The sequence below is a fragment of the Thermobia domestica genome, chromosome 11 (assembly GCF_964235325.1).
Source record: "Thermobia domestica chromosome 11, izTheDome1.hap1.1, whole genome shotgun sequence".
NCBI classification, from domain to species: domain Eukaryota; kingdom Metazoa; phylum Arthropoda; class Insecta; order Zygentoma; family Lepismatidae; genus Thermobia; species Thermobia domestica.
Window position 1 is genome coordinate 167,670,487 of NC_137464.1, and position 144,179 is coordinate 167,814,665.

At 34.5% G+C, this 144,179-nt stretch overlaps 1 long non-coding RNA gene across 1 annotated transcript; it reads right to left on the minus strand.

The window, feature by feature from the left end:
- Positions 1–30,562: 30,562 nt before the first annotated feature.
- Positions 30,563–97,149, minus strand: LOC145663695 (uncharacterized). Its single transcript, XR_014127231.1, has 3 exons — positions 96,925–97,149; positions 36,808–36,861; positions 30,563–30,611 (listed from the first exon to the last, which is right to left on the minus strand). It is a non-coding gene; the product is annotated as an uncharacterized LOC145663695 (long non-coding RNA).
- Positions 97,150–144,179: the final 47,030 nt, after the last annotated feature.

Consider the following 144,179-nt stretch of genomic DNA (forward strand, 5'->3'; position numbering starts at 1 on the left):
TCTATCTTCGTCTGCATCCTGCTTGTTTGATAGTGTTTTAAATAAATGGATATAATTAATGATGGCCTTACCAAACAAAAGAATGTATACGATGAATAATTTGTGAGATAACATGGAGGCGATCAGAATATTGTATACGATGATTGAGGCGACAGAATTTGATAGAATTACTTGTTACCGATATAACAGAAATGAAAACAAACTATTCCATTTTGAAAAAAATGGAAAGCCATGTCATTAACAAAATGGTTCCAATTCTGTCGTTGCCAATCAAGATGATTACGAAGGAAAACTACCAGGAGCTTGCTTCTCTGATTGTCTGTGGAAAGAAGTTAACGGTTCATCTGTACAGTTTTTCAAGTTCCTCAAAGTATACCCTCGGATTTAGATATATTAAGAATAGCTCCTGGCTCTTTGTTACATGTATCCAATGCTTGAGGAGGACGACTAAAGCCCCCTCCTTTACAACCTTTACAACTTAAAGTCCTCTCCTCTCCGAAACAAAGTACAACCAACAGTGTATGCTGAAGTAGAAACGGAATCTGTGAAATTTTGATAGAAATTATATTATTATATAGTACATCATATTACAATAATTGTACCTTATACTATTATATTAATATATAGTACATCGTATATCATATTTACTGAATAACAATATAACAGCCTTCAGCCTTATATATTAAAGGCGGTAAATGACCAAGTTCAAAACTGTTTTCTACAACTTTGATGTGAAATGGATATATATATATATATATATATATATATATATATATATATATATATATATATATATATATATATATATATATATATAAAGTGGCCCAAAAATAGATATAGAGTCCCGTACTGACCTGTCATGACATTTTATGTCATTTACTTATTGTTATCAATAAAGTATTGACTTAGTTTCTTTCTTATCTATTCTTAACCCTTGTCTGTATGATTCAGAAAATATACGCTGATGCATTTGCAGGGCCTCTGAGGCCCGGTATGCTATTTTAGGGGTTAAATAATTTTATTTGGAATTTGATGCAAATTATTACTTGCAGCCCTCTCATGGCTTAATGTATTACACAATAGAAACACAATGGAAATTTTCATAAACATACAGATTTTAAAACGATGTTTACAATTATTTTATATTAATTACAATTAGTTGAAAATACAAAAAAACATTATAATAAAATATTTTCTTGAAATATAATATTTTTTTTTTACTTTACTCATATACTTTATAAATTTGTACCTTGTTTTGAAAGTTTAATACATCTGTGTAAAATTGCAACATAATAATCAATAGAGCAGTATATACGAAGTTACTGATATTCTTGTATGTAAATGGCATCGTTGTTTAGCAGTTCTGAAAACGATCTTTTGTATCTATAAACACATCAATTGGAAATCGTTTTACTGTGTTCTTAACAACTGCTTTTGTCACACTCGAAGCATACCAATCTTCTTTCCATGAATACTGGGTAGACAATATTCGCACCTTCTTCTTTTGCCATTTATACTGGTTTTTCTTTACCTTTTCAATTCCGCACATCTTCAAAGCACTAATTGTTGCTTCTGGCAAGTTAGGTATGTGTGATTTTCGAAACATTTGAGGTTTCATGAAGTCTTTCTTTTTTCCATAGTAATTTGGATTCTGAACGCAGAAAAGAATGTGACTATTTATTGCTGCCGCTTTCATATTTGACCAGAGAGCAAAGTATAGTCTCTAGCTTTACTGCATGTATAGTCTCTAACATTTTGGACCATGTTCACTTCAAATTTCGTTTCGTTATAGTAGTTTTTAACCTCTGGCTTGTCACAAATATGATTTAGTGACATTTCTTATTATTTAATTTGCACCTGAGGGACCAGTTCTCAATAGTTAAAGCGGACGAGGTGGCCCCTCAAGACTATTTTCCCCTTTATGTCGGTGATAGGCTTTCCCTTGGGGATATTTTCACCTTTTCAATTCCGCACATCTTCAAATGCACTAATTGTTGCTTCTGGCAAGTTAGGTATGTGTGATTTTGAAACATTGCCAAATGTCTGGCTTTCCCTTGGGGATATTTTCACCTTTTCAATTCCGCACATCTTCAAAGCACTAATTGTTGCTTCTGGCAACTTAGGTATGTGTGATTTTCGAAACATTTGAGGTTTCATGAAGTCTTTCTTTTTTCCATAGTAATTTGGATTCTGAACGGAGAAAAGAATGTGACTACTTATTGCTGCCGCTTTCATATTTGACCAGAGAGCAAAGTATAGTCTCTAGCTTTACTGCATGTATAGTCTCTAACATTTTGGTCCATGTTAACTCCAAATTTCGTTTTGTTATAGTAGTTTTTGACATCTGGCTTCCACTTGGGGATATTTTTATCAAGTGCTTTATCATGTTGCATGGTACTTATCAAAATCACTGCCTTCATTTTTTTGCACATAGTTGACAATAGTGGCATTATGTCATGGTTGAAGGCAAATATTGAGGAAACTACTTTTCTATAAGATGAGGCTTTCATTTCAGTTGGAATGTTGCGTTTCTTTCGCCTTAATGTTCCCGCAATCGTAAATAGTTGTTGCATATATACTCAAAGAGATGGACAGTAAAAAAGTAAATATCTATTGTAATATTCCGTGAAATTCTAACGACGATTTTACAGAGAACTTTGACCACATTTGTAACGCCTCTATCCACCTGTCTCCGCAAAAGAATCCGAAGCAATCTAAAAAAAAATAATAAAATCGAATGATTCCTCGGGATTCGTTCGAGGAAAACTAATGGTAGACGGAGCTATGAGGAAGCACAGGTCTCGGCCGAGTTCTCTTTCAATAGATATCTATGATCCAATATTCGGGTATGCAAAAATATTTAACAACAAATACAAAGAAAAACACAAAATTCAGATTTTTATATAACAATTTTATTAGAACCAAATCTGTGGTGATGAATATGCAGTCAATCGTTAATTGTCTATATATTCACCGTTAAAACAAATCAAAGCAGACAAAATTCAAAATACTAGAATTCGGTTCAATAGGAATCCAGGCTCTAAACTTTCATTCAAAATTTCAATTTCAACTCTCTAATCTAATTAATTTAGATTCATTTTTCAAATCTCGATTCTAATAAACTTATGTCTTCCGATAACTGATCAATAAAGCAAAACTATGTAAAAATGATAAGGTAACCACTAATTGACAGTGTACACCGACCAGAATTTCAAAAGCCTAAGATAATTAAAAATACCAAATCTCACCAATTCAAAAACTTATTATGAATGATCCGGCCTTTAATTTTTAATTTTTATTAATACTAATTCAAATTCCAATGAAAATTCAAAATTCTGTACAATTCATATACCCAATACTGCTTGATTTCTAATGATAACAAAATTGCAATTAATATTTGGAAATTCAGAAAAAATCAAAAAATCTATCTCAGTGACCGAATAATTCAATACACATATCAACTTCGAGTCAATCAAATGCAAAATAGCACAATGATACCATTAATTAAAAAGGTATACGAACTTTTGAATCGGCCTAACATTTTATAATTAATCAGGAAAATGAAATCTTCCAATCAAAATACTAATTCACTGGTTGAAAGAAACTTAGTTCTCGCAAAATTTTACGATTTCAATAAAAATGTTAATATTTCAGAAATCAAAAGGTTATAAACATTCAGTAGTTGCGTTTAATTTGAGCATTAAACAGTCAAATATCATCAATTACTAGCTAAATAGAAGCAAAATAAGGCAATAAACCAGTTTTCTAATTTTGAGTACAAACTTTTGACTAAACCTAACATTTGCTCAGAATTTATTTAATTTTAGAATTACTCATACCAAAAATTTCCATTCAATTCATTCAAAAGATGGATTAGTTATACACAAGTAATAAAATTGTTTTTGATTCTAAACACTTTCTTTCAATTTGTCGAAGTCAGAACGATTGTATAAAGTAATTAGTATTCTGAGCGTTAAATCGCTTTTTCTGGCATATTTGTTACTAGTACCAAACAAATTCAGGAAAAATATCCTTAAATCTAACAGGTAGGGGGGTGAGCAAGCATACTGGATTATCCCTTAAGAGATCCGGGGATTTTGGGATATTTTTTAGACTTTCAGTCAAGCAGCTACTGCATCGTCACTTTTTATCCTAGGATCATGGTTCATGCCTCGTTCTCTTCAGAATGGAGCTGGCTTTTAAATGATAGCACATGCATGCTCATACCAAATAACAGGAGCGGAGCAAATAATGTCAAAGGGGAAATTTCGGAGGAAAAATGTTTTTCTCGCAATTTGGGCCCCTCTGGAGCGGCCCTCTGTGAACGTAGCCATCTAAAAAAATCTGATAAATAGTACTTGATATGCTGAATGTGTGTGCCAAATTTCAAGTTTCTATCTTGAACACCAAGGGCGGGAGAAATTTTATCAGGAATTCCCACCAAGCCCCAAATTACCGTAAAACACCATGATCTCAGGTAAAAAATTTCCTGAGACATCCCAAATAACCCTAGGGTCATGTTTCGCCCATCATTCTCTTCAAAATAGAACTGCCTTTCAGACGGTATGACTCAAGTGACTCCATCATGTATCTAAGGCGGGAAAATGAGGAAAAACGGGATTCTTTGGGTCTAAATATCTTTTTTTTCAAATTTTAGCCCCCCTGGACCCACCCTGTTTTAACGCAGAGATCTGGAAAAAAATCTGGTAAATACTACTTGGTGGGCTGAATGTTTACGCACAATTCCAATTTTCCACGTGCGAAAGTAAGCCCGTCAAAAAAAATATATACCCACAATGTCCCATATTCCTGTATACAGAGGTTTTAAACATTCCCTGAGACATCCCTAATTACCCTAGGGTTTGTTTCGCCGACCATTCTCTTCAGAAGAGAACTGCCTTTTAGGCGGTACTATTCACTTGCCCCCATCGTGTATCTAAGGCGGGAAAATGAGGAAAAACGGGATTTTTTGGTAAAAATATCCCTTTTTCAACTTTTTGACCCTCTGGACCCCCCTGTTTTAACGCAGAAGTCTGATCAAAAAATCTGAAAAATACTACTCTGTGGACTGAATGTTTGTGCACAATTTCATTCTTCTAGGTGCAAAAATAAGCCAGCACAAAAATAATACCAAAAATGTCCAAAATTCCCCTATACAGAAGTATATTTTGATAAAAATTCCCTGACACTTCCCTAATTACCCTAGGGCCATGTGTCGCACATCATTCTCTTCAGAATAGAACTGCCTTTCAGACGGTACCATTCACTTGTCTCCATCATGTACCTAAGGCGGGAAAATGAGGAAAAACGGGATTTTTGGGTAAAAATATCCCTTTTTCAACTTTTCGACCCTCTGGATCCCCCCTGTTTTAACGCAGAAATCTGAAAAAAAAAAATCTGGCAAATACTACTCGGTGGACTGCATGTTTGTGCAAAATTTCAATCTTCTACGTACAAAAATTAGCTCGCGAAAAATACTTTACTAACCCCCCCTCCCACAAAAGGTATTACACGAAAATATAAATTTTAGACTTATGACGTCATCACCTCCTATGTCTCGACGCAGGAAGGTGTGAAACCACACGTAATGTATTCTACAATGAATCTGGAGTTGAAAAACAAAAAAAAAAACAAAAAAAAAAACGGACGAAAAAGCTCAAATAGGAGAGTTATAACGCAATGTACCATGAAACACCCGTATGGTACCATACGGTACAAATTGTACCATTGGATCCCCAAAGGGTTAAAAACTGCGTTTCGGTCATTTGTCTTGGAGAGGGGGGATAGAAAATTTCAAATAGAAAAGAAAGCAAATCAACTGACAAAATGTTGACAGGAATCACTAAATATAAGCAGAAAAGAACGACTTGAATTAACTAATCGACAACCCACTCTTCAGGAAAGCACATTTACACCTATACACATGCAGTCTAAATAGGGCACTTACCATAGTTATAGAGACGTAAAAATTTCACTCTTTTTCGTTTACATGTCCAGAAATTATGAATCTGCACCCTTTGGACTCTCCTTAGACTTGTATTTTCTACACTACTGACCGATTAAAAGGATCACGGCAGTTTGAGTTAGTTTTGTTAAAGCGAGCCTTTTGAGTAAAAAGAACTCACGACAAAGGAAAAGAAATTCAAGAAATAAAATTTAATAGGAGCAATAGTAATTAATATTGTGCAAAAAGCCACACAAGGAATGCACAAACTTCGCTAAAATAAGCTTGTGACACACCTCATGACAATAGGTCAAACAGACCATGCTGCCTACTTGAATCACACCCAATTTCAAACTGTTCAAAAAAAAAAAAAAAAAACGAAAAAGAGCAAACTATATTAATAATCTTTCACACGTATTTAAACTGAATTAAACAGCACTGAAATTCGTTATATTTGCGTTTTATAACTCTCTCACTTTCAAACCACGCTACACTGTCGATCCACGTATAACTTTATCACAGTATAGCGAAAGCACAGCCAAGAGGCAGACACAAGCAACAAGAAAAGAACTCAAGGTCAAGACATGTTATCCCCGTGAACGATAAGAATCAAGTCATCGCCTGAGAGAAACCTCCCGCAAACGACAACTTGTCTTCCAATTCAAGGTTGCCAGCTCTGAACACCTCAACTTTATTCTCTCGTTCTTTCTGACTTATTAACAATTGAAAAAACTTAACTATATTATCTTTATACAAACAATATAAAATCTTAAATTTTTAAAAGTCCACAATTATGAACACCTCCAAACTAAGCATAAAACTGTAAATTTGATTACAATAACAATCAAAATCCATAACTTAATTCTCCATTGACTCAAACCATAATGAAAAAAGGATATCTAGGATACTAATGTAACAGATCGTTACACATTCATTCTCAGATTTCTTTCAACTGGTTCATTTGGTATTCTTCCTGGGTATACAGAACTATCAACGCGTATAATGATTGAGCGTCAAATAACCAAAATATTTTTATTCATTACTTTAAAGCTTTTTTGGACATATATTGAACGAACCCACAGTTACCTTGAAATGGTACTAGCTGTTCATCTACAGTAAGCTCTTCACTCGGAACTACCACTTTTCTGCAGTTTCCATGAAATAATTCCCATGCAAAACGAATAGGTGCCACTTTATCATTTTAAATAATTATTTGCCTTGCACATTTATCCTCAAATCGTAAGGCTTTTTTTATGTCATCTAACCTGTTGGCAGACATAGCGGCTTTGAACATTGGATTTGACTTCATACAGAGGAACAGTTCCCTGATTGGCACATCCCAGCTTTTTTCTATTCCTGCTACTAACAAAATGCCAATTAAAGAATTTATTTCGTCCAGACTAACATTTTCCCACTTTTTCGTTTCAACGCGGCTAGCCTTCTTTCCTCAAAGTTTGTTACCTTAGTGTAAAATTGCATCCGCGATTTCTTTTGAAATGAAACAATCAAACACATATTTTGGGCGTGTAGTTTTCATTTCCCTTCAAACATCCGGAGAGCACTTCACTATATTATATGCAAGAGTCCGTAACGGAAGAGTGGATCTTTTGCTCCAAATTGTGTCTTTGAACCTACAAATGTATTGGATCACTAATAGATGTATCTTCGTTAGCTTCATTCTCACGGGTTCTTTCAGAGTCTGATGCCGTATCGAAATATTTATCATTTACACTTCCTTGCTTAATTGTATTATTGGATTTTTCATCCTCAGATTCCTCACTACTATGTTCGACAATACACTATCACCAAGGCACTCCTTTACAAAACGAGCAAAATTTTCTTCACACTATCTCTTCCTGATTGATATTTCACTACACGTACATGTCATTTCGCGCTGGAACTGAGAAATAAAACAAAGTGCACACCAAAATCACCCGAGCAATGCAGGCTGCGCCTGGTCACAGTATTGTATATTGCAACAGTGGAAGATATATATATATATAGGAGACGCGGTGGCTGAGTGATAAAAGCGTAAACCTCCCGTACTTGGGGCACTTGGTTGGATCCCAGCTCGCGCCTTGTGGACTTTGTGGTGGAGAAACACCGTGATCGTGGGTTTTGACGGGCTTCTCTCGTTATATAAGCTCAACGGACAAAAAAATTAGTCACCCACCTTGGTACTTACGTTAATACCGTGTAGAGCCGCCATTGGTCTGAATAACTGCCTGAGTAGTAGGACATGGTTATTTCTAGCGCATTTCCCCCTCCCTTTTTTCGAACCAGATCTTTTACACATAAAAATGAATGAGACTGAGTTATGCGCATAGTTTAATAATAAGTATCTATTTTATATTTAATAAATGAAGAAGTGCATTAATTGTAACGAATTAAAACAATACCAAGAGTTCTCTAGAAATGGTAATACAAGACGCAATGAGTGCAAAGCATGCTATAATAAAAAGAAAAGAGAGAAATATAACAATAGTGAAGTTGAAGAAGTAGATGATGATTTTGAGTTTAGAGCATTGGAAACATATATTCTCACGAAGAAAGAACTGAATTTATTACAGAAATACCCAAATATTCCTAAGAAGAAACCATATGGTGTATCTCTGTTTTGGTGGAAGACCGTTAAGGATGGCATTAGATTAAAATGTATAAAGGATTCGAAATCAAAACAGCTTCAGAACCTCTTCCACAACATTTTAGAGAACGGTTTCCTTTTCCTCAGTATAGACATTTGATTAAGAAAGTGATAAGTCTTACCAAAGTTGTTGCTAATAAAGGTTTTACAGTTACTGACAATGAGATTTTTATTAATAATACAGTGTTCGGGATAAAATATATTGTAGATGATAAGAGAATTTTCTTTCAATAGTTCTTGCTTTTACTTCTAGCGCATTTCCCCCCTCCCAATATTTTTTAACCAGCGCAGAAGGAACCAACTAATTATACAAAGTTACACGGCGCAAAGTATTTCCATAACTACAATGCTAAAGTGAGATCGCATAGGCTTTTATGACATTTAAAATCATAAAAACTTACATCTAAAAACTTACATCTAAAACTACAACTAAATTATTCTACGCATTTACAAATATAATCATATCCATAATTTTCACATCTAGTACATCTTCCAAAGCTACAGAAGTCACTTGTACATTCTTTTTTAGTTTGCATTGCAATTGATTTACATGTTGTGCAATAATATCGAAAATAGTCAAATTTTATTACGTTTTGTTTAGGCATTTATTATATAAGTGAATTGTATATATATTTTATTTTTCTTCTAACTTATAATGTCCCCATGGTAGGGTATTGATCCCATCCTTTAAAACACATCTCTTATCATCCACACAACTTAAAGCTAACTTATTTACTTCTATACTGTACAAATCGTGCTTATAACTTCTAATCAAATTCATCTTCTTATAATATTCTCTTTGGCTAATTAAACAGTCCTTATATTCGTTAAATGTAAGTTCTTTATACACGACACTCTTTTTAACACCTTTAGCTTTCTTACAACACTTTTTTTATCGAACTTACCTTTAAAGTCTTTATCTGCTAAATCTATTTGAGGTGCTTTTATACTGTACATCTTACTTCTTAAACCCACAAACTCTTCTATGATTGTACCTTTAATTTCATCCTTCATCTTACCAAGTATTTTCTTATTGATTTGTGTTATCCTACATTTGTTATCTTTAGAGTAATCACACGTGTCGAAGTAATCAATATAATTTTTCATGTCCTCGTACACATCTTCAGTTTGGATATGGTATATATAACTATCGGTATCTGTATAACATACTTCTATTTTGTCTTGATACTTAGGTTTCATCACATTATAATGGAAATCGTACATTAAATATTTTGACAAATCTAGAATTGACATACCAACATAAATCGGTTTGTTAAATTGCACTTTAATCTTGTTCATGTGAACTGCTATTAAATTTTCCGTAAAAACTGTAGTACTCTTCGGTTTTGCTACAAGCTTCTCGTATTTTTTCTCATCACTTACAAGTTTAATATTAACTCTCTTTCTAATATTCTCCATAGTCTTCCCAAATACTGAATTATTCATGAGCTTATAAAAGTCTTTTTCAAAATCATTTGTTGCTTTCGTTCTCATTTGTGTGTTTAAATCAATATATTTATTTAGCCAATCTGATTGTTTGAACTCTATTACTCGATGTATCTTGTTAAGTTTTAATCCAAGTGAAAGACATTGTTTTAGGTTTCGATAGTGAATTACATATTTTTCTTTGTCATATAGGGTTGTTAATAGCTTTGATTGTTTTGAACCAGGCGGACATATGTTTTGAGGAGCTAATGGATAGTCTTTGTGATAGTCATGTAATTCTTTAGGATACTCAAGATCAACTTCTAATATATAATCAGTATCAGAATCATCAGGTATATTTGTGAAATCTATTTCTTCAATCTCATCTTCACTTAACCATCTCAATACCTTATACGGTAGATATTGACTCATCGCCCACCCATACAAGTTATTGGCATCTAGATACATTAAGTAAGAATCTTCTTTATTCTTATCATAATCTTCCATATACTTATTATTTGCTTTAACATATCTTTTTGAGCACTGACTAATCCCACCTCTTATACCTTTCTCTACCACTAATACCATATCATAATCCCACAACAATTCTAATTTTATATTTGTCATCTTTAACATTGCATCCCAAGCTAAACCTGGCGCCATCATATACCAAGCCGGGTCAAGATCATAAGCTTTAAGACATGTTTCTCTAAAATTTTCAAACACATCTGCTAACAATAATACATCTGTTTTCAAATATAAATCATGGTATTTTCCGAGATTCTTAATGTCAAATGTTTCTCATACTTTCTTTGCATGTTCATAATCTTCATCACTTATATTTGTGTTCATAAGCTTGTTGAAGAATGCTTCCTTTAGCGGTAATTTTCTTTCTTTAAACCTATCCCAATTAATAACATAATCACATGGGTAAACACCTTTTCTTATTACAAGTTGAAACTGTTCTTTATTAGGATAAAAGTGTTGGGTATGTATCATTTGCTCAGGTTTCAAGTTCGATGATAATTTGTCTAAACTAGAAGCCATAAATCTAAATGTATCTACAAATTTCAATTTAATAGTTCCAACCATTTTACTGAATGATATGTATCTTTCTTCATTATTGGGTATTAGATCTATTTCTTCTTTATTACATCCAAGTTCTTTTATAAACAAGTGTGAGTCATATCCTGTCAAGTTATGTATGATCACTGGTACTAACTTTGGTACTTTAACTTTTAAATTGCAGTTATTACATAGTGGTGCTACAAATTTTCCTGTTATATGATCATGATGCTTAACTTTATGATTTTCTTTAGTATACTCCTGCTTACAGTAATAACAACATTTAGATTCATTGAAGTCTTTTCTCTGACTTTTTGTTAATGGTAATTCATTATTTTGTTTGTATATGTTCGATATATATTTAGCTCATTTTGTTAACAGTCTTAAATTTATTAGCAGCGTTCTTACCTCTATACAAAACAGGATTAGTTTCACTTCCATCGCTCTTTACTACATAATAACAAAATCCAGATGGCTTATGTTGTTGATATTTTTTCGTATATGGCTCGTTATCTGGATAACATTCTTCACAGCCCATAACTTTATGTAACAAACATTCAAAATCAGCATAAATCACAAATGGCATTTTCATTGTGTATTGGTAGTTTTTAAATTCAACACATTTACCTTCTTCAGGCATTATTATTTTTACTGGTTCATTTAACGAACAATCTTGCTCATGTTTATTTAAAGCGTCTTGTGAGTAAAAGTATAACAAACATCTATCACATAAATATTTTCGAGCTCCCTTTTTAGTTAATTGTGTACATACTAGTCTGCTTAAATCCTTAATCCAACAATAGTGTGTTTATCTTGGTCTTCCTCTTGTTCTTTTATATATAATAAATTGACATGATTTTCTTGCTTGTTTTGTGTGTGATGTAGTATATAAATTGAATAGTCTTTATCATATGCATAAACATTTATAGAAATATTAAGTAATTTTTCAGCTCTTGGAATATCGCATAGTTTTACAGGAAAATGAATATTTTTTAATTCATTTTCTAAGTATTTAACAGCTTGCTTGTACTTGGGAAGTCGTTGTGGATCTTTATTAACTGGGTATAGTGCAGAACAAATTGAATATAAGAAACATTTTTCATCTTCATTCTTTACATTAATTATTGCCTTTTTGTTTTGAATTAGTTTAGGTAATTCTATGTATGTTGATCCTCTATATGGTGTATATTTGACGATTGCTAGTTGTAAAAAGTTAATGTTTATTAGAGCCCAGCCAGAACCTCTAGCTTGGAACTCATCCATTCTTGTTTTTAATCTTTGTTTCATTTTAGTTATTTCTTCTTTTAAATTACTTGATTGATATATTTCTTGGTTTTCAGTGTTAAAATAGAAGTTTTGAGTTTCTTTACCTTTCTTATATGTCCAACTTATATAAAGATTAGCTTTTAATGAACTATGATTACTTAAGCTAATTTGTAATCTGTTTAATATAGCTTTAGATGTTGCAGTAATATATTGTTCAAGTGGATCTTGTGGTTTGTAATCTGTTGTAAATTCCCATGTTTCTAATCTTGATTTCATTGTCGTTACTTTGAGTTTTACATCAATTGGTACTGATTCATCTTTGATTTTCGGTTCTTCAATTACTTCTTGTTTAAATGGGAATATATCTCTAATCTGTTTTCTGCTTTGTTCATCATCATATTGTTTAAGAAGGTCTATCAGTTCTGCTTTTCTTAATCGGGAATATTTTTTGATTCCCTTTTCTTTACATTGTCGTCTTAACTCTATTACAGTAAATTTACTATAATTACTCATCTTATTTACTATATAGAAAATCTTACTATACTCAATTTTTATCTTCGCCGGATTATTTCTGTTCATTTTTGTACCATTTTTAGTTCCATATATCCGAATACAACACTTAACATTGTACACTCCTGCCATTGTCTACATATTACGCGTTGTATTAGAACACGACTTTGATGAGAATAACCCATCAAAGTCACATATACACATATTAAAATTAATTCTTTTTTGTAAACTTACTCATCATCGTCATAATCATCACCACCATATTTATATTCATCATCACTACTCAAATCAGATGTTTTTTGTTGCATTATTAATAATTCTTTTTCCTTTAACAGTATTTGCTTCTCTAGTAGTGCTGCTAAGAGTTTAAGATCATGATGAATTAGTTTAAGTCTATCATGTAATAAATCAAATTCTTTCTCCATATTTGTTATATAGAAAAACCAACAAAAATGAGATAAATTTAAAAAATCGAAGAATAAAAACGAACATGACTAGTGCTAAGGAAATATTATCTTACAAACCTATATTTGATTGTGTATGTAAACACTTAGATATTGGTGGTTATAATGATGAAGACAAAATAAATTTTAGCGTGTTCATAGGTTTGTTAGATCATTTGTTCAAGAAAGCCACTAAAGAAAACAACTCATTTCTTATACAAAACATTCTCTATGCAAATGTTATGAATTTGTCTGATGAAATATTAGATTCACTGACTGATGAACAATGGTTATCTATAGGTTATGATGATTATGAGGAGGAATAAAACTATGATCACATTACAGAAGACTTCATACGTAAATATCTGCAGAAAGTTAATTTGAGCGAAATATGTTCATGAAAAAGTTATCAGAAGAGTTCATAAGAGAATTAGCTGATAAAGTTGATTGGGAGATTATTTCGGAAAGCCAAGACTTATCAGAAGACTTTATAAGAGAATTTGCAAATAGAGTTGATTGGAAAGAAGTATGTATAATCAAAACCTATCTGAAGAATTTATTAATGAGTTTATAGATAAAGTTCATTTTGATGCTATATCTTATGGAAACAAACTCTCTGAAGCCTTTATATGAGAACATGCAGATAAAGTTTCTTGGGGGCGCTTATCTGGAACTCAACAATTATCAGAAAACCTTATAAGAGATTACGCTAATAAAGTATATTTTGAAATAATTTCATTGTTTCAAAATTTAACAGAAGGATTTATTGCAGAGTTCAAAGAAAGAGTTCATTGGCATAACATTTCAAATTATCAACACCTCTCTGTAGAGTTTATATATTTATTTAGACACTACGTAGATTGGAGGGTTATAATAAGAAAATACCGTAATAATTCCGATTTAGGTAGTATATTGAATTTAGCATTAGTATTATGTTACAACAGATGGTTTGTTTAATGTTTAACTAATTACCTTTTATGACTATTATATCATAAAAGTCGTAACCTTAAGTATCTAATATTAACCTTAATTATCTTTTATGATTATTATATCATAAAAGTTCTAAATTTTAATTATCAGATATTAACCTTAATTATCAGATAATAACCGATCATATAAACAATCGATTTCTTTAACCAATTCTTCTTCTGATAGGGGTGTCCAAAACTCATTACCCTTACCTTTACGAATATCTAGTTCTTGCTGCATTAGATTGAATAGCTTAATACTGGTAGGATCTCTAAACTTTTCATATATTATTACATGATTCGGATATTTTTCTTCTGCTTCATTAAGAGGCTTATATAGACTTCTCTTTTGACATCTGATAGCATAATAAGGAAAAGGATCATTAGGCTTGTTCTTCTTATATATGATTAGACAATTATCTTTTGAAACACCATCTGTATATGGTGCTGCGATTGTTTTAAGACGATTTATTTCCTTTTCTTGCTTCTCATTGTTTATACGTAACTGATTCATTTGTTGTTCTATTTCTCGTAGTCTTGTTTGAAGTTGATCTTTGTTATTAAGGTATAGCTGTTGAAAGTCTTTAACGAAGTAATTGATAATGATTTGATTGCATTTAAGATACAACTCTGGAGATAACCATCGTGATATATCTAGAATCAATTCTTTACAAACATACGTTCCTCTTATTTCATTCCATATTTCTCCTTTGCCACCTGCTACTTTTTTGATAATTTATAGACCCGGTATACAGGTTCTGGAAATGTATGCTATGAGGTCTTTTGATTCTATATTTTTTAACCAGTGATCAAACCTTTTCCGCCATCTTTACATAACTTGACAGCATTGAAATATCCTGTACTCTTATCTATAATCAGTTTAAAATCACCAAAAATACCATACCAATAATTATCTTTAATCTGTTCATAGCAAATATCATAGCGAATTATCCATAGTACTCATATTTATTATACAAAAATGTTGATTTAATCAATTTCGGATTTTTTACCCACACAAATAAATTCCCATTCACCATCTTGTCATATCAAGTATTCAAAATCGTTATACCCTTACATAATCATCTAACACAAAGAGTAACGGTTCGCTAGCCTTTTATGGAATAATAACCATAAAAGACAACATTTATATATTTACACTACACCATTACTCTTATCTACACAACTATTATTTGAATCATCAAAACCTAGCCATTTAACATATACTTTATCATCTTTCTTTCTTAAAACCTTTTCCACCAAGTATTCATCTTTATGGTTCGTCTTTAATAGTTCTGGTTCGTAAAATCTACCTTGTAATCCTCTTCTTCTAAATCTTTAATTCTACATGTAGGTGGATTAGATGGAATAACTTCACTAATAACAAATACTTCTGTTGACCAATTAGGTGTATATCCTTTCTCAAATAACCCTTTCGACTTACTTATACGAACATGATCACCTAATTTGTATTTGGGTTTAACACGCTTATATCCTTTTTGATACACTTTCTCCAATATTGTTCGCTCATTCTTCTTATTAACTTCTATAGGTTTTAAAGCAATTCTTCTATGTACTCTATTATTGTACTCACTAACCAATGTTGATAATATCTCTATCCATTTATAATTCCCTTGTGTTGTGAACCTTTTCCACATGTTTTGTTTAAGTGTTCTATTAAATCTCTCAACAACAGAAGCTTTCTTACCACTATAGGTTGAGTAATGATTAATCTTATTTTCATCCATTAACTTCTTAAACTCTTTATTGTAAAACTCTTTGTAAAACTCAGAAAAATGTATCGGTAAATGAGAGAACAAAGATAAAGATTGTAGTACACTTTGCAGAAGCTGTGGCTGCTGATACTATATGCTATGCGATTTTAATTGGAGAAAAGAACTTTACATATGATCAAAAGAATGAGAAAGTAGTAGAAGAGTTTTAGATAGTTAAATGTATTTTTGTGTTGTTTTATTAAAGTTTTTCCATAAACGAAATTGATAAAAAATGATTAAATATTTTTGGTAAAGATAAAAATTGAATAGTGTTCATTGATTTTCTATATAATAAATACGATGTCGAGTCATATTGAGCTTTTAAATAAACTTGAAAGTCTAGAACAAAAACAAGTTATTGGATTAAGAGAATTTGAATTAAATACAGAATATAAGATTGTGAAAATGGAAAAGATTAAAACTAAGTTTGGAAAGAGCATTTTAGTTGAGTGTGAGGAGTTTAAGGTCTTCCTTCCACCTAGATTTACAAAACACTTAACAGATAAAATGATTGATGAGATCGTTAAAGATGGAATAAAAATCAAATACACTGGTCTAAAAGATAATTATCCAACTGTTGAGTTCTGTATGTAAATTTTATGTAAATTTTCTGTATGTAAATGAAAATCGGTTTTATGAATTTCTCATAAAACGAGCATTTTCCTTATAATAAATAAGCTATGGCTACTTATTTGAATAAAAAATGACGTTAAAGCATTGAGATTCCTTCGCATAGATGAGTTAGAAACAGGTAAAGCGTACGAGATAACATTATGGAAATTGATTCAAACACAGGGTATTGGTCAAAGAGTTTTAGTACATTTAGATGAGAAGTATAAAACGTTATTACCACAAAGATATAATGACGAAACTCAGCAAGTATTGAAAGATTTGAAAAAGTATGAAAAATAAGTTGTTAGTTAAGTATGAGGGTTTGAAAGATTTAGATAATGGTTATAAAATACATCAGTTTTACTTTAGAAATGAATCCAAAAAATAACAAAAATAAAACTTGTAATTTTAAGTATGCTCTAAGTGTATAAGTGTTATTATGGTTTCATTATCAATATCTAAACTTGTAATTTTAAGTATGTTTTAAGTGTATAAGTGTTTTTATAGTATCAAGACTATAAAAAACTAAAATCTTTGGGTATACAGAACACAATGTCGTTTGAATTTTAAAGATATATGTATAAATAAGGGATTTATTTGAGTTTTTGTAAGTATATCCTTAGAGTTATGCAACCTACAAAGCACTCGATAGATATTAAATTTATTTGCCTATTGATTGCCGTTTGAATTTTGAAAATCGGTTAATATTTGATGAAGTTATAACAAATTCGAAATTTCGGGAATGTTTTACGGGTTTATTTTTGGGTTTTCGGGAAAATGTTATTCTTTAAAAAAGTCTTAAAATTTTATTTGAATTATGGTAGTATTTTTTCTTTTATCGATTTTTTGAAATTTTGTATAGATATTGAAAAAGAGAAAAATATCCTGTGGGTTATGCAACCATTTATGCATTTTATAAAATTGGTTATGTTATTAGTATTCATTTGTCGTTTGAATTTTTGAAATCGGTTAATTAGTGGCCGAGCTATTGAATTTTAACGTTATTTGGGGGTGAGGCTGCCAGTGTTGCCAACTTTTTTTAACAATTATCATATTTATTAGTAATGGGGTGAATTCATCCCTATATGTTTTAAGCGATATCTTGAAAAATTAAAATCCTGGAACGTTCCGAAAAATATTGAGTTGCCAACACTGACTTTTTTCTTTTCTTGTCTTGCAACTTAGGATTAAGTCCTGATATTCTGGTATCGCTGAGTGTTGGTGGGAAGGAAAGAGAGAAAGAGACTCAAGAGATATTTCGTCACGGATTGAATGACGTCATGTATGATGTATTCTCCTTCGAGGAGTCTACGTCATTGATATACAGCGCCCTCTTACAGTTGCTAGCTAAAAGTTCTGTTGAAGGAAGAGGCTTATGTATATATACGTTGACGTGAGGAGAAGGAAAGAGAATCGGATTGGACGGTCCTGTGCTGGTACTGGAATCGTTCAAATGAATCAGTGACAGATCACCTATTCCAGTAAATGATATTTTATTATACATTCCTTCTCATCAGCTTTTTAAAGTTAATTTTTGACGCAGTTTAATGATTCAAGTGTCAAATGAAAGCTTATAAACTGGAGATTAAGATGCGGTAAATATATTTTGTGTAGAATTCCATTGTAATATTTTAGATTTAAGTTTTTATGATTTTAAATGTCATAAAAGCCTATGCGATCTCACTTTAGCATTGTAGTTATGGAAATACTTTGCGCCGTGTAACTTTGTATAATTAGTTGGTTCCTTCTGCGCTGGTTAAAAAATATTGGGAGGGGGGAAATGCGCTAGAATTAAAAGCAAGAACTATTGAAAGAAAATTCTCTTATCATCTGCAATATAGTTTATCACGAACACTGTATCATTAATAAAAATCTCATTGTCAGTAACTGTAAAACCTTTATTAGCAACAACTTTGGTAAGACTTATCACTCTCTTAATCAAATGTCTATACTGAGGAAAAGGAAACCGTTCTCTAAAATGTTGTGGAAGAGGTTCTGAAGCTGTTTTGATTTCGAATCCTTTATACATTTTAATCTAATGCCATCCTTAACGGTCTTCCACCAAAACAGAGATACACCATATGGTTTCTTCTTAGGAATATTTGGGTATTTCTGTAATAAATTCAGTTCTTTCTTCGTGAGAATATATGTTTCCAATGCTCTAAACTCAAAATCATCATCTACTTCTTCAACTTCACTATTGTTATATTTCTCTCTTTTCTTTTTATTATAGCATGCTTTGCACTCATTGCGTCTTGTATTACCATTTCTAGAGAACTCTTGGTATTGTTTTAATTCGTTACAATTAATGCACTTCTTCATTTATTAAATATAAAATAGATACTTATTATTAAACTATGCGCATAACTCAGTCTCATTCATTTTTATGTGTAAAAGATCTGGTTCGAAAAAAGGGAGGGGGAAATGCGCTAGAAGTAACCATGTCCTACTACTCGCCTGGATGCGGTCGCGAATGGAGTCCACAAGGGTTTAAAGGCCGTCACTTCCAGCTGAACCTACTCACGAATGATAAGATCACGCAATTCCACCAAATATCGGGGATGCTGATGTCGAAGTTTCACCCACTGTTCCAATTGGTTCACAGATGCTTAATTGGGTTGAGGTTGGGCGATTTTGCGGACCATTCGAGGTGTGGTAGGGTACCTGAGTTTTACTCAAACCATCCACATATAGGTCCAGCTCTGTGAATAGTGCTGTTGTCGTCTTCAAAAACGGGTGTGTCTATAGCAAAGTCACCGCGAAGAAAGTGACTGAAAAGAAACACCTGCTCGTCCAGTATGTTAAAATAAACGTACTGGTTCATGTTCGTAGACACCTCAATGAGCGGGCCCACCGCATAGTACGAAAAACACCCTCACAGCAAGACAGACCCCCTCGGCCTGCACCTGACCTTCCACACACTCCAAGTGAAATGCTTCATGTGGCCGTCAGTGGACACGACGCCGTGCGTCATTCGGATACAGGCAAAATCGTAATTCGTCAGACCATATGACACGGCGCCAGTTTGCTGCTGTCCATGTTTGATGATTATTGGCCCACTGCAGAAAAGTAACTTTATGTACATATGTGATCAGTGGCCTTTTGCGAAGTACCCGACTCCATATATTCATTGGATGCAGTTCCAATCGCAATGTTCTCTCGCTGACAGGTTGGACTGGGCCTGCATTCACGGACTGCAGTAATTCCTGGCGGGTTTGGAACCGATTTCGATTCACAAGCCTGGAAAGCCGTCTTCGGGCCCAATCTGTGAAGATCTTTTTCAGACTACAGTTCTGACGTCGTGTTTCATGGCCACGTGTGTTACACCACTGCTTGTAGACACGTTGAACAGTCCGCCGCAAAACATCAAGAAATCGGGCAACTCTCATCACTGTGTGACCATAGTCACGTCCAAACACGATTGCTCCTTTTTGTCACTCCATTACGTCCGCGCTCTTCCACATCTTGCCGCACACACAACGCTTCGATCAGTTCTGTGTCACTCCACAGTAATGTCCTCTGATCGCCTCGAGGCAGTGTATGCACATTTGGCCATGTGACTCGACAAATACGCCTTCTGTACGTGTTTGCCGACGCAGCATTGCTCTTGTGCGGGAGTGACTAATTTTTTGTCCGGGGTGCTTATATATATATATATATATATATATATATATATATATATATATATATGTGTGTGTGTGTGTGTGTGTGTGTGTGTGTGTGTGTGTTAGAACTTAATTGTGACAATTCTACAAATCTGTTGCTCTAATTGGCTGGCTGAAAGATTGTAAAAAAAATCTTAAAGTTTACACAAAGAATTGATACCAGCCTGCATTTATATTGCGGTGCCACCGTCTGGACATAATATAAGCAACTATAAATAAATTGCAAATTACAAACTAATTGCAAATAAGCATGAAATAAGCACAATAATAACAAGACGAGGTAGCAAATCTAAATAACATCTTCAATTAGAATCAATTTTCTTTCAAAAAATGTGACAAATATTTCGCACACCATTATTATTTCATTAGGGCGTCCCAGGCCCTGCTTATGCATTTATGGGGTTATTAAATTGAAACAAATTTTTCTGATTTATAAATAACTCAAAAACTATTCTAAATCTACTTATGAATGCATGAAAGACTGTTAAAAAATAAACAAATAACAAGACTTATTGATTGAATAGATCTGCAATAGCTTTGAAAATGAAATCCAACAGGGTCTGAGACTCCGCACATGCGTACAAGGATTTCACTTATGCCTTAAGCTCGGAACAAACCAAAGCAAATAAATCCATTATCTTAAAAATTAGAATAGCATACTTGATCGATGCTGATCTGTATACCTACTTTTTGCCCACTCTGTATATGAAAAAAGCTTTTCCACGTTTCAAAGCCGTAGACATTAAGTGGTTGAAATAACTTTGTGCAATTCTTCGGAACGTTTTCTACACTCAGTGAATTTCTTGAGGTGGATGGTCTAATATTCTTACATGTTTAGTGAGTGATTCCCAATGCTCGAACAAAACAAGGTCCTCTTCTGCCGGTGAACCGTCTTTCGCGAGTAGATCTGTACCAAATATGTCACAACCAGATTGTGTCATGAGTCCACTAGGTGAAGCGTCCAGGACTAGATTTTCTGTTTTTTTATGGCTAGACGAGCGGTCAATAAATTCTACTAGGTTCCTTCAAGGTGATCATTATTTTTTCATGCAATGTTCCATTCTTTGCAATAATCTGCAGGATGGTACATGACTAAATCGTTGGCCTTTTGGGCTGCACTGATTTTTCAACTTTATCTTCAACAAAGTAAGTAAGCAATATTTTCTTTGACATCTCGTAGTTGAATCCAGACTGATCGGCATTGAATACAATTGTTGGAGACATTTGTCTGCTCCTGATCAGATCACGAATTTTCATTGACCATTGTTTGGCTTTATTCTGCCGCCGGTCTTGAACATCAAAGCATGGCTTGGTAACAAATGCAGTAATTCTTCTGCTAGTAATTCTGTGGTTCTTCCAACTTTGTACCTAGCAATATGAAACATCAAACGAACGAGAGATTTTATATTTTGCAGCATGACGAGCATCCCAAATTCGTAGGTCTTTGTCGTGGATATCAAGTCATCTTACACTAGTTGGTTTGAAATTTGCAGTGTATCTTCAGCAATTCTCTTTGTCACCACCGGATTCAAGCTGTTTTTTCCATCAGAGTATTTCAGATCAGTCAGTGCCCATGAATATTTCTTTGTGTTGCTTTTCTGCATGTGCCTGCAGGTGTCCAAGCATAGTTAATGACTATTTTGACACCTCGTCAATATATTTAGTCGAGCCTCGTCTGCGACAGGTTGATGCAGATGGCTCGTAATCAGCACAAGCAGCTAATTCTACCTATCTCTTTCTTGATAATGGAAGAGTATCACTAGGTATTTCTGCCTCAATCATGAAAACGTCGGAGAGAACAATTGAGTCAGATAATTCTTCACAGCCGTCAATCATCATGTCACTGATTGTTGCCGCGAACTCAATTTCGCATTCACTTGTTGGAAATGCTTATTCTATTATTGCGGATAGAACTTAGGACTGGGTCGATGACAAGTCGTGTCATTGGTGATATTGATTTTTGCCATTTTTGAAACTGTAGAAAACAAATGTTAGAAAACCTGAATAATATTTCAGTGTCAATTTATCGCTGTGAGAGCCACAACAACACTGACAGCAGGATTCGTATTCTTGTCTTTTAAGCGTCTAGACAATGCAAACGTGCGCACTTCGTCCGGTGTTCGTGTGATATTTTGCCAGAAGCTCTTTGCTTTTGAACTTCTCACCCAACAGTGGCAACGATGGAGCTTGACTATTCCTTCCCGCAACTTGTCCCCGCCAAAAACAAACAACTATATACACTTGTATTAAAGTAGTCATTCAATGTGTATGTAAAATGAAGTACAATTTAACACATTTATCAAAAACAAATCCCTACGAAATCTGCTTCAGACTATATTCAAGCCATTTCGATACGATCTGATACGATATTCAGTGAAAATAGGTAAGCTTGAAATTAAATATGAATATGACTCACACCATACATGCATTTTAATCAATAATAGTACAGTTTCCTATTGAGTATAATTAGTGTTTTCGGTTGATGTATAAACCACCTTCCACGTAGATATACAATCACCGTCTCTTTTTGTTTTCCTTTTTGTCATTTTTTGTTTTTGTTTTCCCTTTTCTTTCTTTCGTTCTTTCTTTCTTTACACATTAATATAATTCAAAGAGCAGAATCTCACAGTAGGGGTGTTTTCTTTCTTTATGCTGCGTACACGAATTAAAGTGACTACAGAAAGAAGAACTAAAACGCAAAATGTTTCCCCACTGCTATCATAGACCGCCCAGACTTGTTCCGTCTGCTTAATTTAACTACAGCTTTCAAACGATATGCTACTTGACGAACTTACCATTTGCAATTTTTTATTGAGACCCCCTCTGGGACATTGAGGGTGGCGCTGGGACAACACTTTTTGCTTTGATATGTTGTAGTTTTAAAATGATCAAACACATGTTATACTGTTTTGGCATCTGTTTCGCCGTTTGCGATTTCTGAGGGTAGCAACGGACTTTCTGGACACCATGTATGCTCATAAAGCTCTCAGAGTATATGCATTCGGAAAACTTTTATCACAGTTTCGTAATAGGTGTCATTAGTGCTTAAGAATGACATATAAATCATCCACTTCGGTATATAATCTCTCTTCTCTTGTCAGTAGAGCGAAATCTCGTTTCGCAAGAATATCATCATGAAAACATTTTACATAAGAAAATTCGCTTACGGATTTCATTAACGTAAAATGGTTAAAATATCGCTATGTGCTATATATATATATATATATATATATAATACACAATAAACCTTCCATGAAGAGGGACCTTGATTATGAAGTAGATTTTTGTTCCGGCATTATATCCTCTATAATTACAGGACAGGGCCATCAGTGTTACAGACACTCTCAAATAAGGATACGGAAAATCTTTTCCTCATAGATTTTACTAACGCCTGTTCATGACAAGGAAATGTCTAAATTCAGAAATATTTGGCACGTAACATTTTCTGTAGTTCCAAAATAATTCTGAAAACAGTTTCGAACACAGACAATCATTCTTCAGGAAAGGTTTTTGTCATAAGTGAATTACCTGGTAAACCATCACACAAAATAGTTCAAGATGAGACTGTAATCATTTCCTCGTCTTTCGACACTGAAGTTTCAGTACTTAATAATATTGTTGATTGTTTTTTTTTTTTTTTTTTTTTTTGAGTTAAGAATTATGAATGTGAATTAAGAAACGTGAATTAAGAAACTTTCTCCAACAGAATAACATGAGAGCAGGCTTTTTATCTGCCCAGATAATTTTTCTAGGTGTGAGGGTTAAATAAAAGTGTGAAGGGGTGTTTTGGGAGTTTATTTTGGTATATATAGTGGAATATCATATATAACTTCTGATTCGAACAATGCAGAGTTTCCGAAAATTATTTATATAATTTAGCTACTTACGAATTGATAAGACGTTAGCCAATTCATTATTATGAAAGAAATAACCAAACTATGTGTCCTGTTTAATATCAGGTTGCGTCAATAGTCTTATACTGTTTCACGAACACCAAGGTCAAAACGGTCAACTTTGTCCAATAAGTAGTATGGCAAGATGACTGTTTAGTACAGAGATCTCTACTCCGTCAATATCTCCAGTCAGGTTTCAGAGATCTTGATGACGAATGAGTTTGAACTCGTTCATAACACTCCAAAAGCAACCTAGACACGTATTATGGCAAAAGAAAGAATACAGCGAACCACATTAGAGCAATGTCATGCAGACTGTTCGAAATTTCAAGCCGGTTGTTAGAACATGGAGGATCAGCCACAGGTTGTTCATATTATGGAAACTTGTTCTGTTTTCATACGACATGTCATTAGGGGAAGGAATGCCTTCTTCCAGCACACCACGAACTTCAAACCAACTCATCATCTTCCAGTCAATTTTTCATTATAGTGGGTCACGTTTATGAACACGGGATAGCTTCATAGTAGTACCTGAAGTGACCCATACTCAAGCATTAAGGACTATGCGTGTACCAACCACTGCTGCAAAATCTACGTGAGATGAGCTTCTTTTGAAAGAATTGTCACATGGCTGTTTGGAGCAAGAAGTCTCTGTAAATGGTGGACCTACTAGGGTATAAATCACATTCTTTTCGCTCTTAATAATCATCCAATCATCGCCGACTTTCATTCCGAACGTACGCCTGTTGCACTACGCAAAAAAGAAAAAGTTTGCACTGGTGAAGCAAAAAGCTTACCCGGACACTACAGAATAACTCTAACCCAAACTCGGCTTGGAAAAATGCAACAAAAATGCAAAATTTTGATGACATTAAACTGATAATGCACAAGGCATAGTTCTGCACCCTCCCCTACAAATTACTACTTGTTTTGTTCCATGACGCAAATGTGAAATCACGATGTTTCACCACGGAGTAGGAGGAAAAAGCAATGACTGACTTATCTCCTTCCAAGGACAAGACGTGGTATCAATATAGAAAAGAGAAATTGACATGAAGATTGCTGAAGAGAGTGCAATACCATAGGGCTATACTTTGAGTGTTAACCTGCGTTGAACTGTAAATGTAGAATATTTTGTGTCATAATATTGCAAGACTTTTGTTTGGTGAAGGTTAATTAATAACTATAATTTGATCCTGTCGTAAATAGATTTCGAACAACGAGATTTTACACAGCACGGAACAATTAACACATTATTCAGTCTTTCTCTTTCTCTGTGTTTATTTTGGCCATCGGAACTACTAGAATTTGTGTTGGCTGTATAATTTAGTTTATCCTGGGCTCTGTAATTATTATATATTGTATATTACTACCACATGAAATGTAAGAGAAATATATGTAAATTTCCTCTAACGAACACTTCCCATTTATGAACAATCATATCTCATTTGTGTCTCCTGAGAACTCTGCGTCGATGCACACAGAAAATTTCTTCCTGTACCTTCTACCCTCATAGGTTTCCCAGTAATTACAGAGGAATAAAGCGAAAGATAAGTTAAAAGTACTAATAGAAAACAATTATTATATATATAAGGAACAAGGTAGTCAAAGTAATGAACGATTCTGTCAATTTTAAAAAGTGGAAAGACAACAGTGGATTAGCAATTATTTTCATGTATTTAACCATTCAATAATATATATATATATATATATATATATATATATATATATATATATATATATATATATATGTGTGTGTGTGTGTGTGTGTGTGTGTGTGTAATGGATATATATGTGTGGTATGTATGTGTATTCCAAAAGAACTCTTAAAATGTTGCAACATTTTTAACCAAACTTCGCAAATGTTACTTGCGGCCTTGGAAAGAGTACTGTAGCGTGAAGACACCTTATTGCATCTGATGACTAGAAGGAGCAGACATATGCAATAGTTGAAAATGACTGATATAAGCCGTTAGCTACTCTCGTGAAACTAAGTTACACTCCGGTGGGATTTGGCAGACACTAATTGTTTCTTTCAAGATTATTGTTATTATGATTATTTAGTACCAACGTTGGACAATCTTTTTTAGCTTTGGTCTTTGTTCTGACATTTTCAAGTACGTGGTAGTAACACATACAGACTTGAATAGATGTAAACTCACGTATGTACTTTAAAAAGTGTAACTTAATTAGTGTTTGAAGATGGGCTAGCTGCAGTAGGCAATACCATGTCTACGGCCATTGGCATCTGTTGTGTCAATTTGAGAATTTTAGGTATAAAACACTAAATTTTTAATTGCAAAAACTAAAAATATACGTATCGAGTTTACCTTTCATTAAGTTTAATAAAAAAGTAGTTTGGTGGGGTATATCAGGCCCCGAGCAAATAACATTACTAAAACTCCAGAGTACTTGTTTTTGTTTCTATTAATACTGTACAATGGTATATCACGCCAAATTTCGAGGGTAGACAAGAAACCAGCACCATCTATTGACTACATTTAAATCTCGAGATAAACGAAAATGATTGGGGTCTGTGAGACCTGACCAGAGTAGTTAAGGGTTAGTATCGAGTCTATAATTTTCTAGATTTATGAGTTGATTTGTGACAGTTCGATACATTTTATGTACAAGCTCAGCCTCCACTGAAAGTAAGATTTCCAATCACAAATAAGGGGAGTAGGGTATGTATCACATAAAAATGACCGTAAACAACTGATACTAGTGTCAAATTTGAAGTTTTCACTGTCGTTGTTATGAGCAAAGACACTTAACATCCCTTTTAAATTCAAATTCAGCACTTTGCAACCTGTGGAAAATAAACAGGCATTTACCAACTACGACGTATAAAGTAAAATTAAGCCTAGTACTTACTAGTAACGCTTTATAATTGCAAGGGAATTATTATTTTTCCTTTAAGATTACAAAGTAAAATTGCAGCTTGTACTTATGTAATGTGTTTTTTTTTTTTTTTTGTTATCATCATCAGCTTCTAATTCAACCTTAATCGTAAATAATACGACCTTGTACCTATGGATTTATGAAAAAATTGTGTAAGAACTTTTAATCACTGTCATTTCTCTCCTTATTGTACTGCCAGTTAGGTTTGTGCTCCATTTTGTATAGTGTTTGCACATGCAGATAGGCGCAAAATAATTTTCTTTTTATCTTATTTAATTTTAGTTTGAAGGAGACTGCCTTAGTGTACAATTTGTATGGAAATTAGTACAATATTGTGTTGTCAAGCTGCCCAGAGGAATGCATATTCTCGATGAAACGTTATAATTCTATTTAAGCACCTTTTCTTCCATTGTTGTCCCCCTCACTTTTAGGTTACTGTTCCACGTAGCATATTCTTATGCTTTTACTAAAGGAGGAAAGATCATAATGTCATGTTAATCCAGCCTTTATGCCATGTTTTAAGCTTATCACCACCTGTAAGTATCACAATTGCGTAGATCATTATATAAAATACAGGATTTGCCCATAGGTATATTTGTCCCCGTAACTTGGTGAAGCCGAGAAACAAGCGAGTATCACTAAAACTGATTGGCTTCTCTCTTTTGGGCCAATAATGTACGTTTAGAACATTAGGTTATCCGTGTGGGAACATGTAGAGTTTATTGCTTTGATTATTACTTAACTTTTCACTTTAACGTTCAAAATGGTTACATGTACAGCTTACGGGCTCGTGTTTATTACCTTCAATGTTTCTCTCGCTGCAACTCCCGTTGAGACTCACGCTTATTTGGGCTTGGACTCACATATTCCAATAAGGATTATGGATAAGGATAAGTTAGAGAATTATCAATTTCATATTGTGTTTCTCAAGGTGCGTGAACAGGTAGCCCTTACTTACCCAATATCTTGAATGTTCTGCAAACAAGACAATTGATCTGAATTATCTTCGGGCTATAATTTAAACCGGACTAATTTAAAATGAGAACTGCAAGTTTTGTTACAGCGCAATTATTCGCTACAATATGTCACGAACTTCAAAACCCGCAAACTACAACTTTACTTATCTGTTGACCACAGACTGACCGGTGAATGGTGTATCTTTTTGACTATGATGATCAATGGCCTATGAAGATGCATTTAACCTTCGAGCGGGCCCGCATCACGCCATAACACCAGCCGCCGAGTTAAGCACTTTGTGCAAAATAGAGTCATAGTGACAGTATGTATTAATTTCAACAGAAAAAATGTTTTTTTCGTGTATGTTTCAATTATTTATATGTTTTACTCTAAATATCAATACTAAAACGTTACACATGACATTCAAAATTAGAATACAGAATATATTAAGTACTTGATAGAATATTACGTTCTAAATGGAGTAATGTTTCACAAAATAGAAATATATTTTCACTGAATATTCTGCTTAGAATGTGTCATAATATGATAAGGTCACACTTGATTCAATATGCACTACCTTTCCTTTAGTCGAAGACATTTAACCCAATCCATATAATCCACATACCGTTCAGGTTATTACTTACGTTATCTTGAATGTCCGGCATTTATGCAAAGTCTGAATCTTTTGCATTGCATTCAATGGAAATAATAATTTTCGATGAGTGATTTTGCGGGGGAAAGTATACTACTACATTTCATTGGTGTAGATCTTAGCTCGTCAGCAGCACGCACAATTTGTAGATGACACAATCAAAATTCAGTATCAGACATTTCTTATTCTGAATTACTATCATATTGATTTATTTATGTATTTTCATAGCTTAGGTCACAATCACTATCAATTTCATGTTCTACGGAATCATCTGACATTACTTGAAGAACTCGTCAAACACCAGTCGCCTGTAAATTTCTTCTGCCATCGTAAATACGCATTTACCTCAGACAGAAAACAGAATAACAGGGGTGGGCACGCCGCACATTTTGTGCGATACAATTCACATCCCTGTACTAATATGTAATAAACAAAAATAGACACGTGGGATGGCAATAATGACTATGAAAATGTGTAAGTGAAGAACCCCGTTAAGAATAGAAGGAAGCCATGTTTCATTCAAACTCATAAAAGAGCTGCAGTTTTTTTTAAATAATATTTTCGCACTTTTTGCACATACGCGTCTGCTTGTGTGTTAAGAAAAGTTGCTACAAAAAAGAGAAATGCTCTGAAGTCCTGAATCACATTGGTATACAAATACATGTTTCCGGAAGGACAACAAAATCAGGTTAACATTGGAAGTAGTTTTCTCCGATTAGAACTGTCTGCAGCCACGTTCCGCCAGTTTTCCGATTCCAAATCTCCTTCTTACAAGAAAATAATTCAGTTACTAAAGTTTCTAACTCTTGCGGGTTGCTAAAGTATCGTGATTTTAGGAACTGCGCTATGAACGAAAATAAGAAGACATTCGATGGAGCAGCTTTAGGACTCTATGATGGCTGTAACAACAGTGCGAATCCATCAAGTTCCTGAATGTTTGTTGCGCTTCTCAACCCGATTTTAGTTTTGATACAGTGCGAAGTTTTGGGTCACCAATGGAGGATATTATTCGCGTAGTGCAGCATGCATCTGATCTAATTATTTGGAATAAACGTTGGTGTTGATGGAAGGACCAATAAAGACGATTTATATGCAAATTATCTCTTTGTAGTTCCAACACTCATGTAGGATGCTTGAAATGGCTGCTTTATAACTGATTTGTGCTAGTTGGTACATTTTTCTCAACAGTATGTTATATGACTTCAGAATCTCTTACTGTCTGGTTCCCATACCTTGGCTGATCTTCACTATTTTTACAATTTGCACGCAATTTTTTGAATCAAGACGTTGGTCTGATGTGGCTCCCTGTGAGCCTTTCCCTTTCTTATGAACAATGCTTTTCACTGATGTCTCAGTGATTATAACCGAGTTCTAACTGTAACGGTAACAGTTAAAGTACTATTTCTTGAGTACACTCTTTAATTTCCCGTAATAAACTGAATGAAAACACTGATGGATTGGTGGTTTACGTGTTAAATACTCCGTTTGTCATGCTACTACATCAGCTAATTTGAAGTTTAATATACAATCGATCACGATTTGTACATATGGTTGTTTTTTGGGTTGTGATCCACTCCTGATGTGTATTAGGCTTATGATACACCTTCTAAGTATCGAAGAAAGGATGAAATGTAAGAAGCAACATAGGTGTCTTACCATGTTAGAAAATATGGATGCGTATTCGACTTTCCGTTGGATCACAGGATTGTTCGTAAATCCGAAATTAACTATAGTAACTAGCGTTTTGTTAATTATTTCAATATCAATGAATATACAATACTTGTAATATATTACGCATCTTACCGATCAAATAAAGGCTGACCGTGGAGCGGATAATAAACTACGTCACAAGCAGGGGCACATCTACAGTTTTTACTTGCTTCTAGGAACGTAGCTGTAATTAATGAGAAATTCATGTTAGAGTTGACTGAATATATATATATATATATGTATATATATATATATATATATATATATATATATATATATATATATATATATATATATATATATATATATACAGAGAGAGAGATATATATATACACTAGGATGCTGCTTAATTTTATGGAGATTTTTCGAATTTCTTTACTCCAACGCCAAAACTGCTTCCATGTAGGAACAAATTAATCCATGAAAAAAAATGTCTCAATTGAATAATATTTACCCGAGCGCCAAGTGACCTAAGCTTTTGAATGCATTTATAATATATATATTATATGGCAAAAATTTTAAATAGACACTTGTAACTTTGAAACTTCTGGAGGGAAAGCGACCATATTTTGAATGGAGATAGTGGAGATAGATCAATACCTGAAACTGAGTAGTAGCATGATGGCGGCCATCTTAAACTCCGCTGTCTTGGATTCAGACCAAAATTTTAAATAGAAATGGGGTCGTGTGACATATCGTTTTGGGGTATCTTTTCACCACAAACAGAAATCTCCTTTATTTTTAACTTATCTCTGATCATGTAACTGCTTTTACCTTTATACTAACAGTTTAATATTCTTCAATACTTTCTTTTTTCATAGTTTACAGAAATATTTAAAACTTCTCACACATAACAGGCAAATAAAAGTAGCAAGATAGCAATTATATGTTATATAATAGAACATTTTGCCCCAATGTACACAACCTATGTTAAAATAATTTACATAAAGTATCTAAAAATACCTAATAAATACATTAAAGATTTAGAATGATAATAAAAATAAAACTGAAGGCTGTGAATAAGTAGCCAAATTTTACTGCCTGCTTAAAACAATTTTTGTGTGTCTTCTATACTTTCTGCTGTGTTCGTCCTTGGTTAGAACATTTGCGTATTCTTGTGTCAGCTTTATATCTCTTCCTGCCACATCGTTCAACAGCATAATGTCTTTCAATACTTCCAACCTACGTTGAAGATTTTCATGTTGTTTCCAAGTAGATGGGCATGTTTTTTTAGAAAATTTCTATCTATAGAAAATCTTGAGAAACATGTGTTCGAATCTGTGGAAACGAAGTCTAAGAATTCTTTTCCTTTGAACCTGTTGACTTCTGCACTATTTATTGAGTATCCCTTTACTTGATTTTATACATCATTTTGTTCTGTACTCCCCGTTATTTACAAACCATTTTTGCGTTACGTGTTGCAGTAGGGGAGAAGAGGGTAATAGCGGTCAGGCGATAATGATGGTCAGTGATGTCATTATATAACGGTGAGTGACAGACAAATTTTGACAGGTGCTGCTGTCTGCCGAGTCCCCAATAAAGCTTGATAAGCATTTCCGCGCAGATCGCAGTCTTTGTTTGAGTACAGTAGTGAAAAGTGTGTTTTGTCATTTTCTGATCTAAAAATAAGTGACATTTACAGACTTGTTGTACCATTTGTTGTTGTTCGATAGTGCTGCAATTTGTACATAGAATACTTTGAAGAGTCTTCTTAAAGGCACGTATTCATTTTTTCTTAATTGAGCTATATGTGTGCTATACACTGAAGGGAATAATAAATGTACGTTTCGGATAATGGCGGTCACTCGATAATTATGACCGGTATTACCCTCTAGAGTCTTGAATAGTATTCTTATGTCTTATTCTTATGTCTCATTTCAGATGCCCTCTAAGTGGACAAGGAAAACAGACAAAGGGAAATGGTCAACACAGTCGCTGGAAAATGCTATTGCTACCATAAGAGGAGGGATATCGATTCGGAAGGCAGCCAAAATGCATGGAATTCCCTTTAGTACCTTACAAGAGCGAGTGAAGAAAGGTGTTTTTAGCTCTCCAAGGTTTGGAAGAAAAAGTTATTTTCCTCCAAATTATGAACATGCTCTTGCGAATCACGTCAAATTACTGTCCAAAATATTCCACGGTTTGTCACCTATTCAGTTGAGACGCATAGCTTTTGAATATGCCGAACGTAATAACATAAGAAATCGTTTTAATAAAGCAAACAGGATGGTTGGAAAGGATTGGCTTAGCGGTTTCCTTAAACGGCATGATATGAGCGTCCGGAAACCTAAAGCTGTGAGTGTAAGTAGAGTTATGGGCCTTAATAAGATGGATGTTAACCGCTTTGTTACCAATTTGGAGGAAGTAATGGAGAAGTACCATTTTAAAGATACTAATATATGGAATATGGATGAGACTGGCATAACCACAGTCCAAGATCCAGGAGTCCTGATTGCTGTAAAAGGACAGAAAAGAGTTGGCTCAATCACCAGTTGGGAGAGAGGAAAGACTATAACAGTTGTTTGCGCTATGAGTTCCGGAGGTCAGTTCGTGTCACCAATGTCCATATTTCCTCGGCAACGCATGACACCATTGCTGGAAAAGAACGGCCCACCCGGTTCTATTTATCACTGCAGTAAATCAGGATGGATAACAGAAGAACTATTCGTGTTGTGGCTTAAGTATTTCGCGGACTTCACCAATGTATCGAAAGACAATCCTGTCTTATTAGTCCTTGACAACCACACTTCTCACTGCACATTAGAAGCTTATGAGTTTTGTAAAGATCGTGGAATCGTTATGGTTTCCTTACCACCTCACTCTTCCCATCATCTCTAGCCGTTAGATGTGACTTTGTTTTTTCCTTTAAAGGCTGCATATCGCAGAGAATGTGATATGTTCATGAAAAGCAGGAATTTTCAGAAGATAACCCCTTATGATGTAGCTGAACTTTTTCATAAGGCATATGCAGTCGTAGCGACTATTGCTAAAGCAATTTCTGGGTTTCAAGCCACAGGTATCAAACCACTTAATCCAAACATCATTACCGAATAAGATTTCTTTTGCGAAACAATACTACAGAATTCTTCTAGTACACCTGTTTGTACTGATGATGCATCTCCAGCAGGCGATCACTCAGAACCAGGTTCGCTGTTATCTTCTCGTCTACAAACAGACAACAAACCTGAAGACCGAGTGCAACAAGGATGTTCACCAAGTAAGCCTAGTTCTACATCTTCTAAAGAACCTGAAATGTTAGTTCCAATAGAAGACATCTATAATCTTCCATCGACGAGCACGGGCTATCGGGGAAAAGAGCGGGAAAGAACGCATTCTGAAATATTAACATCCACACCAATGAAAGACCGACTTAAAAAGAAGAAAGCAAAGAGACTTCAGAAAGGTCTTAAGAGCTCTAGTAAGATAAAGGAGAGAAAGGAAGAAGAAATATTAAAGAACTGTGAAGTACAGAGCAAGAAGAAAAATGAACGTAAGCAGAAGAAATTACTAAATAGAGGCCTACAGAAGAATTTTGATAGCTCTTCAGAAAGCTGTTCGCTTAATGAAAGCCAAATCTGTGACGATGATTCTGATGATGACTGTGAAACAAACATAGGCAAAGATCTTTGCCTCATTTGTGAAGAGTTTGGTAAAGACGGTGAGATGTGGTTTCGCTGTACAGGGTGCGGATTGTGGGTACATCAAGCGTGTAGTGGTTGGGACACTGCAGAAGGATATACTTGTGATAGATGCAATTGAAAAGGTTGTCTGATAAAAGAAAACTGCTTTAAGGTAGTAACTTCATATTTTTGTACATATCTAAATGACTTATTATATTTTATCTGAAACTTCAAACTCATTAAAATTGTACTTTTCGTTTTGAAAAACCTTATAAGGCTATATTAGTACTAATATGCTGTATATTACTACCGCCATGCAGTTTATAAATACTATAGTTAGGTTCCTATTGTTATTACTAATAATATAACAAATAATTCGATTGGTCAAGAAAGATAGGCAGACATTTAAATAATTAAAATTGTTTAGTACGCTGAAAGTAGGCCTACTGAAGCAACTCCTCTGTAAAAGCAGCTAAGTTTTTATGATTCTTATTGTAAAGACCTTTTATGACTTTCATTTTTACCTAAACTTTGAAATTACATTATGAAAACTACGTTATAACGTGTATGATATTATTAATATTTAACCATATAAATATTTTCTACTCTATGAATTCTATGTAAGAAAAGTGTATAAAAATAAATATTGTTCCAGTGGACATAATTAGTTCTTTCTCTCATTTCCATACAGTTATACATAAGCTAAGTAGCATAATTATTATAAAATAAATTATTTTTATATGAAAATTGTATTGTGTAAGAACTGACCGCCATTATCCGCATGTGAGGGAAATCCCGGTCAAAGCTCTTCTTTCACTTTTTCGGGTGTATGTGATAGATGATGCTTCACAGAATATTCAGAGTTGTTGTTTTGCAAAGAGTACATTTCAGCTTAATTATTCCATTTTAAAAAGTTCAAATAACTGCTTCCAATTCTCCAGTATATCGAATTGCGCTTAAGTGACCGCCAATACCCCATTCTCCCCTACTTCCCCATCAAAGAATGCGAATGTCGCAGTTTTCGGTGAGAGATACCATATGGTTAGGTATACTTTCACGGCACAATTACTAATTTCAGGATCTACTTCCTTGTTTTCAATTAATTTCTGTTAAAACTACGTGATGCGGAGTTTTCACAGTCAATGGGGGGAGGAACCAGGCCTTGAATAGGTTCAGACAAGAAAAACGATAGTCTTTTGATTGAATTCTTCTTCTTTCTCGTAACTTCAAATTGATCTTTGAATAAAAATATTTTAACACATATAGTCTTCGTCATCCAGCATGGCTTCTAGAGCATGGCTTCCCCCCCCCCCGCCCGCCAAGAAATCGAAATGAGACTCCTTGTGATGTGCGTTCTAGGAAGATCATACCCATCTCATAGATCGACAACAGAGACAGCGGAAACACCATAGAGAAGAAATATCATAACTATCTGGATGATGTTTCTATTGCGTCTGTCGTTATATACATTTGAGCACATTGACACGGACATCTTCCTAACATCATCTATCCCAGTTCAATAATTGTTTTCTCGATTGATGACCAGGATTGCCTAAATGTTTAAAAGAAAAGTACATCAGGCCCGGAACTTGTGCTGTCTCCAGTAGAACCATCCATTACTGAGTAAAAACTAGCTTGGAGAAGTAATTCGGATATGTGATGGCGGTATTGTAGGTACAGTAATTTAAGATCAAACTTCCTCTCAAGGTTTGCACAAGCGCCAGGTATTCTGCCAGTGTTGCTTGTAGGTATACCATAACGTTTGTATGTTGCATTTTTCCACTGCTTCGTAAACAGTGTAACTTGTGTTCTCCTGTAGATTATGATATGGCATTGATGTCTAATAGTTGTTCTTTGCTGTTGAAAGTTGCAAATATCACCAGTCTGTCAAACTACTCTATGCTACTTACAGCTGGCGTACCGACACCTTAGAACTCTCGACACTAGCGCATTCTAGTATTGTTACACAAAATAACCCTCATATATATTTGTATTATAAATATGCTAATTATTGCATAGAGATAAATGGAAAATAAAGGCAGAAGTAAGTTTGTGGTGAAACGCTACCCCAAAATAATATGTCACATGACCTCATTTATATTCAAAATGTTGGTTCTGAATTCAAGATAGTCACCATCATGGTACTACTCACATTCAGGTGTAAATATACCTCCATTACCTCTATCCAAACACAATTCATTTCCCTTCAGATGTTTCAGAGTTATATGGGTCTATTCCAAACTTTAGCCATATATATAGTACATGGCAAAATATATTGTAAATGTAATCAACAGTTTATATTCTTCAATTGAGAATATTTTTTCATGGGTTAACTTTGTCCGACATGCAAAAAGTTTTTGGATTGGCAGTAAAGAAAATCGGAAATTGAAAATTAAGGACCACCCTTATATGTATATATGATCTAGGTAGATAGAGAGAGATAAATAGTTTCTTCGACCTTCCAAATTTAATAATCAGTTCAAATAGTTATTCTTATCATTATTAACTTAAATAAATTGCCCCTACTGAAGAACCCAATACTGGGTCGCAATTAAAGTACAGAAAAAAAACAATTAATAGATTTATTTCAAGTATTATTTTAGTTTTTCAGTAAGCATTAGTTGCGAGCATTAGTAGAAAAAGCTTTATGTTTAATTACTAATTAAAATTGTTTGAGAGAATCTCTAAAGTAAGAAATAAAAGTAACTTAAACCATCCTTAGACAAAATTATATTGAATTATTTACTTAATCAGCCTTACCTTTGTACTTCGATAAACAACGAAGCCCTGAAAGGTTACAAACATCATTGTTCTCTGGAAATACGTATAGGAATATTACTATAAAGAAGTTAAATATTATTGCGTAGTAGGTGCGCATGATAATTGCTCTACATTTCAATATATTAGTATCAATTTACTGGCAGACTAATAACATTTTAAAAATGAGTTAATAAATTGAACGTTTCAAATTGTTGTGCATTTGTAAAGTAGAATATGCTTACTATTAAAGTGAGAGATTAAATATTCTAACGAGCAGTGTTAAATTTAACAATCAACACAGAAACAAGAAGTTGTTATAACAAATTTCTACCGTTTTCACTTTCAGAATAGTATACACATCTTTTCTTGTGAATGTTAAATTCATTTTAGATAAACAGTTTATCATTATATTTTTATAATTTTCCTTGTTTAGTGATCAGTATTAAGACAAATTGAGTGTTTACCTTTTCGGGTACAATAAATGGACTGGAGCTGAAATTAAATTTGTTTCTTAAATCAAAACAGTCATCTTGACAACAACATAATGCCGTCTATTTGTATTAAAAGTAACCAGATAAAAGTAAGAGTAATAAGCAACCTCGTACCCGAGGACGAAATCTGGGGGTACAACCATACCTCTGAACAAGTAAAAAATAATTTCTGTATTTATCATGGATACAACAAAGCAATTCAGTTACCGATTCAATGTGACTTCAGGAGTTACTTATTTTAACGAAATCTTAAGAATCGTATTAAATTTGATAATAATTTAGATTCCATTTTCCGTCCTTTATTTGTAATTGAAACCAAACAGTACGAATGTCTCATTTTTTGTTTCAATATTGATATCCACAAGGAAAGTAAAAGGTCAACTAATGAGAGACGATGATTTTAGGTGGACTCCATAACACAATAACTGATTACATTTCCGTCCTAATCATTCTGATTAAACCGGAAATAGTAAATAGGTCCTATTCTCGGTTTCAATAGTGATCCTCTAAAATCAAAAACAGTAAATAGGAGCTAAAACAACTTCCAAGTATGGGTTTATTGTCATAAGAATAGTTTCCATCACAACTCTTATAATTCTATTCAAACATGAAGTCGTAGGAATCAGTTACCTGTCTTCCAATATTGATTTCAATAAGGAGAAGTAGGAACAGAAAACGAACACCGGATTTTACGATTGATTCAGCATGTAAGAATATATTAAATTTTCGTTGTTATTTAAAGCAGAAGTTAAAGACACAAACTATCATTTCTTGTTTAACAATTGGTCACAATAAAACAAAAACGGTCATAGTGGGCAACTATCTTCTGAAATTGCTTTAGAGAGAAGGAGGGAATCTAATTACTGTTTGCTTTTATACTTTTACTTTGTTTAAAGCCTAAGTAATGAAGTATTCAATTTAATGTTTTGTCAAAATCGAAAGTTAAGTTAAACCAAGAAATGCCTTCTGAATGCGATTCTACGTTTCTGCAGTAGATTATATTTAACATTGTCTATAATTAGAAGATGAACTTAGAGATGAACTCCACTACACTTCAGTATTCGATTACTAGGATATCGAAGGAAATCGACTGTGATAGTTAGAATTTAGTACCGTTTGTGTAGATTAATATTTCGAGAGTACGTTCCAAACTCATTATCATCCCCCTACCAATACGGTAAATAACATACCTCTCTCAAAAACAATATGAGATCTGCAAAGAGCAACATATTAAAAGTAAGAATTTTCAAAACGGATTTAGAGTCCCAAGTGTAGATTATAATTAAACACATATCCCTTTGTCCAAACCTAAAACTGTATATACCTGCTATTTGAGACGTGCCGAAAGCGTTGCAAAATCACTTTTCGACGCCAATATTGTACAAAGCGTGGATAAAATAATCATAAAACGTCAACCTGTTCTTGAAATATGCATGTGACAGAACCGCACAATGCGTGCGCAAGGGATTCACGAAGGAAACATAGGAATTCCCGGACAATTGGTAATGAAAGCGTGGTATAAATTGATGAATTGATAGGGTCTTGTACCATCCCATCCTTTCGAGTTCTTGGAAAACGAAGAATGGATGTGTACAAGGAGGAAAAATTGTATATATTATATTAATATTACTATTTATATTAAGATGGTTAAAGTTTGACATTTGCAAAAACTGTTAGTTCACTTTTGTAAAAGACTTCTTTTTAAAAAGAAAAAAAGAAGAAGAAAAGAAAAAGTGCAGGTAAATTTAAAAGGAATATGTAAGGAGGAATAGACTGTAAATTCATATACTATGACAACTGGAGAGAAAAAAAGAGCTTTACGCGCGATCGATTGAGGGGCGTGGCTTAACTGGCCGATTCTACCTGACAGCGTAACTGGTCATCCGGAGATGTGAAGTTGTTGGCTGTTACTTGTTCTCGGCTTAGATTGTGTGTGGCAGTAGGACATGTGGTTAAATACTTCTACTTGGGCAAATCTGAGTTCCGTGCCAGACAAGTTAATGTTCTTATTCATTCTTTTTGAATTAAGTGAGTTATTCTATTACGTTTGGGGGAACAAGTTTTCAGTGATTCAGGAAGAATTTGGAAAGAAAAAAAGTTATTATAGTGCTTTGGAAAGTGACAGAGTCAGAGAGGGAAACTGAGCATTGAAAATATAGTGATTATAAATCCCTCATATTGCTCTATTTTTCCGAGTTCAGAGAGTGAATTTAACATATATTTTATGTCTATTTTCTCACACCTTTCTTTCTGAAATATTTCTTTTTTTAAAAAAGGAAAATTATAAAGGAAAGAAAACTTATAGTGTTGGGCAAATCTTATATTAGTCTAGAACGATTGCGGGTTTGGACCTCGTTTCTACCACTAATTAGAAAGAATTGTCCAATGGTGAAACTCTGTAATGACGTAATTTATTGCTTGAAATAGTTTGAATCACGAAAAGTTTAAGAGCAAGCTATCTGGCACTGAGCAAAGAATTGCTATCTTTGTTAGTCCACCATTGAGTCAAAGAGGCCAAGTTTCCAACGGAAGGAAGGAAGTCTGTAGGTAAAGATTTAAGTAATCTGATAATAGGTGAGTTGCTACTTTGACTCCTATTTAAAAGTAGTTGTGTTTTGTTAACAGTGTGGAATTTGTGCGGTTGTGTGTAGTTTTGTCTCCAAAAGGGATTGAACTCGCGGACCTTTGCATTTCATTAGTAAGAAGATTCCTCCCTGATTTAACTGGCGATACACATTTTCTGATTTTTGTCAGAAACATCGGATTGATACTTGAACCAATCTCCGGATCCAGTATTTCCATTATTTAATTTATGTATTTTCTTTGCAGCTAATTGGCTATATATATCTAAATTGATTCGAAATTAACTACCATTCAAAAATACGAATATTTCTCGATTTTTTCTCGAACGTTGTCAACAGGGTTAAAATTAGCTACTTTGAACAAGAACAATTTACTTTATCAATTCTTGAATAAATATCAATCAGAGATTGTCTAAAATATTGTTCGAAAACTGATTTAGTAAAATTTTCAATATTTAAGAATTCATGAATGTGATTCGATTCGAGTAGTTGAGTTTCATAGAAATGAACAAGATATTTATTACTTGCTAATATTCCAGATTTAGTAAAAATATTAACTGTTAATTATCGCTTCTTTCAACAAAATATTTATTATTTGAAATTTGAAGAATATTTGCTATTGAAACTAAAGTTAATGTTGATTGTTTGGAAAATTAGTCAGACTGACTGACGGGAAAAATAGTTGTTCCGATAGTTTTTTATTTCAGGTTTAAACTTAGTGTATATGTACTATCCTAACGATTTAGCACATGTACACCTCCCTTGTTTGTCAATAAAATTGTTATATTTCAAACTGAACATTGTGTTGGTGTTTATTCTGTTTATGTTTGATGTGTTTGCCTTTGCCTTGGAAAGAGAAATATTGGATCTGTGATTTTTGCCTGTACCTTCGAAGTAGATTTCGCGATACGGCTCGAGCCGCTCTCCCAAGCCCTCTCTGCCAGGCTTTGTTATCTGAGGCCGGGTTGATAGTTTTTTTTTATTTTTAATTTTTCTAACAAACTCTCGATTTTATTTCGATTAGGCGAGGCTAGGCGGAAGGGCGTTACAATTGACAAGATACTAGACCACGTCACGTAAACGTAAACGTCTTTCAAGACAGTAAGTTTATTATATTGTTATACATAGATAACATTTTCTACATTTTCATTCCACTAAAAGATTGTAAAGATATAAGAATAGGAAATATAGTTGGTTTAGATAATATTAAATTAAACTTAAAATTTATCTTTAACTTCGATTTTTTTGGTAAAGACATTCTTGAATATTCAATTTCCTCCAACCTTATCATTTCACTTAAATGATTATAATTGAATCTGGAGAAAATATTGTATATGATTTGGATTTTTGAATATTGTAAATTGAATATGTTAGTAATTTTTCTACTTTTAAAGTGTTGGTTAGTACTTTCCTCCAACATTATAATTCTACAATATTTTTGTAATATTATTAGAATATAACATATTGAATGATACTTAAGTCTTTACATTTAGAATTGAAATTGGTAAATAATTTGCCTTATTAATGATTAGTTAGTCTTTCCTCTTACATTATAATTCCACCAAAAATGTTTATTGTGTTTCTGTACAATAATATGAATGTTGTTGAATCATTTAATGCCTAGTTTGAAAAGACTTACAATTTGCTTAGTTAAATGGTCAGTAGGACATTTTCCTCCAACATAGTCATTCTACTTAGTGTTCATAATAATATCCGAGTTGCATAAATTGAATGATTTTGAATTCCTTAGTGTCTCTGAATTTAACTTCAAGTGAATTGAGGATTATTTTTCCGAATAATTATAAATTTATTGTTGAAAAAAATATCGCCACTCCGTTTGAGTTGTTTAAATTTTGGATCATTAGTTGGTCAATGATTATTGTGGTTAGGAACTTGTTTCAAATCTCTTCCAGAGTTTTCGTATCAATTTCTAGTTTATGTTCTTAAGTATTATTAGTTATTTAGTGTATTTGTATGATTAGTCATAAGTATTATTTACATATTGTGCTGTTTTGCTTCATATATAATTGTATTATGGAAAACATTAGAAGCGAACGTGACTACGTCAGCATAGATATACCAGATTCTGAATTTTTTACGATTGATGCTACTGGTCAACCTAGTTTAAATTCAAATTTTGGCTCATTAAGTATCAGTTTCACCTATGCGGAATAATACAGGTGTTAGGTTTTTTCTTACACCAGTTAGAAATAATTTAGATTCATCAGTAAATTGTTCAGCAGGGACTTATGATTTTAGTCGTATAGTCAATCCTCCTAGCATGAATTTTTCGAGACCTGATCAAAGGGTTACTTTTAATGAACCGCCTTTGAGAAGAGAGACGGGGATTTCTCCTCCTAATTTAAATTCTTCTGATGATTTTCGATCTCGAAATAGATACCTAGAATTGGGAAATTATTACAGTAGAGTTTTCAATATAATCAGTTCAACACCAAGAGTGGTATTAATAATATACATACGGTAATACCAATTTCGGTCCAAGATTTAGAAATCTAGATGGTAGAAACTTGGAAAGATGAGTTCAAACTAATTTGAGTTTAGATGATCATCGTTCAGTAGTGAATGCTGAACATAAGTTAAGGGTAAAATACACCCATGCGAGATCATTAACATATTTGGAAAATAGTTTTGTTGGTATTAAGAACGTAAATGCAAATGATAGCTTACAAATTTTTGAATTGTTATTCAAGATAGAGGAAATTTTATTGGAAAGCAGCTATTCATTTAATATGATTTTGTCAGTAGTCATTCCAAAATGCGATGGGGTTGTATTAAGAATTGTTACATCAGCTTTACATGAGCATAGATTGGAAGGTTTTTAAACATAACTTGTTATCTAGGTTTGTTACTCCAACTGTCGTTCATTCTTTAGTGAGTGATAGAGTATATAGGAAGCAAAAATTATCTGAACTAATGAATGAATATGTAAAATCAGTGTTGATCTCAATGAATGTTCTAGGATCAAATATGGAAGAAAGCGAATTGGTTAGAATCATTTTAATGGGAATAAACCCAAATCAGAGAAATAGAATGCTAGGAAGTTACTTCCCTAATAACAGATTAGAGTTATTAGACATAGCCGAACGATTTGTTATGAGTACCCGTGAACAAATCGAATATAATAGATCAATGGGATTTAAAGGTAAAAATCAAATGGTTCTGTCGAATACTAAGTCTAAGGTGGGTGAATATTATCAGAATCATCATAACTATTCTTCTAATAGTAATGTAAAATCGAATCAATTGAATGGAAGTTCTGGGGTCTCGATACCTTCGGGATTCTCTAAGTATAATAGTAATAGAGATCGTTCTGAAGTAATGGGAAAGAAACTTAACCAGAAAATTCCGTCAGAGATGGATGGATCAGTAACGATTTTCGTGACTGGCAAGATAAATAATATCTTAACCAGTGTTTGTGTGGACGGTGGTTCCAGCTTTAATTTTGTCACAAGATCTTTGGTTCGTCGAAGTGGTGCTGAACAGTATAGACGTGCTGTTGATGAAAGAACAGTTAATGCCCTTTCGGGATTAAATTTCTCTACTGGAGAAGAAATAACTTTGAACGTTAACTTATCCGGATATTTTCAGATTGTGAATTTTCGAGTGGTAGAGCAACTCCCATGTGAGTGTTTATTAGGAATGCCTTTCCTTAGTTTAACATCGGCAGTTTTGGACTATAAGAACCAAGTCTTAGTTTTGAACGGAGGAAGGAAGACAGTGAGATTGACCTTTAAAAAGAACTTGTTTAAAAATTGATTTAAATCTGTGGATCCTAAAGGCCAGCGGCAATTTGTAGGAAGATCTGCGGGAAAGATTCCAGTGAAACAGAAATCAGTGAGTGTCTCTTCAATTTTTATTAGAACTGATTACAATTTTGATGGATATTGTGATAGGGGTATTCAATGTGAATTAGAACTACATCAATTAGAAGATCAGATGCGTACCATTGATGTTCCTAATTCATCACAATTATTAGAGTTGAAAAATTGAATAGAATGTGATCTGTTAAGATCTTGTAATGGCAAGGAAACTTTAGTGATTACAGTGAATGATGATTTAAGATCTCCTAGTTTGAATTGTGAAGAACTTGGACTAGAACGATTTCCAACCACCCAACCTAAGGAAATTCATAGTAAATCAACTTGTGTCGATATGGCAATGATTTCAACTGAAGGAAATGGTGGAGATTTAGTAAAATTTCAAATAGATGAAACTAAACATCAGTTATCCATAAAGAAGAACAACGAAGTTGAAGATCTAGGCGACATGGTTGATCAATCCTCGAATTGTTCAAAAATGAAAGGTTCTTCAAAGAAGTCTAGGAAGAGGAGGACGAAGAAGAAGAAGAGTACGGATCGTGTGAATAATGAAGATGGTCATAGATCCAAGGTTGATAACATTATTGGAAATATCCCTTCTGCATCTCAGATTAAGATAGTAAAACCTGAAAGTTCATCTGAGGCATCCGATGTAGACATTGAACAAGCGGAAAATTTCCACAAACTTGTCAATAGGAATAGAAAGTATATTAATAAGGATACTCCACAGGGGGAAACCACATACAAACGATCCTAAAAGGTGAAAGACCCGTTGAATACACAGGGAGAAAAACCGATTGAGGAAGACTGGAGATATCGTGATCAGGAAGTTGTCTCATTCATTGATTCGATTAACAATGAATATTCTGATGTTATCTCAGAACGAGTAGGGTGCATTAAAGACTTTATTGGTTGTATTTATCTTACAGAAAATAAACCCTTTAAATAGAATCCGTTTCCAATCCCTAAAGGAAAAGAAAAAATATTTGACGAACAAATTCAGGAATTGGTAGATCAGGGAATTTTACAGGAAGTGGACCATTCAAACTATGCAAGTAGTTCCTTCTTAGTAAAAAATAAGAATAATACTTATAGAATTGACGGTAATTACGTTAAAGCTAATTCTTTAATTGTTAACGATCCTTTTCCTGTTCCGAACCTGGAGGAATGTGTTACGGGGTTATCAGGGAAGAAATTATATTCAAGAATAGATTTACGTCGTGCGTATAATCAAATTATATTGGATGATAACTCAAGAGACATAACAACTATAGTGACACCGAAAGGCTTATATCGTTATACATGAGTTCCAGTTGATATTAAAACTGGAAGTAACTTGTTAACACGTGTTATGAAGAAAATGTTGGGAGATTTAGAAAAGGATGGCGTTAAAACGTATTTCGATGACGTATTAATATTTTCTGATACTGTCGAAGAATGTATTTTCTGATACTGAGGCCGGGTTGACAGTTTTTTTTTTTTTTATTTTTCTAACAAACTCTCGATTTGGTTTAGATTAGGCGAGGCTAGGCGGAAGGGGGCGTTACAGTCTTCACTTGAGAATAATAATTCATGCGCATTAAGTTGATTTCTGAAGAAAAATAAAGTGACGGACACATGCATTGCTGTTGTCTGTGCTATCATAATCGCCAGTACGGATGATGACCATTCTGACGTTCTGAGTATTGCGTAATAAATTTGTAGCTGCAAGAACTAGGAAGATATCTACAGTCTTGGTAAAGCGTAACACATAAAACAAGACAATTCACAAGTGTGTAAATACGGAATGAAAATTCCCTTGAAATGTAAAGATTAGCACCAAGGACATCGTACCCTGCCAATACAGCAAACTGGTGCAAAATGCTGTTTAAGGTTGCATATCATTAATGGATCAACTACTGAAGCAAAGTTGCAATTGCAAAAGAAAACAAGAGAACTGGGGAAGCTCCTTATGCAAAATAAATGAATTTCATTATTATGATCATATATTGTCGATGATATATTATTATGATCATATCGGCAAGGTCGTGGTTAGAGTAGTTCGCCATTATCCCATTCGAGAACTGATATAAATATGAGAAATTGTACTTCCCAGTGACGGACTATGAATACTTTGCTTAGCACCCACGTAATGTCACACAAGAACTTATACTACGAGTGAACTCTTAACAGCTTCTAGGTGTCTCCACCAACGCTAATACGTTACAGATGCCATACACTTCAAGCGACTATAGTAGCGCTTTCTGTATCAGAAAGCTTCAAGCGTTCTCAGCTTACGTTGGTTTCATACCATCATTTTCGAATGCAGTTCTTCAACACTCTGCTTGTGCAGTTTCGCCTCTGGAGTGCGTCTTTTCATGATAGCACGGTGCCATGGAGTTGTATGATACAGTTGGCTTTTATTCTTCACTTGTCTGTGGGAGACTACCCCAGGCAATCACAATCAATGATAATTGTGTTGATATGGTGTTCTGCACGAAAGTAGGTATTTGATTCGAATGTTTCTTGGTAAAGTGAAGTTATTGTAGTTAGCCATTGCCTTTCGTGGAATGCTAATGACGTCTGCCAGTTTCACATTAAATTCAAACCACTTGTACACCTACTGGACATCGAATACGGACCTTTCGATTATAGGCAAGACATAAGGAACGGGACGAAAGAAATAAACCACTTTTATCTTTATTCCTTAGATTGGCCATATCATTTGTTATCCGTTTTTGTGATGGTGTTGCCAGCATTGTAAACATCATGTTACTGGGATCTTCTAAAACTATAGAGCAACTGGACACAGAACAGCACAACAGACGGAAAAATAAATTAGGAACGCAATTGTAAGACACCAAGGATAGTAACCTGAATAGGATTGTGACCTATGACACAAGAGCAATGCGTTGTCTCTACTAACATTTCACTTCCTTTCCCAGCGAATTATAGGCACTCCTCGGCTTCTACCTAAGCTGAAATCCTGATATTTGCATGGGGCGAATTGACAATGACTTTCGTGTTGTTGGTGCTACTCTTTACATTACGTCCCTTTGAACTCACATTTACTAGAGTACATTCCTTGGCAGTTTTCATTCCGTGTTTCTACACTTGTATATCACCTTGTTTCATAGGTTGTGTTCCACCGAAGCTGTAGATGACTCCCTAGAAATTTCGGCGTTCAATTTACAAAACTAATACTCAGAACGCAACTGTGGATCATCATCCGTTCATAATAATTATGTAACCACACAGCAATGGTATGCAAGTTTCCGCCATTTTATATTTTTTCAGATATCTGCATAACGTAAATGAACTCCAGGTGAAAGCATTATCCATTCATTTAGACCAGAGTTTCGTTGCATAATATCCAGGAATTCCTATGATTCTGTAGATAACCCATTCCGCGGGAATTGTAGCGTTCTGCTACATGCATATTTTAATAGAACAAGTACGATGTCTTATGTTAATTTTAACCTGCACTCTGTACGTTAACTACTTTCCCCAATTTTGGTTCCCGAAAGTCATATCCCTTGCTTTTGGAAACTTATAAGTCTGAAAGTATGTTTAATTGCAGAAAGTGAAAAAGTAGTTTTTCTCGTCCGAGTGGCAAGAATAACCTGCCATTAGTTTTAATAGTTATTTTGCAATTGCTCGATAAAATTGCTCATATGTATTGTACGTAATAACACTAGATTTCATCTCATCAACTCTCTCTATAATGGTAGATTTAAAACTTATCTAAAAATTGTATTTCCAAAAGGAGAAAGTATAAAAATCGTAAGTACAACTAATTTGTCAGTTCCACATTTTATTTTGAGTTCTATTGAGCAAGTACGTGGAATGAGATTAGTATTTCGTAATTGCTTAGAATAACAGGAATTCGTTTAATCTCTGCCACTATTTACTCAATGCAATGAGAGTTGTATATATATATATATATATATATATATATATATATATATATATATATATATATATATATATATATATATATATATGCTTTCCAGTTTTAATATTCTTTCATCTAGGGTGCAATCGGTAATGTGTAGAGATATTATAAAAAAGTGGTCAGCGGTAAGTGTGTAATGTTCTACAGCTATATTTATGCTTCAAGTATATTTATGCTGTAAGACTTACTATAAGTATTTCTGATTTCCGTATCCGATTTCCTTGGAATGAAAACCCTAAGGGATGCAAGGAAGTGTTTTTGATATTTATTTGACAAACTCAAAATAGATTTGCAAGTCCACCCTAGTACTCCTTCTAAAAGCAGAACCAGTAAAAAAAAAACTAGCTCCTGAGGTTTTGGTATTGAATGCTTACAGATTCAAAATGGTGACTCTTGAAGGACTATTTTGACGGAAATAAATTTCACAAGAATAATTCCACATGCAGAATCTACAACTTGTGACAATATTTTTTAAAGATAAAAATAAGGAAACTGTTTTATTATTACTTAATGTTTCTTCTTACACGTTAACTATACGTAAGAAAATTATCATAAGGCTATTACTTGATATTCATAATAATATTGAATTAAAGTATTCACTTTGGCTAAGCTTCGAGACTCTTAGCCTAACATTATCATTCAAAACATTGATCGAAGTTAAAATTTGAAATTACAGTCTGAAAGAAACGGGTACGATTTTTCTATTTTGAGCTTAAGAAAACAACGTGATGTGACCCCAACATTTAACACAATCATTTATGGTTGCATTGCTGAGGAATGGCTGAGTAATGTAATACGAATAAATATTTAGCTCAATGATGAACCGGGGAGACACTACTGATTTCGGGCGTAATAAAAGATTTGTCTTGGTCTGTACATAGTGAAAAGTTTTTTAGGAGCGATTGTATGGGGCTTCACGTAACTACAGTTAAATTTAACTTACATCAATTATCTAGCAGCAAGAAAATATTTGAATTTCTTTTTATCTTCAAATTCTATCATTCCTGATATTTTCCATATATCCTGTCATTCTTATGCGAAACACAGGCACTTTTTTTCTAGTAGGATTTTCTCTTCTCGCGATTTTAATCTTGCCAAGAAATTTAAATGTCCTATAATTTTTTGACTAACTGTCAATATTGATAAAAAGAAATGGAAAGATTAAAGTTGTAATTCAAAATATTAAAACTTTTGGTGATTAAATATGGTATTTTTTATATTAAAAATGGAATGATATCTTGAAGTTTTACATCTCACGTTTATGCTGGATAGGTAATAGGAGGTGGTGAAGATGAGAAACGAATGAAATAATGAAATGTAGAAAGGGGAGGAAAAGGGGCAATCCCGAGAAAACTCACTCACATGGCGCTTGTCAACGCACAAAAGTTACTTGTCACGAGCATGAATCGAACGAAGGACCCCTTGCATAACAGGGGAACGCTCTACCATTGAGCCACCGCAGTCCCATTTTGCATATTAAGTTCGTAGTGAGAATTATTACTATGTCAGAACCACACGAACAAATTACATGCACAGCGAGAAACACTTCTGGATGGTACTGCCATATGGAGATTTACAGCTAAAGTGCTCCATCAGCTGAGTCCGGAGCATTTGGCGGGAAGTATGCAACCAAAATAGCTGTAAATGAAGGCGGGTGGCATAATAGCCAGGCACTGAAAATTCCCGTACACTTGGGCGAAATTCCCACTACCGTCTACAGCATCATTTCTCCAAAATGATATAAATCTTAGACGTGTAGTTCTTATGGCAAACATATTACTTGGTATTTGTCCTATTTGTGAAGATAAATTGAAATAAAAAAATAAAGTCCAACCCTGTTGCTGTTGGAATGAACACTCCTTCATTCGATTGTCTGAAATAACTTTGCAGAGTCAATAAATATTCTGTCAGTTCAGGAGGGTAGGAAGAGCGGATACCTCACTTTTATGATTTCAATCTTTGCTCCCAAGCCATCTTATGTCGTAGCTGATGGCCATGTAAAACGAGAGATGCAAATATGATGAAAGAGAGATATAGTCACTTGCGCAAATTTAGAATTTGATACAGGGGTTCGGGTGTAAAACTCGATAACCCACAAAAGTGAGATTTCGGGAAAATCGCATTTTAATTTTTGTGAAATTCTGTATTGAAAAATACACATACAAATAAAATAATACAAACATAAAATAATATTAGGTATTTCTCCTTTTAAGTTATGACATTTAAACTTACTATTATTTGCAATGAATAAAATTTTAAAACCCTTTTCCCGTTTAATGTGATTGTAAAATGTGGCTTACCATGTTTTACACAAAGAACAAGAGTGTACCACACTAGTATACTACTTGAATAATAATAATACTTACAGTTGAGTAGTACAAAATCACTCCGAGGCATCAACGTAACAAGAATTACTTGTTTGTGTTCATTTTACCTGTTTATAGAAGTCACTGTACCCAGACGCTATCCACTGGAGGCAGTCCTTTACATCATGTAACTTTCTGTTATCGATAGCTCTTCGTGTGGTGTACTTTTGTTGCAGAGAAGTCCCTGTAAATCCACCAGAGTTTCTTCCTTTCTTCCGTAGGTTTACTCTTTCCCAAACGTCGGAATTGTAACACTAACTAACGAAGAGTACGTACGGTTCCGAATTACAAAACTTGAGCCTACACACCTTTCGAAGTTGGAGAGATTTACCAGTGTCCGCCTGGCTCTTCTTTTGTATGGCTTGTTGTAGGCGAGACATTTGGAAAAAGTTTTCCATTGTCATTTCAGTAACAATAAATGGTTGTTTCTTGTTTGCTTTCTTTATTACTTCAATCAAATGCTGTGGACTATACACATTTTGATAGTGACGTTTGACACAGTTTTCTATGCATGCAAAATCTCCATCATTGTGTGGCCGACGACTGGAAATATTTGCGACACCGTCTGAAATCTACCACTTTGCACAAGACTACAAAGATACGCAATAATAGTCCAATTTTTATTCTGACCACCACAGTTGTCAGCCACAATGACAAGTTCTTTTCCTGACACATTTTGTACTTCAATGTATTTTTTGTAAACAGCTTGCGACTTCATCCGAACCTCTTGCTGCTACCGACTCGTCCCACACAAAGCAGTATCCTTGATTATTTCCACGATCGTGTATATTTAAGTTTAAGATAAACAACTTCCTTTTATAAAACGTCGGGCCAGCTTGGGAGTGGGCAGAGCTTGTTGCATATCCATGGTAATCAGTGGAGTGACTTGTCCACAGTAGCAATTTCTTTTACACGTTTAGTGAGGTATTGAGCAGCTTCAGTCTTTTTCTGATGAACAAATAACTCTTCACGTATTTTCGTATCTTCTTGAGAACCGGTTTTAACAGTCTGTAATTGTACGTTCATGTCGTCACAAACACCGCACGTGTCACTTTTGGGGCATTTAAAGTGAATATTGTAACACTCGGTGAAAATTCGTCGATATTTGTCTTCTGATACACGTGTTAGTTTATTTACTTGACAGTAGTGTTGCTTGTAATTTGCATAACATGATGCAATGGAATATTCCATTGTCATGTACAATCGTCCAGGATTATCTCTTCTGCTGTAGTGACTATGGTATGTTGGTAACGATTTTATATGAGTATGCACATGTTCGATGTTCTCTGTGGAATATTTTTGAGGATGACAGTTATGTCTTCCTCTGCCATCCTCAGGAGCTGTTGTACGATTTTCGTTTGTTACTCTGCTCATAAGCCATTCTACACGCCCTCTGGAGTCCTAAAGTCCATGTATGGCTAAAAAAGCCTGTTTACAAACTCTCACTTCTTCTACACCCTGTCGTATGTAATAGGTCATAGGATGCTTCCTTCTGCTTTCATGGTTTACATAATGTCTTTTTACTGAGAGTGGTTTTATTTGCCCGAACAAGTACATGTTTTGCATATTGTGATCATTAAGTTCCCAGAAAGCCTGAAAAATTTGCAGCCGATTCTCTTCAGTAAATTTAGAAAAACACTTCATTCGACATTGGCAATCTGATTCTATCTTCCTCTCTGTTTGAACCTTTCCACTGCCCCTGTATTGTTTATATTCCATTCTTCGGCACTTTTTCCGTTTATGTTCAGACTGCACAGAACCCATACCCTTTCTTTTCCTTGCAGTGATTGGTGTTTTGGTCCCTGCAAAACGTACAAGATCTTATTTTAGCTTTGTGCAGGTAGTGCAATATAACTTAATTTATTCATTACATGTGCACTGCATGTAAACATGGTAAACCACAATCCCATTACAGGAGAAATAGCCCTCTGTAAAAAAGTAACCGTGTACGTTCCTTCCACTAAAGACATTCCACACACTTAGAATATACTTACACGGAAATCGAGCTGCTGATACGAAGGGTAATTTAATTGTTTAACAAAAATAAAGGATAGTTTGATGTAAAACTTGATAACCCACCAATGTGTAATTACTTGCTCTAGGACAATGTTTTCTTACCTTATGATCATGAAATTAGTTGTTTTTCCTGCTGCAACTTGTAGAACTTTCCGAAACATAGTCAGGATCTTCATCGCTGTCGTCAACAACATTAGACATTGCCGAATCTACTTGCATATCCCATAAATTGCTTGTAGAAGCTCGCACGTTGTAATGTGTTTCCGCCATCTTGATGTGGCTTACCATGTTTTACTTCAAACAAGTTGTGGTTTCCAATGTTTTATGTCGTTGCATACACCATTTATCGACAAAATTTTCAACCACTTTAAATGATAGACGTACGCGTTCACTCAAGATGAGGTGATTACAGTTCAGAACTCAATTTCGGCCCATCGGTGGGTTACCATGTTTTACGCCCGAACCCCTAACATCCATATTTTGTCGAAAATTTTGATTTTGTATGTAGACATGTAAAAGCTCACCCGAACCTGAGAGCATCCCACAACCAATTGTTGAATTCAAGTGGAGAACTCAGTTGAGAGTATCAGATGATTACAGAGTGGGAGATACATCATCAGATATGGGAAACAAACAATGAAAAAATTGAAGTGGCCTGAGCAGGACTTCAACCATCAACCTCACTATTACGAACCAACGACTCTACTAACTCATCCACGGCGCCACACAGAAACGTAGGCATCACAAGTCAGACACAGAACGTTTGTTACTTACGTAACATTTATTTCTAAGGGGAAAAGTTAAGCAAATTCGCCGTGTCTAGTTTCTCTTTCCCTGACACTAACTTAATTACTGTTGTTCCAGCCTGGGAAGAATATTTTCCACCCCTCTATAAACTTTCCTAACAATTTTCGTACCTTTATATATAGCAGCACAAAACATTTATCTATGTCTGTTCTGCACAATTATACTTACACAAAACAATTACTTCCAATTCTATTAATTCCAGTAACAAGTAAACAGAAATACTGGATGTGAAATTCTATATCTCGCCAATAATCTTGCAGAAAATATCCAAATTCAATTTTTCTATTTGGAACAGGGGGACCATACACGCAAGTTGCGCCCATGAGATTTGTTTTGCGGAGAAGGGGACAGAAATTTATATTGAAAATGGCAAAATTGCACGTTTAATTATAACATAATTTTATTTCTAAGTACGCCAAATGTGATGGAGAACGAATGTATTTTCTTTTGGCTTGATAGAATAAAATTACGGAATAAGGTGGAAGTGAACACAGAATGATGATGTTTACTAAGAATGCATGCTACCAACATGTGATATGAGTGACATGTGATCTTCGAAACATGTGATATTTGTGAAACATGAGAGAGAGAGAGAGAGAGAGAGACAGAGAGTAAGGGAGAGAATTAGACCTGCAAATAATATTGTCCCTCGGTTATAATTTTAACAAAGGAACACTTTCCGTTAGGTTTCTTAGATGAGTTTCTAGCGTATTGGACTTTTACATATAGGGTCACGAATTCTGTTCCACGCAAAGGATATTGTTTTTTTTAGCAACATTTATTCTGAGCATTCTACAAGTTCTGTTAAGATTTATACGTAGTCTCAGGCAGTTTGAGCCGAATTTGATTTCAAATATGAGACTTCTTCTATACGTTTTTCTTTTACTTGCAATATTGCAAATTTGATTTCAAAACTTGCAACGTTAATTTCACTCATTGTTCTACGTCAGATTATGATGAAATTTTGCACAGCGACGGCAGTCGGGTGGTACTATAATATTTGATTCTTACTGTGATACGTTTAAATATAGTGCGAAAACGTAACTAAGAAAAATCTTTTAGCTCGTACGACACACCATAGACCCCTGGAGGAATTTCATACAAATTTAGCATAAGTATATATTACCAAGGAAATATTTACTGAAGTGGTAAAACACTAGAAACATCTCTGGGAGCAGGGGATAACCAGGGGAAGGGTTCGGGGTATGTGGACCTCAAACTTTGTAAAAATATTTATAAGAATTGAGGTAAGGTTTTGTTGCACTTTCTGTCTTGAGAATAGTTCCGAGACAAATGGATTAAAAATCCACAAATTCCGAGGAAGCACGTTTATAACAAATACCTCAAAGTGCCAAAATGATATTGAATTAATATTATAATCACTAATAAGAATCTGTGAAGCAACAACACTTGAACAGGTTAGGCCTGCCTACGGAATTAGCATAAACAAAGGGGAAAAGTGGGACCATGGCCTCCCACAGTGGTGGTCGAAGTTGCCCCCACTCTGGATTTGCAAAACAATTTCGGTTCTTTCTAGATACCTGTCATAACACATTAGATTTACTTAAATACTATAGTATTGAACGTATTCACTGTAGTTATCCAATGTGCTTAAATAATAGCTTTTTCACATTAAGTATTGCGGGCCGCTATGGCACAATGATAGAGCGATCATCTCTTGTAAATGGGTTTTTAGTTCGATCCCATCTCACGCCAAGTGGTATCTGTAGTAGACAAACACGGTGTGGTGGGTTTTCTTGGGATCTTCCGTTTCCTCTCCCTCCTTTGATTCCATCATTTCATTATTTTCATCAACACTGTCTCCCTTAGCCTACACGGCATAGTCGTGAGACGTAAACCTGCAAGATTTCATTTTACATTACGTATTATGTGATTCAAGATCTGTGTATTCGCTACTTAGGTTACGTCACGTTTCGCAAAAATGCACTTTTAGTGACCGTAGTTCCTAATTCATGCCTCATTGAATTTCATGATAGAGATATGCGCATCACAGTAAAACCAAGTGAAATTTCACCACTCAATTGCAAAAAGGATAAAATAATAGAAACTGGAACATGGGATTGCTGCGTGGAAAGCAAGGAGTTTTCGAATATGCCATTACGACACTCCGCGACACATTTAATTTATATTTGTTATAATTTGTTAAAAAAAAGCGTACTAATTTCCCACAATCATAGTGACATGACTTGTTGCCTCCAAATTGAAATTCACGTGAAAACGTATAATATTTTTTCCCCACAAACACGAACAATGTCAGAAACGATTAGAGAAAAAACCGGAAAGACCCACACTCTAAACAAAACCTAGCACCTTCTTAACTTAAAACAGCCATTCTAACCACACGACTACGAAACAACTACTTCGTAGCGTCCTTATTCAATTATTTCTAGCAACTATTTCCAACCACAAAATTATCTATTACACGTAACAAACAGCGAGGGATCACTTAACAATCACCTTGTTAGCTATTTTATCATACTATACAAGCGTTCTGTTAGAACACTCGGAATTCTGCTGCGAGAGAAAAATACGAAACAGTAGTAAAGAAACAGAATTGTCATCAATCTGGGCAAAAATAAGGGAGAAAAACAATCTTCAAAAGTTTTCTACTCGCCATATATACTGTTCGACGCGCAACTGTATAAACGGACGGCGTGGCAGAGTGAGTAAAGTGTGCAAAGTAGATGTATCTGCATCCGTATTCCATTTTCAATTAGTGTTTCTACCTAGTTTCAGTATATACACTAAGGACTCTAAGTACTTACACTTTAATTACACTAGGTACTCTATGTACATATTTTCGTTGAAGTAATGAATATTGTAATTAGTCTAAGTACTCTCATTGAAGTAATAAATTGAAGTACAAAGGTTCAATTATTATTGAATTATTACTACTTTTTTTACCGCTACTTTAGGTACAATTACTGACATGTAATTATGCTGTACCGGACTGTAATTTCGTTACTTCAGTGGCGCCTGTCTGCGTACGTAATAACGACCTACATATTTTTTGTCCACTTTTCCTTTGTAGAGCATGTTAAAGTGACAGGATAAATTATTTTGTGATAAAAGTTAAAATATGAAATTGAACAAAACGGTCGTCTGTGTTTGTACTTCATGTCAATTAATTATTTCTTGTGTACTTTGTAGCATTTTCAATGTCTAAACAGAGCTCGCCCATATATAATGATCTTTGCATTTGGTCTTTATAAAGTGATAAGCTGAATGAATTTGTAATGAGGGTGTGAGATGGAATGAATCGGCAGACTGTAGTGCTTTGAATTATTGTGACAAATTAAATAAAAGAACATTAGTTACTGAAATTAAATTGTTTTGGGTTTAAATGAGAAAATAATGTTAATTTAGTTCTGCGTATACTGGACATTTTAATATAAAGGAAGTAATTAATAATGTAAAGAATTCACGCATGGTTTTTGAAGTGTATAATTAATGTCAACCGTTTGATTTTAAAGGACTTTTGGAAACGGAAACGCAATCCTTTAAAGATTAGTTGTTTGGGTAAACAACAGGTAAACAAACTGCAGGGTTCAGGACGCGACAGGAAAATTAATTCAGAACGAAACATGAAACGCGACAAGGGTTATTTAAGAAAAGAGACCACCATCTGTTTAAACATAAGTGCCCGCAGGGAAGGTTGGGCAACACGGAGGATGTAATATATGAGTCACGGAGAATGATAATAATAAAATGGTGCTAGAATTTCGTAGAACCTTCTGGATTTATCTTCGTTGGTATATAAACTTTGATGCAAATCCAGTGGTTACATTTGAAGAAATAAAACTGTACGATGCGTTTGAGTTGGTGGTTTGTATTCTATAGAAGTTAAAAGAGAAGAATTTATCTGTAAGTACTGGCTTTGTGTTTGTTTTCCTGTTTTACGTTTGTTTTCTTTTTTTCATATGAGATGGGACAATTGAAATGAAATACACGTAAAACACTTGTAATTGTTGAAAGTATAAGCGGGACGGAAGTGTTTTTTTATCGGGAATTGATTGCTGATTTTCAGGCATTGAAAACCATATGACTCGGTGTACTTTTATGGAATTATCAATTAACTAATGTATAGTGTAATGTCATATGGAGGCTACAGGGATTCAATATTGGTCATTGCACTTTGATTCGAACCGAGACTTTCTTACGTGAAAAACCGTACGCTAAATCTTTTGCTCGATGGAGTTTTTACTTATACTTATACTTATAAAATTGAACACAACCTGTAACGTTGCCGGGAATCGATTCAGGATCTTTCGCACCGAAAGCCAAATACAGTAAACAAATAGCAAGGAATTTTGGATTGTTTGGACCTTTCAGTCAGGACTAGACGTAGTTATTATTTTACATATTAAAAGAATTTTTGCATAGACATACACACATATAAATTTCATAATAAATATGCGATTATTTTCTTACTCATAAAATCGTAGCATATCTTTAGAATATAAGAAGTTAGTGTTACATGAAAAGATCATTAAATTATGGGTGAAACTGATTATTTAGGTAATATAGTATTAATTGTTTATTATTTCTGTGAGTGGTATTAACATTTACAGTAGAGGAAAGGAACTGGGTAACCTACACCTGCTTTGAATTTTGCTTGTTTTTATCTTTAGTAATATTGAACTGAACATAAGTTTGAATTTTGGTGACGAATAATATTTTTATATTTGTTAGCATATACAGTGGTTCCAACCTTTTTCATTTTGAGGCTCATTTGGAAAAAAATGTTAACTTTGTGAAATGCAGGAGCTGAATAAAGCTTGGTATGTGATATGTTTTAATTGTGATACTTTTGTAATCATTTTATGAGAAAATTTAGATTTTTTTCTTATAGTTCCTTGAAGGTACAAATAATCGTATTTGATTTGAAGTTTAGCGTCCCTTTTTAACACCATAGTTATGTGAGACATGGACCTACTGATGAACATGGAATCAAAATCTTTGAGCTCCAGCAGGGAATTCAATTCCCACGCCAAAGGCGCGTACGCTAACTACGTAGCCACAAAGAAGATTTATTCGTGTTTAAAACAGTTACGTGAACTAAAATACGGTATATAGTTAATTTCTTTTGGTAAGTTTCATGTTTTACATTATATATTCCCCTCGTGATTTACAACGGTCGTAAACTAATAGATAGGAGTTTCGTGTTGTAAATGGGAGGAGAGTATTTGAAAATTTTATTTTGCTCAAAGTCGCATCTCAGGTTCATTAATTGAATGCCGGACAAGCGCCTTTTGTATGTACAGAGCATATGGTTTTTTACTTTAACGCCTTGGGGTTACACTTCCTGGCTATGAAAGATACGAAACTAGTTTAAAAAAGAAAAACAATTACGATGGTTTATATGAAAGAAGCGCCGTGAATCAAACTTGGACCTACGTGTACGAAAAGCGCCCAAGGTAGGCATTAAATTATCGGAATATATTAGACAGTATGGAGAACAAGAATTAGTACCAACAATGTAATTTTACGTGCGTATGTGACATACAAGCTGGGACGTTTTTATACTAACATTATCAGTGTGATTACTTTGTTTCGCTAGTATTATATATCTAGGTTTTAGGGTAAAGTAGACGGATGAAAGCGAATACTGATAAGTAATTTATGAAGGGAAGAAATAATAGTGGTAGAGGGAAACAGACATAATGCTTCTTCGGATGAAAGGAAGACATTTCGTATGAGACATAATCATACTATTTTATTGAGGCATTAGGTCATAGATTTTTGGAACAAGAATTTTGAGATAGGGATAATGTAAAAGTAATTAGAACATGATACGGTATTAGTTAACGAAGAATCCTCTTCATTGAAATTCTGTGTATGAAATTGGTACACAGTCTAATACTGCGTACTGCAATGTGCTAAAATGAACTGAGAATAATAAGTTGTTTAATATTAATCACTTGATTGCATGGTTTAAAGTCACTTTTAAATATAGAAAACATATTTGTTTCTCAACGAGAGTTTAATAGCGACTTTGTGTATGAGAAGTGACTAGTAAGAGGAGATATATATGTAATAACATGTAGTGTACGTCAGGGACAACTTGTAGTTATCAAAACAAGGCAGGTAGCGACACTTTTTTGTTACGGAATATAAGAGATAAATGTTTATTCGGCAGCGCAGGTAACGGCATCTCATAATGTGATTAATGTACTTATTATTAGAATTAGCCATATATATTTATTACAGTATTTAAGTATATGGCAAGATTTACTAGCTTTGAAATTCTGTAGGTCGTCCGCAAATTTCCTGTACACTAACGCCATGTTTGCCGTCAGATACGAGGCAGCACAGATAATAACAACTATTAGGTTAACCGACCTATTAGGAATTACCGTGACTGAGTTACTGAGACGAATTGCTGTTAGAATACGGAGAATAGTTGTAATTAGGTAACAATATGTACTGTATAAAAGCTGCCAGTTATGCAGGCAGAGCATATAGTGAAGTCTATTAATGTGATATACAGACTGAGACATGCTGTTCATTATTAGGATAACAACATGGTGCACCGTGGTAAATAGAAAAAAAACTGTTTAGAATTTGTCCGACATATTTGACATATTTTGCATTATCGTCAGGGTGACAGTGTTGCCATCTTAGCATGAAGTTTTATCATTTTTTTTAAACGGAAGGTTGTTTTGATGATTGAAATTAATTGTGAAAAAATAAATATGTACGTTATTTAAGTATGTGAAAAGACACAAATTGCGTTGAAATCACTTATTGTTGGAGTTACAAATGTGTTATGAGAGGAGATAATTTAAATAACATATAACAGTAAGGGAAGTGGTGAGTCTTTTTAACTTTTCTGATTAAAGTTTTTACCATTTTAGTAGTTACTTTTTGTTTGAGCATTTTCCATTTCAACCTTTTAACTTTTCCTATTAAACTTTACATTTTAGTACTCACTTTTCGTTTGAATATTTTACGTTTTTCCTTTAGTTTTAACATTTTACTTTTTTAACTTTTTGTTTAAAATTATTGTTTTAAACTTATTTTTTTAGTAATTATTGCTTTGTTCGAATATTTTATCATGTTTTAACTTTTAAAACATTTTTATTTTTTGTCTTTACACTTTTCCGTTTTCACTTTTTAAGTTTTCTGTTCAAACTTTATAACATTTTAGTAGTCACTTTTCGTTCGAACATTTTTCATGTCAACATTTTCTATTGACATTTCGGGCTTTACTTTTTGTATTACAATATGCGTTAATTTCTCTAAGTGTAATGTGAAAAATTTTTGAGTAACTTGTATTGTTACAACGATGACAACAATTTTCTCCTATCGTTTGTGTAGTCAAATTTTGTCACTACAGTTAATCATAACTTATATTTTGTTAGTATTAAACTGTTTTATTTTGGTTGAAGTTCAGTAATCTTTCAATTTATATTTAGAAAAATGTAAAATTTACAATTTTTGTCTTTATAGACACATGAAACTGCAAATAAAATGTATTAATCAATTTTAACTATTATTAATTAAATTGAAAATGTTATTATTATAATTAAATTAAAGAATGAAAAATTCTAATTAGGAATATGTCATGTGGTGTTTTTCTATATTACATATTTATTGTGCATATAACATTTTTACGGGAAAGAATACGTTATAATTTATGGGAAACCACTGGTCCGTTTCCCGATACTTTTGTTATCTTCGGTAAACTTCAACTACTTTGACTTATAAACTTTGTATTTAAAACATTACTTTCGCTAATAACTTATTTCAATTTCGGAATCGCCACTTTGGTAATATTCGAGTCTTCACTTAGAGAATTTTTGGGACTTCACTTGGGGGAATGTTTGGGTCATCACTTCGAGAATGTTTGGGACTTCACATAGGGGAATGTTCGGGTCTTCACTTCGGGTACGTTCGTGTTTTGACTTCGGGAATGTTCAGATATTTTAGGGTTTTGTGATGGTATAAAAGAGACATGTCTCTGTTGAAATTTCAGTATATGTTTGCGCTTCAGTAATATCTACTATACATTCCTTGTGGTATTTTGGAATTTACCGAACGTCGAAGTTACCCTTTATCGCCAAGTTCAGGAGAATTTCCCGATACTTATGTCATCCTCGGTAAATAATTCATTTTCTGTCGTAGAACTTTTTCTGATACTGTCAATGTACAGTCTTGTTACGCTTAAATTAGCTGATACAGTGTTTAGCTTAAATTGTACACGTAAATTAATCAGAAATCTAATATAACAACATAAAATATAATCAGTAATTAAGAGAATTGACCAAATTAATGTGTGTGTTGATGGTTGGATTCAATTCTATTTCGACGCAGACAACAATAAATTATTTCTTTCCTTTTTCTTATAGATACATTGTCATTACGAATCAAGAAAGGGCTATTAAGTACTAATGTAAGTAATTGATGTTTTAGACATAATTTTATATTTTGCATAAAATTTTATTTTTATATTTGATTAAAATTACAACTTGCTCCATTACGAGCTTAATATTTTGATTACTATTATCGTTCAAATTACTGTTCAATTCTTATTACCATTACGAATTTGATAAACATTTTGATTATATAGCATATATTACTCGCTTATCATTTGTTTTGAAATATTGTTCTTAAGTAAGTAATTAATTTATTCTTACAGATGTACGCCATTCGTACAATCAATTCCATATTGGATTTCATAGACGCTCGAGACTAGTTTGACGAAGAAGAGGTCTTTTTATCTTGGGAAATTGTGACGCGATGCCATGCCCGTGGTGTCATAGTTGACAATTTTAAATATTTTAAATTGCGGCATGCGTTATATATTCACTATTATGCAGCTCAAGATTTTGTCCCCAACAGTTGTAAGACGGCTAAGGATATCATTGATCTCCATGAAGCTGGATTTTCTAAACATGGAGAAATAAGGAAACAGGCGCGTGAAAAGGTAATGCAACTGATAACGGATGATAAAATATCTGGTTTAACTCTATCTGACTCTGTTGAATATATGAGGGACAGTGTGAATTCTCCAAACCCTACGTCAGACAGTATTTTTTGGTACGATTCCATCAACATCTTCATTGTACGGTACTGGTGGTAAACAATCTGATTTTCATGTTGTCAAAAGCACATGTAACCACTACTCCTACTTTGGTTTACAAGGAAAGGAAATAACTATTAGGCTTGATGCTAAACTTATCAAAGATCCGGAAACGCACATTCGAAATCTATTTGATTTCGTTGTTGATAATACACTTAGTGACGTTGATAATGACACGTATGTAGGCATAACTATTGAAAGTTCTGCTTGTAATCTGAACAAACCCATATACATGTCCTGGCGTCCAAAAGCTGAACTGAACCCTGATGTTCTCTTCTATATAGTAGAGAACACATTAAACAGTAACGAAGAGTTTATTTTCGTAGATGAAGTTACTTTTAAAGTACATATCGTTGACCCTCGTAAAGGAAGAGGATGAACCCTTGGTACTAAGAAATATACCGATTTAATTATAATACTTTCCTAGAACAAAAGGTGATTCCTGTGGAAAACGATGTGTACTGTCTTCCCAAAAGTATTATTCTTGGGAAGGCTAAGGCCGATCATAATCGTCAACAATTTATATCGTCTTAAGACAAACCCATAACGATTGTTAAAGCAAGCCAAAGTTCTATGTGCAGATGTAGAAATAGTTGTTGTGAATAGGAATGGGTGTACTTAAGATGACGTGAAAAAATTTCAAAATCATCAGTTACCTGATTACCATGTTATTGTTTACGAGAAAATTGGTATGACTCGAGAATTTAATGTAATATATCCTGGGATCCACGCTGTAAAACAAATTTATATTTTATATGAAGATAAACATTTTCAGTTGATTACGAATATCAGATCACTCTTAGGGAAACAAAGATACTGTTATCTTTGTTTAGAATCTTACAATCATTTACAAGATCACAAATGTGCATACAAATGTACGTATTGTGAAAAATATCATGAAGTGTCTTCCTCAGACAATATAAAACGCGAATGCGCAGATTGCCACAGACTGTTTCCTATGGAAGAATGCATTATAAATCATAAAAGTGTAACAGAAAATGGGAAAAGTGCTTGTGATAATTTCAAAGTTTGTGTTAAATGTTGTGTCCTATATGATATTCGGCGACGAAAATCTGCACATACATGTGATTGCATATACCGGAAAATACTATTCCAATTATTCCACCCCTTGGATTTGATCATCGTGACGGACAAAGCCTAAAAGCATTGCAGTGGTTACGATATATAGAATTTTACCAGAGGTACAAAAAGCAAATATTCCGCAAATGGATTGGAAAGACGTTTCGGTAAATACATAGTCGATGGGTACGAGAGTGAAACAAACACAGTATTTGAATTTAATGGCTGCTTTTGGCATGGGTGTAAAATTTGTTATGCTAATCTTCGTCATACAAGTCTTGATTCATCTTCAAATCATCGTATAACCATGCAGGATCGATATGAATCAACGATCACAAAAATTGAGTACTTGAAACAACGAAAATTTAATGTTATTGAAATTTGGGAATGTGAATGGGACACCAAGGTAAAAGCAGACAAAACAATACAAGATTTTATTAAAGATCAATGTGATGATATTGTTGATCATGGTGTTTCTAAAGAAAGTTCCCATGGTGGTCGTGTAGAATGCTATAAGGCACTGCATGAATGTAATGATAACGAAACTATCTCTTACCTAGATGTCACTAGTCTTTACCCCTGGGTAATAGTTCGTAAACGTCTCCCAATAGATAAGCCAACCATTTACAAAGGACCGTTTTTTCCAAACGTTGAAAGAATCCATGGTCTCGTAAAATGTACTGTTCTTCCACCCTCGGATTTATTTTTTCTAATCCTCCCTTACACATGGAATGGAAAATTATTATTTGGTCTATGTCGATCATGCATGCAGGAAAATAATTTTGGAGAATGTACACATTGTGAAAGTGATCGCGCCATTACAAATACATTTTGTACCCCTGAATTACATAGAGCGATGAAATGCGGATACAAAATACTGAAAATAAAAGAAATTTGAGAATTTGAGATTATGGGATCTGAAGACGGCCATACAAATAGTTTGTTTCGTAATTATGTAAATACATTCCCTCAAATGAAGCAGGAAGCTTCAGGCTTTCCTGCAGAATACACTAGAAAAGAAAACCAGGAAAAGTATATTGAAAAATATTTCAGACATGAGGTGATACAGTTAAATTATGACAACATAGAATACAATCCTGGAATAAAATATATCTCCAAAATATTTTTGAATTCGCTGTACGGGAAATGGGGACAAAGAACAGATCTTTCACAATCTGTAATCGTCGATACTCCCGAAAAATTTATGTCGTATCTATATGCACCACAATATGAGGTGCAGTTAGTAATTCCCATAGGAGAAAAACATTTAATTGTAACGTATAAAGATAAAGAAAATAAAAACAAACCAAACAAATTTTCCAATGGTGTGCTTGCAGCATTCATAACATCATGGGTGAGGCTTAAACTTCACGATCTACTGACTACGGTTGGATCTGACAACGTTCTGTACTGTGACACAAACAGTATTATATTTGTTTAACCACGACATGAGAAATCCAAACTTAGAATAGGGTTTTACTTAGGAGAAGTAACAAACGAGATTCCAAAAGCAAGGGAAATAGATGTCTTTATATGGTGTGGAGCAAAGAATTATGCTTACAGAATGAAAAATATTCAAACTGGAGAGTTCGATTACGTGCATAAAATTAGAGGAATTAGTTTAGATTCTAGGGCACGTCAAGCAATTACTTTTGAGCATTATTATAATTTAGTAAAAGAAAAAATTGAAAGCATAACATTGTTAAATCCACGTAAAATTACTCGTACACCTGGATTTATTATAGTTACAAGACCTGAAACTAAAATGCATAGAGTAGTAAATAACAAGAGACGATGGTTAAATACCCACAGTAAGACAAACTATAGAACACTACCTTATGGATACAAAAGTTAAACTTTGTCAGTTATAACCACGCATGTATGTAAATTTTATTCTATAACTTTTTACCTGAAACTGGACCACATCTTATTATTATCGATGATCAAATGTGTGAAGTGAACCGCAATATAGTTGATTTCTTTACAAAGGGTTCTCATCATAGAAATCTTAGTGTACTATTTACTACACAAAACATATTTCATCAGGGAAAAGGAAGCAGAGATATGAGCTTGAATTGTTCTTATCTCGTATTATTTAAAAATCCAAGAGATAAATCAGAAATTAAACATTTAAGTTATCAACTAACTCCTGAGAATCCAAAATTTCTTCAAGAAAGTTTTAAAGACGCAACAAAGTTACCATATGGCTATTTGTTTATTGATTTAAAACAGAATAGGCCAGACGAACTTCGTTTTCAAACAAATATCTTTCCTAATGATATTTATCATTACGTTTATGTTCCATCGAAATACAAGAAGATGTGTTTATAATGTTTGTTTTAAACTGTGTTTCTTCATTCTGGCAATATGTCTCCAAGAGTAAAACACGGAGATCTTCTTCGTACGCTGAGAGAAGCAAATCCTAAATTACGTAAAGCTATACTGGCCAATGCAGACTCTTCAGTGATTCGAAGTATTTGCGAATGTTGTTATAATGTATTAAAAGGGAATGTACCTCTTACAAAGACACAGAAAGCAAGATTAAAGCGATACAAGAGGACGCTTCGATATCTTGTGAAAAAAGGAAACTCCATCCAAAAGAAGAAGAAGCATTTATTAGCGCAGCAGCAGGGTGGATTGCTACCGGCGTTATTAGCTCCTATTTTAACTGGTGCATTATCAAGGTTACTATTCCGTTACTACAATGGAACACGCAAAGAAGATGATTTTACTTCCACCTGATGTTCTGAATCATATACAAACACCATCATCATCAACAGCAGCAGCCCTGGAGAAACGTGAATCTAATTTGGATCAAGAAATGCAAGAGATTTTACAGGTATCATTGCTTAGTGATTAAGAAAAGTGGAATCAGTATAATAATATTCTTCAAAAATATTTACATTTAATACGAAAACAAGAAGAACCTGTGACGCTTTCGATTACGTCAATTAAATCAGAGAAGCCTGAAGTAGAAGAAGAAATATTATTATTTATACCCAAAATGTTTCGTAAAAGAGCTGAATTACTACTACATAGAATGAAACATGATGATAATATCACGTGGGATAATAAAGGAACTGTTTACATCAGAGGTGATAAACTAGAAGGATCTCACATTGTAGATTTAATTTCTGATGTGTCGCGACCCCGGAAACACACAAATCCACCGGGTTGGGAGAAATTTTATAATTATTTATCTTCTAATAACACACCTCAACAACTTATTGGAAATCCAAAACGTTTGTCATATATTTTACGACGAACTAAAGCATCACCAACAGCATCATCGTCAAGGGAAAAAATATCTCTGAAATCGTTCCCAGAAGACGACGAAGAAGAAGCAAAAGAAGAAGAAGAAAAGGAAAAAGTAGTATCTCCTATAAGGAAAAGGAAACGTGCCTGTAAACGTCCAGTATGGTCAAGGTGGAAACCGTAAACAAACAGTTAAGCAAGATTTACTACAACCCTTCACATCCTGCCTCGTTTTCAACTGATAAAAAATTGTGGATAGCTACAAAGAAGAAAATTCCTATACATTATATAGGAACATGGTTACTGCAACAAACAACATATACGTTACACAAACCTGTACGTCGTCGTTTTAAAAGAGATTTCTATGTAGTGAATAACATTGATGATGAGTGGGAAAGTGATATTAATGATCTTCAATCTCTTCATAAATTTAATGATGGATATCGTTATATTCTTACAGTGATAGATGTGTTCAGTCGATATGCATGGGGTGTGCCATTAAAATCTAAAAATACAAATGATGTTTTAAAAGCATTGAAACTTGTGTTCAAAGACAGAAAACCAATTACATTCCGAACAGCTAAAGGAAGTGAGTTTACTAATAAAACAATACAGAAGTACTTAGAGGACAACAAAATAAAACATATTACAATTAAAAATCCTGATATAAAAACTAGTATTGTAGAACGTTTTAACAGAATTCTAAAAGAAAAAATGTGGAAGTATTTAACAAAGTATCAAACGTATAATTATTTAAATGTATTACCTTTTCTTGTGAAATCATACAATGAAGGTTATCATTCAAGCATAAAGATGTCACCTGCAAATGTTTCTCAAAATAACCTATTACAAGTATGGCATAATCAATATGATAATAAAATAAAGAAGAAGAAGAAGAATCCAAATTTCTCAAAACATCTTAAGATTGATGATACAGTACGAATTAGTAAAACTAAACGAACATTTGATAAAGGATATATGCAAAATTGGACTTGGGAAATATTTAAAGTGAAGAAGATAATACCAAGAGATTTACTGTTTATGAAATTGAAGATTTAAACAAGGAATCACTGGATGGATTATTTTACAGAGAGGAATTACAACCTGTGACGTTATCAAAGATGTTTTACATAGATAAAATCATACGTACAAGAAGAAAAGGCAGCAGAAAAGAATATCTTGTTCGTTGGAAAGGATATCCTTCTTCTGTCGATTTCTGGATACCTGCATCATCCGTAAAGAAGATCAAGCAGTACAATGGAACCTGATGGAGATTTTTACGTTACGTTTCCCAGTAATAGTTCTATGGAATATTTTCCTGACAACACCTTAACATCATACACTACGAAACTTCATCAAGGAATGGAATTCCATGAAAAGTGGGAAGTGGCTATTGTTGAAATTCATTATCCTCATTCAATATTAAATATTAATGAAGAAAATAATAAAATTTTTTACAAACCTGCAAAAAGTGATGAATGGAAATTTATAACTATTCCTGTACGTTATTACACTGACATATCAGAATTGATAAAGATAATAAACACATACAACAGATTCATAAATTTACATATTTCTTATACTCGTGAGAGTAATACCTGTTTTATACGACGTCTTCATAAAGACATAGATGTAGACATTGCATTATCACCAAGTGTTAGTGCGATGTTGGGGTTTGATCCAAGCGTTGATTTAAAGGATATGCAACAAGGCCAAAGCATTCCAAATTTACGTTTAGGACTTCCATCTACAATGTATGTGTATTGTGATATAATTCAATCTGTATTTGTTGGAGATACAGTAGCACCATTATTACGTATCATAAATATGAATCCTGTGAATCATACATTTGGAAGTAGTGTTATAGAAATTTTTAATCCTCCACATTATGTGCCTATAGAGAAGATGCATTTTGAACACATCAAAGTAGATATAAGAGATAGTACAGGCTCTCCACTGGCATTCACTTTCGGAACTGTATGCGTTAAACTACATTTTCGACCAGTGCGTCAACATCGACAAATATGAATAAACCATATTTACAATATTATCAAAAACAAGCTCTTTCTTGAACTGGAAACGTTTATGTGGGATCCTCTTATCAAGTTGGACATGGTATTGGAAGTTTCCTTGGAGGATTATTTCGTTCTGTCATGCCACTAGTAAAACAAGGAGCTAAAACAGTAGGGAAGGAATTATTAAAATCTGGAGCAAACGTTGTTACTGATGTCATCATCGATAATCAACCTATTAACGAATCCTTTCATCAACGAATGGGTGAAGCGAGATCCGTCTTGCAAGACAAAGCAAAAAATAAACTGAAATCTATGCTAGGATCTGGATATCAACGAAGGAAAAGAAGAATTACACATCATTCCATCTTTAACCCTTCATCATTACACATCATCAAGCGCAAGAAGAAGAAGGGCAAGAGGAAACGTACACAGAAAACAAAGAAAAATCAGTCTTATAAGAAGAGGAAGTTATCACACGATATCTTTGATTAAATCATCACCATTATAGTTTTCTTACATCATCAATCCTGCGAGTGTATAAAAAGTGAACTAGATATTTTTTCTACAAAACCAACGCAAACCAGTATATTGGATAATCATGTCGTTACATACAAACCAATCAGTTCACTAGCTGATAATGCTCCTATTGAGTTTGTCATCCCAGGAACAAGTGAAGAATACATAGATCTACCACATACTCTTCTTTACATTGAAGCTCAAATCGTTAAGCCTGATGGATCAGCATTTCGTGAAAGTGATAAAGCTGTGGCTCCTATTAATGACTTTTTAAATTCTATGTTCAGTGAAGTGGAAGTGTATTTAAATAACAAACTGATTTCATTTCCATCTCATAATCATCCATATCGATCATATATTGAAAAACTGTTAAATTATGATGATTCTGCTAAAAATACTCATCTTCAATGTGCATTCTGGTTTCAAGATACTGCTGGACATATGGATGCAATATCTAGTGTTAATAGAGGATTTGAACAACGTTATGAATTAACAAAAAAGTGCAAAATTCGACATGCTTGGACATCTTCATTGTGATATTTTTAATCAAGATAAATTTTTAATCCAAGGAGTAGAATTACGTCTCAAGTTAATTCCTGCAAAGCTAAACTTTTGTCTCATCCCTAGTGATGCGTCTGTTGAGGCTAAAGTGAATATTTTAGACGCTGCTTTACATATTAAAAAGATTAATGTTAGTCCTACAATAAAAGTAGCACATAACAAGCTTCTACAATCAACAACAGCCAAATATCCTCTCACAAGAGTGCAAATGAAGTCATTCGTCATTCCAAAGGATCTTCAATCAAAAACAATTGAAAATTTATTTATGCGAGTATTACCAACTCGAGTGATTGTGGCGTTTACACAAAATGATGCCTATACAGGAACAATAACTTCAAATCCATTTCATTTCAAACATTTCAATCCATTTCATTTCATTTTTCACATCAATTTCTTCTCTATATACATTGATGGAAAACCTGTACCTTCAAAACCATTACAACCAAATTTCAAAAACAACCTCTATGTTTCCTCATATCATACCTTATTCTGTGGATCAGGTATTCGCTTTTCTAATCATGGCAACAATATTGCTCGCCTTGACTTTCCTCAAGAATACATTATCTTTGTTTTCGACATTACTCAAGATGGAGAAGCCAGCGCTGTGCAGCATTGGAACCTTATACGTCACGGCTGTGTTCGTCTGGAAGTTCATTTTACGAAGGCTCTACCAGCACCTATCCCCTGCATTGTGTATGGAGAATTTCAATCTCTCTTAGAAGTGGATCATCAGAGGAACATCATCATGGATTTTTAAAGGTACGTTATTTAAATATCATATCATATATGTACATGTCTGCATTTTTATACATGATGTCCTCTACACTAGATTTATTGAATGCTTTGCAAACAAATTCTTTATTTCACAATCATTTCGTTGGCGTATATGCAGCCAACCAATTATCAACACATGTTCCACTACCTGCAGCTATCATCATAAATACAGATCCCTCGAACAAACTTGGCACACATTGGATTTCCGTATATATTCATACTGATGGACGTGCCCACTACTTCGATACATTTGGATTTCCTCCATATGTAATGCAACATATTCAATTTCTACGTAGAAATTCCTCTTCTTATACATTTAATAATAAACTAATTCAAAGTGTGAAATCGTCCCTATGTGGGCATTATTCATATCTTTTCCTATGCTTCAAAGCTAAAGGAAAGCCCTTAAATGAATTTCATTACACTTTCTCATCAACTCCAGAAAAAAATGATCGTCGCTTGCTGTATTTACTTTTACAGGTAATCATGTCTTCATTCTTCTTCTTCGTTTGTTTTGATTACTTTCTTTTTATATTATTGCAGGTAGCCATTTCTTCTTCTTCTTCTTCTTCTTCTTCTTTATTATAATGTGTTTGTATATATTATCATTTGTTGTTTAATTTGTTCATGATTATAGATAAAATAAATTTTAAGTTTGTTTTTCAATTGTTTTCATTTCAGAGAGTAAAAGATCGTCATCGTGTGTATGGACATCATCATCATTGTACACTATGACTTCTATCTACGTTTCATCACCATCATCAACAACAGTAGTATCATTAATTGAACTGTGTATAGTCATCATCAGTGAACAGTATATGGCAGTTGTGAAGTTGTCACCTGAACAATGAAAAAAAATCTAACGTTCTTTTAAAATTGTACTATACTTACCATCGTTTTAATTGTGTAAATAGTTTCATCAGCAATAACTACTTTGTATTCCTTTTTCTCTTTGAAAACAAATGTTTTATTTCTTATTTTCTCCGTTTCCTAATAAATAAATGTTTTATGATCAATTATGTAATTAAATACACATATCATAAAACATATTTTTAAGTCATTGAATTAAAGAATTTCATAGTGTTTTTTTTAAAAAGATTCTAAAACTGATTTTTTAATTCAATGATGTAATCACATAACTACATAATAATAATGAATTAAAATACTTAATCAGTTATTCTTTCGTAAATTAAATCAAGTATGTGAATTCAATATTATTATTATGATAGGACTTTTGTTTTTAAAACTTTAATATTAATTATTTTAGTTCCTTTTTTTAAAAAAAATAAAAAAGCCCTATCATACTTAAGACAAAGTTGTATAATAATAATAATAATTTCAAATACTAATTTTTATTTTAACATTCATTTCAAGAATTTGAATTCATTGTGATTATTATTATTATTATTATTATTATTGTTATTATTATTATTATTATTATTATTATTATTATTATTATTATTATTATTATTATTATTATTATTATTATTATACGTATCACTTATAGTATACGAGGAAAAAAATATGTTAGGATTTTTTCTTGTAAAAAAAAATTAAAAATCCTATCATATTGAGGTGTATGAAACGAATACAAAACACACAAATAAAACATTTCACTTTCACTATATATATTTTTATTACATTTGATATTACGTTGTTTAGTATACATGTAAAAACGAATTAATTTTCTTCTTCTTCTTTATGAAGAGACGTTCACTTTATTGATACCCTCCGAAGGCTGAGTATCGGTTTCCCCCCACCATGGCTGTGTCGATACACTATCAAATAAATCAGCCATAATTGAATCTATGAGTTTTTGTTTGCAAAATACTTTCATTTCCAATTTTAATCGTTCACCATCAATGTTCACATCACTGTTCTCATCAAGAGAGACACTTGGAAAACTGATGTTCATACCATTAATAATACTCTGTTCGTCTACACAGGTAAGGATTTCGGCAAGTCCTCTGCATGAGAGACACTGCAATTCGTACACAAGTCAAAATATTCACGTAGCACAACACTGCAAACTTTACTGTTTTTCACAGCATGTTCAATGCACGGTAATATTTCCAAGAAATAAAGCCAATCACTTGAAGTTAAGTACACAGTGTTTCGAGGAGCATGAAGTGTTCCTTTCTTCTCTAACATCACTAATTTTTCACCCATTAGTTTTTGCACCACCAGTTCGTTTTTTCGACCAAGAGTTGTTATAAATGTAATTTCCACTTGAGAATTTAAGTAGTCCGTAACAAATGGGGTCAAATGTAACTCTGCCAAATTTAACTCCACTCCAAACACAAGTCCTTTGCCAACACGAATCATTGGTTCAAATGTATCACTATCCAGTCCAATACAAATTAATTTCGTTTTCATTGAATTAAATCCATATTCAACATTTAACAAGTACTCTTTCTTGGTATCCATAGTTGATGCACAAGCACTCAAAGACATGTTACTTCAGTCGCTGGCCAGCACAGAATAACGACACTATCCATACAGATGACTGTGTATGCATGAAGAGGAGGGGCGAAGAGGAAAATTCATGTTTCATCTTGTTTGTACATGCCACCATACACTTACGATGAGTAAACCAGTTCAGTAAATTCAAGATCGTGCATGTTACGTCCAGGTACATTAATCTTCATTCCTTTATATATTAAACAGACATTCCCACTTTGTAAATACGTTAATAATGCACCATTATCTGCTTCCAATTTTTCAGTACAACGTCCAGGTAAAATCACTTTTTCGCGTCCTTCAAATGTAACACATGCCTTCTTGCCATATACCGTTGTAATTATCTCACAGTTTACAATACGAAATGGTACTCCAATCTCCAAATCTCGCATTTTTGTAAAGGGTACCATTGATGGCTTACTAAGCTTATCTAATAAACTCATTGACGATGACATCTTTAAATTTTGGCGTTTCTTCCTTTGCAACAGCTGCTAACAGAATGACCTACACAAGCACATACGTTCCGCTTACGCTCTTCGCAGGAGGGGTGGGGGTTTGGGGATTCAAATTATTAGCCAATACACGACAAAAACACGAAAAAGGCATGTTTCATCTTGTTTCTACATCTGGTAGGCATCCAATACTATGACCATACGTATACCAGCTTAACAACAGCGTCCAGGGAACGTTCCCATGGGAAAATTTTTGAAAATTTTCCCACGCCCGACACAAGTACATTATTCCTACTGCTAGCACGAGTGCCTTTGATGTACGGGTCCCGGGTTCGATGCCTGGTAGAGGAATTTTAGTTGTAGATGTTTTTGCATTCGTGTTCCTGGCATTCAAGCTTAAATTAAATGATTGTAAAACGTGTATAACCGAGTAGAAAATAGAGACAACTTACTCAGATACGTTCGGTGAATCAGTTAACTTAAAGAAACAGTGTCTAGGTCATTTGTCAGTAAATTGGAAGGAACTCTTAAAGGTTAATTCCAGTCCTGCCAAAGTAACATTTTTCTTTTGCCTGTTCTCGAAGTTTCTTTTTGTATTTCTATCGGGTTCGAATAAATAGAACTTCGAATAGAGACCACGTTGAATTCATTTATTGAGTAAGCCTGAAATTCTTGTAAGATATGGCTATGATTTTATAATAATAATAATAATAATAATAATAATAATAATTATTATTATTATTATTATTATTATTATTATTATTATTATTATTATTAGTAGTAGTAGTAGTAGTAGTAGTAGTAGTAGTAGTAGTAGTAGTAGAAGTAGTAGTAGTAGTAGTAGTAATTAAAGTACGAAGTATCAAATCAGACGATGCAGTATTTACGTAAAATAATGATAGTTTATTTGATAATATTCACTACCCCACAATACATTTGCGAGGTTTTGCTTTGGGAAATGAAGTGTATACGACATTGAATAGTAAAAATATTACAATAAAAATATATTGTTAAAAATTTATCATTACGTAATTGGAATTAAACATGCTTTCTAGTATGAATTATATACAGAGAGAATTTACTTTAAAATGCGATGCAAACTATAACTTACACAATACTATTTGCTTCATTAGTTCTATAAACTTTTTATGCTTATCGTATTATAATTATCTTTAAAATTGTGATTTTGCCATTTCAAAACGTAGAACTAGAAATAAATGTAATATTCTAGATAGGTATTTGTTAAGGATACCTTTCAAACAGTGACGATCTCAGGGCTTGACCTGTGGGAGAATTTGAGACCCTGTCGACATAAATTTCCCCCTTTGCGGTCATATCTTCGATCATACTCGAAGTGGACTAATAATGTTTTATTAGTTTTCTCTCATTCATATATTGACCATTACCCGGGGAGAATCTTCTGAAATCATCAATGCTTATAATTAGTTTTTCATTACAAATCAAAGGATAATAATGAAATATTGAACATACTTAATATTTTGTTTTCAGCTGTGGATTTTAGATTTGCAAGTCATACAATGTTCCCTTCTAATCGAATTTGAGAGGAAAGTTGTTGCCAAATATTTATTCAAAGAAATGTTCTCAGTCCTCTGATGAAAATAGGAACAGACCTTTAAGAAAAAAAAAGAATACGAGTACTTCCTACAGGGTTTGAACACATAAACTTCTGTTTGATAGACTATTGACCCAAAACACTCGACAAGTTCGTACGTCTTCATTAAGCTTTTCTCAGGCTTGTGTAAAGTGGTTTCCTGCTCCACATTTTTTTTGTTTGTGTGTGTCGATACGACTATAAGTTTGTGGTGAATATTTGAGCGTTACAGGTCTTGCAATGCATAAAAGTCTTTTTCGTATAAATATTTAATTTTACGTCCTAATAACTTAAACACCAGAGATGGAGTGGGTCAGTGGGTCAGGGGGTCAATTGGGTCAAGTTTTCTGAGTGGGTCAGTGGGTCATGGGTCATCAGCATGTGACCTACTGTGACCCACCACCCACCGTGACCCACTGCGACCCACCACCTACCATGACCCACTGTGACCCACCACCCACCGTGACCCACTGCGACCCACCACTCACCGTGACCCACTGCGACCCACCACTCACCGTGACCCACTGCAACCCACCGACCCAGTATGATCTACCGACTCACTCTGCTCAGTGGATTGTAGAGAGTATCTTCTGAAGACTGGTAAATTTGTCTCCGTTTTACTTCCAAGACCTTCATTTCCCTTCCTTTTCCACTTGTTTCTGTCTACTTACCTGAGGTGAGTATATCTAACTAAGTGAAAAAAGAACTTCAGGCACTTTTGGATATTGATATTTTTAATTGTAATAATAGCAATAAGACTTACAATACAACTTGGCTTTCGAGACCTGTGAGTTTTTAGAGGTAACTACTGGAAAAAAATACATTTTTGGATCACTGTAATATATAAATTATTATATAAAAATTGAATGTAACTACGTGTGCCTGATCATCATGGTCAAATTGCAAAGTCAAATGAAATTACTTTTCGTATATAGTTAGGCCTTAATCCAAATTGGGATGTTATATTGCTTTTATTATAATGCATAATATCCTAAGGAGGTAGTGAGTATCCGAATTTCTGCGGGGAAGAAAATGAGTATCGGTCGACATTGCCAACTGACATGGTCGATATGGAAAAGATGTTGTATGGTGATAGAGAGATGATGCTTCTTGCCATGGGCGGCGATTAGGGGGGCAGTTGCCGCAGCACTTTTTTGAAGTAACCCATTAATGTATATAGTTTCATTTAGAAATGTAAAATTTTTGTATGTATTATTGGTTTATAACTAAAATGGTGCCATATATTTGCCGTTCCGTGAGTACGTATTGGTTGTCTTCCTGTGGAGTAAAGAAAACTACAGGAATTGCGTTTTAATTGCCACAGAAAATAAACCCAAAATTAACCTGTTGGAGCACAACAATTTCAGCATACTTTCACTTTTTAGAAGGGCTCGATATGTTAGTCAGCCGCTTTGAAACTAATTCAGAGAGCATTTCGCAAAAGAAGAAAAAAAATATTTTACAAGTTATTTTTTAATTACACAAAAATTGGGAGTTCCTAAAATGTCTTTTCTTCTTTTTAAAGTGGAAAAAGCGTAATAAGAAACAACTTCTATCTTTTACATTGTTTTGTAGTGTAATATATGAGTGAAGTGGGTGTTAAGGACAGAGATGGGCATTTTTGCTAACCCTCACTCACCCTCACCCTCAATTGACTCCCTCACCCTCACCCTCAGCCACCCTCACCCTCAGTTGGCTCCCTCACAGTCACCCTCAGCCACCCTCACCCTCAGTCGACACCTTCACCCTCACCCTCACTCACCCTCACCCTCAATCGACACCGTCACTCTCACCCTCAGCCACCCTCACCCTCAGTCAACTCCTTCACCCTCACCCTCACTCACCCTCACCCTCAATCGACACCGTCACCCTCACCCTGAGCCACCCTCACCCTCAGTCGACTCCTTCACCCTCACCCTCACTCACCCTCACCCTCAATTGACACCTTCACCCTCACCCTCAATCGACCCCCATACCCTCACCCTCAGACACCCTCGCCCTCAATCGACTCCCTTACCCTCACCCTCAGCCAACATCACCCTCAATCGACTCTCTCAGACACGCCCTCAGCCACCTTCACCCTCAATCGAGTTCCTCACTCTCAGCCACCCTCACCCTCAATCGACTTCCTCACCCTCAATCGACTTCCTCACCCTCAGGCCCCTCACCCTCAATCGGTTCCCTCACCCTTAATCGACTTCCTCACCCTCAGCCACCCTCTATCAACTCCTTCACACTCACAGTTTCTTTCATGTACTAAATAAACAATAAGTAAGGGTTAATATGACTCTCATTCAAGTGATTGAAATTTATATTACGTAGATATAGGGGGTCTAAGTTATATCTACGGTATAATATTATTTATATTTCATATACTTGTATATATATAAGTACACCCTTGTATAGGGTGTACGAGTATATATACAATTAAATTTAGTGAATTCAACATAATTCTAGGTTTTAGTGTTATTTGGTAGTGAATCTAAGTATTGTTGTGTTTTGATATGCTCCAAGAAAGTGAAAACTGCACCTAATGGTAGCAAATATATTTCGGGAAGTTGCAAAAGCAAATATTTCTTTAAATGTCGTACCGTAGCATATACTTGTAGTACTTACTGCCTTTCATTTTCTAAGAGTAATAACATACATTTAATAGCATGTGTGGAGTTAAAAAAAAATAAGTTGTTCATTAATCCCTGTTTCAATATGACTTTTGCAAAACAAGCATCATTATTTATTACTATGATTAATATTATCCTTTCTATTTATTTGTTTTGCAAATTTGTTATTCAATAATCTGATCATACAGTTTTCCAGACAGAATTTTAAGATGTTCATGAGCAAGGAATCAAATCTCTTCTTACACTTTTGTTGTTTAAGAGTACAAAGGCCTGCTACCTACTGGCGTTGCTCTTGTCAATTTACTTAATAAAATATGAAATATTATATATGGTATTTTAACTGAAAAAGATAGTGTCCTATTAGTTATACAACCTTTCGTCAAACAAAATATTAGACACAAGCAGGAAAATTAACATTTATATGCAAATATTCAGATCATGTCTTGCCCCTCCACTTTTAACATCCAACCGCCGCCACTGCTTGCTGAGTACTTCAAACCTGACCAAGAAAAATCGTTATCAGACTTAAGTCAAACAAGTAGATTGTCGATGAGAAGTTGCAGAAATCGGGTAGAAGTATTATCAATTTCCACGACAGAGTGCGAACGGGGATTTCCCCTTATGAATTTACAGATGACTGACAATAGAAATAGACTAAGTGCTTAAACATTGTCTAACTTGTTGCTCATTAATGTTAATGGCTCACCGCTATACAAGCTCAAAGTGGACGAGCTAGTTATTTCTTGGCTGAAGGATGGACACCATTCCACTGCGGATGATTTACCGCCAAAAAGTTACCAACAGGAAATAAATCCGATTTCAGATTTGTTTTAAGGTAGAAAATAAAATTACGAGTTACGGAAAATGTATACTTGTATTACTAATGGGTTATTTGTGTTATTCAACTTTGTACCTAATTTTTAGTAAGTCTCTTCTTTGATTTAGGCAAACTACTTTGAATAAATATTCATAATAATTGCAGTTATGCATATTTGTAACTTAAATTTAACGTGGTGTTTAGTGATTACACAAATTAAAATTATGAGCATACTTTATGAAAATGCTCTCACATAGGGTACCCGAGCACCTTTATACCCTATGAACAACTGATTTTTCAAGTCTTTTGTGAGAAAAATACTGTGAACTGAGAAACCATAAGCTTTTCCATATTGTACAGGGGTATTTTCCTGCGAAAAGAAGTTTCTTGAGGAATGCGTTCAGAAATTAACACTTGCAAGAATACTCTCTTAGTACAAGTATATTTTAGGCACACACTAATTTCCCCCCACCTCGAACTCTTTCAATTTCCTCACTGACAACCACTTTACCATTTTATATCGTAAAGGTCAGATCCACCGTTATTGTAACAGTGGTGCTTGAGCGAGTGACTAGAAATTCAAACTCCGATTAGTGACAATTTCACAGTCTTGTTTTATTACAAATGTAAACTCTTTAGTCAGTGCAGAAGAGGCCGTGGATCGTGTTCAGAGTTGATGACGATGGATAGTGGTGAGTCAGAGTAGGTCAAAGTTGATTAGAGTGGTTCATGGTGTGGGTGGTAGGTCACAGTGGGTCAGAGTTGAGTTGATTTTAGTTTAGCGTCCCTTTCAGCAGCGAGGCTATATGAGACGTTTACCTACTGATTAACGTGGAATCCGAACCACATGAGCTCCCGCCGGGAATCGAACCCGGGTCTCACACGCCAAAGGCGCGTACGCTAACCGCTTAGCCACGAGGGAGCTCCACAGTGGGTCAGAGTAGGTCACGGTGGATGGTGGGCCAGAGTGGGTCACCGTGGGTGGTGGGTCATGGTAGGTCACCGTGGGTGGTGGGTCATGGTTGGTCGTGGGTCAGAGTGGGTCATGGTGGTTGGTGGGTCAGTGGGCTGTGGGTCATGGTGGGTGGTGGGTCAGTGGGTCGTGGGTCAATTTTTCATTGACCGACGCCAACTCTGTTACAACAGGTTGAATCTGTGAAATGATTGAGGTTGAAGTGATCGTAAATGTTTTCATAGTTAGGAGCCTGGATATGCAAATCCGCTTAACATGGGGATTTACTTCTGTGAAATTTGGCACTTACATACTTGCATAATGCGAACATTGACGAATGTTGGAAACCAATTTCTTAATACAAAATGTACCCCCACCCCTTTACACGTTCGCAATTCAAATTTACTACAATGACGGAGTGATCAAATTATTTTAAACTATATTGGTAATATTGTGTACAGCCAACTGTCAAATAACTTTTCTACAAAGAAAACATGGACAAATAAATGATGTGAAAGTACTCTTTGCGTCTGCTAATTTTAGGTCATTTTCACTTTATTGGTGAGATCACTGGAAGGAAGGCCAGTAATATCTCACTCAGATATGATGGTAGGATGTATTAAATGCCAGGTAATTGAACTAGGCTTGCACACAATCGTTGTTGAATAGGACACTTCTGAATATTGCATTTTTGTTTTTCTGCATGGAACTGACGGATTTCTACATTACGTTGCAGCTATTTTCAAGAATGATGTCTTTTTACTGAGGAAAAAATTCAAGCTTCAGTATCGTGGATTCGAACGCGAGTCCGCCAAACAGGAATCTCGCGGTTTAACCACTACACTATACACAAGTTGACTTGAGATGCAGGAAGTTTCGTTGTTATATTATAAACTTACGAAGCTTTTCCATTGTGATTTATGACAATTCTGTTTCTTTACTACCGTTTCGTTTTTTTTCTCTCGTAATAATAATAATAATAATAATAATTATTATTATTATTATTATTATTATTATTATTATTATTATTATTATTATTATTATTATTATTATTATTATTATTATTATTATTAATATTAATATTAATATTAGCTGCGGCCCTCCACTTTACTAGTAAAGACGGTTATGGCCCTCAGCCTCATTATAATTGGACACCAGTGGTCTGGATGGATGGATGGCGCACATAACGAGGATTTCGACCCCCCGCTGTAAGTTCTCAGTTTCAGCAGAAACATTACTGTGACACGTCTGAAATTATTGCATAAAAATTACTGCAAAACGACATTTTGAAATTGAAAGGACCAAGCAGTTTATAGATAGGGATGGACGCGAGACGAGACATGTGAAATGCTAAAGTCTCCTCTCTTGTTTCGCAAAAATATTTGAGTCTCATCTCTTGTCGATCTCCATCAATAAATCAAAGACTTTTATATTTTTTCAATTTTCTGTGAAGAAATGCCCTCATTCAGCACTAAGCGGGAAATCATTTCTCAGTAAAATAAAATTTCAAAAAAAGAAACAGGTACCGTATAACTTCAGCTTTTGGTTTGGAGGCGGTATTAACTGCGGCAAATGAAGCTTCGTCACTCCAATTCCATTATCTGACATTTTCTCTCTATGGATATGTGCCTGTCTTTACGGGTATTTCTTTACCTTATATCAGTAACGAATTTAGAAGAAACCCATTTTTAATAATCTCGGAATTGAGGGAGAGGAGTGGAGTTTTTAAACATAGATATAATTAACAGTAACTTCTCTTTTCGGTAGAAATTCCACACTTTACGGACTTCAGCCCAAAAACCTATTTCCTGTAACCGCCGCTGCTTTATATAATAATAACCTACAGTATAATTCTCAAATAAATATGAATAACTTATCTGACATTCACATTTCAGTTGCTATTTTCTTTCATTCTCTATTTAAAACGTGTCTATTATGATGTTGTTTGTGTTCCTTTTACAATATTGCTGGATTCCTCACTAGTTCTATTAATATGTCTTTCATAATCAAATTTAACAGTGCAGCAAGACCTCTCGAGTATAGACATACAGAATCCTCTCCAGACAAAATTTTAAACAAATGAAGATTTTATTCCGTGCAGCGCTTCAGGGAGAACCAAAGAGAACATGACGCATGGCGATGCTACCGCTGAAGATCGATGTAAAAACATACTCGGTTGTTTATCATCGTGACCACTAATTCACCCTCGCGGTCGACCTCTAGATCGCGATGTAGCGTACATCTTCGGCATGAGCATACGCATTTGAATCTATGTGTTTCAAATTCACATGTGTGTTTGTTCCAGTGAACAGTGCCAGTATCGAGGGTGCGACCGCGACCTATACCTTGACCTCGATCACGAAGTCTCTTCGGTAACATTTTACCGATATATGAACATTTTCATATAATGTAACAATGTTAAAATGCCATACTGTGTTGTTACTCGTAAGGATGGACACAAGTGAGTTCGAGCAAATTTTCTTTGAAACTTGATTCGACTAGAAACAGACATCTTTGAGCTCGAACCGAGAACTAGGCTCGAAAAATTTCCTCCAATTCGATTCGAATTGGGGTCGAGTTTCGAGTCGAGTGGAGCCAAATCCGGTGTGTAGTTTCGAGTACCGGTACTTCTTCAAGTATATTGCATAGACAGTATAATTATTATCAATGACACTACTATTACTACAACTTATTATTATTATTATTATTATTATTATTATTATTATTATTATTATTATTATTATTATTATTATTATTATTAATAATAATAATAATTATAACAACTCTGTATGTAAACATGAATGATAGGCGGTTTGTATTTGAGTACTAAAAAACTAGTTAAATGAGAAACTAGGTAGTCGTGAAGTCTAGGAGTCAAGGACATTGTTCACTAGCTTCTGAATTTGGGTTGAGGGTCTAGGTTGAGTATTCGGCCTCGAGCCAAACACTGTTAAATGTTATAAGGCACTGGCCAAATGTCTTCAAAACTGCTCGGTCCGGGTTCAGAATTGTCAACGACTCGACCAGCTGGGCTCACAGCTCATTCACTATTGACCCGAACCGAGAAGTGAGCCGAGCCAACAGCTCACCCAACGAGCCGAACCGAGCAGATGGCTCATCCCTACCAAGCCAGCTCGAGCTTGTGTTTCACCCCAAGTGAGCCGGCTCGAGCCATCTTTTCAGTTGAGCCGTGCCGAGCTGAGCTTGTTATGAAAAATCTGTTGTGGTTTCGCTATCGAGACGAGACGAGATGCGAGCAGTGTCCCCTTTCGTGAGCAACACTAAAAGTATTCCATATTACTGTTTAGCTTTCATTTCTCATGGCTTTCGTTTTCCAGTGTAATCAGGCCATGATTTCAAGACGAGTTAAAACGAACGAACCATTTATCAAACTCGACTGAACTCGAAAGTAGACGCGAAAAACTGAATCGGCTCAGAACTCGACTCGAGGTTATTACCTTTGACTTTACTCGAAACTCAATTTGAATTCGAGTCGAGTAGAGTTTTAGCTTGACTCGTGCTCATCCCTATTCGTTAGAAAAAATGGTTGCTTATTATTATTCTGCTAAACTAATTATATAAGAATAACAATGTTGTTATGTAAAATTAAAAATACAGAATATAGAGAAACATTACATTACAACTAATAAAATGAGAACACATGAACTGGGAGCGAATCAAAACTTGCCAGTAACTCTAAAATCGATACATGCTTTTTAAAGCTAATTTCAAACTCTATAATCAACGGGACTCTAGGATAAGCAAACTAATCTGAAAGAACTCCAATATTACATATCATCAGCAAACTATTTTCTAGTAATAAAGTAGGCCTGCTCATCAGAACACAGTTTATTCATATTAACCCCTTATTATAAATCATTAATTATGGCACCCTAGTTGTTGATAAATATTTTCCGCCGGGGCAGTTCAGACTGTTTACTTTTAAATTCTGTCCACCATCATCCTCAACTCTTAAGAAAAACGTATTCCTTCAAATGTTCGAATGGTAAAATATTTTCGTTCTCCATCTTTATATAAACATAACCAATCAAAGTAAAATAGACTACCAGTATCATTGCACTCCTAATTCACTCACTGAATGTATTGATTTGGAGCTGTCAAAATCTACGACCAAGTCTTCCAGGTGCGTGCAATCAGTACACGTGATTTCCCTAAGGCTGTCCTCATCTTCCAAATACAGCAAGTGGCACTACGAACTTTATAACCAATGCCCTCAATTTCCTTCGTGCAGTTGAAACCGATTTTCCTGCGAACTGTTACACAACGACAATTAGTCTCGTTGTCTACGTGTCGAACTGCTGAGCCAAAGGACGAGGGATCGAATATCGGAGAAGGACATGAAAATTTTTTTACTTGCAGAATTATACATTTCACCCGTATTAAGATGAGCATTCAAACAGTTTATGTTTCCGTGGAAAAGTAAGAATTTACTTCAAGTTAAACTTGTGAGCAGTGAAGCAAAACGAATTCATAGTTGTCCGAATACTTGACGATTTCAATAAATCATATGACACGCCTTTAATATGGAGTTAAAGAGCTTTCTGATACGTATAAAGAAATCTCACTGACCTAAAATATATTACGTAATAGGACCTACCAGAAGTTTCAACACCACGTCTGCGTCACTTCGGTGAACGTTGTATCCAAACTTCCTATATAAATTTCACTCAAGTGACGTCTAGTCAAATGATCGTACTTGTTTTTTTAGCTAACTATATTGAAGGGGTATAGACGAAAAATATACAAAATCCATTTTTCAATTTTGACAGGAAACAAAGAAAATGTGACGCCTTTATATTTCAGAATTCTTGAACTTTTTTGGGGGGGGGTAGATTTCACTGATCTACTGTAAGTAGTAACTACTGCTGTTAACCATTGCTTTCTTTAATTTTTCATTTACACCTCCTATCCTTTTTCAGGTTCAGTTCCACATGCCATTCCATTTACTTTCATATATTCTGCTCGATTGCATACAAATTCCTTAATCTATATATATAAAAGAGAACGTACAAAATCCTTTGTCCGCTCATCACGCTAATACGGCTGAACCAATTTCTTTCATTTTTGGGGGGTTATTAGGATTTGGACCCTAGATGGTTTTTATCATATCACTTTAATTTTTAATTACCAGTGTCTTGAGATAATTGACCATTCAAATGTCCATAACGTACAAATCCTTTGTTATTAGTTCATCATAGGTAGAAATAAACGTATTTATATGCAACCCGCATGACCGTGTCACTCGGCGGGTTAACATAAATGACAGGCGATATACAGCGGAAAATAGCTTGAATCTTCTGTTTAAAATTTTTTAATTGATTTGCTTATTTTTACAGACACTTTTACAATATGCCAGCACCGGGATGACCGCAGCGAAGCGGGGCGGGTTAACATAAATGACAGGCGATATAATGTTAAGATTTACTGCAATCTTCTATGGTTTTTATCATATCACTTGAAAGCGAAAAAGTAAAAATTATCTAAGTAACAAAGTTTATTGCGTTCCGGGGTGACCGCAGCGAAGCGGGGTGAACGCTGCTAGTCCCATATATGTCCAAATTAACAAAACGGTTCTCTTGCTTTCTTTCTAATAATGATGATTTAAATTTCAAGAAAGTTAATTTTAAATAAACATGCAACCAATTTGTTAATTACTACGAGCATTGAGTTCTTCCTCATTGTGTGTTAATATATATTCTTCAGTGTTTATATTCTAATAAATATTTCTGCCAAACTTAGATATAATTGCAGTATACGAAGGTTAAGTGGGTAATAAACCAGTTCAAACCAATATCTTACTTCAATCTCTATCGTAGATTACAATTATCGTTAAAAGAAATTGAATATACGTACCCAAAATTGATTTTATCTAGGTAGGATGGATAGGGATGCGCACAAGACAAGATTTGAGGCCTCTCGTCTCGACAATATGCTGCAAAGTGATGTCTCGACTCGAAAAATGTATATTTTTCTATTGGAAGAGCTGTGTCTCGACTCGAACTTTGTCAGGAAAATTTTGTCTCGACTCGACTCTGTGCATCCCTAAGGATGGACAGTTTGAAGAGCCCAGTATTCCAAAGCTGGCGGGGTAACCAACTATACCATTACGCAACATCTATTTCAGATACAACCATTATTATACACTTCATTTTCACAAGCTTCTTCTTATAATAACTATATCGATTTCCTACTTAAATTCAATTATAGAAAATTGTTTCTTATGTACCAGGTAATATTCATTACTATACAGTATAAAACAAGTACACATTCAATGTAAATAAATAAAACTGTAGGATATTACAGATTAGTGGCATTGCGATTTAATCCGATTTTAAGTAGTACATATTTTCTAAATAATTGTTCAAATTGCTTTATAAGAATCCAGATTATGAGGTACCCTAAGTTTTTATAATGCAAAAAAATACAAGCAAATATATATATATATATATATATATATATATATATATATATATATATATATATATATATATATATATATGTGTGTGTGTGTGTGTGTGTGTGTGTGAAATTTAGGGGTCTTCCGGGCTTGATCCCCCCACCGAATTTTTATGTTTATTCAAATAAAATATTGTAAAGTGAATGAAGTATCTTGTAGAATGTTCACATTTCCAAGAATGAAGTTAGCAAAGCCCCCCGAAATATATATATGAATAATTTTCATTTTGGACGTGTGGTATTAGGTATTCAACTGTGTTCATATTCTCATTTTTAGCGTTTTCGTATATGAATTATGGACATGGCGGGCTAGTCAATGGGACAGGGATTTGAAAAGTGACAGTTTGTTGGATAATGTGTCTCCAATCACTCCACAGTAGAAATTTATATTTATAAAAATGTTCTCATATATATATCAAAAATAGGAAGGAAAACTTCAGATTTCCGCACGGAGGCTCGAACCGTCATCCTTCGTTTCAGAAATTTTAGCAGTACTAAACCCGCTTGACCACAGACACAACTTACAAGAGATTGTGTTATAATATTGATAATAGAATAGCTCCAGCACAGGTTTCTACTTGGATGTTTAAATATCCATTTTCTGTCGTTTTTAGCAATTTCTACTTAAGATAATGGTTGATTTTGCATATTGGAACTGTGCATGAGGTATGCAATCAATATTAATCTCAAAAATAAGTAGTTTGATTTTGTTTTTACAATTTCACATCGCTCGGATGACAATTCACATCGCTGGAATTAATAGAATTGGGAGTATTTGTTTCGTGTAAGTATAATTGTGCAGAACAGACATGGATAAATGTTTTGTGCTGTTATATATAAATGTATGAAAATTGTTAGGAAAGTTTATGGAGGGGTTGAAAATAATCTTCCCAGGCTGGAACAACAGTAATTAAGTTAGTGTCAGGGAAAGAAAAACTAGACACGGGGAATTTGCTTAGCTTTCCCCCTTAGAAATAAACGTTTCGTAAGTAACAAACATTCTGTGTCTGACTTATGACTGCCTACCTTTCTTTGTGGCTCCGTGGATGAGTGAGTAGAGTCGTTGCTTCGTAATCATGAGTTTGGTGGTTCAAGTCCTGCTCAGGCCAGTTCAATTTTTTCATTGTTTGTTTCTCATATGATGTTTCTCCCCCTCCGTAATCATCTGATACTCTCAACTGAGTTCTCCACTTGAATTCAACAATTGGTAGTGGATGCTCTCAGGTTCGGGTGAGCTTTTACATGTCTACTTACAAAATCAAAATTTTCGACAAAATATGGATGCTATCCGATCATTTCGTATCAAATTCTAAATTTGCGCATGTGACTATATCTCTCTTTCATCATATTTGCATCTCTCGTTTTCCATGGTCATCAGCTATGACATAAGATGGCTTGGGAGCAAAGATTGAAATCATAAAACTGCTATACCAATGGGCTCACTCTCACTAAGCATTTGATTAAATATATGTTTTCACACTGATGGAGGGAAGGTATCCGCTCTTCCTACCCTCCTGAAGTGACAGAATATTTATTCAGACTGCAAAGTCATTTCAGATCAAACGACATAAAGAGTGTTCATTCCAACAGCAACAGGATTGGACTTCAATTTTTTGTTTCAATTTATCTCCACAAATAGAACAAATATCAAGTAATATGTTTGCCATAAGAAGTAGATTCATTTCATTTGGAGAAATGATGCTGTATACGATAGTGGGATTTTCGCCCAAGTGTACGGGAATTTTCAGTGCCTGGCGTTTACGCCACCCGCCTTCTTTTAAAGTTAATTCGTTTGCAATACTTCCCGGCAAATGCTTCGGACTCAACTGGTGGAGCACTTTAGCCGTAAACCTCCATATGGCTGTACCATCCAGAAGTGTCCCTCGCTGTACATACTGAACCCTTCTTTAAAGGACCCACAAATCTGACAGTATCTTATACCGTCAAAAACATGATAGACGTTCAATAATTTCTGCACAGATAAGTATAACATTTTCATTAGTTGCAATATGATGACTAAATTTTAGGTATTCATATTTTGATAATTTTAATTGAAAATGGTAATAATTCTTGTTTCTTATTGATCAGAGGTAAACCACAACTCACACTGATTTGTAACTATTTTGTCGTCAGAAGGCTTACTAGTGAGGAAAACAATTCGACACACAAAGTTCTCCTTTCTTCTGTGAAGCAATGATATAAAAATCAACTCCTTGAATTTGACCAAAATGCATTCAAGGCATGAGAAAAACATTAGATGAGATGAAGGCTCCAACCACTGACATTGAATTGTATCCAAAGACCAAAGAATGTTTATGTAAACTTTCATCGTCATATTACAACTAATAACAATATCATATTCATATGTGCAAAAATTATTTAACGCTCTTTGTGTATGTATTTTTTTACGAAACTGAATTTCCTCTTTTCCGAGAACTCTGTGATATAGGTACACACAGTATCATTTCCCTTCTATCGTTTCAGTAACCTTTCATAACGGACATAAATTATTAAATGTAAGTTTGTTCATACATATTTAGCACAGAAAAATATTTTCTACAATTTTGAAAACTAATCTACAATAAAATAAGGCAGAAAGAAAATCTCTTTCCTAAAGAATGTTTATCCCAAGTCACTGATCTGATATACCAAGACACGTAACAATTGCTAGTTGAATCTGAACCTCGTCTTTGATCTTTCTGCTAGAACCCCTAGAAAATCCTCAATAAGGAACATAATTGGGAAGATACAGTTGTATTACCAAGAATTTTGTGCAGAACTTTATGACAAATTTACTGTAGTTTACGTTGGGGCTTGTATCTTTCCCAGGAACTTCACACTTAAAATAAGAAAGAAATTTCGCTAGTTTTACAATAAATTTCAAGGATCAATGCATTTCCTTATCATTCTGTTTTAAAAATCCGCCATTAATTGGAGGACTGATATAGGGGTATGATATTAGCTTCTGTTTAAAACTGTTCTATTCGTATCTACTGTCTATTACGAGTGTGACGAAGGCGTCGCAACAGTCTACAAGTTGTCATGTAGTCCTGAGAGGTTGCCTATAGTAGTCAGCATCATGTTGTCTATTCCACTACTGATATACTGCATACAAAAAGGAAATGAGTTACTATTAATCAGCTTTGTGTAATTTCCCGTAATGAACACCTCTCATTTACGGACGAATTATTATGCTTCAGCAGTGTATTGTCACTTATTCAGAGGCTTTACAGTATCTATCTATCTATCTATCTATCTATCTATCTATCTATCTATCTATCTATCTATCTATCTATTTATCTATATATATATATATATATATATATATATATATATATATATATAACCCAGCATTAGGTGTTTCCACTATATATGAAATTATATTTGTTCATGTAAATCTAAATTGTACTACTTTAATTAATCAAATGTTCCAAATCAACATGATAAATGAAAACAAAATATAATATTAATTCATGAGTGTTACAAGACCGTTACAGTGCCAAGAATATTTAAATTATATAGATCTCGAAAAGAGTAATAATGCAAGTAAAACGGATGTGACAATATATACTGGAATATCCTTAACGTTGAATATAATGATCACAAAATGATGACTATATCCAATACCAAAAAAAAAAAAAAACCAGTTCAAACGGATTAGAAATTTGACTTTCATCGAAGGATTTTTTATTTCAAAAAAGATACTTAGTTAGCCTCACATCCAATTATATAGATATCCTTAACAGCCATCAAGGGTGGCTGAAAACTACAAATATTTTGATCAGTTTATCAGATTAATATTTTATTTTAGTACATTTTGAGTATAAAAGTATTCAGATGAATCAACATATAATTGGATTATCATATAAAAGTCATAGTTAACATACGAAAAGATTGTTTCTTGCTCTATTATCGCTTTTACTAAGTAGTCAATATTCAGATCTGATTGAAAGATTTCTACAAATCTCGAATATAGGTGAGTGGTTCATAAGTTATACAATATCATGTTACACATTATATCTAGGAAAAATATATTTATTATTGTACACCGATAGCAGGTTAGCATTCAAAGTATACCCCTAGTGTAGGGTTACTTTAGTCTCCTTGGGGCAAGTTTCTCTATTTAACGAGAATGCCACATCTTTCTCTTATAGGCAGAGAAGTATGCCATTCTTATTTCCACCTCATATTCATTGATGACACATCTTTGATTTAAGAAGTGGGCACATAAAAATCTTTAGTGGCATGCACCGGACTACATACTGTGTGTGTCTCCAGTTTGAAGCTATCAAGTTCTTACATTTTGATGGCGTTTCTGATCTGTGGATATCGTGTAATCCTGTTGCAGCAGTGTGAGATTTCGTTTCATCAATATAAACTATTTATGGAACAAGGCAGTATACATTCATTCCATCTTTTCGGATGAATGTTCAGCATTTAGAATTGATGGCACGACAGCAAAGGCGTCGTATTACCAAATTTACAGTATTATGTTATTGCACGAAACGGCTCCGTTTGACGACCTGTTCTGAAAGTTGGCCATTATACAACCACTTTTTCTGAATATTTGAATTATTGTGTATCATCCGCTTTCATCGTATCTAATAATACACTTCAAAAATCACGACTATATCATGCAAAATTTGCATGAGTTGGTAGTACACTACTCTGAACTTATCTATGGTGAATTCGACAGATGCTAATGGTTCCTGAGTTTGTTATGATGACGCACTTTAGTTGACTGGCACATACAGACTCGGCTTTGCAATCGTCGTGTGTTGATAGATAAATGAAATAAAATAAAATGAAATCTTTAAGTTTTACGTCCCACGGTTATACCGGTTAGGCAAAAGAGAACGGTGATGATGAGAATGAAATGAAAATACTGGGAAGAAACGGGAGAATCCCGAGAAAACCCACGAGCACGGTGTTTGTCCACTACAAAGTTCAGTTAGTAGGGGCTGGGATCGAACACGGGGCCCCATGCACTAGAGGTGAACACTCTACCACTGAGCCACCTCGGCCCCCACTCGTATATTTGAATTGCTATGTATACTCTTTAGTAAACTGTTAACAGTGAACTGAAGGGCTTGAAATAGGAGTTTGGCAGAATCCGTGCTTGCTGTATGGTTTACAGAAATGAAACCGCTTGAAAAAGTGTTTCGCGCAAAGAGTTTTGCAGCACGAACTACATTTCAGGAATGTTATATATTTGCACTCATCGCATATGATAGTGTTGTTTAACGAAAATGAGAACCTCACTGACTTAACAAATTTTGGCGGCCTCGCATCTACATATCCGGATTTATACCAACTATATTTGAACACATCATGGTACCTTGGCGATGATAGTTGTTCATAATTTAGCAATTGCAATTTTATAATGTTGTTCCGTTGGTGAAGTTGTATATGAATTTGGTGCAAAATTGTGAAATGTCTTATTTTCTGTACATTTTTTTCCATATTCTAAAGCCCAAAACATCACATGGTTGTACAACCCAAATTGTTCCCGGTGGAATGTGATATATAGCGTTTTGTCGTCCGGAATGTTTGTTGCATCTATCCCTCGTTAAAATATGACTATGAATCTACGAGCAAGACTCTTTTGTGCCCTATGTAGGTAACCAAAACGTCACGGGTTCACTTCTGCAAGTGCAGCTTACCCATCTTTCAAGATTGTGATGCGGAAAACAATATATGGGGGCTGGAATAAAGTTTTCATGACCGGTGGTCCTAATTCTCATGTTGGTTGTTCCAATATAAATTATAATGACCCAATTAATTTTCCCTGGCTGACAAAAGGGGCATTATTTATATAGCTATGAGATAAGGCATTCTTGGATTGTGCAGAAGTTTCTATCTTTTTCAACTTGTATAGCTAACACACGATTATAATGCTGTTCTGTGGCAAAACCACTTTGATCGGAATTGTAAGCATTGTCTATATTGAATTCCGGTAACGTATCCCTGACTTCTAGCTGGAAAGATATGGCCAAAATTTCTAATTGTTCTGAATTGTCAACGTCTGCTCGCGACACGAATTTTGTTATTTCTCGCTACACAATATTATGTTCCCGTTTAGAACGGGCGCACCAACTTTTGGAACCCATAAAGTTTTCCAGATTAATCTTTTCGCTTCTTTAATTGCCCATTTTCGAAGATCCATGCCATGTACATCATGAAGTCTCTTTTGGCTTCAATGACTTTTGCATACACAAAATTGGAAATAGATGAACATTTGTCATTGCGTGTCCCTTGATTATCAATTTGAACTTCCCACTGGTAAAGTTGCGACATATGTTTTACTTTTTGAAATTTAGTTTCTACGATTAAAAATTTTCTTTTACCTCCAGAATTTGATTTAGATTTCCAAAAATCGATTACTTTTTTCTTGTACTCTATTCGTACTCCATGGCCTTTAGGGATGTCATATTCTACAACTTCGCATTCCGGATCGTCTATAGCTTGTAACGTATATCCTGTTTCTAAATATATATTTATATTAGTACTACAATTATTTTGGAAGGATATTAACACGTTACACGCGCACCTGCCTCCGCAAAGACAACTTAAACGTGCACGCTGGAAGGAAGGAGAATTTAATTCCCCCACTAAAAAATAAATTATGGTTATGTTGGTATAGTTCAAGTAACTGAACAAAAGTGGGAACTTATTAAATCCAATAGCTACTAGTAAAAATACTCTCATAGCACGCCAGGTAAACTAAGCTCTAAATTAGTCAAATAATAGAGTTAAATCGGATATTATCAACTTTATATCTGTAAACTCGAACAATATAATTAATTGCCAAATTTTGAGAATACAAAAAATAACACAAAATGAATTTAATTTAGATCACAAAATTGAGAACTCAACTATAAAACTCATTATCATTCAAATATCGACCAGCGATAGCAGCATAGAAACAACCACAATGTTAAATGGCGTACTAACTTGCCAAGAGAAATTCTAGAAAATAATTTACTTACAGTAGGTATTCCAGTTATAAACCAAAGCTTTCACAGCAATAAACTCACATATTCACAATTTATCAAATACACTACCAACACTTAATTTAATTTAGAAGCCAATTAGGTTGAAACATATTCAATTTCGACACCAAATATAATCGTTTTCCTTCCTATTTGATAGCTGCCTGTGATCTGATGATCCCAGGTAGCGCTGCACTTGAACAAAATTATCATTCCAAAAAGTACCACCAGAGGTCATTGAGAACCATAGCTTTTCTTGAAATGATTTAAATCTCAGTTAGGATACTATGATTATTACAATTCGGTGCAAAACTTGCTATCTCGTTTTAATAACAGAAAAATCGAGGATAATTACAATTTACAATTATTATTTTAGAAAATTCAAAACCTTGACTATAAATGACATATTACAAGCTATGGACACTGTTAAGCATTTATCGATGTCGAGTTCTGCCGTCTTTTCGACAACAAAAATGGGATCTTTCATACCACATTCTAAAATATCAATGAAATATGATGCCAATTCCTTTTCCTTATCTGTAATAATTGTTGCTACATATTTTTCAGCAGGAAATGCAGTTTGTAAAAGTGAGATGATATTCACAGGATTCATTATGAGGCTTCACGTGTTCAAAACGTATCCAATTTAGTAACACATTGAACCTAAACGCCAGCGAAAACGCAACTCAGATTGCGCCATAAGACACTGGCTTCCTAATGATAGATTTGCAATCTTTATATAAAACGATAGTTCGAAACGTCTGTCCAAGGACGCGTGCACTTCGCGAATGGAGTAAACAGGTTTGTCTCGTATGATTTAAACAGCGCCGCGACAACGTCAAATAAACTGTGAATGTATTTTACGTTGTGCACGCAACCTTTTCGTTGTTTGAATGGGTTTTACCCCGCCTGGGGTACTTTTTAATTTTGTTTGCACAACAATATAGAATTGATAGTGCTCTACTTTCGAATACTAATTTTATAATTTTAGAAAATTCATAAGTACCAAATAAATGCATGCACAAAGTTTATCCATTTCTAAATTAGTTTATGCATTGCTTATGGTCAGAGAGGCTTCTTTGAAGTAGCAGTAGGGTAAGGAAGTGGAGAGGGGTCCTCACTCCCGCACCCTATGTAATCCAAAGCCATTGAATTAGCTGATGTCTCTGTAGTTTTTTTTCGTATTTTGTTTTGTTCGTTATGTTCGGTACATGATTTCTATTAGTTACGAGGTGACTAACGGGGCTTTCTAGTACACATATCAAAAGGTTATGCAGGTACATATTTGCTAATCGTAATTACAAAATATCAAATATTAACACAATTTAAAGTGAATATGACTCACCCACATTGTAGTATATTATTGCTACTACTTCCGCCTGAGCGTTTCATTTCCGTAAAACATACAATCCATATAGTAAACACCGATTCTGCCAAACTCTTATTTAAGCCCTTCAGTTCACTTTCAACTTGAGATTCAGTATCCCAGAAACTAGGTAGAGACTTGTGCCGCACATGTGCTCCGCAAAATACTTTTAATGCCATATTAAAAATTCAGCGTCAAACTGAAGAGGGAACATGTACCACACTTTTGAGAGGGATCCACCACTCAGGGATCCCAGATCCACAATTGAAGTATCTTTACGCAAATGAAGACGAATGACAACGATTGTCGACAACAGTAAGTCAATTTTCAAATCAAAAGGCCGATTTTTTACTACGAAACCTGGAAATTGCAAATGAGGCACTGACCCACCCAAATATGGGGTTCATGTATTGTGCCGATATTTATTCCATGAGCTGCCCTAACGATCTGCACAAACATTTTTTAAATCTGATATTTACACTTCGGTCATCCTCCTTGTTATACAATATGGGGCATATGCTGGCTTCATTTTTTAAAAAACAAACGTATATTGAAGTACCAATTCTCCTCTTGGTTCACAATTATGTTTCCGAACTCTATATTGTTCACCTCTGACTGAAGTTCGGTAGCGTATTGTTGGTCACACAAGTATCAAACATAAGCATTATTAATCAATAACCGTTATATAGCTGGAGGAGATTAGATTGTGTTTTTTACAATATAAATTACAGTAGAGCGTCGATTATCCGAACGTCGGTCAACCGAACGACCTCTTAACCGAACTGTGTACTCGCTCGCACCTGTTACTCTCCCACCCTACCGTCCATCATCCCCCTCACTCCCAAACCAAGTTTCCCACAGTAGTCGCCGCCCTGAGCCACCGCTGGCGGAACATTGCTTCTAATGGGGCCTTCATAAGGCGCTGCTGACCGGCCAAGCCGCCAGTCGCTGCGTTACAATCAGCACATTTCTGTCGGTTTGGCACTGGCTGTAGAAGTAGCGGCAGTATCAAAGCTGTTCACAGCAACAGCTGCGCCAGCTTAGAGTTGAGGCGTGCCGCTCCGCGCAGTTTGAAGGATTGTGCGCCCCCAAGAAGAGCTTAGCTGCTCGTAAGCGTGTAAGCTTGCTTAGACAGACCAAAATAAAGGATTTTTTTAAACGTTAATTTTGTGTACTGTGTGTATTGTTAATAAACTGTACCACATACTATATATTCCTACTAAAGTTGCCTTTGTACGTTACTTTGTAATACTTAAAGAGATGCCTGTTTTTATGAATAAATTTACTGTACAGTACTTCTTTTTGGCAAATAAACATGTACAGTTCGATTATCCGAAAAACCAGTTTTCCGAACAGACATGTCCCCCAATTACTTCGGATAATCGACGCTCTACTGTACATCTTTTCTACCAAAGGAACAGAGTAAAAATACTTAATATTTTTAAATACTGCATCACACTACGCTATAAGTTTTTTTTTTAGAACGCATACAAAACATTAATTTTGAAGTAATAGTTGATTAGTGCTCTCTCGTGATAATGATATCAGTTCTTATCCTTGATTTCTGCGGACTTACTGGTATTACTACAACTAAACATGGAGTACCGTTATGAAGGAAACATAAAGAATGTCCATATTGTTTGAATGTTGCATTCGCAAGAGTCTAAATGCTAGAAATTGATATTAACATTCAAAAGGTTTATTTTTTCTTAAATCGTTCCTTTCTACTTTCAGAAGGTTAGCGTGCTTACTTGCCCAGTCTGAATTCCAATATCAAGGATGGACATAATTAAGACGTAATGTGATTTTTACTATGTAATGATTTTATTCAAGCTAATGTTTTGATTCAATCAATTTAAGGCAGCTATTTTAATATACCGTAATCTTTTATATGGATGTTTAACCCATGAAAACACTTTCAGGTTTACAACCCTTTTTAGCTATATAAACTTTGAGTGGTCCGACCAGTGATGCCAACCCGTGTGAAAAATCTCAGATTGTGAGAAATTTTGAGAATGATTTCTTGAAATGGGATAAAGAGAATTTTCGTAAAAATTGGCAGAATTTATGGGATTTTTCATATATCTACTCCATTGATACCAATAAAATTGTCTACAAGCAAGAAGACAAATGAATCTTCAATAAACGTGGAATTAATGCTAATTGCCAAATTTTGTTAGTATAAAATGTATGTTAGTGTTAAGATGATTAATGCAATGACTTGTGAATCTCAAATGAACGCTGATTGCACTCTGATATTAAAAGAAAGAGAGAAAAATGAAAGAGAGAACAGAACAAGTGGAAGAAAATAAAACTAGAAATGTCCAACTTCCAAATCGTTCCATACGAAATGACTTAAAAATCAAGTTTATTCAGTGTTATTACGTTCAGTGGAAGATGATGGCACAAACGTGTGATGGAAATGCTAAGCTCACATCAATATGTACTTATGTTTATCAGTATTTTCAAATGTCTCTTTCAATTAAGGAAAATACATGTTCATAAACTCTTTGACAAAGATAGACGATTGAAATGTTTGGATTATTCACTCGTATATTGGAGAAAATTATATTCGCTAATTTCACTAGTTATGATTTCTTGTTAGTTTAGCGTGGGAAATTTAAGAACAAAATGAGAACTTCTACCTCTCGAGATGGTATTCTATAACGTTTCATGTTGGTATCACTGGTTCCGACTGTGTTTGATACGACGCTGTTATTGTTACAGCGCATACAATACTGTTAGCTATATTCATTTTCGTTCTTGTGTATTATAATCCTATTCCTATTTGTCATGTTTTCAGTGACTTAACCACGCATTGTTTACTCCATTCTCCCTAACTGTGCCTATTACCCTAATATATGAACATGCAGTTATATTAACAAGTGAGCAAATATAAACTAAATGTAAAATTTCAATGACAACTATAACGTACATTTCTTTTGCTTGTAATTCTTGAAAGTATACAAGAAATGTTTCATGATTTCGAACATAGATAAAAGCAAAGTAGTAATACACAAGCATACCTGCAAGCATATATACATGCGGAATACAATTACATAATTTCCGTGATAATCGCATTCTGCACTCCATAACACATGAGTTAAATGTGTACAATTTTGTAAACAAAAGTTGTTTCTCGTTCCTGAAGATACATCTTCTCTGCCACATAAATAGGTTCTTCACAGCAGAAGTACTGAGGATCATAAATATGTTGAATTGCGCAGAAAATTGGTCTTTTTTTTCAGGATTCCGCATTCGAATGTAAGCGTTTGTCATAGGAATTTCAAATGGATAATGGAATGATATCTAGAATATTAAAACATTATTATTATTAAGGATAAGCTCTTGTAAATGCTCTTAAACAACTAATAAGTGTTAAAGAAGCCATATCTAATATTATGGAAATATATTTCATTTCCTAATTGTTTAAAAATAAAGTCAATGTGCTATATTTCTTTGGAAAGGTTGTGGAAAAAAATTCGGAAGGACGATTACAAGCACTTATAGTGGGTATACAGTGTGTTTCAAAAGTCCCTTGCTACCCCTTTTCAAATCCGTACAGATGTATTTATATTGAACTTGATGTAGGGGATATACAATAAGGCTAAGGACAAACCTTCTGGATGAAGTTTCGTGGAAGTACCACATCTGAAATTTCAGTTTCTTGTTCTAAAAGATATGTGGATCAGGTGATACATTGCCTTAGGCTACAATTTGTTCACGATGTCAAATCTGAAATCAGATTTCAGTTATAATTATTTGGTGAAAAGTTATGGACAACTGACAGTTACGTTTAGCTGTTTCTTGCAGGTGTTGAGCCATGCCGTTAACAACTGAAGAACACATCCAGATCGTCAAAATATAGGATGGTAGAATAGCACGTGCAGTAGCAGCCGATTTCAATCAGCGTCATCCACAACGTCACCCTGTGTCACATGTGGCATTGACATAGTTGCCAAACAAATTTGAGGAGACAGGCACGGTCACAGACAGACTTCTTAGTAGACGACCGCAACGGAACGACGTACGCAGCAGACGACGAACCGTAAAGCAACGGAAGACGCAATAGCTACGGCAATGCTGGTCTCCTTCTCGATGTCACCACAGCATAGCACAATTGTCTCTCCATACAATGTGATGTGAGTCCCAATTCAGTGTACGGAACGCTACAGAAGCATAAGTGGCATCCGTATGATATGCAAGTTCTACAATACCTATCCGAGGACGATCGATATCGCAGCGTGCAATTTTGCGAGTAGATAATCTAGCGGTTTTGCAGCAATCAAGTAATCTATATATATATATATATATATATATATATTGAAAATCATAATGTTTGTGACTATAAATCTACTGAACCGCCTGACCGATCTCGATCAAATTTGTAACATGGATGAGGTTCGAAGCTGGGCTGGTTTTAGGCTATTCATTGTGATCGTAGAACTGAGGGGAGGAGGTATAAAAAGATAAGTAAAACTTAATAACTCCTGAACAACACTACCGGTCTTCATCAAATTTCCAACCTAGATGAGGTTCAGGCCTGGAATCGTTTTTATGATTTAAATTTGACGGAGTAACGTAGGGGAGGAAAAGGAAGGGAGATATATAAAAATCAATTTATATAAAACTAAAAGTGACTATATTTGAAACTTTATAAATCTTGAACTATCCGAACGATCTCAATGAAATTTTCAAGATACATGAGGTTCGGATCTGGAAACATTTTTATAATTTCGCTTTAACGGTAGATCTTAGGGGAGGGGGAGGGAAGGGAGCTTATACATACAAAACTGATAAAACCTAATAACTTTTGAACCACTGAACCAATCTCGATCAAATTTTCAACATATATGAGGCTCGGGCCTTAGGTGTTTTTTTTTTTTATCGTTTCACTTTCACAATCCAATGTAGGAAGGGGGCGACATATGTAAAAAAAAATTAAAAATAACTGCCTTTGTGACTTCCGATCTCAATCAAATTTTGAACATACATGAGTTTAGGGGAAGAAATTACTTTAGGCTATTCACTTTGACGATGCAACGTACATGAGGGGAGAGAAATTTAAAAATGATCAAAAATGACCGATATTAGTGTTGAATCCATAGATTTGGGGGTCGGTCTGAGAAACAGTGACACTTCTGTTGCTGTTTGAATCCACGTTCAGCAATAGTAGTTGGATGTGGGGGAGAGTACAGCATAGGGGAGGGAGATAAATGTTTAAACATGGTCGAATATGACTAATATTAATGTCGAATCTATAGTTTTTTGGATCACTCAGATGAACAGTGATATTTCCGATCCAGTTTAAATTCAAAATCCGATTCAGTTTAAATCAGCTCCGCCCCTTGGGGGAGGGAGAGAAAGAGATATATAAAAATGATAAAAAAGGCCACTATCAGTCTTGAATTCATAGTTTTCGGGATCATCCAGATGAACTGTGATATTTCCGACCCGGTTTAAATTCAAAATCAGCCCCGACACTTGGGGCAAGGAGAGAGAGAAATATATGAAAATGATTGAGAATGACCACTATCAGTGTCGAATTTATAGTTTTCTTAAGTGAGCAGTGATACGTCCGACCGCGTTTAAATTCAAATGCAACCTCGTAACTTGGGAAAGGGGATATATATACACTGAGAAAAAAAATGTAGGTGGCGTACTTAAAAAGATAAGTTACATGCGTAATTCCTGTAGTTTTTGGACTTAACGTACAGCAGACGTATAACTGAAAACGCGTGTTTTATAATACTTTCTGCATAAGTGTTCCATCTATACGTACTTTCCATATGAAACAATGTAGCCGGTTAGGATCTCACATACAAATGGTCGTATATAACATATAGCTGACGAAGGTAATATAAGTATATGCATGTGATATACGGAAAACTGTTAGATGCCAGACATCCTGCAACGGCATGATGCAACATCTAAGGGCAGCGTCTATGTAGCATATGGATAACGTAGGCTCCGTACTGATTTCTATAGTAAGCAAGAGGATACCGTATATTTGTACAATATATCGCTGTCCGGAGAACGGATTTTTCTCTGTGTATATAAATGGTCGAAAAAATTACCGATATTAGTGTTGGATCTATAGTTCTCGGGAACGACGAGATAAAGGGTGGCACTTCTGAAGCTGTTTAAATTCATGTTCAACCCCGCATGTTGGGAGAGGGTAAAAGAGAAATACCTAAAACTGATCAAAAATAACCCATATTAGTGTCGAATCTATAATTTCCGAGGTCGCTGAGATGACCGGTGACACTTCCGATGCCGTGTCCCGCAACGTGGAAGAGGAGGGGAGATATTTAAAATTGTTTCAAAATGGCCAATATTAGTTTCTGATCTGTAGTTTTTTGGGTCGATGAGATGAAGAGTGACATTTCCTTTCCGATTTGAAACCGAATTCAGTCCCGAAACTTGGGAGAGGGGGAGATAATAAAATGATCGAAAATGACCAACGTTAGTGTCTAATCCATAGTTTTCGGGATCATTAAGATGAACAGTGACATTTCCGATCCGGTTTAAATCCAAAAACAGCCCCGCCGCTTGGGGGAGGGGGAGAAAGATATATATATTAAAATGTTCGTAAATGGCCACTATCAGTGTTTATAGTTTTCTGGGTCGCTTAGATGAACAGTGAAACTTTCTATCCCGTTTAAATCCAAATTCAAACCCGCAATTTGGGGGAGAAAGATATATTTGAAAATAATCGATAATGGCCAATATTAGTGCTGAATCAACAATTCCTTGGGTCGCTGATATGAGCGGTGACATTTCCGAAGCCATGGCTCGCAACATGGTGGAGGGATATATATATATTGTAAAAGTGACTGCAGTATTTGTACACGAATCATACTTAATATACAACTAAGAGAAAATATTGTTACTACACCATAACATTTCCAAAACATTAACAAAAACTGTGTAAACATGCTTGCTGTAATAAACAATAAAAAATAATGGCAATAAAATACATGAGATACAAAGATGTTCATTTAAAATATTTATTTCAACTCAGCGAAGCGGTTAATATTTGCTAGTTACTCATACATCCAAACTTCGCAATGGAGACTCTCCATTCCGATGAAGCTTACTTCTTCGTAAATTGGGTAATAAATAGGGGGAACATGCGTTATTGGCTATTGGTTAAAAAGATTACAGTGGTTATTATTATTTATATTTAATAAAAACAGGTCTGGATCTGTTGTGTTGATCTTCGTTCGAATTGTGTACTATTTTATGGTTAAAACTAATACAAATACATAAAAAATAGTATATAAGGTATTGATTGACACCAGCATTATCATCTGGTATTTTATGGTTAACAATTAGCGATATTAAATGTAAAACCAGTATAAGTGATTGTGTTAGTGTTAATAAATTTGGGTACTTACATTAATGTTTGCAGTATATAACTTGCTTGTCACTTTTTTTTTTTTGATACTTCATACACGTTCACTAAAATAGATTGTAACATGATCATATGGATAATTACAAAATTCAATTGTCTTATATTGGATGGATACTTTGAGAGATTGTTCTTAAATTTAGCACAAATACACTTGGCTTGCTCTTAAATAAAAGATAATAAATATTCGTAATTTATTTTCAGCAGTTGGGTATATTTGAGTGTTTATATGCCTCGTTTAAAAAGTAAACTTTGTCTAAATTCAAAATTGAGGATATTGTCCTAATATATCATCCTAACACTTCGAAAGTTAATGACAACACATAGTCTAAGGAAATTGGTGTAAAACGTAATAACTTTAGGGTTGATATGTAATTATTAAAACCAATCGATATAAAACAATGAATACTTCACACTTTGAACTTTTAATTGCAGCTCATTATAGTAACTAGTGGAGAGTTATTCTTGATGCAATCTGGTTAGAAATCATTGTTTAAATTTTTCGAAAAGCATTTTAAATGATTTGTCTAAATTTTTAGTTTGAATTTTTAAATGGCATTTTGATCTTTCAATTTTAGTCTCATTTTTAAATATATCATTATAATTACTATTAATGGTCTAATTTCATTAGTGGAACGGTATCCGTTCTACGATCTAATTGACTGATCAGTTTCAAATCCATATTTAAATGTTTTGAAAAGTTCGGAGTAAAATACTTGATTTTATTATTTTTTAACCTTAGTGTTATAATTACAGCTCGCAACCTATTTCATTTGGGGAAGTTATTATTAATGCAATCTGGTTGCCTGTTACTTTCAAACTTTAGTGTAAAATATTTGATAAGGTTTCGAATGTTCCCATAAAATTCTTCAATCTTTGCTATAAAATATTATTTTCAAATTTTTTGAAAATTAGTATTGTTGCTAAGACTCACAGTTTTTAAAGTCATTGATGGAAAATACATTAGCACTTAAAATCAAATATATAATTATTAAAACAGATTACCGGGTAACAATAACAATTTGACATTGTGAAATTTAGTCACATCGCGTAGTCTAGATCATTATTGAGAATCTGTTTTGGTACAATACAATTAAACGATAACTTTCATTTAATTTTAAAATCTTAAATGATTTTAATACATTTGTTTAACCTTTTCTTGATCAGCTTTAGATTTTAATTTGAAAATTTTCTGAACTTTAGAATTATAGTTACATTTCGTAGTCTAAGGTACAGTAATTAGTAAGGGAAGAAAGCACTTTAAGTCTGAAAAGTAATTATAAACACCTTTCTATATATAACAACAATTTTGCATATTTAACTTCAGTCAAAACTCAAAGTCCATTATTATAATCTTAACACCAATCCAAAGAGATTTTTCAAACAGGAAATTATAAAACTATAAACTATATAGTAGTGGTTTCCGTTGCCAAATTATTAGAAATGTAATAGTTCATCAGATATTGAACCTAAAAATTTCACTTCAGTTAAATTTCAGTTTAGGAGTTATTTCAATTTATTTAAACAAACCATATGTAAAGTTGGTGAGGAAAGGGACTAGCCTAATAGTACCAAGCTAACTTGATAATTTAGAACTTAATAGTTACGAAGTTATTTAAAATATGTTTTTTTTATTCTTAGGTTATATAAGCATAATTACATGCGGGATAGAAAGGGTCACGTCAACACATCTTCAACAAGACTCATCGGAAAAAATATTTGTAGCCCAAAACATCGAAATATTCAAATTCAATGTACACAATATTGTTGGCATCATCTAGATACAATCATTGTTTTAAATTGAAAATAAAATCTAAGTATGAATTTTTAAGTCATAAGAGAAAATTATTTTCAAAACGCAAGCAATTTTGACATTAAAGGCTTAAGATTAGTAGTTTTGTGTTACTTTTTTTTAAATATTTTCATGCGAATTAAGAGGAAGTTGTTTATTACAATAATTGATTACAAATATTTTAAATCGTATAATTTGGACTATATTAAAATCTTGTTTAATTTTTGAACCTTTTAAACAAACCTAATCAGTCAAGATCTAGGATTAGGAACTAGTATATTAAATCTCTGAAGTAATATTCCTAAAAGCAACAGGAGCAGGTGTCTCTAAGCATAATAATATCTCTAGGACATACTTTATGATTACATGGTAGAGAGCGGATTATAATAAACCAACGTTAATCTTCTCATATTTCATAAGAACTTATATTTCTTATATTTCACATCAGTTCATTGGTTGCTCAATATAATTCTGGTATACATTATTTTTATAAATAATTGTAATTGCTTTCGTCAATATATTACTTAACAAAGAATATGAATCAAAGATATTGATCTACAGTATTTGATATGAAAGACATAACTTTTAATATTATTATAGGACTACATAACTAATAAATATATTTAGAATTTATAAAAATAAACATAATTCTCACCTTTCCAATGGCCAAATTTAAAGATATATGCGTCGGATTAGTAGACATCTTAGATGGGTATCTTTCTATAACATCATCATATTTAGTGTGATTACTACAATTACAGAAAGCATTTACAATCAAAAATTACGTGTAAGTTTCCACAAAAACGTCTGGCTATTACATATAATTCTTGTACTAAATTAAGCGATTGATGTTTAAATCAATCCTCTTTATACTTTATTTAGTAGAACTGAATTTCATTATTCTTCATGTTTGATATTGTATGGTCTTTGTCTATCTCTTATAATGAATTTCTACTGTGCATGAACCTTCGAAGTCATACAAGATTTTCGAGTCACATATAGAAGCACGTATAATTATAAAGACATTACTCAGTCAACATTTCATTCTTTTGCTACATAATTTTGCTTAGATTTGTCGGTGTCAAAACAAAGTGGATTTAACATTGCAATAAAATTTTGATTTTGATTAGCAAAACTAAAACACGATTTAAACGTAGAACTGATAGACATTTATAGAGGCATAAGTAGTTATGTGGATATTGCTTGATAATCACTTTACCTATTAAGTATCATTTTAAAGAAATTTAAGTAATTTAACTATAAATAATAAGACAATTATTCTACCAATTTTTCTCAGGTATTGTATGCAATATTTGCTTTAAGAAAGAATGAAAGACTTTAGTTTATTAAACTTAGATAATTTAACAAAGATACTCATCGTATAGTAGTTTCTTCTGATAAGGAATAAATAATACCAACTAAATTGTGCATTCGACAAAGATATTCAAGTACTGGTCAGAAATTTCTAAAGTTAATTCTAAAATGATAACACCAATTCACAACTCTTATATGGAAGGCTAAAAGTTTTCCCATATGAAACCATTATGTAGTTTACAGTTATTAAGGGAAAGGTTATACTTTCTTTAGAAGATTTTCTAGAATAACCCCTCAATGAGTTTTCCCAAATCTTAGAATTTGTCTTTTGTCTTGATTATATCACAGGTAGTACCCCAGTTTATGAAGTAACGCTTCTACACAGCTTACACTACCAAATACTTTAATAATTATACACATATATTGTAAGAGTGTCCTACAATTGAATTCAAACTGTTTGAATTTCAATTACAGAAAAGATATTAGGAAAATATTATCAAATTATTATTGTTTACGCTCCTAAGACTGGTGTGTATAGCAATTAATTTTTTTCTGTTTTCTTTCTCATTCAACTTTCTTTTACCATTTGTTTTCATTTCAGTTGCTAGTATAGAAATGTAATTGACAAGATGGAGGTGAAACTTTTATTTGGGCCACGAATGAGGGTCTTAAAATGTTTCTTGAAACGTGAAAATATGAAATAATTGCAGAGACGATTTGGGCACCGGCGTTACGCATAATATTTACGAAATTATACTACAAATTGAGATGGATGGAACTATACGTGAACAGAAGAAGGGACGATCTGACAGAAGGAAATCAGTATCAGACATAAGAGGAGTAGAAACAGTGTTACAAATTTTAACGCCAAAATTCCGTACGGCACTTTTCTAGTGAATCATGTGTAAGCAAATCAAGTGTTCACCGCATTTCATGCAGGCAAAGTGGAAACTCTTTCTTCCAGGTTTGCATTACACAGTCAATCTGGACGACCTCATTTTGTGAATAGATGTGCGATAAAAAGAGTAGGATGATTTCACTGTTTGAGCTGATGAAATCAGACTTTTATACTAAGTGGAGCCATATATCACCGCAATGCTGTGCTTGCCAAGAGATAATACGCCATGTTATGGACGATCGAGACGTTAATCTTAGTGGATCATCAATATCGTATGACACACCTGTCTGAGGGTTTTTCGAGACATTGTTTTCTTTTAATTAACAGTATAATACATTAAAATGTTGCAGGAAAAAATTGTGCAACTGTTCACCAATTATACCCAGGAACGCATGTTGTTCGGATTCCAGGTTAATCAGCAAGTCCCTTCTCATTTAGTCTTGCTTCTGAATCGGACGTTAAATTCAAAATCAACTCAACTTAACATTATCGCCGAGACGTACGGCAATTCCTGATCTTCCCATCTAATGCCGATTAACTTCATTCTGTAATGAAGTTTGAAAAGCACTGTCTACGAGACAATGAAACGTATGCTGGATTACATGAGAGTGGCAAGGGAGATTCCCTGTGAATTTATTCCAATGGAAATCATGTCAGAGATTTTTTCGGTCTGTTTTGCAACGTTGCGAAAAACTGTATTGGTGCCAATGGAGAATATATTGAACATGTTTTACATTAAAACATTGAGAATGTTTTTATTTTTTAAAAAACTTCTGGATGTTTATTTTGGATCGGGTTTTTAAGGTTTCACAGTTTAAATGGCTTTGTGGAACTTATATTATAATTTTAGGAATATCTTGTTTGTCTTAAGGGACAGAATGAATATATCGTCATTTTAAATACTTGAAACTTTGTGGAAATTTTACAAATCTTCTCTTGAGATCTAAACCTAATGCGATTACTTCAGAAAAGAAGATTCATGTAATATTTGAATGCAAATTTGTAAATATAAGCAATCAATTGTTCGGAAGGAATTCCATTAATTTTTGTAGCACTAGTACTGAGAATAACAACGCTATATCGTACGTTCGAATCTTCATTAAGAATTCTATATATTTTAATACACGGCTAAATACAATTCTAGTGTTGTGTGTTTCAGACTAAATTTCTAATAAAAAATATTAGCATAAGTGGTAAATCATGGCTTATTACCTCGTGTCTCGAATATACACGGAAGACTGCTTAAAAAAGAAAATATGGTGCCGAATCTTATATTAACTATTATTGGACATAAAAATATATAATATTTTGTAAAATTATGAATTTTTGCACATCATCGTTGCACAATCTACAATAATTCAAAAGGATTCGCCTACACTGTGTCTAGGGCACGAACATTCCCTTCGACACAATCTCTGAGTTTTAAAGATCCAATTACTAAGAAAACCAACAAATTTATTATATTGTTCTTTGCAGTTCGTTCAAGAGATTACAGAAATATCATAAAGCTTAAAACTATCATAAAATATCATCAAGCTCTCACCTACACAATCAATGTTCGAACCTTAGTAGCGTTCTGTTTCGTCTTTTGATTCGTTAGGTGGGACAAGAGCAAAATTAAAAATTGTTACAATTTCAGATGTAAATTGCTTTTCCGATTTTTTTTTTTTTTTTTTTTTTTTTTGTCAAGAGAAGGGCATAAGGTGATATTTCCACAAACACAACGGTTGTAGATATTTCTATTAATAAAAACTAGGAATAGGTTTACAGTTAAAACTAAGTTCTCTTCAATCATACTACATAAATTACTATGTTCATTATAACATAGTAATTAAAGAAATTAAAGTATTTTTGTGCGGTCATCACATTGGAATTCTGCATCGTAATTTTTGAAATTAATATAAGTAAATATGCTTTTCCCTATAAACCAAGTACTTATCTTTAGTTCAAAACAAATCAGAGATCATAGTTCAAAATGTCATCATGCCATTACATGTTATTGTATAAATATATTGAAAAATATATAAGTATTTATACTCGAAAATCTGGAAAATAATTCGATAAATATTATGCACAACTCTGTAATATATCAGTTACTTGTTAATACCGAAATAAACTGCAATGAAGTACACGGTATCGGAAATTTGCAAAAATATTTTTCTTCATATGCTGAAACAGGAACTTCTTCAAAAACTACGGTACATTTCAGATTGAAAAATATATCTTGAATACGATTCTCAACAGATTTTGAAATATATTAGGGATGTAAACCTTTAGGAACGTTTCAGTAAGAAACGTAGAAGCTGGTCAAATTTAATAATGCATAAGTTAACATATTCTGCATGTCGAAACTAACTTTTGGTGAACACTATCTACATAGTTTTTAAAAACAAGTTTCTGAATCTTTGTAAAGATTTTTCAAAATGTTTGTTGTTATACGTAGATGTTTTTAGTGTTTGACAAGAATAAAATTTGGTTAAGAGCAAAATGGTAATCAGAGTCATTTCAAAAATAACTGTTACTAGTAGTTCCTTGTGGTTGACTTGAATTTGAGGTTCTTCAGATGTATATATTATAACGCTAACGTTATATGAACTTTTCAAACAACCCTCGTATGCCCTACGGAAACTCTAGAAATCAGTGCGCAGCTAGACAAAATTCTTGGAATTGAAATGCTGCGAAGTATCTCACTCAGAAGTTTCTATGTGTGTGTGTGGTTCCTTGCCCACTTTCCTCTTCGTTTGGCCTAATATGGATGAAACTCAGCTTAATTTCCTTCTCCCCACCTTCGGAAGCTGAACAAAAGGCAGGGCTGAACTATACGTTATAATGTGCATATTTTGTTATAATTATTGACTATTTACATTACCATTTGGTTAAACGTGATCAATACACTCTAAATAGTGTAATTTCTAACTAGTCAATTTTTATCGGTGAAATAGCTACCTAAAAACTAAATGTTTTGTTGAAACTACCTTTCATTCTAATAATGTATTCATACGCGTCCATTGTGCGAGAAGAGAATAGGAATGACTGGAAGTGATGAGTGGAACTTCGGCCACCAGAAAAAAAATGCATATTAATCTCAACTCCAATATTATTTATATAGTGATAATTGTAAACTAGAAAGTTTCGACGCAACTCTTCAAATTAATTTTGCTATTAATTCTTCAACTAAAATAGTAGTTTAAAAATATATTTCAACATTAAAATGTTTCTAAATGTTAATTATCTATGAAATCTACAAAAGAAGGTAATGGAGTAGCCTGTATTAGGTAGGATGAAACTAGTATAGGGAAGGAGTGAACATTCCGATTAATAGTACATCAAATTCTGAACTTCAGTGCACATTGATCATGCCTATGTTTTCGGTTACTCGACTTTCGTTACCTTAAATAAGCGCGTGGATACGTCGGTCTTCGGTCGTCAGCGCTATATGGATCAAAATCGCGATATTTAGAAAAGTATTTTAGTGCTGTAAAATGTAAAATGTTATAATAAAGAAGGTTTATATATATATATATATATATATATATATATATATATATATATATATATATATATATATATATATATATATATATTCATCCTCACGGCATTGTCAAGGCTCTATATTTGTATTTTACATTTAAAGTGACAACCGGGTGTCTCTGACTGCCGTATTCGGTAGCCCGATCATCACCCCTGTTCTTCGCGCGCAGAGTCATTCGAAGAACTGAAAACGTACTTTGTACACAAACAGATTATGGTTGTGAACTCGGAAAGCCTGGTACTTCTGCTTGTCAAGGTCAAAAAGTGGGAGAAAAATTGATGTGTAGAATGTAAAGAGGGTTCAAATTGATACTTGTAAGAAGCATATTCATTTGTAGTTCGTGCACATTCCGCCTGTAGCGCTACTGTGGCACAACGTATATGGTAACTGTATAACTCTTGTACACCGCTAGTAGGTCTATTCGCGTTAGTGACGACCGAAACTATGTTGTCAGCTCTGACTGCGATAAGGCCCTGCTGTGCTGCTTTTGCTTTTCTTTTTTGTGTCCTTTGTCATTTGTGAGACGCCGAGCATGTTGTTTTTGCTTGTTGCACGCGCTGAATGAGTTCCTGCGGAGCGAAGTATTTAAGAAGTTAACTACATATTCTTGTTTTGCAATAAAAATATGATAAGTACTTTGAATTATAATACGGTTTTAAATTCGTTAACTGTTGAAAAAAATACGAAAATAAAGCTGTACTTGTAAATGTATATTAGTCGAGGACGTAGCTACTGACAGTGTTGCAGGCACGTAGCCAGGGTTTCGTGAAGGGGGGGGGAGGTCCGTGACATGAAATACTGTGGTCATCATAAGAGGGGCTCGATCACTCTAAACTATTTTACTGGAACATTTATTGGTTCATTTAGCCAACATTTCGTAACGGTGAGGGGGAATGACATGAAATTCTGAAGACCCAGTACCTCGATCAATCTAACTATTTTACTATCAACATATATTGGTTTGTTAGGACAATAAAATGAGGAGGGGGTGAGATACGAAGACATATAAAAGTAATCCAAAATGACCGATATTATTGTCAAATCCATAGTTTTCGTGGTCGCTGAAATCAATGGTGACACTTCCATTAGCGATGACTTGCAAGTATGCGGGCCGGGAGTCAGCGGGGGGTGGATACCGAGGCATGTAAAACATAGCTCCAAAATGACCGATATTAGTATTAAATCCATAGTTTTCGCGGTCGCTGAGATCAATGGTGATACTCCCACAGGCGTTGACTTCCAAATACAGCCCCTGTGCGAAGCATGTGTATATTCAACTAGTTTTACAATATATGCGTTTCTTTCTCTGTTGAATCAAATGCTAGCAGAACTTTCTTTCAACAGATCTTTTTGTTTTTATTATTCCTCGACTACTGTCGGTTCCAAATGACAGGTTAAAGGAGCAACAGAAAATTGTCCTTGAAATGACATATTTGATACTGCAAGGATGCGATGACAAAAATTTATGATTAAAAATGTCCACGCTGTTACACAACGGCACTTACGTTTTCGAAAGCTTGAAATCTTCCTGACTAGTAGCAGGAATTCTGAGAATTCCGTAACTTTTCTTGATTTTTCAAATTCTCTGACTCTTCCAGAATACCTCGCTTACCTCGCCACCATATTGCAAGTAATACAAATCTCCTCATAAGAAAGAGTAAGCAAAAGCTTCCTGTAGTTTCCTTTTCAATTTTCAACGCTGATCCTTCTTTTTGTCATTTCATTTTGTTTTTTCCTTCCTATTTTTTTTCATTTCTGTTCTCGAAGGGGAGTCCGGACCCTCCTGGCTACGTGCCTGAGTATTGATTACAGATTTTCTGGTGGAAGAATTTAATTACACTTGTGGCAACACTCGTTTTTCGAGTAAATTATTTTGTATATTTTAATTTTGTTTTAATGTTTACGGTATAAATAATCTATTAAGGTTAAGGTAATTAAAATGTTGTGTATGAAATATAATGCAAGCTGCACAATGTTGTTAATTCCAGTGTCAGCAGTCTGTTGTAAATAAATGTGAATAAGAATGTCTTCGTTGAGAGTCTGGCAATGTAGGAAGGAAATGTAGACAATGCGTCTATTCTCGCATTAGCCAGATTCTATACATTGTACAAAGAGAATCTGTAAGATTTCACGAATTTCACGAAATCATGGATATGCGGAAATTGCTTAGAATCGGGAACGGAGCGTGTCGAGAGTTGCAGTTTTTGAGTCTTGACACATGGAAGGAATTTGTCTTTCCATGTGAAAAGGGGCGTACGTGCCACAAGCAGACGACAAGCAGACGACGGAGGTTGGGCCAAGCTCAACAAAACCAGAGGATGAGAAAGGTTCAAGATCGAGTCTTTGGAGGAGTTTAGATCGAGTCTTTGAAGGAGTGTTGATCGAGTCTTTGATGAAGTCCGAGTGATCGAGTCTTAGAGATCAGTCTTTGAATACCGATTTAATTGAGTTCTTGGAGAACTAAGCTTATAGTCGCCAGACACCCAGGTTCGACGCCAGATCATCGTTGGAACAACACCAGATTTTCCAGGTATGTGTTACACCGACTCAGGGCTCAAAAGCTCAATACTCGACCGTTGCTGTGCTCGTCTGGCAAATTGTTCCTAATATCCGTCAGTAAATGCTTTACGAAATCTTACAGTAAAATTATAATCTTGAGAAATACAGTGATATCAAATTAACGAAGTTAACGTATTCTTATTTGATTTTATCGCCATTAAAAACCCCCTCTCGCAAATGAATATTAGTTTTATCCCACTCATTCTAGATGATGAGTGGAAGGCATCCAGTTGCACTCAAAATTGCATCCCCAACTAGGCACTGAGTGGCTGGGTTGTCATGGTGGAGTATGCTACGGGTTTCGATCACAGTAAATAAGAATAGTAATTCAGAGCATGGTGGAGACATGCTGGTGGCTTACGCCTTTGTAAAGGTCTCAGTAGATTTAAATAATAACGGTCTCAGTAGATTTAAGCCCTCCCGACCCACCCATTTTTAAATGATATTATATTACGTTTTATTCGTAAATAAAACCCACCCATCCCACCCTCTCTAGGATGAAGTGTAACATTAAGGATTTTGAACGTATTTTCTCGAATTAGTTTAAGGTATTTAGTTATAAGGTGTTAATTTATGTAGTGTGATTTAAGGTTTTGCAATAAGAAAATAATTTATCCGACACTCCCGACCAATTAGTTAAAGTAGCTCGAAGTATACGTTTTATAAAAATAAATATTTAAAGTAATTAGTAAGTAAATGAGTAACGAAAGTATTCGTACGAGAGCACAAAGATCGGCAAAAGGAGTACAGGTCGGAAGCTTATTTAATATTGCTACCTCGAGTAAGAAAAAGCAAGAAAGTGTAAAACCGAGTTTGAAATTAGGACCCGTCGAAAACTTTCCGTCTAGTCCTGTAGCAAAATCTTACACAGAAGATTTTCAATCTATCTTTCCATTTGAAAGTAGTGTAATCGGTGATAAGCATTCAAGTAGTTCAAAAGAAAATAAGATGGCGACAGGCGTAACGTTTTATTCAGCTGTAAACAAACTTCCGAAGTTTGATTTAAAGGTATATAATGATATAATTGGCTTTTTCGACGAGTTTGACGACGCGTGTCAAAAGGCAGGCGTGAGTGAGGACAAAAGAAAGGAACTGTTACCTAGCGTATTTAAAGGGAATGGTAGACAGTGGATGAAGGTATTTTTGAAGAGAAGAAATGTTAGCGATATTGATTATAAGCAATTACAGAAAAGTATAATAGAGGAATTTACACGTACAAACGTAACATTAGATATAGAGGAAAGAATAAGAGAAAGGTTGCATCTTGAGGATGAACCCATTATAAATTATGTGTACGATATGTTAGTATTGTGCGAAAGATTAGACGCTAGCATGGACGACGAAAAGAAAATAGGGATAATAGTAGGTGGCCTTCAGCCATACTTCATGGAAAGAGTAGGAACTAACTCGTATTCGACAATAGACAAATTTGTGGAGGATCTCCAGAAAGTTGAAAAGAATAAGTGCAAAGTAGAGAAACGTGTCAAAAGAGAGAATGGAAAAGTGACCGTCAAAGACCTTTTAAAGAAAATGCGAGAACAAGTAGAAGAGGAGGATAGTGATGTTGAAATAGATAAATTGCTATTGAAGAAAGAGATTAGAAATAGGGAAGATGTTAAAATTAAGCAGGAACCACCAACTATCACTCAGTTGGGTGAGCTAGAGAAAAAGATAGAAAAACTTCAGTTAACATTAGCGACTAAGTTTCAGGACCGAAATAATAGAGAAGATAAAAGCGATAGAGATTCGAAGCAACAGAAGAATAATAGTAGTAATTGTAGAGGAAACAGAAATTTTCGTAATGGAGGACGAAATTTTTATAGAAACAATGGAAATAGGAATTGGAATCGGGATAATAATAAAAGTTATAATAGAAATAGAGGTCCTAACGAATACAATAATAGAAGAGGATTTAGGAATAATTGGCGTGGTAACCGAGGTGGAAGAAGGACGAATTTTTGGCAACAGCGAGGGAATAGTTGTTGTGCTAATGGTTCTAATGGTCTATCATGGTGCCAGAATCATAGTCAAGTTAACGGTCAAGTACAATACGTTCCAGTTGTACCAAACCAGATAAATGGTACAACGTACTATCAGGCTACAAGCACAAATAATTTAAACTGAGTAATACTGTAAATGACAGAGGCGCATCTACAGGAGGTAAATCAAGAATTAGAGAAATAGTAGCCTCTACGTTAACGGAGAATAACATGCTATACGTTCCGATAGAAGTCGACGGGAGAAGTCATAAAGCATTGATCGATACAGGTTCGCAGTTATCTATCGTAAATGAAAAGCTAGTTCCACCTAGCGCAAAGGTAATTCCTAGACCAACACGTATTCGTGGCATAACACAGAATGTGCTAGTAGTAAATAAGATCGCAGTGATTAGATTTAAAATGGCCGGACATACATTTCATTTGGAATTTCGCGTAGTGAAGGATTTTCCGTATCAAATTTTGATCGGGAATGACTTCCTACAAAGCCAGAATTGCCAAATAATTTATGGTCAGAATAAATTGACGTTGCAGAGATTTGGGAAGCCAAGATTAAGGAAAAGGGAAGAACAGGATTCTGTGATTGTATCCGATAATGCAGCTATAGGAATAAAACACTGTATTAGACCAAGATGGGTACTAGGTCATAAGGTACGGTTGTTACCTAGGACTAAGACTACTGTAGAAGTTAATTTGGTTAGTTCTTGGAATAACAGGGAATACTTGTTATAGCCAGACAGAAAGATAGAAGCCCAATACAATGTGTTGATCCCGCCCGCACTTTTATCGGCTGAGAACAATAAGATCGAAATTATTAATCCATCCAATAGATCAATTTTATTAAGGCCAAATGTAACGCTAGGACAAGCTGAGGAATGTGTAGATGAAGACCAATTGAAGAACGAAGGATTATCAAACGAGGATATAGATGGTATTTTAAGATCCCGTAGAAATTTTGATAAATCTCGATTGAAATTTGGAACAGAGACGAAACCTGAAATTAAGGAGCGAATTGAGAGCTTATGCTATGATTTTGCGGATGTTTTTGCATGGCAGGATGATGAATTAGGTCAGGTAAAACATTTCGAGCACCACATCGAGTTGGAAACAAAGGTACCGTTTAGAAGACACCAATATCCTATTCCCCTCGCGCTAAGAGATAAAGTTAAAGAACAAATCAACATTTTGTTAAGACAGGGAATAATAGAAGAAAGTGCTAGTGCTTATAACTCTCCGATGTTGTTCATACAAAAGCCGTCAGGAGGTATTCGGGCAGTTCTCGACTTTCGGTTTTTGAACAAATGCGTGAAGCTGCACAGCATTGTGCTGCCTCCAATCCATCAAATTCTAACTTGAATGGGAGGACATAAATACTTTAGCATTTTGGACGTGAAATCGGCTTACCATCAAGTGCCTATTTCTGAGGAGTCACGAGAGTATACCGCATTCAATATACCAGGCGTAGGAGCCTCTTCTTATCGAGTTCTTCCAATGGGTTATCTTCAGGCGCCCGCTATATATACAAAAATAATGGCGATGACCCTACCGAACGTAAATCCGGAGTCAGTTTCCTATTATATGGATGATGTATTTCTATATACGAATGATCAGGAGAAAATGGTAGACGTACTACAATCAGTTTTTAAAAGGTTAAGGCATTACGGTCTCAAGCTATCAGTAGAGAAATGTCAGTTCATAGAAAGGAAAATTTTGGCTCTCGGACACATTGTCAGTGACGCAGGATATGAGGTTAGCCCGAAGATAATACAGGCGATTAAAGCGTGTAAGGCCCCGAATAATGTTAAGCAGTTAAAATCTTTTCTTGGACTAACGAATTACGTTAGAAAATTTTGTAAGGACTATGCCAAAATCACATCAACGTTTCAACCAATTTTGAAAAAGGGTCACAAGTTCGAGTGGAATGAATCACATCAGCAGGCTTTTGATCAATTGAAATCGGCGTTAATGAATGCACCATTATTAGCCCCGTTTCGGGAAGAGTTGGACACGAGAGTGTACACTGACGCATCGACTATTTCGATTGGCGGAGTTTTAATGCAGAAACAGGCTAATGGTGAATGGACACCAGTAGCGTACTACAGTCGCGTGTTACGTCCACAGGAGAAGACCAGACATATAGTGGAGTTAGAAATATTGGCAGTGATAAGTTCGTTAAGAGCATTTAATTATTACTTGTTCAATAAAGAATTCGAACTGTACACCGACTGTAAGGCGTTAAAGTATTTGCAAACGTCGCCGAAGTTAGCTCCGAAACTTGTGAGATGGAGTTTAGATTTAGCCCAGTATAAGTACACACCGGTGCATTGTCCTGGAGAAAAGAATCCTAGTGACATTTTGTCCAGGAACACCAACATTGAACCAACAGTAGACGATATTGAGTTAGAAACGTTGAAAGTGAATTCCGAAGATCTACAAGTCAATTTGACCTTTGACAAGGATATTGATGTTGGCGAGTTACAGCGAAAAGATTCATTTTTCGGTCCGATCATGCACGCAATCGAACATCCGGAAGATGCTGACGTAAAAGCCGAAAAGCAAGCTCGATGGTATACAGTAAAGGACAATAGGCTATACAGAACACAACGAATGGCAGGCGGTACAAAGTTATTGTTATGTATCCCTTATACATTAAAAGAACAGGTATTCAAGAACCTACATTGTTCGGTGTATGGTGGTGGACATTTCTCTTACACGAAGTGTTACAAACGTGCACTAAAGTTAATATATTTTCCGAACATGAAGGAATTCTTCATGGAGAAAATTGGTGAATGTATAAGCTGTCAGATACAGAAAAGGAAAACAGGAAGAGTACCATTTCACGCGCAGACGTACCCCTCTTATGCTCCATTCCAGTCAGTTGTGATGGATGAGGTTGTTCCTTTTAAGTTGTCTCGTAATAATAGAAATAAGTATGTTCTAGTATTTGTAGATAATGCCACTTGATTTGTTATTGCCAGAGCAGTACCCGCAGTAACGGCAGAGATCGTTGCGCAGGTAATATTCGAAGATCTTATTACGAAACATGGGGTCCCATCTCAGCTCCATCTGGATAGGATGTCATCTCATCGCAGCAAAATCTTGGAGGAAATGTCAGAGAAATTTGGAATGCAATTGGATTTTGCGAATACAAGCGCCCATTATTCGATAGGAAGCGCAGAGAGGGCCATTGGCTCATTACAGCAAGTAATGAAGCATTACATTGATAAAGATTTTTCAAACTGGGATGAGATATTACCAAGTTTGATATTTACTATTAATACGCAAGTGCATGATGGTACTGGTTTTTCGCCGTACTATCTATTGCATGTAGTCGAACCAAGAACGTTTCTTGAGCAGGACCTAGACATTCCTTGCGAGTACGTCGACAATGAGGTGAGACTTCAGAGCATAAAAGAGGCACGACAACTGGCGTATAAAAATTTGCAGAGAAGATTTAGATCTCAGAAGAAGCAAATAGAGAAAAAGTTTGACCAACCGAGTTTTGAGATCGGTCAAAAAGTTTTAATTAGGGAAATGCCAAGAGCAGGTTTGCCGGCATGCTTTGGAAACCGTTACAATACAAAAGGGGTAATTGTGGACAAAATAAACAATAATTCATACAAAGTGCTGTATGAAACTAAAAAGGGTGAAAAGAAGAGTGACACTATAGACTTAAGACGATTAAAATTATTTGTAGAGAGTAAAAATGGTGAAAAGTTTGGTGATACAGATCAAGCATCGGATGGCGATGAATAAATTTAAATTCGGTGAAAAAAATATTTAATATAGGGTCTAACGTAACTATGGTACAAATTGGGTCTACCGATGAAGTGTCAGAAAGGGGCACTTTCTCAACCAAACCCTAAAGCCCGAGATTGGAGGAAATGCTAATCTCCATCAGGAAATTCCCAGAATCGATAGACACTTTTTGAATTGTAGTTACTAGAGTTTTGAATAAATAATAAATGTATGGAATGTGAAATTAAAAAAAAAAGTAAAATCAGTTGACACCTAGAAAGTAAAATAAAATATAATACATAGGAATTAATAAATTGTTGACAGTAGGTTAAAACACAAATAAATAAATAAATGAATAGCAACAAGAAAATTAATATTAGGTTTTACTAATTACAGACTTTTATTCGAGACTGAAAAGGAATCAGTAAAAATGGAAACAGCAATGTTGGTCATCTTTATAAAGTTGATAGTTATGGTTCTTTTTGGAAAGTCAGACGACCATCACCAAGTAACTATGAAGGACGTAGGAATAGCCCTAACGCAAGATTCGTTGGCGGTTCATGCGTCAAATATGGTTTATACAACTATTCGATTACATGTAAACTTTCACGAAGCCGTGCCTATGCACAAAGTGTGTAGTGAATCATATGATATTTTAGAAGAGTACGCAGAAAGGGAAAGACAATTTAGAATTAATATAATAAATTCAATACCATGTCAATTTGTATTCATTAACGGCAGTTCTAAATGTATGGAGTCAACAAGAACTAAAAGTTCAATTTGGTCTATGCTATTAGGATTTGGGTCTATAGGTTTGTCGGCCTATAACCTAATACACACACAGCAATTGTCATCCTCGTTTCAGAAATTGTCTGAACACGAAAACGTATTAGCCTTAGAAATTCACAAGTTAAAAATATCGCATAATGAGGAAATTTCAATAATGCATGGCGTGGTAGTAAAGGTACATCATGTTCTTCAGAATGTAAGGAGTAAACTGCAAGAGATGTATTGCTACTTGCAGCAAGCTCAAAGGAAAATTTTGACTAATCTATTTTCTCATTTAGCTAGAGAGAGAGTTAATAAAATATTCAACGACATACTTAGCAACCAATTATCCTATCATATTTTATCGAATTTAGATGTGAACAAATTTATAACTAGTCATGATATTTTGAAGCATTCGATTTATCGTTTCGACATAGGAATGTTTTATCGAGTGTCATCGATTTACTTAATGAAATACAACTATAATGAAAACAACATCGACTTATTACTAAAAACGCCTATTGTTTATGAAAATACTGTATCAAAGATGTTTAATGTAATTTCAATGGGTTTCCTAACGAACAATTTTCGAACATATTACAAGTTACCGGAAGTGGTATACTTAGCTAATGGAATATATCACACGTTAGATCGATCGAAATGCGAATTCAAGAGTTTCTTGTATTTTTGCGAGCAGATATCATTAGATGATGCAGCTAAGTGCTTGAACAACATTGTTTTCCATGGATCGCTAAGTGGTTGCGAACAACAAACGGAGAAATACCTAGGCAAGGTAGTGTACAAATATACTCATGCTGGAGTATTATACTCATCATTGGTAGAAGGATATGTAACTAAGCTAGGAAAACATCACGAAGTTACATCGACGAAGGTAAATTTTGGGAATAATTGTTCGTACTTCATTGATTACAGTTCATTTGATAACCTAATTTTTGGAGAATTGGCGATTCCAACAAGGAAAGTAATAAGCGTAAATAATAAACATCTAAGTTTGATAGGAAATTGGACGCTCAAGCAATTGAATTTTAGTATACACCACAAGGAACTTAATAATCTAGCGGAAAATTTATTGAAACTGAAAGTGCATACTACTGTACCACTATTAATAATCAGAACAAATTACATGATGTATGTAATAGAAGCCATCATATTAGTATTAGTTGTTTCAGTCATTGCATTAATAGCGTTGTACTGCAGATTGTATAAATCGATAAGAAAATATAAAGTAGAAAACAATGAACCATAATAATCATAATAATAATAATAATAATAATAATAATAACAATAATAATAATAAAATCATTTAATGTCATATAGTATAAAATGTTTGAATATTCCGTGCACTAGAACGGAAAAAGTCTAGAAAAAGTTGTAAACCACGTTGTAAACAATAGAATTAAGTATTGGTAATTTTGAAAAAAAAAACAACAACGATGAAGTCGGATGTAAACAAACACGTAAATGTGTCAAAAGTATATACAAATCATGCATTCCATACTCACCAAACAGCCATCACCAATAGTAAACACCATCACCAAATGAAGGTATGAAGTCAAGTAAACAAAGTCTATAGTCTATGATAGTCCATAATAGGTCATACTACCCAAACCGAATAGGTTGTATTGTAATCCGGTACCAAACGATGTCCCATTTCCGTATTAAGTGTGAAAGAAATGAAGGAAAAATTGTGAAGTAAGGATAGGAAATAGATGAGAATAGATAACCTAGATGAATCTAGGATAGTAACATCAAACAAGGATAGATAAAGTCAAAAACATTCAAACATTCAAGAAGGGATAAGGAAAATAAATGTAGAAAGTAAGAATATTAGTAATAATAACAATAGAAATAGTTAATAATAGATAAGAATAGACAAAATAGTAATAGGTTACTACTATGGTGGTAGTAGATAATATATATGCATAATTACTACAAGTGTTTCTATAAAATAATGAATAATGAATTTTATGTAGTATGTACATGATAAATTAAAGGGTTAAAATATGCGAATGAGCATAGATAAAGCTAGAAATAGTTCACAAAAAGTATTGAAGAATGTTTAGTTTATGTAGTAATAACATATTTACTCATTATTTTAAAAAAAAGCCCGAAAAATTTTTGTAAGTTTTAGAAAAGAAAAGAAAAGAAAATAATATATTTTATTATAATTAGTAATAATCAATCAATATTGATTGAAAAGAATCATTAGAATTATTTATTTTATTGTGGAATGTAATTTGCAAACGCTACGAGCAATGCTCATATAGTATTCAGTATGGATTTGCGTCAAACAGCTTGTGGACGTTCTGAGCAGCAAGAGGTAAGAATGTGAACAAGAGACCCGCGCGAGAGAGTACAGACAAGACCCCGTGAGAGGCTAGGTTAGTCTCCACTCCAGGTCTCAGGGAACACTGCAGACGAAAAACGAACGGTTCCGACTGAACTCGAACGAACACGAAGGAGTTACTGTCTATCCCGCCAAGCAGAAAACCTGGTAGGCTTCGCGTAAAGCTCAGTTCGAGCGTAAATCTATGAAATATATTTTAAAAATTATAGAAAAATTAGTATTTAATAAAATTAATGATATTTAACCACGTAGATGATTAAAATAAAGTCTAAACTACATAAATACGTATAAAATAAGTAATAAAAGCTTAAATATAGAGAGATATAGCGAGTGTAATTTAGTGCTATATTTATGGTAGAAAAAGAGTAAAAACACGAGTTTTTAAGTGTGAAACACAGTCTCCGAGTTATGGTTAGAAGGATTTCACACATAGTTAAAGTTGTAACAGTCATTCACGAGAATTACTGAGAAAGTAGCATGTGTGCTCGACACAGAGAGAACAAAATGAGACTGCTTCAAAAATATGCGAATTTTAGGACGCAAAAAGTGTAAGCAGACACAAGATAGGAATATTAATTATTTAATTAACTATAATAAATGTAATTTTCTACGAATTTTAAGTAGGCCTATCCCGACTTTATCTATTTCTTGTCTATTTCAGATAATATCCGAAAACGAAGGAAATGGACATCAATACAATATTATTATTAATATCAGCGTTAGTTTTAGGAAGTGTATTAGTTGTAATAGTAATTATCACATGTTATATTTTGATAAGATTAAATAAGTTAGAGAGAAAATACGAAAATAGTGTAAGAAATAGTAAAAATAATGTAAGATCAAACATAGATGTAGAAGTAAGTGGTAGAGATGAGTCAGAGACTTACGCACTTTCACAAGTTTCACCAATCTATGCCTCAATTTCAAATAAGAGCAAATCAACACTTAAAACTATGCCACAAACCACTGATATCACTATTTGTAAAAATTTGCCAGATCGTAGTAAAGCAAATTGTAGTAAGAGCACTGAAACTGAGTGGGAAAACACACACTTGTACAACATCACTACAGAAGATGAGAAACACACTAATACATCAATGGGACACTATGAAACCACGAAAATCGACGTTTTTCTTGAAAATTCCGACAAACACGGGAAAACCGAGTGCCCGAAAAACATGAAAAGTGAGTTTTTTTTATCCATGCGATGTAATTGTGCTATAAAAACACAGTGTTTTAATACAAATAACGAAATAATTGGTAGTGAATATTAACATCCAGTGTTATCCGTACAAGAGTGACGCGCAAACAGAGCTGCTGGAGCGGAAGTAGGATTAACCTTGGTCGAAAAATGATGAACCAGCAGTTACCAAGTTGGAACTTTCAGCAGTATATCCAACGCCCTGCAGCAATATTTTATTTCCGTCAACTCTAAAATATCTGTGGTTGAATTTTAGGATGAAAATAAAAACAATTATATTTTCAGTTTTTTTACAGTGCTAAGTAAAAATATCAGCCTACTATGTTTTAATACTATGTTACAAGTTTTTGTTTTTAGATTTCCAATCTAATAAGCAGTGGAAATAAATGATGATTAACCAGTACTAATACGGCCAATAAATTCGTCAGTTGGCACGTATGGACAGAAAGAGTAGTGGAAAATTTTGTAATATGAAACTCTAAAAGCGCTGTTGCAAAGAGAGATTAACCAAGAGTACTTGTAAATGAACATATATATAATTTTGCACAAGCACTCTTGTGCAAATGTGATGAGCAAGTAATTCATTGAAAACTCACTAGATGTAGTGAGCATATACTTTGCCAGATTACATTTTGAAGTTTTGTATTCTATAAATATAGGAATTAAGTAAATGATTAAAGATTGATATATATATATTATTAATAGTTTAGGTGAAGGAATATCAATTATTGTCTATATAACTATTTTGCACAATTATACATGTTTTATTTAATTTCAAATTTATATTTATGTTTACTATTTATTTATTTTGTATATTGTACAGGGTGTTCATGGAAAATCACCCTCTTACGAGGTCTACCTTGGTTTGCGAAGCAACCAAGATTTTAAGGGGGGCCATGTGGCAACACTCGTTTTTCGAGTAAATTATTTTGTATATTTTAATTTTGTTTTAATGTTTACGGTATAAATAATCTATTAAGGTTAAGGTAATTAAAATGTTGTGTATGAAATATAATGCAAGCTGCACAATGTTGTTAATTCCAGTGTCAGCAGTCTGTTGTAAATAAATGTGAATAAGAATGTCTTCGTTGAGAGTCTGGCAATGTAGGAAGGAAATGTAGACAATGCGTCTATTCTCGCATTAGCCAGATTCTATACATTGTACAAAGAGAATCTGTAAGATTTCACGAATTTCACGAAATCATGGATATGCGGAAATTGCTTAGAATCGGGAACGGAGCGTGTCGAGAGTTGCAGTTTTTGAGTCTTGACACATGGAAGGAATTTGTCTTTCCATGTGAAAAGGGGCGTACGTGCCACAAGCAGACGACAAGCAGACGACGGAGGTTGGGTCAAGCTCAACAAAACCAGAGGATGAGAAAGGTTCAAGATCGAGTCTTTGGAGGAGTTTAGATCGAGTCTTTGAAGGAGTGTTGATCGAGTCTTTGATGGAGTCCGAGTGATCGAGTCTTAGAGATCAGTCTTTGAATACCGATTTAATTGAGTTCTTGGAGAACTAAGCTTATAGTCGCCAGACAGCCCGATGACAGCGAAAGGAAATACTTCGTAAACGACATCTTTCTTAACAACGCAGAACGTCACATCCAGAGTAGCTATTGAGAAGATTCATACCTCAATGCTCGTCCTCGTAATTCACCAGTCAGGAGTATCATCATAGAGGAGCCAGGTTCGACGCCAGATCATCGTTGGAACAACACCAGATTTTCCAGGTATGTGTTACACCGACTCAGGGCTCAAAAGCTCAATACTCGACAGTTGCTGTGCTCGTCTGGCAAATTGTTCCTAATATCCGTCAGTAAATGCTTTACGAAATCTTACAGTAAAATTATAATTTTGAGAAATACAGTGATATCAAATTAACGAAGTTAACGTATTCTTATTTGATTTTATCGCCATTAAAAACCCCCTCTCGCAAATGAATATTAGTTTTATCCCACTCATTCTAGATGGTGAGTGGAAGGCATCCAGTTGCACTCAAAATTGCATCCCCAACTAGGCACTGAGTGGCTGGGTTGTCACACTATAGGTGAAAAGCACTACTGCAAAAATACATGTAATGCCGAAATCCCTATTAATGCAATCAAACTAGACACTTCTACTCCAGCTCTCCGAACATCCCTTAGCCCATCGAAAATATAGACCTCTAATAATACGTTTAAATCTAGTACCGCACAGAAGGCGCAACCTTCTCACGGTTGCTGGCTAATCGCCAGCATTGGGGGAAAAAATACATGTAATTCATATTGAGCACGATAGGAGACAATGTTCATTTCAGATTTTCCAGTGCGGGGGGATTGAATAAACGATGGGTGAATACAGTACTGTAAAAATTCTATTAACTCAGATTGAGCACGCTCGGGAAATGCCCTAGAGGGAATTTCGAAGCTCTAGGACCAAGAGCCACCTCTATAATCATCGTTGACTGACATTTCAATAATGTGTTTTATGGTCTTATGTCCGTGTTCCCATCCTTTCCCTCCCCCTCCAACTGGATACTTGATACTTTTTCTATTCCAAAGGTTTGTGCTAGATTTCTGCCGAAACCTTGAGTTTTGAACTCTCATCGGTTTCGAGTTAGTTAATTATTTCAGTTTAGAATTCCATTTCTGCATCGAGATTATATGAGACGTAGACTCAAAGATTATGATGAAACTCAAACACAGTAATCGTCCAAATTTTGTAAGAGACTCCTACTGGGAATCGAACGTGCAACTACGTGAACGAAAGGCGCGCGTGCTAGCTACTAGAACACCGGAAATGGCGTCACCATTTTTAGTCTCTTCAAAATTAAGTTGTATTGACATCTTACAAGTTGTATGTACTTGCATTATAAGAAACAAACATAAATTAAAATTATAAGAAAATCTTTATAAACGTTTAAGAATATGTCGAAAAGGCCAGAAATTTCTCAATCTCTTTCCCTCCCATGTCGTGGTGCTATTTAAAAGTATACTTTAAAAATAATAATAATAAAAAAAAAACTCTACAGTCGCACCTACATTATTGGATGGCAAATAGTCTAGTTTTTTTTTAATGCATAAGTTTACATTAATTAAATTCAAAAGTTGCATTCTAACTTCTTTTTAAACTGTATGAAAAGTACCACTATTCGTCTTAGCACTAATGAGAACTATGGACTCGCCTTTAATATCCGTCATTTTCGGTTACTTTTAAAATGTCACTCTTCCCGGTTCTTCATAGATGAACTTGAACGGCATGGAAACAGTCATTATCCATATCAGCGACTCACCCGAAAACTATGGATTCAACACGAATATCGATCATTACAATTATTTTAAAATGTCAGCTCTCCCATCCCCACGCCTTGGGATGCTAGGGGTTCTTTACCCTCCCGCGTATTTCTTTCCAGATTGTAAGACATATCAAGTTTAGTTGGAATTAAATAAAGTGTTACATAAATATGTAGGAAAAAATGTTTTAAAATTAATGGAGGTGACTCTTGAACTGGAAGTGGCAGAGATCAACGATTTCTGGTTTAAGATTGATCACTGTAGAGCAAAAGACGTTAGTAGAAAACTAGAAGCTGTTTCTGAAAATCGATTAAGCGTCCTAAGAATGCATATTATCTCTGTTCTTAACCTACAAGTAAAACAGGAAGTGGTAGCGATTAACTATTTCCTGTTTTTAACGTTGATTGCTATGGAAGAAAAACTGTAATAGATAACAAAACGCTGTTTCCCATAATCGATTAACCATCCGTTCTCATCTCCATCCTTAACCCTATACTAAAACCGGAGGTGGTAGACATCAACCCTTTCCGGTTTTAACGTTGATCACTGCAGAGCAGAAACCGTAACCCGGTTTTCTACAATCGACTAAGAATACACTTCATCTTCATCTTTTACCCTCTACTAAAACTGGAACTGGTAGATATCAACCTCTATACGGAAGTAGGTAGCAAGATGCAGTTTTCTGCATTCAATTAAGCACCCCAAGAATATAATTGTGTCACCAATCCAATCCCTCTACTAACACTGGGAGTGGTATAAATCTACTATCACTTCCTATTTCATTATTAATTAAGAAAATATTGTGTGAGCCTCCTTAGTGTCTTCATCAGAGTTTATTCAATACGAGCCTTCGTCTTGTTGAAGGCTTTGCCCTCAGACTCACAAATTTGTTCGGTCTAACGCTTTGCATCTCAAACCTGCAATCATCAGTGTTTGCTAGGCTTACGGCCTCGCACCTCACATACCTGCAAGTATACTGAATTTCAGTTGAAATACCTGGGTGCTTTGCTCCCAGGCCACCGTGTTTGTTCGGCCTATGGTCTTGCACCAGGGACGGCGCCAGGAACGCTTGATGGGGTGGGCGGAAAGAGGCGGAACTAGTTGCTGGGTGGGCGGACAACGAAAATGAGAACTGGGCAATGTAGACATTTTTTGACAATAATTAAATTTCAATTTTTATACTCTTTAGTTAGCTAAGGCTCAGACCGAAATAGGGGAGAAACAAGGATGTGGAACATCTGTGTTGGCCTTATAGAAGGTGCCATTCCAGCATTCATCTGGTAAGACTGAAGAAATGCAGGACTTAGGATGGGCTGCGGGAGTTCGTGGCAATATGCTGGACCTACCGAATTCCGCGTGGCACACACACTACCTCTACTTTCAGCTTTTTAAATAATAATAACGGTGTGTTCTGTGTAGTCGAAGAAGTTCAAGACTGCTTTAACTCCTCTCCCTCCAAGAATGCACATGAATGCATAGAAATAAAAGAAGTTTCAAACAACGCAGACTAACAGATAATACTCTACTTTTCGTTAATAACATAAAATACACAATAAGTAGGTAAAGTAAAACAATTATAAAATAGGCTGCTGCAAACATTTTTATCTTTGAAGTATTTATTACAAGAAAGCAAAAGGCAAAAAATATAAATGAGTAACTTCAGAAGCAATGCTGTCGTCTTCGCTCTCTCCAACATCTACTTCATTTTCATTCTCCTCGAAATCGAACACTTCAAATTGCGAATCCTGCTTGTCACATGTATTTGTATTTTTTGTCTTTTTCCCCATTGAAGAAGAAGGATTATCACTAACATCAACGGATTGAAAATCGCGCTTCTTTGAACACGAGAAAGACACCGAGCCTGAGAAGAAATCGCTAAATTTTTTCGACATATTAGCTGAACAAGCACCGACCGCCAAGACTTCTGAACGCAACAGAGATCAACTCAACAATGCTATAATAAGGGTTTTTACAAATCTGTTTAATGCCACACGGGTAAGACATGTGGTACATTGCTGTAAACAACTGCAAGTTGGAACCCTCTTATAAGAAGCTATCGCGCCAACACAAAGCAAGGGCGCCGATTTCTCTGTAAATTTGGGGGGGGGGGCATTCAGATGCAGAACTCATGCATGAGGATTTTAAGACAAATTGAATTCAAATTATGCCAAATATTGTATATTCATAAATAAAATGCGGGGGCGCACATGGGCTTTGGGGGAGCCCGGGCGCCCTTGGGTCCCCAGGATCGGCGCCCTTGACACATAGCACTACTGTCCTAACTCTCTTTCTCAAAATGAGACAATAGATAATACTGGCCAGCTCTGTCCATTATTTAGTTGGCTTTTTAGAAAGCACTTTTTTTTTTCAGTGCAGCACATACAAACATTGGCGTTTCAATAGCACGATTGTGCGTGTGAGTTAAACTTCAATTCATTAATCACGACTTTTGGCATCGATTATATTTACTACAAGTATCTGTCTTAAAATCATTGTCCATTGCAGAGTTAAACAGAGTCATAGAACCTATTACATTACAATCGAAAGTAATACCTATTGCTTGTGAAGTACAGGATGTCACCTTCAGTGCCGGATTTGCGTATAAGCTAAACAAGCTATAGCTCTCTTGGGGGCCCCAAAAATTTTAAAGAAAAAGTGGCTGTAATGTCATTTCCAAATAATAAGAAAAAGCAAATAAGATAAAACGCACATACAACAACGGTGTTCTGTACTGTTATGTATTAAGCTCTCGTGAAGCAAGTAATAGGGCCCTGTTTTCCAACGCGCCTGCAATGGGATTTCTGTTGCCCAGTCCCGCTTATAATGGAACCCTCGTTTCCCAGCTCCGCTTGTAATGGGGATTTTGTTTCAGAGCCCCATTTGTAATCGGGACCCTGTTTTCCAGCCATTACACTTAGCTACTTTAATAAGACTTCACAGCATAAGTGATACAGTATCTTGTATGCGGATAGAACTCTAGTGCTACCCTTTCTTGTACTATTTGGAATTCGACAAGAAATTGAGTCTGGTAACAGTGGATGCTTAAGAAGAAGGCATAAAACGACAAGCTCGCGAAATAATAGTAAAATATAAAGGAATTACAGCCCTAAGCGGCAATAATCTTTACATCGCGAAATTATAGCTATTTTATTTCGCTGTACGTAAGTATGAAAAGTAGTTTGCAGAAGTATTTTCATAACTTTCAGAACTTGGCACAGATTTTCATAGTGATCTATAGAGTTGAGTTGATTTTGAGTTTAACGTCCCTTTCAGCAGCGAGGCTACATGAGACGGGACCTACTGATTAACGTGGAATCCAAACCACATGAGCTCCCACCGGGAATCGAACCCGGGTCTCCCACGCCAAAGGTGCGTACGCTAACCGCTTAGCCACGGAGGAGCTCATATAGTGATCTATAGAGTGCGATAATGGATCACTAAAGGCAGGGGCGGATCCAGGTGCGGAGAGGTCTACGATCCCAGTTTTTTGAGTGACAAAAATAATTGAAGCCATTACTTACATATTTTTGAAAGTTTAGAGTAAACTCACGATATATCTATCATAATCTGGGTTTTAGTTGCCCCTTCTCCAGTTTAAACCTTCTAAGTTCGCCTCTGGTTCCAGCGAATTTGTGTCGTATTACACCTTGAGTAATCTTCGAGGGTTGCATTCCATTTTGAGTTACTCCATTAACCTGACCTGGAAAAAGCTCACACGATTAGTTGAGCTTCAGGCAGTAATTACCAACCCTGGATGATATTTAGACTATATTTACTTACACGGATCCCTGGAAACGTTTCAAACTTTACCAAACCGAATAGAAACAACTTGAAATGAGAAATGATGCGGTCTCCACATATTGTAGAAGCATGGCGTGGAGCGTGGATCATAGTTGGTGCAAAAAGATCGGCAAGGGACTTTATTGGTACCAAATTAAACTACCGCAAATTTTACAAATTTTACAGTTTTTCTGTAATGTATTCAAAACAGTAAGTTAAGTTAACGAAATATACACGAAAACGTATTTACTTAATAGATATGTATTAGGTCCATAAATTACCATATAGCATATATTCAAACAGAAAAGGCGAAATTTTGTCGCTGAAAAAGAATGCTAGAAATAAATTGGCCCCATTATCTTCAATAGCTTAGGGCCCTATCAAACCGAAATCCGGCACTGGTCACCTTTATTCTTCTTCTTCTGTTGCAGGGGTGTCATTTCAGACTTCGCTTGAGGGGGCAAGAACACCAACAACATAAGACTTTCACAGTTTGCACTAGTATATTAGTAGACAATCGATAAAGTATATGTATTCCTCAAAATCTTGCGGGGGGCAATTGCCCCCTCCTGTCCCCCTTTAATGACACCCCTGTTCTGTTGGGGTGGGCGGATGGGTGGGCGAGGCCATCCATCGGGTGGGCGGTTGCCCACCCCCGCCCACCCTTAGCGCCGTCCCTGCCTTGCTCTTTATATATCAGGAAGCATACCAATTTCAGTTCAAATACCACGTTTCATGTCTTCAACTTTACGGGATCCCGAGATATAAACATCTTAGTATAATAATAATTGTAATATCCACCTTTATTCTCTTCCAAACCCTTTTCTTTCTTTTTAGGTCATAATCAAAAACGCTGAAATATGTATCTAATTATTGGGATTACAGAGTAAGATTTATAATAATATTGTACAGTTAGTACTTTGGTCCATCCCGTCCGTTACTCCGCACGAAACTCTTGAACGAAACTGATTTTGACTTCTGTTTTTTGCAATTGGTAGCTAAAGTAATTATCTCGAAAGAGTTCGTTAGTAGAGGATCATAAACCAGGAGGTTATGGATCAGAAACCAGGAGTGGTAGAAATCAAAGATTTTTGCTTTTAACGTTGATCCTGTAAACCAAAAAGGGTAAAAGATAGCAAGAAATGGTTTCCGGCAGTCGATTTAGCATCCCAAGAATACCTTTCAACTCCATCCTTAATACTGTATTGAAATAGAAAGTGGCAGAAATAAACAAGTTCCCGCTTTAACGTTGAATGGGGGAAAACTGTAATATATAGAAAGAAGCAGTTTTGGGAAATCGACTAAAAGATTCCAAGAACACCTTTTTTTTCTATCCTTAACACTTTGATAAAACTAGAAGCGGTAGAAATCAACAATTTTCGGTTTACGTTTCATTACTGTGGAGCAAAAGCTGTAATAAATAGCGAGAAGCTGTTTTTGAAAATCGACGGAGCATCCTAAGAATACATTTTGTCTTTTCATAACACTCTAATAAAATCAGAAATGACAGGGTGTATACTAAAATTCCAAAATGAAATTTCATGACCTTTTCTTTAACAAACCATTAAATTTAGTAACATTCTCAAAAGCGAATTTTAGTGCGACTTGGGCTAATTTTCACGCACGTGATAGAAGCGTGCTTTACTTGTGATTTGGTAGCGTCTAAAACTATATGCGTTTTTGGTGATGAATTTTGACACTTTATAGAACAACATTTACAAGTAGGCTATGTACTTATATTTGTACAGATAAAATAAATCGTGAACCAAAAGCAAAATTTCTTGACTTTCATGACCATTTTCTGATTTCGTGACTTTCTTTAATCCTTTTCGTGACCTATAGACACCCTGGTAATCCAGTATGACTTCCAGGTTCAATGTAATATACATAGAACATGACCTATAAGAGACAGCGAGAAGAGTTTTTTTTTTTTTTTTTTTTTTAATGAGTTAGCATTCTTAAAATAGGTAGCGTTCTTAAAATACCATCTCTTCTTTTACCCTGTAATCAAACATAATTTTTAGAAATCAACCACTTCCGGTTTTAACGTTCATCGTTGTACAGTCTTGTTCAAGAAATCTTGACCACTCACCCTGCTATGAAAGATGATATTCTTGCAACCGCAAAACGAAATTACAATGCTGTGGCTCTAAATAAACTTCTTAATCGACCAAACAAAATTCACATTTATTTGATTTAATTCTAACTATAGGTAAGACCACAGGCCTTTTCAAAGAGAGATGAATGGCAAAGTTTTCTTGAACAAGACTATATGACAAACGGCAATAGATAGGCACGGTTTTTGTATTCGATTAAGCGCCCGTAGAATATATTCCATCTCCACTATAATCACTAGTAAATAACACTAAGTGGTAGATATCTACTACAACTTCTGGTATCAATTTTAATTGAAAAATATTGGGTGGTCCTGTTTACTGTCTTTAAGTGATTTTGTTTTAAATGAGAAGTCCTAAAACCAAATTTCATGTTTGTAACTTTCAGAGATTCTGAGATACCGACATGCTATTATATGAGTAATAATTCCTATTCTCACCTTTTCCTTCTCCTTTATTACTAAGATATAAAAGAAATGGTGAAACATGTGTTAAATTATTTTAAATTGGAAATCCAAATACCAAATTTTAAGTTCACAGTCCTATACGTTTCGGAGATGAGGGTATCTTATTAAAATAACTCTCACCACAATTCCTCCTCTTTTCGTGAATTTTCAAAAATTTTTCTTACTGGCACCCCACGTCACAAATCCTATGTAGGTGTAAATTCAAAGTTTCTAGGTAGTCCTTAGAGCAGTGGCTCCTAATCTATGGGTGCGAGTCTCTGACAGAACTGAATTTAAAATTACAAATATTACGAATGTTGTAAAAAACATTAAATGAAATATTTAAACACGAAATAACTATTCTGTAAGAACTGTGGTTTCATTGACAAAACTGGTAAAATATAATATTCCACTGCACTACAATGCTATGCAGGAATCTTGCTGGAAATAAATATAAATTTGTGAGAATATGGCTATTACTATTTACTATTATTATATGCAAACCCGTTCTTCGTACGGGTAGAATAGGTTTATGGGAAATATTTGAAAGTTATATTTGATCACTCTTTCCCCATTACGTAACTTGTTTGAACAAAAGTGAAATAAAACCCCTAGCTCGACTATATTCAAAAATGTGTTTTATACGATGCAGTATTTATTCTTTGCAAGAAATCTAAATTCTCTTTTGCTTTTACGATTCTTTTATTTCGAAGTGAGTTGATAAAATAGAAATGTCCTACATGCTAAATATGTTTAAAACTTCATTTCAGACGTTTCAAACACTTTGACACACTGTAACCTCTTTTGGAAGCAGAATTTTCGAAAACGCTGGGGCATGTCCACATGATGACCTCGTTAAGTAAAAAGTTATATACCTAGTTTCATCTCCTTGGCTTGGAAGATATTTAATTTTCGCCGTATATGTTAACTCCTCAACCCTCTTAGGATACGAATTTTAATGAAACTGACATGGTTAAGAAATGGCTTCAGCCAAGTGCTAACTATGTTCTAAAATTCTCAATCATTTTTCATGAGATGAGACGGAAGTGGAATTTCCTAGATCGCTGGGTTGCGTGTCTACTTGGTTTTTATATTAAATTTCATCTTCATACATGAGAGATTTGAAAGATACTGTATTTTTAGCAAATATTTTAGACCTTGACCCCTCCCCTTAGGATACGCATTTCAGTGAAAACGATATGATGAAACCATACTCTAGAGTAGTTGTAAATATGTTCAGTAATTCTCCTCGAACATTCTATGATGATGAGACAGCAAACGCCGATTTGAATGTCGAGAAATAAGTAAATTAATTCCTCCCTCCTTCTGCTTAAAAGGAGAATTTTGAAAACTCTGAAATACGTATTCCATTCTTTTTAGTTCAGAGTTGATTTACGAAATTTCACATTACGAATTTAAACGAATTTGACATTTCATGATATTTTCTGAATAAATAGTGGTAAATGTTATTATTATAGAAATCGTCTCTTTTCTCCATCTTTAAGAGGGGAATTTCCGGAAACATACGTTCAATTATTTATAGTTAAGAAATCAAAGCCAAATTTCACACCTCAAACGTAAGCAAATGCAGAAATTTTAATAGGTAGACACTATCCTCCATTCTCATCTTAGGACAGAATTTTCGGAAAACCTAAATATGTATTGGTTCGTTTCTAATTGAGTTTAATTTTGAAATTTCACGTCTCCAATATAAAGAATTCTTACATTTATCAAGAGGGTATTATGATGGCAGTAGAAAATAAGAATGGGAAGGTAGTCAGCGAGAGAAATGAGGTCATAGGAAGGTGGAAAGAATAAGTTGAAGACTTATATGAGAGTAGGAATAGACCGTGTAGCCTAAATGCTGAAGTAGAAAATGAAGTAGGCGAGGATGATAAAGGATTTAGTATTCTTAGGGATGAGTTTGAAAAGGCTATATCCGAGATTAGAAATGGAAAGGCAACTGGAATAGATAACATACCAATCGAATTCATTAAAAATATAGAAGACAAGGGAAAGAAAGAATTGTTCGGATTATGCAATGAAATATATGAAACAGGAGAATGGCCAAAAGACTTTCTGAAAACGATCATGATACCGATGGCTAAGAAATCGAACCCAAAGAGATGTGAGGATTATAGAACTATTAGTCTCATATCTCATGCAGCTAAAATTCTGCTCCGAATACTGAACAGAAGGTTATATGAAAGAACGAATAAAGAAGTTGAGGAGGAGCAGTTCGGGTTCAGAAGAGGCAGGGCACAAGAGATGCAATTGGATTATTAAGGGCGATCGGTGAAAGATTTAAAGAAAAAGGGAAAGAGGTGTATGTTATATTTATTGATCTAGAAAAGGCTTTTGACCGCGTGAATTGGGAATTGTTGTTGGGAGTTCTAACGAAGATAGGGTTGGAATGGAAAGATAGAAGACTAACAAGAAACTTTTACATGAACCAACTAGTAAGTGTTAGGAAAGGGGAAAAACTGACGGAAGAGAGTGCAATTGGAAGGGGAGTTTGACAAAGATGCTGCCTCTCGCCAACACTATTTAATGTCTATCTAGAAGAAATAGTGAAAAAGAGTTTACATGATGATGATGGCATTTCGGTAGGAGGTAGAATGATTAAATGCATAAGATTTGCAGACGATATGGCGCTTGTTGTAGAATCTGAAAAGAAAATCAATAAAATGTTAGAAAAAATGAGAAAGGGATTTGAAGAATATGGGATGAAAATAAATGCTAGAAAGACAAAAGCCATGGTGATTGGAACGAAGGGGTCTGTGTCAAATATAAAAGTAGGAGGGGAGAAAATAGAGCAAGTGAATAGTTTTCGATACCTGGGTAGTATTCTTAGTAATGACATGAAGTGCGAACGTGAAATAAAAGCAAGGATAGGAATGGCGAAAGAAGCCTTTAGGAGGAAGAAAAGTCTGTTTTGTGGGAACTTGAATAAAGAGTTGAGAAAAAGACTCATAAAATGCTTCGTGTGGAGTGTTCTACTGTTTGGGGCGGAAACGTGGACATTACGTAAACGTGACGAAAATCGACTGGAAGCCGTCGAAATGTGGGTGTGGAGAAGAATGGAAAGAATTAGTTGGGTAGAGCGGAAAACGAATGAGAGAGTGTTAGAAATGGTGGGTGAGAAAAGAACACTTTTAGATATTATTAGGAAGAGAAAGAGAAACTGGTTGGGACATTGCCTAAGAAGAGATTGTATCATGAGGGACGTTCTAGAGGGTATTGTGGCGGGAAAGAGAGGGAGGGGGCGAAGGAGACTACAATTAATGGATTATATAAAAACAGAAGGATCATACGCGAAGACGAAGAGGTTAGCGGAGGATCGTGGAGCATGGAAGCTTCTCAGCTGCGGCAAGTGACCTGCCAATAAAGGCAGAATACCTATGATGATGACATTTATCATTTTCTAAAAATAAATGAAATAAAATACAGTTGAAAAATTAATGTTATACGAATTACTCCTTTCTTGTTTAGGTGCGGAATTTTCAGAAACTGTAAGAAACATGTTCAGTTATTTTTAATGGTTAGTTTATATGCCTAGTTTCATCTTCCTTACCTCAGGGATTAGCAAGATACACTATCTATTTACGCCTCTAAGGATACATATTTCCAAAAATCCTTCTTTATCCCTTGCTTTCGTCAAAAAGCGTATTCTTGCTAATTATAGCATTATGGCTTGGTCGATAATGAGTAACTCACTTATGCTGTCTTATATACAGTAAAGGTTATTATTATTGTTATTATTTTTGTTGCTATTACTGATGATTTGAGAATACAATGCTGCAAATAAAATTGCAGAAACGGTCAAAGACATCGCGAATGATGTAGGCGTGAAGTGTGTAGGGTTTAAGAATGTGGGCGCTTGTTAAAAATGTTGGAACAATTGCCCTAGAAGATCCCAAAACTTTAATTTAGAAAACACAGCGTCTTGTATCATTTCCTACTTTATAACATACAACGAATACTCTATAAGAACATTGTACTTCTGTTAAATTACCTCGCTGAACAGTACTGAAATGATCACCGAAGGCTAACATGAAATGGAGGATTCACACAACTAGATCCGCTTTTTCTTGAGTTAACTAAACATTAAGTATAATACCGAAGTAACATTATAGATAAAGTGAGACTGTAGAAAAATGAACCTTTCCTCTAACAGTTAAAAGAATAACAGAACATAGACGCGATAATAATAATAATAATAATAATAATAATAATAATAATAATAATAATAATAATAATAATAATAATTCAATTTCTTAAAAATAGTATTCAAAAATAGATAGAGGAAACTGCAGTCTGGTAATAATTATAAGGAACAAGATTAAAATGTATTAGCTTTTCTCAACCCACTGAGGAAGAGAAAAGTTGAAAGTAAGAGATGAAAGGTAAGAAAGGAATAGTAAGAAGAAAAATGCAGTTGGTCGATGATTTGAAAAATGGTATCAAATATTGGGAATAAAAAGAGGAAGCTGAAGACCGAGAAAGGTGAAAGAAGAATTTCCAGACCAGAACCTAAGAAAACACACAGTCACACTTACATCTCCCATTAGTCCCAGTACCTGCCAGCAGGTAGAATACTCAATAATAATAATAATAATAATAATAATAATAATAATAATAATAATAATAATAATAATAATAATAATAATAATAATAATAATAGACCATGATAGCTGCTGCGACTAAATTACTGCGCACGATAGCTCTTGAAAAAAGCAAATTTTTATTTTATTTCATTTATTTATTTATTTTTTTTGCAAACTATGGGTAGAGTAATTATTTCGGAGGAACTAGTTAATTGAGTGATCCATAAACCGAAAGTGGTAGAAATCAACCTTTTCCAAGTTTTAACGTTGACCACTATAAAACAAAAACGGTTTTCGGCAATCGATTAAGCGTTTCAAGAATATTTTTCATCTCCTTTCGTTACCAACCGAGAATGGTAGAAATAAAGCATTTCCGGTTTTACGTTGAACACTATAAAGCAAAATCGATAAATAGTTACGAGCGGCTTTCTGTAATGGCAAATCCTTCAGATTGGATCTGACAAGAGTTTACCGAGAAATAAATTACCACGCGCAAATCAAGCCCAAAACTTGGCCAAACTCGACCAGCAAATGTAGAGATCTTAATTAGGTTGAGGGCTGCCCACCACCGAATTTTGTTCCGATTCGGCCAATAGTTATCAAGAAAATGCTGCTGGCTAATTAAGTAGTTATCGAGAAATAAGGTATGAAATGCAACCCGCGTCCACCGTTCTTGGCCGTGTTTGACCACAGAATATGCCAGTACTTATTCCTTAGGGAATGGGCTAGTAGCTCACAAAATTTAGTGAACATCCGGCTAGTATTAAATTTAAAAATAAACTCTAGTAAAAACCGTAAAGAGGATTTTATGTAATATGTTCTCAATTAATATGGATACCGGAATTTGTATCGTATTTCTTTCAGTTCTGGTATTAATACAGAGATTACTGTCGAGATGGAATACACTCTTGCGGTACTTAATGAATTACATAAAATCCCTTCTAGCTCTCCAATCTATAACCGGAAGTGATTGATATATGCCACTTCTGCTTTTAGTATAAAGGTTAGAGTCGAGATAGAACATATTCTCGGGACACTAAATGATTATAGAAAACCGCTTCTCCTTATCTGTTATCTTTTCTAATCTATTGCGATCAACACTAAAACCGGAAGTAGTTGGATTTTGCTACTTCCAGTTTGGAGTTTAAGAGAGATAATAACTTACCTGTTCCACAACGTTAAATTGATTCCATAAAACTGCTTCTCCCTATATTTTATAGTTTATGCTCTATGTAAATTAAATTGAAACTGGAAGTTATAGGTGATTTCTACACTTCCTTTTTACTAGGGTGTTAAGTACAAACTTGAAAGTTACTCCTGGAACGCTTTATAGATTGCCGAAAACTGCTTGTTACTATATATTATCGTTTTCGCTCTATAGTGATCAACGTTGAAACAGGAAATGGCTCAATTCTGTTACTTTCAGAATTTACTAGCTTCTTAAATGTGAAGAAGGTTATCCTTGAAAAGTTTAATTGATTGCCAGAAACATCTTCTCGTTATCTATTATCGTTTTTGCTCTATAGTAATGAGTGTTAAAACCGGAAATAGCTCATTTCTACCATTTCCAGTTCTACTAGAATGTTAAGAATAAGAATAGAGATTCCCTTGAAACGTATAATCGATTGCCCAGAACCGCTTTTCGCTATCCATTATCGTTTTTGTTTTTTATTGATCAACGTTAAAACCTGAAATAAATCATTTCTACCATTTTGTTTGTCTAATCGCCTCTATTAATGAACTCTCTCGAGAAAATCACACTATCTACTTATTGAAATTAATAATAATAATAATAATAATAATAATAATAATAATAATAATAATAATAATAATAATAATAATAATAATAATAATAATAATAATAGAAAATTCGCATCCTTTCAAATGTTATCTTTCGAAGTAACGGACGTATGTACTGTATGTACGTACGTACTAACATTACGATATTACAAGTTCCACTACGTGATCCTAATAATAATAAAATCTTAAAGAGGATCATGTTATATTTTGTGTAGTGGTTTGGGAACCAGAAGCTCTAGTATATTTAGTTCACTTCCGATTTGAGTAAAGGGATCACTGCCGGGATGGAATATACTCTTGGAGCACTTAATGAATTACCAAAAAAAGCCTTCTCGCTATCCATTCTATAACGCTCAATGTTATAACCGGAAGCGATTGATTTCTACCACTTCAAGTTTTAGTAGAAAGATTAGAGTCGAGATAGAACATATTCTTAGGACACTTAATTGATTACAGAAAACAGCTTATCGCTAGTTAGTTTCTAATCTATAGCAATCAACACTAAAACCGGAAGTAGTTGGGTTTTGCTACTTCCGGTTCGATTAGAAGTTTAATAGAGATTATACCTGTTCCTACAACGCTAAATTAGTTCCCAAAAACAGTTTCTATAACTTATAATTTTTGCACTATATAGATTAAATTGAAACCGGAAGTTATAGGTAATTTCTACCACATCTTTTTCACTAAGGTGTTAATTATGAAGAAGAAGGTTATTCTTGAAACTATTTATCGATTGCCGAAAACTGCCTCTTACTATCTATTACCCTTTTCTCTCTATAGTGATCAACGTTAAAACCGGAAATGGTTCATTTGTACCAGTTCATGTTTTACTAGAGTGCTAAGGGTGAAGTAGATTAATCTTGAAACGCTTTTTCGATTGTCCATTCTCGATGGCTCATTCGTACCTCTTCCGGTTTTATTAGACTATTAAGAATGAAGATGAGAGTTGGCTATGAAACGTGTGATCGATTGCCAAGAACCGCTTTTCCCTATCTATTACCGTTTTTCTTATATAATGATCAACATTAAAACCGGAAATGACATATTTCTACCACTTCCGGTTGCTAAATCTTCTCTATTAAAGAACTCCCTCAAGATAATCATTGTATCTTTCTATTGCAAAAACAATTTTAAAATTCGCATCCGTCCAAATGTCATCGTACGGAGTAACGGACGGACGTATGTACAAACATTATGATGTTACAAGTTTCACTACGTAATCCTAATAGTAAAAACAGTAAAGATTTACGTAATATTTTCTCAATTGATTTGGAAATCAGAAGTTGTAGTATATTTTTTTTCACTTCCTAGTTGAGTAGAGTGATTACTGTCAAGATGGAATTCACTCTTGGGCACTTAATAAATTTTCCATTCTATTCCCTTTTCGCTATATATTCTATAACAATCAATGCTTAGACTGGAAGTGATTGGTTTCTGTCACTTCCGGTTTGAGTAGAAAAATTAGAGTCGAATTAGAAAATTCTTGGAACACTTAATATATTGATTACTGAAAACCGCTTCTCGCTATTTATTACGGTTCCTAATATATTGTGATCAACACTAAAACCGGAAGTAGTTGGGTTTTGCCACTCCCGGTTTATTTAGAAGTTTAAGAGAGGAAACGATACTTATTCCCACAACGCTAAACTGATTTCCCAAAACAGCTTCTCCCTATCTCCCTATGTAGATTAATTTGAAGTCGGAAATTATAGTTAATTTCTACTGCTTCCGCTTTTACTAGGATGTTAATGATGAAGATGAAAGTTATCCTTGACACGCTTTATCGATTGCCGAAAATTGCTTCTTGCTATCTTTTACCGTTTTTGCTCTATAGAGATCAACAATAAAACCGGAATTGACTCATTTATACCACTTCCGGTTTTACTATAGTGTTGAGAATGAATATGGGAGTTGTCCTTGAAACGTTTAATCCATTGCCGAAAACCGTTTGTCGCTATCTATTACAGTATGTGCTCTACAGTGATCAACGTTGAAACCGGAAATGGCTCATTTGCACCACTTTCTGTTGACTAAATAATCTTCGTTAACAAACTTCCTCGAGATAATTACTCTATTTATCTATTTCAAAAAACAGAATTAAAAAATTCGCATTCGTTCAAAAGTTATCGTGCGGAATGTTGCGGTAAGTTCCACTAAGTGATCGTAATAAATAATTCGTACCCCCGACCCCGCCACAAACACACACTAACTTATGTACACACGAAAGTATATCTGGTAGTTCCCATATGCCTATGCCGGTAGCTGGAAACAGAAAGAGAGAGAATCTTATTGCACCTTTACTCAGAACGCGCAATTACTCAGAACATCAATTAAAAAAAGAAAAAAAGAATAGTTGTTAATGAAACTTTCAAAGATTGGTACCACTGCTGCAACCTACACATGCAATTCTTCCATAATGATTGATTCGTAAGATGATGTATATGGGTTTCTTAATGACAGTGTAATAAAATGCCTTCAAATTGACCACAAAATAAAAAGTTAAATTTCTCTCTCAAATTTTATAAAATCGAAGTCGATGGTCATTATGGGAACAGTCTACAATAACAATATATGCAAACAAATATTAATATACTCCAAGCTTTCCACTGGATGCCAGAAAGCTTTGTATCATATTTGATGTCACAAGCATAAGCAGATGTAAATAAATATATATATATATAACAATTATATATCTTGTCAGTGTTTCTTAATACACCAAGTCATCATAATCAACAAGTGAAAGTGTGTATGGTATTTAATAATATTTTGTGTTAGAGGTTTGGTATTGGGCATGTGTTTGTCTTATTATGTTGACAGTTACAGCAGTGCAAGAGGTTGGTATTATTTTTCGTGAAATATATGGATTGAATCTATGTACACCCAGCCACAAAACTAATTCCTCCCCTAAGCGCTCTAATTTCATTACTTGGGGTCCAGGTAATTTGCAGTTGTGAGAACGCCTAGACAGATGCAACCCCATATACACGTAACATTTCTCGGCTCTGATAGCAGTTGGTAGCCCTGATCCAGAAGTTTATGGGAGTAAAATTGTAAATTAGGTGACAAACGAAACAGTTCTCCATTCTAAGATCAATCTGATTCAGAGCGTGTTGTCCAATGAACATCATATGTTAATCTCAATATTGCTGTGTATGTAATTTATTTTTTCATTATATAAAGTATATTCAAAGAAATGGAAAACAATGGTCAGAAATGAATAAAAAAATGCTTGAAAGTAGCTGAAAATAATAAATCTAGAACAACTACTGGAAATAACTTTGTAAATGATTGCCTCCATTGAAAGACCTTCTTCAATTCTCGCCATTCCATCATGTTTTTCTTTCTAGGAAAGAGAAGATATTTCTTATCACACTGAGTCGGCATTGAAATTGTAAATTGAACAGGAACACCTGAAAAAGTTTCAGCCTGGCCGGGATTTGAACCCGGGTTTACCGAATAGAAGCTCAATGTGCTAGCCACTCTCCTACCGCGCCAGTTAACCTCCCACCAAAACTAATAACTAGTTAAAATAGCTTAATGGAAAAAATATAAACAAGGTACTCAAATATAACAAAAACAAAATATAAATAAAAATATAAATAGGAAAATATAAGCAACTTGTGTGTGTCTTAATGACTTACTTGAGATTTCCTTGTTTAGCTCAATAACAAGTTATATAAACGTTGCTCAATGAAGAAAATATCACGAAATGTTCTACAAGTTTAGCCTTCGTCATCGGTAAATCCGTAACTTGTCGGGAGGCAGCTGCCACCTCCAGAGAAGCTCCAGGTCCGAGGGGGCCCATTTTCAAACAAAATGTTCTTACTCCATATATGTACCAACATAAAATTAGAAATGAAGCATCAATTAGGGGCGGTACATTACATAAACAAAACAACACACAAAAGATAAATAGAACAAAAATAAGTCGTGGTCTCATTTCAGTAATATTTATTCGTATTTCTTTGAGATTTATCAATATTGTCCCCTTAATAATTTTGCCATGTATAGAATTGGGCCCAGGGAGTAACTAACGGAACCGCAGACCTTGTCTTGCGGCAGGGCCCACAGGCTCCGGTGATCCCATAAAGGTTAAAAGAAAGTTGGAGAGATGGGGCCAATTATTAGAAATCAAATTTTTCTAGGACTCAAATAAGCTTATTAATGCATGCCCCCAGAAAAGAGTTGAGTTTATTTTCAGTTTAACGTCCTGTTCAGCAGCAATTCTATATGAGACGTGGACCTACTGATTAACTTGGAATCCGAGAAACATGAGCTTCCGCCCGAAATTGAACCCGGGTCTTCCATTCCAAAGGCCCCGCAGAAAAGAATCTAAGTTACGTCGCTGGTCAGCAGTTTCTGAGATGGTTCCCGATTTACATTACATTTCGTTTTTACCATAACTTCTAATTTCCAAAAAGTAAAGACACATTATTTTCACAACTTTTAAATTGTATCAGCACGTGTAGAAATAGACAGTTCTATGTTTATGTTCCATAAGTATTAGCTTATTTTCTTATATTCATATGTGGAGTTTGTGGAAAATTGAACCGGTGACACTAGTCGAGTGATCCCGGGCGTTCGCTTCTGATCATGAGGCACAATCCACTAGGGATTCGAATTCCTCTGAAGAGCAAGGTCGGAATTTTAATTGTCTTCATTATTTCTGAGTTCGTGTTCCTGTAGGGTTTGGAATACGTCGGAAGCATATAAGGTGCTATTGGCAAACAGTACTTCGGTTGGGGCGATTTGTTTAAAAAATATGAAAGCAGAAAACTGTCATTGCAGCTACTTGGGTTCAAATCGCGTCGGGGTGGTTAGTATTTTTTTCTGAATGTGAAGATAATGTTAAAGTAATTGGTATAGTAATTATGTTATTCCTTTATTATTATTATTGCTATTGTTATTATTATTATTATTAACATTATTATTGTTATTATTTCTTACCACAATGGAAACAAAAAGTAATATAATCGAAGGTATTCATAGGCATAGAAAAGATATTGAGTATGTCAGAAGTTTCCTAGGTTTGCACTTGAACGCAATAATATTACTATATTTATGGATTTACATATGGAATTATAATTTTATGAGAAGAAATGTAATATAAAGATTTTTTAGCTGATAACAGTAATGAAATTTGTTTCGCCCCATCTTCTAATCAGAAATGTGAGTTGGCATCTTAAATAAAATCACTCCCGTCACTACCGATCCCTATTGTAAGTTCTATCACTATTAGCAATTTGTGCACAGCTACGAACCATTTCTTGGAACTCATTTTGGCCCATACCACAGCAGTAAGGACGTGTTTACCCTTACGTGTTCATCAATTCTTGTCCAAACACGTTACTTGCAAGACAGTTACGAATATTGATACTGATGACGTAATTTTTGTTGTTGGCGCTTCACCTGTAAAGGAAGTTTTCTCCACACTTAGACCCATGAGAAATTGAATATATTTCATGTTACTATACATCAGGGTTATCAGTTTTGTAGATTTTAAACATTTGCTGAATTGGTACAGCAGGAAGCAAACCTTCGACTGGTCTCTACATTGACGATGGACGTTTACCCGCAAATGGGCCATTACGTGTTAGCGACGTTTACGGCATGGTGTAGGTCCTTTTAGATATAGCCTCGCTGCTGAAAAGGATGTTAAATTCAAAATCAACACAATTCAATTCAACAAAGGATACAGTCTTTCGCACCATATATCCATATATGCTTACCATGCGCTTTATAATAATTGCTAAAAGCTTGCTTATTACTGTATATGCAGCGCTTGGAGCACAGGGCAATCATCCCGTAAAGTTGTGAGAAAAATAGACATAAAATTAGTTATGTAAGTTTCTGTATGTTGGTCTACTTACATTGATTTGGGAGTTTCAAATTGCATGCGTTTTTCCACTGAGAAGTATCGATAATTCAAGGAAATAATTAGACCATGAAACTTTAATTGAAATTCATCGTAAGTTTGACCATGACAAACACTTTACCATTTTATATAGTAAAGGTCTGATCCATCATTACTGTATCCATCTTTATTATTGAGGGGTGCTTGAGGATTTTACCGTAGAAATTCAAACTCCGATTAGTTAGAATTTGACAACCTGGTTTTATTACAAGTATAAGCTCTTTAGTTGCTAGAAAAGAGGACCTGGATTCTTGGCCAGAGTTGATGACGATGTGTTTTAGTGGATCAGTGGTTCATGGTGGGTGGTAGGTTAGAGTGGGCCCAGGTGGGTGGTAGATCATGTGTCAGAGTGGGTCGAGGTGGAATTGGGTCAAGTTTCCATTGACCCACGCAATCTCTGATCAAATTTGTAAAACCAAACCAAACAAACAGCAGTACTACTACAAAGAAGGCTCAACACCTTAGCAATTCATGACATACTAGTGCATGATCCGAATAACTCTAGTATATCCACAAACCATCACTTGTCATATTACCGAAATACATCATGTCTTTTCTCACAACCCGATATTTGAAATGTAGTTAATACGCAAAGTTCATTGATCTCATCACTTATTCAGTTATTCTGTTATGATCATCATAACCTTTATTGTAATTCCCGGAGATAATAAAAGATGAAACCTGGTATCTAGGCTTGGTGTAGTGTGCTAGTAAACCAATGAAAAGCCAGAGGATAATATTTACCTCCGCCAAACTGCCTCAAGTGG